At 40.5% G+C, this 144179-nt stretch overlaps 1 protein-coding gene across 5 annotated transcripts; it reads left to right on the top strand.

The window, feature by feature from the left end:
- The first annotated feature begins 63401 nt into the window (after nucleotides 1-63401).
- LOC131245857 (serine/threonine protein phosphatase 2A regulatory subunit B''beta-like) lies at nucleotides 63402-120956 on the top strand. 5 transcript variants are annotated; one of them, XM_058245588.1, is made up of 13 exons: nucleotides 63402-63906; nucleotides 82145-82390; nucleotides 84122-84215; nucleotides 84310-84409; nucleotides 88020-88125; nucleotides 88349-88439; nucleotides 95226-95367; nucleotides 97100-97247; nucleotides 97357-97466; nucleotides 119253-119409; nucleotides 119507-119632; nucleotides 119751-119902; nucleotides 120361-120956. In XM_058245588.1, the coding sequence occupies exons 1-12, from the start codon at nucleotides 63757-63759 to the stop codon at nucleotides 119889-119891; spliced, it is 1611 nt and encodes a 536-aa protein (XP_058101571.1). In that variant the 5' UTR covers nucleotides 63402-63756; the 3' UTR covers nucleotides 119892-119902; nucleotides 120361-120956. The 5 variants fall into 5 exon arrangements, with proteins under 5 accessions (XP_058101571.1, XP_058101573.1, XP_058101572.1 ...); XM_058245590.1 differs by having other exon boundaries at nucleotides 63403-63906; nucleotides 82145-82321; XM_058245589.1 differs by having other exon boundaries at nucleotides 63403-63906; nucleotides 82145-82321; nucleotides 84110-84215.
- Nucleotides 120957-144179: the final 23223 nt, after the last annotated feature.

The following is a 144179-nucleotide window of genomic DNA, read 5'->3' as shown; positions in this document are numbered from 1 at the left end:
TGCTATCCATGAATGCTATCAGTCGCACCAAGGCTATGCGATACAAGCCATAAATGCTATCAGCCATATCAAGGCCATGCGATACAAGGCATGAATGATGTCAGCCATGCCAAGGCCATGAGATGCAAGTGCAACGCAAGCATACCAATCCTTATCTAAATCACATATCAATCCAGCTCATCTTTGGAGCATAATATATCAGTACAATTCTCACTCTGGATAATCACCGGGGTCTAGTATACTTTACGCCAGCTTGCCGCCCTTATCCGAGCGCACAACTGGGTAAGTGGAAGAAACCTCACTATTCGTCTGCCAATATCGGCTCAGCTCATTGATAGCGGACCCATTCTTCAAGCTGGTCAAACTCAACCTAGATATTGCCCCCTCACTCAGGCGGGTAAGATCACACCCCCTTCCAACCAACCACAACACAGTGAGAGATGTGGCCTACTGGTATACAACTCAAGTGCACTCATACATCCACTCGGTCTAGATGTTGAAGCATCCTTCTAGTACCACAAAGGTTCTGAAACTTTCACTCAAGGACATCCTATGTACCCACAGTGCTAAAACCAAGTATTTTCGGTATCCAATCTGGCCATCCACGACATGCCTGTGGAGGCCACAGCCTTGATGTCCCTAGGGCATACAGTAACCATACCACACAATGCAAGATGCATGAGTCATATAATCTAGTCATGCATTAATCCTACGCGTACCGTGCGCTCATGAGGGACAACTCCGCCTATTAGGGAGTCTCATAAGCAATCTACTCAATGACATAATGTTATGATCAGTCACTCCTCGTAACAAGCATACAAATGATGCGTATGGGCATGTATCATGATGTTGTGCTATCACATACTCTTAGTCGGCATCGATAATCGGCCTATAAACAAGGCGGGGTCCATAGAAGGACCGCGGATCTGATCTATATTGTGAAAATCAATCCTCAATAATGAATATACCAAACCTAACATTGTAGATCCTACCATCTACTGTAATGATACACTCTCCCTATATCAAGGTTGGGGCTAGGTGGCCTACCTATATTCCTAAGGATCCAGAAAGGTTTCCTTCTCCATACTATCATATAGCCCACTAGATACCCTAGGGGGTCCAAATAAGTCTTAGATGGACTTTAAGATAAAAGAAATAATCCTACTAACAACCAATGGGGGCCCAACATCTTGGGATAGCCCAATGAATAGATGGACCATGCAATATCAATGGGGCCCAATGATTAGGCACTACAAGAAATTGGCCTTTTACCGACAAACTTATTTTCGACGAAATAAATTTCATCAGTACACATGACTTTCCCTGACGAAACATATTTCGTCGCAAAAGATTCCCACCACGACCATATATGTTCCTGCCACCATTTACAACGACGACCTATAAACTTTTCCCGACGACATTATGTATCGTCGGTGAAAACTATTTTCCCAATGATTATTTAATTGGTAAATGTAATTTTTCCAAACGAACCAAATAGTTCGTCGGCAAAAGATCCCTTAGTGTCCTTTCCGATGACGAAGAGGCTATTTTTACCGACATTATAAAATATCATCGGTAAAGGAACTTTTTATCGACAATAAAAATCATCGATAAAAGAACTTTTTACAGACGAAATAGACACATCGTCGGATAAAATGAACGGTGGACATATTATTTCACTTTGTGTGGTTGATCATGGATGTTGAGTTGTAATTTTTATTTTTGGTATAGCTAATAAGTATATTTAAAAACATATGTACGGAGTGGATGGGGCTGATAGAGCATGGGTGGGCCCAAATATTTTTGAAGCCTTTTACCGACGAATTGTGAAAAGTATTACCGATGAAAAGTTTTGTCTGTAATAATGATATGTTTTAACTCGAACCAACTCCAGCTCACATCTCTCTCTCTCTCTCTCTCTCTCTCTCTCTCTCTTCTTACCCTACCCCCCTCTCCCGCCCAAGCGAGTGCTGCTGCCTACCCAACGCCTCTATTCCGGTCACCCTAAACCCTAACTCGTTGATGCTTGCCCGACACTTGATTGTCTCCCTCTCCGTCTCTCTCATCTCAAATCTCTCTTATGTTGGTCAAAAAGGTATTTTATTTCATTCTTATGATTCCAGTCTTTTTGAAATGGGGGTAAATCAATTTTCGTTTGGATGCCCGTAAATGGTTTAGGGCCTGTTTGGATGCCTGTAAGTTGGGTTAGTGGGAAGTGACTTACAGGGAAGTCACTTGCAAGTGCTGTTTGGGGGAAGAAATTCACCTGTAAGTCACTTACAGGCAAAACTGCCAGGAAACTTCCAGGGGCTAGAGGTGAGAAGTCACTTCCCTGTAAGTGACTTACAAGCCAACGGTCTGATTTTTTAAACAAGGGGAAGAGGGAGAAAATGCACCTCCATTACCGAAAAGCTCTAGCCATTGAAGAAGCTCCACTAAGCTCTCTCTCTCTCTCTCTCTCTCTCTCTCTCTGCAATGGCATTGTGCGCCTCCCTCTCTGCAATTAGTATTTTTGTGCGCTTATCTCTCTTCCCCTCTCTTGTTCTTTGCATGTAGTTAGGGTTGTCGTTTTCTTTCTCTTTTATTCGAATAGATGGATTCAGTTAGGCTGTGACAGTGGGGCCCACTGTCGTTTGTGTTTTATTTTGGTATATATATGCCATCTATCAGCTTTGCCAACTTATTTTAAGGCCCAAGCTCAAACATGAAGTATATCCAAATCTTAGGTGGGTCACACCACAAGAAACGATGGTGATTGAATGTCCACCATTAAAGCTCCCCACCGTCCGGTCTATTGAGGTGGACCATTTTTATTTATTTACAAATTTTTTATGTAATTATTTTAATGGATCTAATAAATATGGAGGTGGGCATATAAAATCACAGTGGGCCCTAGTAAGGTTTCAATGGTAGGAGTTCCAATCCCCTCTGTTTCCTGTTGTGTAACCCACTTGAATTTTGAATGTGCTTCATTTTGGGATCACATCCTAAAAATAACTAAAAAAAACTGATGGATGGAGTGGATATTGTCATTGTAATGCCCTGAAAATTTAGGGTCGAGCATCGGCCCAACTCCCGAGTTCCAACGCATCACATATGCAACATGGATAATGATGATTAAATGTTGTCCGTATTAGTGCATTTAACATGAATGGGATTATACCAAAACAGCATATCATACTCCGGAGATAGTTACATTTCGTAAGCGGAAGACTATGATAAGTATATAAAGTATGTAAGTGATTGTGAGTCTCCCAAGTATGATCATGTTACCAGGTCGAATAGTTACAAGTATTATTTCAAAATACAAAATGTCAAAATGTGGTGGTCCACTACAAGGTATCAACCCTGAAGTCCCTCCGATCAAAACGGTCTATAGAAACCCGCCTGAATACTGCATATATGAGAATGCCTCCTCATCATCCTCAAAGTCCGGCTCCGCCTCGCAGGTTGTGCCATCATCTGAAACTACAATAGGGTCTGTTTGGTGTTTAAAACACCGTCTCGTAACGTGGGAGTGAGTGATTAACTCAGTGAAACAATAAAGCAAAGGTTAACATGTTATCAATTCAGTCAAGCAGTAATGATAAAGCAGCATAATCAAACATCCCTAAATACTTTGATTAATGAAGAATGATATGACATAATGATGCATGCCCTCGCCTGGGCTCCCTTAGCGACTTCATCTCACGATCGCGCATGAAACACTTCCTCAGTGCTTGACCTGCTACGCCAAACGCACATGTAATGCGGTGCATGAGCATGATTACCAAGTTCTTATTAGTCCTTTTCATACAGCAGGATTGGGAAGCTAAGGTCCCGTATTCGAGGGCCCAGAACTGATGGGAACGGCCCCAGGGCCATGGTATACTTAGGTTATGTCCAAAGATCGGTTGTTCCGATCCAAGGGAGCACTTCTTGAGCCCCATTTTCTATGTGCGGTTGAACTTAAGCTCCCTGACATTGGATCTAGGTCAGGCTGAGTTTTCGTTCTGATCAGGTTTACAGATCGATCGTGGCGGACCAGTTTCAGTTCAACGGTCACCATCACTCAATCAGGGCCACAAGTACATTGTCATGTATGAGAAATTTTTCCTGATCTGAGGGTTTATTTGTGTCAGATTCTGACTATCTAAATCCTTATATTTGGCCTGCAAGTGATACGACTCAGTTTACTTAAATTCAGATTTTATTTCTAAAGATATTCACGTTTCTCACACACTTTGCTCCGGGCTCAAGTTGTGCATTTGTAGACACAATTAAGACTTGATTTCTGAAGGGGTTGTCAAGTCCAGTAATGCAGTCATAGCTGTATAGTTTTGCGGTTATCGGACTTTCGACGCGCGGTCCAGGTCTGATATGGAGTTTCAGTGTGCTCCCGAGAGCAATTGGGTTTAGGGATGGATTCTAGATTTCAAGATAATGTAGCATCAATGACTCTACACATTTCAGGTTTTACAGATCATATTTAAAGTGATTAGTACTAATTTCACAAGTACTCTAGTTTAACACTTACTAATCTTAACCTAATTGCTAAAGGTTCTGGTCCTGGGTGATTTCCGCCTGAGGTGGTACTCGGGTCCTTATACGAATTTTTTCTGAGACGTTACAATCTACCTCCCTTAAAGAAAAATTTCTTCCTCAAAATTTGTACCTTTTCGTACTTCTCGAGAATCTGAGGATAGTTCTTTCGAACCTCGGCTTCTGTTTCTCAAGTAGCCTCTTCTTTCGTGTGATGCATCGATAGTACCTTCACAAGTGGGATAACCTTGCTACGCAATATCTGCTCTTTTCTATTTAGGATACGCGTCGACCGCAGTACATAAGTAGCGTCTTCGCTCAACTGTACCTGCTCTCATCTGATAATGTGAGAAGGATCGGGAACGTATTTCTTCAGCATGGATACATGAAATACGTCGTGCACACCTACGAGTGGTGTGGGCAAAGCAAGGCAGTATGCTACCGCCCCCACTCGATCAAGTATCTGGAATGAGCCAATGAATCTAGGCGTGAGCTTCCCCTTCTTCCCAAACCAGAGGACTCCCTTTCAATGGGGAAACCTTCAAAAATATATGGTCCCCAACCTCGAACTCTAACGGTCACCGTCTCGTATCGGTGTAGCTCTTCTGTCTGCTCTGTGCTGCCAAAAGTTGGCGCCTGATAATGTCGACCTTTTTCTGAAGTCGCCTGAACTAACTCTCGGCCAATCAGGCTCTTCTCGCCAACCTCTGCCCAGTAATGCGGTGCCCTACACGGACGCCTATACAGTGCCTCGTAAGGGGCCATGCTAATACTAGCCTGGAAGCTGTTGTTATAGGCGAACTCTGTATAAGGAAGATAGTCATCCCAACTGTTCTTGAAATCCAGCACACAGGCTCGCAGCATATCTTCCAAAATCTGATTCACCCGTTCTGTCTACCCGTTAGTCTGTGGGTGGAACGCGGTGCTGAACTTCAACTTCACACCCATTGCTTCCTGGATACGAGTCCAGAAGATAGATGTAAATCACGTGTCTCGGTCTGACACGATCTCCAATGGAACTCCATGCAGACACACAATCTCCTTGATGTACAACCTGGCCAACTCGTCTGTAGAGTTCGAAACTCTGATAGGGAGGAAATGAGCCGATTTCATCAACTGGTCCACGATCACCCATATGGAGTCATACCCCTTCCTCATCTTTGGTAGCCGTGAGATGAAATCTATAGAGATGAAGTCTCACTTCCATTCAGCTATGGGCATGAGCTGAAGAAGTCCAGGAGGTCGGCGATGCTCTGCCTTGACCTGCTGGTATGTGAGATAATGGGACACGTAATCTGCTATGTGGGCCTTCATATTGTCCCACCAGTATGATCTCTTCATATCGCGATACATCTTCGTACTTACAGGGTGCATCGCCATCTTCGAATTATGCGCAGCCTCGAGAACTTCCCGTCTCAGATCCTTAAGATTTGGGATGTATAGGCGGCCACAGTAACGTAAGCCCCCATCCGTACTAACTCTCCACTCGGCGTCCTCATTGCCGCTAGCCTACTTTCGAAGCTTAGACAATCGTCCATCGCCCTTCTAGGCCTCGATAATCATATCATCAATAAGTGGCTACACATGAACGTGCGCTACGCTCTCGAACGGCTCCTCCACGGTGAGCTTCTGCTCGAAGTCTCACACGAACTCTACCATACCCAATTTTGCCACCATCAGCGGAGCCGCAAATGTCAATGCTTTCTTACGGCTCAACGCGTCTGCCATAAGGTTGGCCTTGCCAGGATGGTAAGAGACTTCGAACTCAAAGTCTTTCAGGGTCTCCATCCATCGTCGCTACCTCATATTCAGGTCCCACTGAGTGAATATGTATTTGAGGTTCTTGCGGTTGCAAAAGAGCTTGATCTCCTCTCCGTAGAGGTAATGTCTCCATATCTTCAAAGCAAAGATGACGGCTGCTAACTCCAGGCCGTGCGTAGGGTAGTTTTCCTCGTGTTTCCTCAATTGTCGCGATAGGTAAGCAATAACCATGTCCTTCTGCATCAAAACACCGCTCAAACCGATGCGAGACGCGTCCATGTATATCGTATACTTGACCCCTTGCTCTGGTAATACTAGCACAGGGGTAGACGTCAGCTTGTCCTTCAGCTCCTGAAAAGCTGTTTCCGTCTTCTCATTCCAGGCAAATTTTAGATCTTTCCGTGTCAACTGAGATAGCAGTCTGGAAATCTTGGAGAAGTCCCTAATAAATCGACGGTAGTACCCTGTCAGACCAAGAAAGCTCCTTAACTCAGTAACCGAACCAGGCTGTTCCTAATCTTGAACTGCGGCTACCTTAGCGAGGTCAATTGCTATCCTTTCCTTAGACACCACATGTCCCAGGAACTTGACTTCCTCTTTCCAGAAGTCGCACTTCTTGTACTGTGCGAATAACTGGTTCTTCTTCAGAGTATCTAAGACTAATCGCAGGTGTTCCTCGTGCTCTTACCGACTCTTAGAGTATATCAGGATGTCATCAATAAACACGATGACAAATCAGAATAGAAACGGCCGAAATACCCTGTTCATCAGGTTTATGAACACGGCCGGTGCGTTCGTAAGGCTGAACGACATCACGAGAAACTCATAGTGTTCAAAACTGGTCCTGAAGGCTGTCTTCTGCACGTCCTCATCCCTGACGCGTAACTGGTGATAACCCGACTGCAAGTTAATCTTTAAGAAATACTTTGCCCCCTTCAACTGATCAAACAGGTCATCTATCATGGGCAAATGATACTTATTATTTACCGTCACTTAGTTCAATCTACGATAATCAATACCTAATCGCAGAGATCAATCCTTCTTCTTTACGAACAACACAGGTGCTCCCCATAGAGACACGCTGGGTCGTATAAAGCCTGCATCTAATAGATCATCGATCTGTTTCCTTAACTCCTCCATCTCACACGGGGCCATGCGATAGGTCGGAAGAGATACAGGTGTCGTACTATGCACTAGATCGATGGTAAAATCGATTTCGCGCTGAGGGGGTAGTCCAAGTATCTTCCTGAACACATCTGAGAACTCTTGGACCATAGGAGTGTTCTCAAGTATTAGACCATGAACATCCTCCAGCATGGAAGCATAACAACCATGCATTAGGGCCAACTGACCTGCATTGGAAATGTAAAGGTCGTGCCCTCTGGTCCACAAGCTGTCACCACTTTATTATCGTAGTCGATCTCTACCTTCATCTCTGTGAGCTAATCTATACCGAGAATGACATCATAATGATGTAATGGGGTGATAATCAAGTCGATGAGCACTGTCCCACTCCTTATATTTATCAAACACCCCTTACAGATCCTGGTAGCGTCCGAGAAAGTTCCTGTGGCGGTAAGGATTTTTACCCCAACCATAAGACTAGTTTCTAACCCCAGCTGCTTGAGTGCTGCGCACGATATGATAAAGACAGTGGACCCGGTGTCCATTAATAAGAAGGCTGGAGTACCTTAGATATGTGCCGTAATATCGAAAGCCACGAGCCTGCTGAAAACTGTTGGGCTGAGGTACCATAGGCCGTTGAGGCGGCCTAGATCAAGGTGCGGGTGGCGGGAATGATGGATGAGCTGGTTTCGACCGTAGAGGTGGTGCTGATATAACCTGGGGATACTGGCGGTTGATCATCTAGGGTGGTGAGAAGCCGCTATCTCTCATCCTGGTGAAGCAAGTCACCTTCATGTGGCAAGGCCTTTTGCAGTAGGCACACCATACATCAGGTCACCTCACTGGGGTAGGTGGGGCCATCAGCCTCGGCGGTGAGTCTGCGCAGGCCTCTTACCGAGGAACGGTCAACTTGGAAGATCAGGTCGCGGCTTGGGAGCCATAGGTGCTCGCATACAAGACTGCTTGTCCCTGTCCTACTCAGCCTGCATAGACATGCTCACTAGCTCAGCATAGCTGGGTACGCTAGCGCAGCATATCTTCGAGCGGATCTCGGGTCGCAGGCCCTTAGAAAATCGTCGCATCCGCATCGGCTCATCCGCTATAATTAACGGGGCATACCTGCCTAACTCCGTAAATCTGTTCTCGTACTTTGCCACTGACATCCCTCCCTGTCGGAGGCGAAGGAACTCATTCTCCTTCTCGTAGTGATAGGTGATGGGATAGTATTTCTCGTGGAAGCGGGTCTAAAAGGCTGCCCACGTCCGTATGTGTCCGACCGTAACAGTACGGAGGACACTGTCCCACCATAAGCTGGCCTCCTTCTCGAACATGAAGGTGACAAACTCCACCTGCTTAGGCTCTGTGCAGTGCAGCAGCTTTAGCATTTTAGAGATGCGGTCAAGCCAATACTCGGCTTCCTCGAGTCTGTGAGTACCCGCAAAGGTAAGGGGCCGCAAGCTCTGGAATCGCTCAAAAAAGCCACTAGCACCCACATTCCCAGCAGGGGGCACAGGTGATATAAGTGGAACCACACCCATGCCCTGGGCAAAAATCCCTGCCATCGTGGTCAAAAACTGCTGCTGCTACTGTGCCTGCTGCTGCTGCTGTATCAACAACATCATTTGCTCCAACCTATCAGTAGGGAGAACTGACTGAGGTCCAGATGGCGTCGAAGAGGACGCATGGTTCTGCTCTGGAACCGGTGGTACAACAAGTGTAGGCCCATTGGTGGCGCCAGTGGCTGGCTGAGAATCCGGCATGGTGTCAGAGGGAGACGGGCCCGAACTGGGGTCTGTATGGCTATCGCTTAGGGGAGGTGCCCCGTCAAATGACTCGCCAATAGTGAGACGTGCCGTACTCCGTGCGGCCTTAGGTGGCATTCTCTATACTCAACATAGGGTGTAACCCAGGTCAGATTCAGCATGCCCACTAATTCAACCACACAACATTCACACACAGTTTTAAGAAACTTCTTGCATTTCATTTATCAAAATTGTCACAATTACATGAGATACGACATTACATGAATCATGACAGGAAATGCATATGAGCTATTACAAGCAAGGCTGCAAACATTAAGACAAACTAACAAACACAAACATACTTTCTACCTACAATACCACTAGGCCCATCAACATTTAAAACACGGACATCCTAAAACATCAACAAGACAAGCTACAGGGCAACGTTATGGACGACTAGACATCTAAGTCTGGCGACGGAGGAGGGGTGCCCTTATCCTGCAGGCAGCACAGGATAACTTTCAAGGTGCGAGTCACCTTCTTAAAATTGTGCTTCTGAGGGTGCGGGTATCAATGATCTCATGTCACAGGGCAGCCTGGCCCTCCTCAAGTCAAGCTAAGCGGACTTCCCTAAAAGCCCGATCAGTGTCATGCTCTATTGCCGTAGGAGGGGAGCTCTCATCCGTGTCCTGAGCCTCCACTTCTTCTTCCTATTCTTCCTCTATCTCTTCTCTGCTTTCCTCCTCGCTACCATACTCCTCACTAGCCGTCTCGTCCTCACTCTCATCGAGTCGGGCTTGCTGCTGCCGTGGCCCAATTTCTATTTGATTGAGAGTAGTTTCGTTGATGTAATGGGTCATCACCGACATTTTCGCCCCAAGTCTATAGCCAAACTCACGTACAATCTTGCATATGAGTCGGCCGAATGGGAGCAAATCAGACGCTCTAGTGGAGCGTGCAGTAAGAACTATCTGTCGTAGAACATGCATAAGCATGCACAACTTCTCTCCCTGCCCCACTTGGTATAGGAAATCTACCATCAGATGGGTGCACTCGCTGCGGTTGCTCTACCTGGGGTACATGTTGTACGTGAAGATGTGGTGGAGCAAGCAGAAGTCGTCAGTCATATTGGTTGCTAGGAGGCTGTTGTTTGTATTTCAGTGGGCTAGTTGTCCATAAAGGAATCACGTGTGGCGATCCCTTTCACATGCACTCCTCAAATTCTTCTCTCTTATATGGGTCTCGCCAAGCGGCATTCCCATGAGTCGGGCTATCAAGCCAGCATCAATTGTGGCCTCCTGATCTCTACCCATTAGGATCTTGAACTGCAAGGGCTTCAGCGTAGGCTCTCGAATGTGGGCGTAAAAGGCTCGAACTATACTCACATTTGCGCTGTACTCACCCTCGAATATGGGACCCCACTCGGCCTCGACCAGGTGGTCCATCACCAGATATTGCCCAAAGAGCCTCTCATCCACATGAGCTTCAAAAAAGATCCTGCGACCATGAAATCTCTCATAAGACATATCCGTCAGAAGGATCCTTTCAAGGGGAGCCTTGGGATCAAGCTCCCGCTTGGTCCTTATCTCTCGATCGATGCTTGCACTTGAAGTATCGCCTCTTGGCATCCTTGAACGAGTAGGGCGACTAGGCCCGACTTCATCCACAGGAGCCCTTTTCTTTCCCATGATAGAGAGAAATGGTGGAAATCAAGAAAAAGGCCGTCACAAGCTCGAATAGAGCCATTGGAGTGGAATTATATATGGGGAATAGGATAGGTTGTTGGACTTGGAGGTATATGAGACACAAATGAGAGATTTGTGCACTCAAATCGAAGGAAAAGAGAGAGATAGGAGAGGGTTTTGATGAAAAACGATGGAGAGGTGTGTATTGAAGGAAAATGAGGAAATGGGTGAATGGAGGGGAGATTTGAAAAAGAAACAAGAATTTTTAAAGAAAAAGGAGAGCTTGGAGGGGTAGGTTATGAAGAGGGGAAGCATTGAAAGGGGTTTAAACCAGCCCAACGTGCATTAGTGAGCCACACAATGCCCTAGAGGCGTCGGCCCGAACCAGCCCGCCCAGCCAGGCCCACCAGGTGGCGAGGCCTCGTGGAATCGGCGAGGCCCTCGTCGACCACTGGACAAACCGGCGATGGCTCGCCGGTGGGGCGAGGTCCTCCTACCCCCTAGACCTTAAAAACGTGTGGGTCTCATCCTGGATCCCCCTGGAGGTGTCCCATTTGTCCCCCGACTCCCTCTTGAGTCGTTTCGGGTCATTTCGAGTACTTTCTGATGTACATTCACATTTATCGATTGTTGAAGGCTGGGATGGGATAAATCATGGTCTAAACCCATCGATTGATGGTCTAGGGTTGATCCGGGGTCATTTCAAGCGATCACAGATGAGTACAGACCCGATCTCAGCGATCGTTTTCAGTAAATTTTGCCAATTGGCGAAACTGAGCAACCTAAGCATGACTCTACATTTTTCTCGCACCCACCTAGGTCTAAATGCGTTAGCACACGTCGTGTGACCCTAACCCAGGTCCAATTTAATCCAAATCATGCTCTGATACCAACTTGTAATAACCTGAAAATTGAGGGTCAAGCATCGGCCCAACTCCCGAGTTCCAATGCATCACTTATGCAACATGGATAATGATGATTAAATGTTGTCCGTATTAGTGCATTTAACATGAATGGGATTATACCAAAACATCATTCATACTCCGGAGACAGTTACATTACGCAAGCGGAAGACTATGATAAGTATATAAAGTATGTAAGTGATTGTGAGTCTCCCAAGTATGATCATGTTACCAGGTCAAATAATTACAAATATTATTTCAAAATACAAAATTTCAAAATATGGTGGTCCACTACAAAGTATCATCCCTAAAGTCCTGCCGATCAGAACAGTCTATAAAAACTCACCAGAATACTGCATATATGAGAATGCCTCCTCATCATCCTCAAAGTTTAGCTCCGCCTCGCAGGCTGCGCCATCATCTGAAACTACAACAGGGTCTGTTTGGTATTTAAAACACCGTCTCATAACGTGGGAGTGAGTGATCAACTCAGTGGAATAATAAAGCAAAGGTTAACATGTTATCAATTTAGTCAAGCAGTAATGATAAAGCAGCATAATCAAACATCCCTAAATACTTTGATTAATGCAAGAATGATATGAAATAATGATGCATACCCTTGCATGCGCTCCCTCAGCGACTTCATCTCACGATCGCGTATGAAACACTTCCTCAGTGCTTGACCTGCTACGCCAAACGCACACATAATGCGGTGCATGAGCGTGATTACCAAGTTCTTATTAGTCCTTTTCATACAGCAGGATTAGGAAGCTAAGGTACCTCCCTTATATCAATTTCCAAACAATGATCCATTCTAGGGTCGTTAGTACTAGCAATTCTCATACGAGTTGCGGTTCTAGGTCACTACAAAGGGCTCGTCACCTAATCAGTGTAGGCCTAGTTTATACTCTAATTGCTACGGAAAGACTCGTCGCCTTTACGCAGTCTTAGAGTATGCTCGAGGTCACTACCAATGGCTCGTCACCTAAACGTAGGCCGACAGTTCGAATACAGTGTCCCATACCACCGTATTCAGCTCACGAATCTGGGTTACTCACTGGACACTACGGGGAGGCTCGTCACCCTAGCGTAGGCCGACAGCTTGACCACGGTGTCCCATACCACCATGCCCGGCTCATGAGTCTTAGCAGATCGAGGTACCAAGGTTAAAGGGATTTTCACTGGTGAGTTTGGTACCTTAGATTCAAGCAGTATCGTCCATATATGGTGAACATACATCGGGTTATCGGGTTACTTGACGAGCTCAACTGGTACGAGCGCACATCAAATTGATTGACATGAAGTGCATGAGCACTCCGTGTGGCCTAACCACTATCGACAACCGAAGTATGGCTCGGACTCATCGAACACGTCTTGTGGGGCGAAAACAACCTCAGCCACCAAATCAGGGCCTGTTACCGATTGCCTGGACTATATCATAGTCCCGAGCGCATTCAACTTCAGCAGATAATCATATGAGAAAATCAAGGCAGCAATGAATCAATAATTCAATTCATACAATCATTTAAGCATATTAGGAAATACAACTTAAACATGAATTCACACATATACATTCCAAACCTAAACAGACAGACACTATAGTATAAATACATGGAGAAAATCATACACGTAATTAAGGTAGTTGAGAATCATATCTCAATAATCATATAAAGTACAATTTACTAACTACTAGTTCATTCAAACATTTTACAAACACTTAGACTACACTTTTTAACATACACGACATATGTTGGCCATAACATGTATTGGGGCAAATCCTTTCGCCAAGGAGTTGTTATACATACAACTAGTATAAACACATGGCAAACAATCATGGCAAACACATTTTCAAATTCCATACATATATGACCATTTCTACAAATACATGGAATACACTAAACTCAATATAGTTCATATATATCTGAAACGCGAAACAAACATCGTATTTGGCATGTGAAATAGCACCCACGTCAGTAATAAATCATTAACTGACATTGAAAGCCTTGAAAACCATAACCTATACGTTTATAGTCCGCACCTTACGCCAGTAAACATGTAACGGATTCGTTTTAGTCACTTAGTCTTTGTCAACGGCGGATTGGCGACCTATAGCATGAATTAGGTTAGCTATTTCATACCTTACACTATCTGAAACCCTAAAATAGATTAGGGTTAGGTTTTCTTACCCAAGTACATTGTCAGAAACGTTGGATTTGTGATACAGATAGGGTGGCTAAGTGCGTGGAGCAACGGGATCAAATCCCAGGATGAATCTCCAACTCTCTCTCTCTCTCTTTCTCTCTCTTTCCTTTCCTTTTCCTCTCCTCTCTTTCTTAGGGTTTAAAATTCATAGGGAATATAAGAGAGAGGGTTTAAGGCCCTTATATAGGCCAAAAACCAATGGGAATGGCCCTAGGGCCATGGTATACTTAGGTTATGTCCAAAGATCGGCTGTTCCGATCTAACGGAGCACTTTTAGAGCCCCTTTTCTGCGTGCGGTCAGATTTAAGCTCCCTGACATTAAATCTAGGTCAATCTGAGTTTTCGCTCCGATCGGGTTTACAGATTGACCGTGGCGAACCAGTTTCAGTTCAACGGTCACCGTCACTCGATCAGGGCCACAAGTACATTGCCATGTATGGAAAATTTTCCTTGATCTGAGGGTATATTTGGGTCAGATTCTGATGGTCTGAATCCTTATATTTGGCCCGTAAGCGACACGACTCATTTTACTTAAATTCAAATTTTATTTCTAAAGATATTCACGTTTCTCACACACTTTGCTTCGAGCTCAAGTTGTACATTTCTAAACACAATTAAGACTTAATTTCTAAGAAGATTGTCAAGTCCAGTAATGCGGTCATAGCTATATAGTTTTGCGGTTATCAGACTTTCGACGCGCAGTCCAGGTCCAATATGGAGTTTCGGTGTGCTCCCGAGAGCAACCGGGTTTAGGGATAGATTCTAGATTTTAGGGTAAGGTAGCATCAATGACTCTGCACGTTTCAGGTCTTGCAGATCATATTTAAAGTGATTAGTGCTAATTTCACAAGTTCTCTAGTTTAGCACTTACTAATCTTAACCTAATTCCTAAAGGTTTTAGTCCTGGGTGATTTCCGCCTGAGGTGGTACTCGGGTCCTTGTACGGATTTTTTTCGAGACGTTACAGTCATGTAGGTTCTACTTCCTGTAACAGATGTTGAAGTTCTTGTCCCATATCTTTCCTTTATTGCATTTACTAACAACTACTTTCAGTTTGCACAGATTGAGCCATGGCTTACTGATCCTGACTGTTGATAAGATGAATCTCACCATAGATGGGCAATGCCTCTACACTCTCCTAGATGTGACAATCCTAACCCTTTCACTGGTTACATCTGAAAACAGATGATTTGGGAAAGAAGCCGAGCAATGGTCCACATTCAACTTGAAATGGCAAAAGATGTTCGAATCTGGGAGAGTTTTGGAGCATGGTCCATCAGGTTGGTTCCATCAAACCAACAGTCTGGATCGCAAAACCTACAGCCTTAAAACCAGAGGATACTTTGCATATTCCTGAGCTGAAGATCCACTATTTTCTTAACCATGCATTCAAAGTGAAGCCTATGATTTGGACATTGTTGATTTGGTGGGGCTCAACAAGGATGGAAGATCCTAACCCCTGGCATTTACTGCATCATGTCTCTTTTGTTGGGCCTTCCTGAATTCTTCTTTCAATTTTAGCATGCCCATCACCCACATGATTGAAGAGGCTATTGAATTAAACAATCTAGTTTGAATGGATCCTTCTGTTAGGGAATTAATGCCATCCATTTGCATGCACCCATTTTTTATTTTTTATTTTTGCATCGGATGTAACAATCTATAAATTTAAAATGGGTGTATGTAAATCAATGAGAGTATGCATAAACACCAATTCCCTAGATAGAACGATCCATCCAAACAACACTGTTTGATTTGAACTACTTCTATGTTGCATATGCAATTTCATAGTAATTTCTTAGTATTAAATAATAATTCCCTAGATAGAATGATCTATATAAACTGGACTGTTTAATTTGAACTACTTGCATGCTGTATATGTAATTTGTAAGTAATTTCTCAGTATTAAACATCAATTCCCTAGATAGAATGATCCATCTAAACCGGACTGTTTGGTTTGAACTACTTATATGTGGCCAATGCAAATTCTAAGTAATTTCTAAGTACCTAAAATATGTGTTGGACCTACTTGAAAATCTAGACAGATAGACTATTGAAGTGTACCACTAAAAGCACTGAAACTTATAGTGATCTAAAAACACTATAGCATCTCCTAATAATTTGTTTGACAAATGCTTTAGGGATAAAATTACTGTCAATGGGCCATGTTTGAGCCCGCCAAAATCAAAATTTTGAATAGGACTGGCCCATCAGGCCCAGCTCAAACAATTCAAAATCCATAAAGAAGCCAACCCTAAGCCCATAAATTAGACATCCAAATCCCAACAATTCTATAATTAACTAATCGTATTACATTGCTTCTTCGCTTTTCTCATTATTGTGCATTGTTTATAGTTAGCTTAATATGTATTACATTTTTTTCTTAAATTATTATTGTAACTTGTTAGTTTATAGTTGTGACTTGTGAGGCAGTTTTTTCTCAAAAGTTAGGCAGTTTTACTGGTTGGTGGGCCACAATATGCAAAGTGAACTGACAATCAAATGGATGCTTTCTATCCCTCCATTTGCTCTATATGCTTTAGCCCACCTGAGTTTTGAAAGAGCATGACCCACTTGATGGAGCATACCCGGATGTGCGTCGGAGCTATCCGGATGTTGAGTGGGGGTCCATGGAAGGTGGGAACTCCTATTATGACCATGATGAAGCTATCCATTTCCTGTGAACAACAATATGGGTGGCCTAACCATTTGGACATGCATATGTTTATGTATTAGCTTAAAATTGATGGAGTAGACCTGACTGTATGCCGGAGCTATCCAGATGTTGAGCGGGGGTCCCTGGAAGATGGGAACCACTATTATGACCATGATGAAGCTGTCCATTTTCTATAGATAGCAATATGGGTGGCTGGCCATTTGGACAGGCCTGTGTTTATGTATTAGCTCGAAATTGATGGAGAAGACCCTACTATAACCCTAAACCTAAACCTACACCTAAACCTATTCTCAAATCCCTAAACCTAAACCTACACCTAAACCTAAACTTATAAGCCTAACCTAAACCTAAACCTAAACTTGAAAACCTAAAACAAAACCCGATCCCGAACCCGAACCCAAATCCGAATCCCTAAACCCTAAACCTAAACCTATTCTCAAATCCCTAAACCTAAACCTACACCTAAACCTAAACATATAACCTAAACCTAAACTTAATTCACTTAACTTAAACCTACACCTAAACCCAAACCGATAACCCTAACCTAAACCTATATGTATTTGTGCGTGGATGAATGGCTAAAGGAAACAATTTCCTCCCTTAATTTGCCTCTCTTTCTACAATGGCCTACTAAAGTTTTGAATCAAGTTGAAAGTTGGGTCTCAGGGGTTTCATGGGTGCCACATCACATGGACCAAATTTTGGGCCTATGACACACACACACACACACACACACACACACACACACACGAGTAATGCTTACACACAACTAGTTGGACATTACATTTTCATCCAACTAGTTGTGCATTTAATGAAAACTTTCTTCCTAATTAATGTAAATGCTTCCATTGCATGCTAATTAATGTAAACCTAAATATATTCTCAAATCCCTAAACCTAAATCAACACCTAAACCTAAATCCGATCCCGACCATGATAAAGCTGTCCATTTCCTATGGACAGCAATATGGTTGGCTTTGCCATTTGGACAGGCCCGTGTTTGTGTGAAGCAGACTAAGATGTGCGTCGGAGCTATCCGTGAGTTGGTTGAGTCTCCAAGACCTAAACCTTAAACCCTAAACCCTAATCCTAAACCCTAAACCTAAAACTAAACATCATGGTGGGGACAGTGCCCCCGATTGTTGATTCCTTCCTGGGACCCACCATGATGGTTATTTGAGATCCAACCTATTGGTAAGTTCACACATACCTAGACCGAAAGAAGGGATAACACAAATATCAGCTTGATCGAAAACTTTTGTGGCCCCAATTAGTTTCGAGGTCCACTTGAGCTTTAGATCTACCTCATTCTTCAGCTCATGCCCTAAAATGATCTCTCCAAATGGATGGATGGTTGGATACAACATATACATCATGGTGGGATCCAAATCTCAGGTGGACCATAATATAGTAAACAATGGTCCATTGTGATTTATGTATTTCATCCACTTCGTTCATCCATTTTAACAGATAATTTTATGTCTTAAGACAATAAATGAAGTATATATATAAAAATCTTAAATGGACCATACATACAGGAAAGAATGTGAATTGAACTTGTTCCGTTCAAAAATTCTTGGGGGGCCACGGAAGTTTTAGATCAAGCTGATATTTATTTTTTCCCTTCATCAATGTCTGTGTGATCCTGTGAACAGGTTGGATGATAAATAAACATCACTACAGGCCCTAGAAAGGTTTCAATGATGGAAATCATTATACCCACTGTTTCTTGTGGTATGGTCCGCCTGAGTTTTAGATATGATTCAATTTGGTTTCAACCCCTTAAATGATTTGGAAAAGTAGATGGACGGTGTAGATAAACTACATATATTTACAGTGGGCCCAACTGAGCGTACTGAGTAACTTAGGACGCAATCCGATTTTAGGCGTAACTAGCTTTGTGGGTTAGGCCTTGACTGTGGGACCCAACTCGATTTATGTGTTGTACATCTACGTCGTCCATCTACATTTGTAGTAATTCATTTTAGAGGATGTCTCAAATTGAGGCACATCCAAAGATCAAGTGTGGATCACACCATAGGAAAACAATGGTGATTAAATGCCCAGCGTTAAAAACTTTGTAGGGCCCATTATAATGTTTATTTGGCATCAAACATGTTGATAAGGTCAAACAGATCCTAAACCTAAGAAGGAAAAGCACAAATATCTGATTGATCGAAAACTTTTGTGGCCCTAAGAAGTTTTTAATGGTAGTAGATCAATCCTCACCATTTTCTTTAGTGAAGTCCAGTTGAGCTTTAGATCTGTCTCATTCTTTAGCTCATGCCTTAAAATGATCTCTCCAAATGGATGGATGGTGTGGATACAACACATACATCATGGTGGGGCCTGCATAAGTTGGTGACGTCACATCAATAGCCAATAGCCACTCAACTTGTTAGTAGCTAATCCGCGTCCGGATACAACCGGTTGCGACCCTGACCTACACCTTAACCTAACCCTAAACCTACACTTTAACCTAACCCTAAACCTACACCATAACCTAAACCTTTAACCCTATTCTCAAATCCCTAAACCTAAACCTACACCTTAACCTAAACCTATAACCCCAACCTAAACCTAAACCTAAACTCAAAAACCTAAACTTAAACCCGATTCCGAACATGAACCCGAATTCCTAAACCTAAACCTAAACATAATCTCAAATCCCTAAACCTAAACCTATACTTAAACCTAAACCTATAACCCTAACCTGAACCTAAACCTAAACTTGAAAACCTAAACAATACCCAACCCGAATCTGAATCCCTAAACCCTAAGCCTAAACCTAAACCTAAACCTATTCTCAAATCCCTAAACCTAAACCTACACCTAAACCTAAACCTATAATCCTAACCTAAACCTAAACCTAAACCTAAACCTAAACTTGAAAACCTAAACCTAAACCCAATCCTAAACCTAAATTCTTAAACCTAAACTCGAAAACCTAAACCTAAACCTAAACCCAATCCTGAACCCAAACCCGAACCCAAATTCCTAAACCCTGAGCCTAAACCTAAACCTAAACCTATTCTCAAATCCCTAAACCTAAACCTACACCTAAACCAAACATTGATGAACATAGAGAAGAAAATAAAAGACAGTTTCAATACTCGATTAGATCTACAAGCAATGGGTTTAAGCGAAGAGTTGCACTTACAACCTCATGAAAATTCATATACTATACTAGTAGCTTGCTATACATTGACAAAACAAGAGAAAAAGCATTTATGTGAATAGTTGAGATTGGTGAAGTTTTTCGATGGATATACGTTAAATATATCTCAGCACATAAACATTACGGACTATAAGATAACAGTAATGAAAAGTTATGATTGTCACATCCTTCTGCAACGTCTACTACCGGTTGCGATTCGTGGATTTCTGAGCAAGGATATCAATGCGTCGCTGACTGAGTTGGGGATATTCTTTAAGGATTTGTGTTTGAAATCATTGAATATAGAGGTTATTAAACGACTGGAGAGAGACATTTTCATAATCCTTTGTAAACTTGAAAGAATATTTTCACCTGCATTTTTTAATGTCATGGTACACCTAGTTCACTTACCGTACGAGGTGAAGCTTGCAGGCCCAATACAATATCGTTGGATGTATTCGATTAAAAGGTGGTAGAATTTATTAAATTTTTTATTCATTCCATAAACTACATATATCCATGCTTTCATAGGTATAACATAGTGGTTTTGTGTACAGATACCTTCACATACTAAAATGATTTGTGGGGAATAAGGCACATCCAGAGGGATCCATTGCTGAGGCGTACATTGATAATGAGTGCCTGACATTTTGTTCCATGTATCTTCATGGCATAGAGACTAGATTCAACCGAGAAGATCGGAATGCCGATGAAGGGCAGGAGCATGAACAATGACTCATATCTATATTTGCACATAACGTCTGTCCTTTAGGATCCCCGACGTTTTAGGATATAGACCTTGGGGATCAAGCAAAGGTGCGGTGGTATGTGTTGCATAATTGTAAAGAAATAAAGTCGTACTTAAAGTAAGTCTTCCCTCGATAATTGTATCTCTACATATGATGATCTTAATGTTTCTTACTGATGACGTGCCAATTATGTGTAGCGAATACATCAAGGAGATGAAGTCTCAATACCCGACAAATTATGATCGAATGCATCAGGATCAGTTTCCAAAATGGTTCACAAAACGTGTAAGATTTTACCTTGTATTTCACCACACTTAGAATTTTGTTGTATTGCACAATATTTAAATCTAAGAAAATCTATAAACAATTATATTTTGTACGTGATAATAGATGAAGACGTTGCGTGCTAGTAACTCTACAGATGCATCTGATGCGCTCTACTCACTAGCATGTGGCCCTAATAAATGTGTATATAGATATACAGGTTATATTGTAAATGAGATTTGGTTCCACACTGAAGAGCGTGAGAAGTATAGGACCACACAAAATAGTGGGGTGGTTGTGAAGGGAAGACATGAGGCAGAAATTAACTTTTATAGGGTTTTGATGGATATTATTAAGCTGAATTATTGTATGAGAAAGCCAGTGTACTTATTTAAATGTGATTGATGAGACATTGACAATAAGAAGTTGGGAATACAGACTGACAACTACTTTTCGAGGGTAAATTTATCTCAGAAGTGGTTTAAGGACGACCCATTTATCATCGCCAGCCAAGTCGAACAAGTATTTTACTTCGTTGACACCAAGTTAGGAGGCTTTTAGCACGTGGTGAAAAAAAAAGAGCCCAGGAACGTATTTGACGTTCCCGAACCAGACGTTGAAGATAGTAAGGACGGGAGAAATGAAACGTCTAGGGTTGAACAAGCATATCAAGAAGACATACCATCTGGGGATAGAGGGACTGATCCAAATGTTGATATTGATGTGATGCAATTGGATAGAGATGATGTGACACCTAATCATGTTGATGCCTCAATAATACATGACATTGTTAGATATGATTGATGACGACATTGCAGACGATGAAGAGAAAATACTGATCAGTGATAGTGATGGTAAAGAAGAAATAGTCCTAAGCGATAGTGATACAGACGATGATTATTAAATGTACATATGATTTACATGTCATTTTTTAATTTGAATAATTTGATTATTACATGTATACATGTTTTACAAGTCATGATTTATTCCTTTAATTGACTTGTTTATAATCCACATTTGTAGTTGAGTTAATTTCTGATCATGTCCTCCTCAAATCGGAGCGTAACGGAAGCACGCAGCATACTTCATCAGCTGTTGTGGATGGACTTTCTGACCCTATCTTCTTCCGGTTGGGCCAAAGAGATACCCGGTCTGGTCGATGAGTGTAGGGATGAATATATTGACGATGACTCAAATGAAAGATTATATAATCTCAAATAAATTTCATACCTGATGGAGGAATATAACCGCGGGAAAATTTATACAGAAGATGTGGCTTTATCACTTGCACATCTGAATAAAGTCCCGAGAGACCAGATTTCTCCTATTGTGACTGGCATGTTGGCTGTAACAATATTGAGTGCTTCACACAGCTTGACATATACTTCTGCAGCGTACGATAACTTATACAGGGAGTACTTCGAATAGTTTATCCAAAGTTATTTCATATTACAATGAAATACATGTAGTTAATATAGAATGACAATGTGTAATAGAATTTCTAAATTTTACTAGAATGTTTACTGTTTTATTATATTCTACTTGCATTATAGTGTAATGGTCTAATCATATTTTAATCATCTCTTTAAGCATAAGCATAAATTCATTTTACCATCAACACTACTTATATAATGTTTTAGTATATTCCACTTGCATTGTAAAGTTTAATGTGTTTATTATATTGATGTTCATATAATTGTACTGACATTGTTTAAATTTATAAGTTCGTAGTTTGCACATATTCAGTCATGGCACCAGGTGGCAGATCAGGTCATTCGCGCACTAGATCTACCCCTTCCACCTGTGATGTAACGGAGACAGCATCGACGTCACATGTTGCATCACAGGCGTCTGATCCCTCGATTGCGCATACACTGGGTACTGTGTGTAAGTCTAGACATATTTATTTTAATGACTTCTGTTTATGTTTAGACTTACATATTTCTTTTGCGACAGCATCGTCGACCAGCCGACGAGGACGTAGACCCACACGTGGGTTAGTTTTAGAGCGACTTATGCGTGAGGGTATGGTGGCAGTAGAATTCCCACATGACTGCCTTAAACCTGTTGGGGACAATGCCAGATTGTTTACGTCGAAGGTTAGTGTCCTATGCCGATCTCTGATCCCCGCCACTACCCCCGTTGAGTAGACATGACAGATGATGTACGATAGCTCATCCATCAGCACCTTACAGTAAATTTTAGTAAGTTAAATTTTCTTTTGTGAAAGTTCATTTATGGTTAAATTATTTTCTTAATAAGTTTATTGCTTTAATCTATTATTTACAAAACTGCAGGATAAAATTGTCTTAGATTTAAGTGTTTTGTACGTTTCTCATGTCATCGATGACATGGTCAGAGAGCGGTTCAAGGAGTACCGCAGAGAGTTATACTAGCGGTACAAGCGATGCAGGACCTATGATGAGCCCGTACTGTCTTCACCGCCGCACGTAACTATAGACGACTGGCGGATACTCTGTGAGAGATTTTCGTCTGAGGCTTTTTAGGTAATATTTACATATTTACGATATCTTAAGGTAACAATTAAATTCATAATTAATAATAATATATTATGAATAATGTGTTAAGAAGAGGAGAAGAAAAAATTTTACGAACAGGAAAAAGTTACAAGTGAATCACGTATCTGGTTTAAAGTTATTTGTACGACATCATTACGACATGGTAAGAAATTACTGGTGATTATTAAGTTGATATATTCTTTCTGTGCATTTATATTAACTCTATTGTCCTTTTGATTGTGCAGCGAGATTCCGTCATCGGCCAAGAGCCCGGACCAGTAGACCTCTACAAAGGGACTCACTATTGACAGGAGACGAGATCTTGGGTTCATCCTAGAGCCAGCGAGAATTGGGTAAAAGTTCTTATATTATAAAATTTAATTACACTGATTTATAATAATGTCATTTGTTATGAAAATTCATATGTTTTCATTATAGGTGGCGATGGACACCATACGATGTCAACCCACTTCCGATGGTAGTCAGCGGAGTGAGCCAGATATCCTGAGCGAGGTGCTTGGCACCTGTTCTGGATATGTGTGTGAGCTTAGCCATGGTGTGAAGCTCATAACACCCGCTAGACCTGCATCCAGCCGATCTGTCGTTGGGGAGAGCGCCCTACGCCGAGCTAATATGGCAAAGAGAGAGGTTCAACAGCTATGGGTTGTCGTCGATAAGATCAAAGAACAGATGGAGAGGTAGAGGGAGGAGGAGCAGAGGCGTAAGGAGGAGGAGTAGAGGCGACAGGAGGATCATGAGAGGAGGATCGAGGAGATGCGGGTGGAGCATGAGTGACGGATGCAAGAGATGTTTCAGGTTCTCGCTGCACGCTTTGCCACCGATGCCCCACCACCTCTGCCTTCATCTTCGTGGTTTTTTAAATTTTATTTATGATTTATTTTATATACGAATGTTAAACTTATATCTATTTGTGCGTGGATGAATATTGTGGGTTGTATATGGATGTGGATAGGATTTTTTATATTTTTTTATGATTTATTTTATATACGAATGTTAAACTTATATGTATTTGTGCGTTGATGAATGTGGGTTGTATGTGGATGTAGATATGATTGTTTGTGTATGGATGGATGTGGTTTGTATTTGGATGGATGTAGTTTGTGTTTAGATGGATGCAGATGTGAATATGATGAAAATGTATTACAACAAGTATATTTATAGGTGTATATCTGAAATATTTTCTTGAATTTTAAAAATAAATGAAACCGGGAAGAAACAGACTATTACAGATGAAATATTTTATTGGTAATAGTAGGTCCAAAACTTATACCGACGAAATCTTTCGTAGGTGAAAATTAATACAAAATTTATACTAATGATCTATATGAGATATACCGACGGATTATTTTGTCAGTAATAGAGGGCTTATGCCAACGAACATACTTGTCGATATTATTGTTTTACCGACAAATGTACTCGTCGGTAATGTCGTTAATCCATAATTAAACCGATGAAGATATTCGTTGGTATAAGCCGTATTTATCGACGAAATATATTATTTTTTCCTACCAAAAGTAACATGTTTTGCCGACGATTTTAGTCGTTGGTATTTATTTTATCATTGCCGATGAAGTCATATTTTGTCGGAAAAAGCCTTTACGGTCTTATTGCGACGATCTTTTCAACGACAGATTTCATCGGTAATAATCATTACTAACGAAAAAAGATAAAATAACGATGAATTATGTCATCGGTAAAAGAGCAATTTCTTGTAGTGAGGGTCAACCTACTTAGAGAATGATGAGAATAGGCCTAACAAGGCCTAAAGGAAGGTCACAATGTGGACATTTAACCATCATTGCCCATCAATGTGGACATTTAACCAACATTGCTCCCAAGGAGTGGCCCACATAGAGCCAAACATATACTGGGCCCATGGCCTCACATAAGGGTCTAATACATACCCCATTGGGCCTCACACAAAAGCCTCATATACATCACATCGGGCTGCATTATATGGGCCTCTCATACATCACATCGGGCCACAACCCATGGGCCTCAAATACATCACAATGGGCCTCATATCTGAGCCTCAAATACATCACAACGGGCCTCATATCTAGGCCTCAAATACATCGCAATGGGCCTCATCATAAGGGCCCCATATACATTAGGTGGGCCCTACATCACATGGGCCTCCTATGCATTAAGATGGGCCTCATCACGGTGGGCCACATGGATGGACGGCCCGCATGAAACGGATACATCAGTGGGTCCCGCGTTTGGGCTTTGGACGGCGTGGATATAACATGTACATCATGTGCGTCCAGCACCGTCCCAAACAGCTGGACGGTGCAGATGAAATATATAAATCATAGTGGGGTCCATGTCCAATGGACTAGACGGTTTGGATATAACACATACCTCATGATCAGACCCACATAGCTTGCTGACGTCAACACAACAACTATGTAGCTGGTGGGGTCCATAGATGGACGGTTTGGATATGACACATACCCACGATCAAGCCCACAGAACTTGCCGACGTCAACACAACAGTTGAATTGCTGGTGGGGTCCACATAGATGGACAGTGTTGATACAAAATACATACATTACAATGGGCCCCACCCCACACGTGCAACATGTGTGGGTGGGCCCCATGTCCAGCTAGATGGACAAATAGCTGGATATACAGATACATCACGATACGCCCCACGTAGCACCGTCTAGTTGTGGACAATGTGATGTACAACACATCATCAAGGTAGGGACGGTGTTTCTTCAGAATTCACAAATGCGTGGTATTTCTTTGAAATATATGTAGGCACATAACTCCTGACCTGGGTATCGCATCGGTACGTAAGTCGCGACTATGGCGCGGTTGCTAGGGTACAAGCCTCGGGTTGAGTTGACTCAGATCTATGGGATGCGACTTAGGATCGCGTGCAAATGCTGATTACAGGTTGTGGGTCACCAGAATTCGACGGAGAGGATCACGAAAGTCTAAGGAATGGTACGGACTAGGATACGAACCTTACACCGGATATTGGTCGACACGGGCAGTTTGACAGACATATTGTTCACAACTGCTTTCGACAAAATGGAGGTTAAGAGATTGAGACTACGACCTGTACAGACCCCTTCGCTCGGCTTCACGGGAGAGAATGTGACCTTAAAAGGAAGCATCCTTCTGTTGGTGGCAGTGGGAGAAGGCTTCAATCAGGTCACCATTATGGTAGACTTTCTCGTGGTGGATTGGCCCTCAGTATATAATGTAATTCTGTGCAGACCATCCTTAAACGTCATGCGAGTTATAATCTCTACCTACCATCACACCATGAAGTTCCTGACCGAGCATGGGATCAGCAGAGTATGGGGTGACAACACAAAACCCAACAGTGTTCTTCCATAGCTCTCCGAGGAAGGGCGCAACAACAACAAATAATGCATGTCACCTCCCTCGATCCAAGGAAGGAGACTACCGAAAGGAGATCACCTATAGAAGACCTCATCTCGGTGTAGTTTTCGGAGGACGACCCATCCCGGACGGTCCAAGTTAGGTTGTTACTTGAACCTCTACTCCAAGCAGAGATAACAAACCTGCTGACAAAACATGCTAATGCATTTGCGTGGTCTCACCAGGTCATTCTAGGTAGGGCTGAAAGTTGGGCCGGTTAGGTCGGGTTAGTGCTCAACCCTATCCCAACCCAAGGTTCCTATACCTTAACCCTAACCCAACCCAACCCAAGTGGGCTCAATCGAGTTGGTAGCGTGGATACATGCTAATATTTTTGTTATTACATTAGTATATTACATTTCAATACATGTCTTGTTTTTTGTGCCTATGATTTTATTAATTATATATGTAATTATTTATCGTAAAGAACTTCATTTTTTATGTAACACCCCGTACTTTTCAGTACTCAGGTGTTACCATATAACCAAGATTTAGAATAAATGCAAGCTTGGCTTAAGCAAATGTTCATGTGCATCCTAGCCTAAATCTGATGGTTGAAAGTAATCCATATCCATAATCGGGTCGTCCATCCGTTAATTTTAAAAATAGACCACTACATCATCAAGTGACTATATTCTTAGGATTCCAACCACCCTGATAGATCAGCTGCTTTAATAAATAGATCAAACCGTCCGTTATCAAGCATCATACCCCGAATCCTCAGATCCGCCGTTTATCAAGCCATGCCACTCAATGTTGGAATCCATTACTTGACCCATACAACCAAGCCATTCATTAGCGACATTAGGTAGACCATACATTTACATTAGGACTCCTCAGATAAACTAAGGATCAATCACAATGTTCCAATGATCCATCTAACGATCAATTTCCACAACTCGACTATCAAGTTGTAAAACTAGCCATAAACTAATCAATAGTAGCCATGCCCGAGATTTGGACACATGACTTAACAAGATGTGACTCAAACCGCTGATGACCCTGATCAAAGGCGGGTCGTACGTAAAATACTACTACTAATGAGAATGAATGAATGAGTAAATAAATAAGTAAATAATTATGTACACACATATAATAATTATGTACACATATATAATAATAATGTACAAAGACAAAATGAGTAATAACATTTTAATAATACAAATAATGTTAGTATAGACTTTAATAGTAGTAAGGGTATCAACACATGAAACAGATGGTCCTGAATGCACAGATGATCCCTAAGGGTCTTTTGATTGTCGATGTTCAAATTTAGGTAAACCTGACCATTAGATTAACGAAGATCCATAGTTAAAGACTTGTGTCTACATGCATGACCCACCTAAACTTGGGATCCGCCTAGTTTTTAGTCAGACACCTTGATGGGGATCCCCTAAACTGAATGAGTGGAGTGGATTTCATCCAGAATCATTGTGGACCCCACTATTGGTTGCGTGTGTACCATGGTAAGTGTGCACATGCAGTGCATGGGACCAAGAGGCTTGGTTAAATTGGGTTTAACTTGATGCCTCCTGCCCAAAAGAGGAAATTCTCCTCTTTTCCTTCCTCTCTCTTATGCTGCAACAGTGTTAATGGACAACAGCCTTTGCCCTCGATTAATGGCCCATTTACACCATCGATTTAGGAAATCTGGATCGTTCATCGTGACCGGATGACGATCCTGAACGAACCTTAGGTGGTCTCATCTACTGGAGTGCACCTACATGCACACGAGGACCGCCGCAAATAGGACCTGAAAGCACAAATGCTTTTCAAAACGGAAACCTGCTGTTGCCAGGTTGGCAATCCGTGTAAGGCCGAATCCACCCATCCTAGCTATCCATCTAGTGAAGCATCTCAGCCATCCATTTGCTTAGGGTTTTCCAAGCAAAACCAGGGTAGGTTTCGGTTCCTACCCACCGTTTTGAGAGCCGATTTCAACTGGATCAAATCCAAACTATTTAGCACTGATCTAACAGTCCAGGGATGTTATGGAAAACTATAAAAATGGGAGAGAACCGAGCAAGCACATCTCCTTTCCCAGCCTTAAGAAAAATCGTTGTTTTCTTCCTCTAGCAAACCCACCAAGCTAACTTCGCTCAGCCTCCGAAAACCCACATTTATAAGCTCATTGGAGCTTAAATAAACCATGCACAAGAGTCAGATTGAAGGAAAACACCACCGTTTGCGATCTGCCATGGAAGCCATGTCTTCTTCCTCATCAGAAAACTACCATTCGCGAGGTGTGGTGACCGCGAGCTTTGGATCCGCTTTGCTAACGAGGTGGGCCATCTCAATAGCACCCCATGCATATCAAAGGAAGAGAGAAAATATGAGAGCGGGAGAAGAAATTGGGCAGCTGGTGCCGGACCATCCGATTGTCCGAGTAAGACTTGAACTCGGAGTGAGTCGGGGTGGTTAGTGGCCCCAATTCTGGAAAATACAGAAAGAAAAGGAAGATGGAAAGATAGATGGAGAATGGAAGAGAGAGGAGAGAATGCGAGAGTGGTGCGGTCGTTGTTGCACTCGCCGCTGCTGCACAAGCTTGAGATGCAGTGGATTCGGGCTAAGTCTTAGCTCAGTTCAGGCCATTCTAGAAGAGAGAGAGAGAGAGAGAGAGGAGAAGGATAGGAGGAAGAAGGAGGAGAGAGAAGAAGAAAGGTGAAGGAGGTAGCTGGTGCGTGTTACACTAGCTTGAACCGAGTCAAGCCTGACTCGCTGCATGCCTTTGTGCAGTCGCTAACTCGACTCAGCTCGACCAGGGCTGAGTCAGGCTAGATTGTCGGCCATTGTTGGATGCCTCCAGCAGCAGGAAGAGGAGAAGGAAGAAAAGAAAAAGAAAGAGAAAGAAGAGAAGAAGAGGAGGCCGCTCGCTATCAAGTTATGCTGACTCAACTCGTCCGAATTGCTGCTGAAAACGGGGCCCGCTGACGTGACTTAGTCGTCGTCCCTAGTCGCCCAACGGTGTGGCTAGACCTGCAGTAGATGAGAAGAAGAAAAGAGAGAGAGAGAGAGTTCGCCATGCATGACTGAGTTTACTCAACCGAGTCGACTTGGTTTGGGTGCGATCAAGGATGGCGTCATTGATGCAGCAACACTTAAAAATCTCTATTGGAGACCAGCGTGTTAGTAAATCTAACTCTACCACTTTGAGAATTTTATTAGGTTATCAATTTGCAACTAGATTCTTGATAATGCGGGTCAGCTTATGTATACCAACTTCCAACTCTCGCACCATAGAGTTTTAAAATTTTAAGTTATCATTATTATTAATTTCATTATATTATTAATGTGATTCCTGATGGTGATATTGGCCAGTGCCATTAACATTTCTATGCTTATAACGATTATCGTTAGAAAATATTATTATTGAGGTTAATTTCGTCGTTATCATTGCGTGATTATTATCATTATCATTAGATATTATTAAATTATTAATTATGATTTTACTAGTTAAGCTTCTTACTACAATTAACGTACAATTATTAATTATTTCATTAATTATCATGATACTTTACAATCTAAAATCGAAGTCTAGGATTGGATTATAGGATGAAGCTAAAAGTCCTAGGTAATCCAAACCCTAGGTTAAGACCGTAACCATGATCATTGTGATTATTAAGCATGATTGACCATTAGCTGATTCTTCATACTAATATTAGACGTTATAAACAAACTTATAATTATTAGATATTTATATTTTATTTAATATCCTTAAGTACTATCATGAATAGGTTCAGTATGGATAGCTATTATTATCATCATTTTTATTATGGGATTAGTATAATACTTATTAATATAATCATTAGTAGTAGTCCTTATTACATTATCGTTAGTAAAAAAATTATTATTATTACTTGCATTATTTAAGAGATTATTAGCCATTATAAGAATAATAGATAATGTCGGTATATTTAAATATGAACTTGTGAACCATCATTATGGATATGTTAGCTAATATAAATTATAACACTAACACTAATAGTTATCTTATAATTATCAAGATTAAATTGTAACTAATACACCAACTAGAGTTCGAATCCTAGAATCTAAATTTAGGACTAAACCCTAGGATGAAAATCCTAAATTTACATTAAAAATCCTAAGATAAATGATTCAAACCCTAGGCTATGATCTTAAATCTAGGAGGTGCGTAGAACTTGGATCTAATTGTACAAGTTCATGGTTTGTGGTAGGATTCAGTTCTAAGCGCACAAGCACTTAGCGACATTAGGAGGTGATTCGGTTAATCAAGTGATGACTTTTTCCCTTGAGCCTTCCATCTCTAAATTAGATCAAGGATAGCTTTTAAAATTGATTATGAATGATGTCTTAGAGCTTGATTAATTATATGAATAGCTTACTTGGATATATGTTGAGAATTGATCATGAATATCAAATGCATTTGTTAGACCTTGATTCATTTAATAGTTCTTGAACTGTATTTACACTTTCACTTAGGTTATACTTTATTAGGATGGTATCCTAGTTCAATACTTGATCTCTATGCTAGTTGGATATGCTATTGTACTGTTTGCAAGACACACGTGAATCGAAATCTCTCTAGTTTGTGGGGTGAATCTCTATTTATGAAATAGAGTCCATACTAAGGGTGTAATGAGACTGATTGTGCTAGAAATATACCCTCAATATGGAGGTTATGCTACTGATAATTTATTCATCGGACTTACCATCTATGGGATGAACCCACCTATTTGATTTTAAGATGAACCGTTCGACGTTTTTATCACCGCTGCTTATTCGTGTTTAAGGTAGGCCTACCAACTCCTTTTAATCATTGTATTTTAGTATCTTTGACAGTCATTTTCACTCAACATACGATGGTAATTTTCCATACATTGAGAATTGCTTGGCCACGTGTTGATGATTTTTATACACACCCTAAGGCAGTAGACTCATGGGCCGAGGATGGTGGTCATGGGACACTATGCCTGAGCCGTCAGCCTACGCTAGTGATGAGCCCCTGTAGTGACCTTTGAATTTATTTAAATTGACTGGTTGTAATTAAACTAATAATAGTTTGGCTATTCATGCATACATGGAACAGACCAGTGTATATCGCTAATGTACGTGATGTACGACAGGCAATCAATATGCAGTACGTGATGCGTTATTGGCCAACCTTTGCATGGGTGACGAGCCCAATGTCCACATAGATGAGCATCCCTGGGGCGATGATGAATTCACGCATTCATGCATATAATAAGAATGCATTTTGTCATGTTTTGGTTGCCTTGTTGCTTTCATGCTATACTTGTCTGAGGCGGCAGTGTGTAATCTTGAGGGGAATTCACATTGAATTAGTCACTCATCCATCAAATACATAACCGTACATATAGTACAGGTGGCTTAAGTGATTTTCAAGTTCAGACTGATGAGGTACCAGGTAAATGGCCAGAGATGCATGGTTGTACTGTCAGGAGGAGCTGCGGGGTCTTGAGGCTCAGATTTATATACTTCTTTTTATTTCTCATGTATTAAATCATGAAATCTTGTAATTGTTAATTTCCAAAACATTTATTGTATAAGTCATTATGGGTAGCTTCTTGTATATTTAAATGATAATGCAACTTTCTTTTACGTTTGATTTGTCCATACTACGCTAACTACTAACTGTGAATGATAAAGAAGAAAAAAATATGTATGGAATTTGACTCTTTATAGGTTAACACTCAGGTTTTTGGGAAACGGGTTATATACTCGGGTCCTGAAAACATAGGGCATTATATTTTATAAATAAACAAGCTAAAATATAGGACAATTATTCCTTTAAAAGTTATATTATGTAGTACACAATCTATTTAGGAGAGAGAAATTCAGTGTATCTTGTTAACTTGAGTCATCATAAATGATGTGGACTAATGACACTCGATAGCACTATAATTTTTTATGCTTTCAACACAGACGATCTGCACTCAATTATAAATTATAACTTATATATCGATCAGGTTCGAGCAACCCAAGACCTCAAACCGAGCCCAACCCTAGTTTTATCAGGTTGGTGTTTATATAGCCCAAGCCTCAGACCGAACTCAATACATTCTACCTGAGCCCAACCCCAACCCAATATCAAGTTAGTCATGGGTCGGTCAAGTTGAACTCGCCTGACTTTCAGCCCTAATGCCAGGGATAGACTCGAGAGTTGCAGTCCATTGATTGAACGTAGACCCCGACCATAAGCTCATTTGATTAAAAAAATTACCATTCGACACAGAAAGATGCACAACAATCAATGAGGTTTTTAAGCACCTCAAGGTCGGCTTCATTGAGGAAGTGCACTATCCCGACTGGCTGGACAACATTGTGCTGGTAAAAAAAGCCAATGAAAAATTATGAGTCTGTGTGGACTACACCGACTTGAATGAGGCCCGCCCAAAAGACAGTTCTCCCCTGCAAAAGATAGATCGACTGGTAGCTGATACCACAGGTACGCACTCCTCAGTCTTATAGACGCATACTCAGGGTACAAGTAAATCAGTATGCACGAGCATGACAAGCAGAAGACCACCTTCATCATAGACAAAGGGTTGTATTATACTTAATAATGTCCTTTGGGTTGAAAAACGATGGAGCAACATTTCAAAGACTGGTGAACAAGATGTTCGCCAAACATATTGGGAAAACTACGGAAGTCTACGTTGATGACATGCTCATCAAGAGCATCGTAGCCAAGGACCATGTGGCGAACTTGAGAGATGTTTGGAATCCTGAGGAGATACCAGATGAAACTTAACCCAAGCAAATGTGTCTTTGGCCTCGGCTCGGGCAAGTTCCTTGGTTTCATGGTCCATCATATAGGGATTGAGGTGAATCTTGAAAAAAGTTGAGCTCTCTTAGAAATGAGCTTGCTGAGCTTAACAAAAGAGATCTAGCACCTCACAGGTAGAGTTGCAGTGCTGAATAGATTTGTATCTTGAGCCACAGACAAGTGCCTACTCTTCTTCGAACAGGTGAAGAGGAGTAAAAAGATGACCTAGATAGAGAAATGCGAACATGCGTTCTATCAGCTCAAGGTTTACCTAGGGTCTCCTCTACTACTCTCGAAGCCCGCATAAGGGGAAGAGCTACTGCTGTACCTAGCCATTTTGCCAACAATAGTTAACTCGACCCTAATCAGGCAGGAGGGAAGCATCCAATGACCTAACTATTACATGAGCAAAGCCATGGTCGACGCAGAGACAAGCTACCCAGAAATAGAGAAACTAGCATGCCCCTGGTCACGTCATCCTAATGACTCAGGCCTTACTTCCAACCTCACACCATCATAAACCAACCAATCAGCCCCTCCGTCAGGTATTGCAGAAATTCGAGGCTTCAGAATGACTTTCCAAGTAGACAATTGAGCTTGGCGAATTTGACATCATATATCGACCTCGAACAATAATCAAAGAGCGGGAAAGCCCTTACAGATAAAGCGATACAACAGGGATACTACTGGCCCACGATGTACAAGGACATCTAACGGTTTGCAAGAAATGTGTCAAGTGTTAGTTCTTCGCAGCAGTGCCACAACAACCACCTGAGCAACTAACCCCAATAAGCGGGCCTTGGCCTTTGGTATAATGGGGAGTCGACATCATTGGATCCCTACTGACCGGTAAGAGGCAAACCAAGTTTGCTATCATCATTGTCGATTACTTTACAAAGCGAATTGAGGTTGAGCCTCTAGCTCGAATCACTTAATAAAAAATGACTAACTTTATCTGAAAGAACATCATTTATAGATTCGACATGTCCTACGCTATTATTATTAACAATGGTAGGCAATTCGACAATGCCATGTTTCGATGATTATGTGAAAAGCTAGGCAATCAAAACGCCTTCACCTCACCTCAGCACCCATGAGTTAATGGCTAGGTGAAGACAATTAATATGATCATCAAGAGCTACCTTAAGATGAATATCGCGATATTCAAGGGGGCTTGGGCTGAGGAGCTGTCACATGTCATATGGGCGTATTAGACCACTGCTCAAAGGACTACCAAGGAGACCTCCTTTTTACTAGCCTTCTGTATAAAGGCAGTGGTCCCAATGGAAATCAGGATTTTGTCAGGCTGAACTGAACTATTCTAACCAAAGGAAAATGATGTGCATATGCTACTGAACCTTAATCTGCTCGAGGAACTCAGAGACAACATACAAGTGAGAGTCACCGAATACCATCAGAGAGCTGCCCAACATTATAACTTAAGGGTCAAGCAATGAAGATTTAGGGTGGGAGACCCAGTGCTTCAAGAGGTCTCCCTGAGCACCAAGGAGCCCGGCTCAGGAGCCCTAGGACCGAACTGGGAGGGACCCTACAAAGTCACTGGTACAGCCTGACCAAGGACATACTAATTGGAGGACTTAAAGGGGAGAGCCCTACCTCATCCTTATAATACAGAGTACCTAAAGTTCTGCTATCAATAGAGACTAATCCAATCAAATTTTACAAGCACATCAGGCGTGCCAAGTTGACAAAACACCTCAATTGTTAACTACTTGTATTTTTTATAAATAAAAAAGCATATTTTTCCTACGTTGACAACCTACTGTCTATGAGTGACAAACACATCGGCTATAGAGCTTGAGAAGGGGTCAAACTCAAAGAGGTATCCTTTAACGACGAAAAGCTTGACGACTAGAAAGCCAAAGGGAGGGAGAGGCTAAGAAAGGCATCATACAGCTGAACTCGTTACCCTAATAAGGTAACGAACCCAAGGGGCACATTCCATACATAAACATTCGACACCAACCTAAGTGCTCGAGATGAAATATTCCCAACGAGACTTCTATAGGGTCTGAGCCCTACTATATTGCACCATCTCAATTCCTAGCTTGGACAAGCCAAGCTCGGAAGTGGGGGCCAACAAGCACACAGATTGACTTAAGATATGCAAAGACTTAATATATGGAAAGAAGAAGAAGAAGAGTTTTTCCATTAATAATGAAAACCTTTACAAATAGTCTGATTAAAAAAATTGCCTATACGGGCGGAGATCCCTCGAGCTCGTGGGTGACCTAACTAAGACCAACCTCGGCCATAACAACAACATTTTTCGCCGAGCCTGCCTCTTCATTTAGCCACAATTAGTAAAGCTCAGCGAACCACCGCAGTTGAGTTCACCATCATTGAGAATAGCTGCTTTGGACGTAGAGACAACAATGAATTTACTTCCTCCTTAAACACTTGGCCCCGCCCCCAACTCAGGAGCAAGTCCAAATACCCTTGAGATTGAGGAAGATGAAGATGAAGGCCCCTATAGCGGCCTCTTTAGGGACTAAGCAATGGTGCTCGAAGGCACCTCCAGTATCCCGGGCCTCCTCGACCCAAATCCCCTTAGCCCTCGGGGAGGGTGCATTTAGCTCAACCACTTCTAATGACCAAGTGTCAGAAGGTGTAGCGGAAGATTCCCCTTTGAGCCCAGTCAGATCTGCTATGGGGGCGGCACTAGTAAGAGCCCTGCTTCTTGGCGGGTTGGAGGCAGAGGCGACAACCCTAAGGGGGTGGCAAGAGAAAGAGCCAAGGGGGTCACCCTTTTCCCCACATTCTTCAGCCTTTCTAACTCAACCCGGGCCAGAAGCTTCCTCTTTCAGGATTGAGGGCGGTCTGTCATCGCTGAAATCACAACAGAGAGAGGTCAGTATGAGAGAGCTTATTTACAAAACCAGCAACCAAGAGCCAACTCAGATCGATGAATTTACCTGCCAGAGTGAAGTCAAACTGTTGTAGGAGTTGTAGAGTAACTAGCCTTTTACAGTCCCGCTAGGTAACAGGTCACTCTCGAGCAATCTTGATCTGGCACATATGGAAGACAAAAAGGCTAGGTTGGGATTTAGCGAAGCTGCAGAAGAAAAGGAACTAGGCGTCAGCACTGAAGTAACAAGTAAATAAAATAAAAGTAAAAAAAATATAAGCATAACGGCTCGACACATGTTTCGACCTAGGAGGGCTAAGGAGGTAGGGACGCGAGCTCCTTCTAGCCCTTGTTAGAGGATAGCTTGTTGGTAATAATAGCCTGACCCTTGCCCAACCATGAAGAAAACTAATAGAGTCATGAGAGTCGAGGCTGCTCTTGGCATGGTACACGTAGAGGAGCTCATCCACTATGACCTTGGAGTTACCGACCAGCTCCCAAAGAGCGCAGCAGCCAAAGACAGCTCGCCAAACATTAGAGTTTAGCTACCCCAGAGTGACTCTAAGGTGATGAAGTACCTCTCTCACCACATGATGGAGAGGCAAGTGAAGACTATAGGAGAAGAACACTAGATATAGGGTGACCTCCCCGTGGAAGGTCGCTAGGGACTTCTCCGGCTCAAGAAAGTCGAAGCCCCACCAAGTTGGAAATTATGTACTCAGACCTAAGGGCCTACAAGTTAGCCGCCCTCAACCTGGACAAAAAAAATATTAGTCATAAGGGTCATATCTCTAGAAGACAATGGGGCTAGCTCAGCTTGGCCCAGCGAGATCACCTCAGTTCATGGTACCACCCTTGATTGTGGTTCTACCTCGGGGTGAAGGGATATGATCCTGAGGCTCAAACTTTACAGATAGTGTGGATCTGGAATCGAAAATACTGCTATTTGACTCCTGAAATGGGTCGGAGATAATGACCACCCTGGAGTCCTCCCCAGAAGACAGAGAAAGAAAAAAGGTGAAAGAGTAAAAGAAGAGGAAGGGAGATAGGCTATAACATACTGGAAAAAGCTCTAACACGGGAACTTCGAATTGACAGACGTCATGGAGAGAAGATTGTTACGCCAAGGTGAACACAGGAGGTTGGTCATCAGAGCTCGGACTTTACAAAACAAACAAATGAATATAAGGGGGATCAGAGTATTTATAAAATTTCCTTAAGAACACGTTTACTCATGTATAGTGCCACATGTCAATACGAAAGCCCGGGGAGACGCTTTAACTGATGTTCCCCTCCACGTAGAAGCAAGGGATTCATTCGAGCAAAAATGTGAAGGCCCAAGTGACAATTGTCAAACTATGATTCGTCAAATATCCGAATAGTGATATAACATTAATGCACGCCCCCTCGTATCCTGCAACAGTAATCATGCCTTTTTTATTTCTGCATTGGGAGTCAAATTTTTAGCTCTTGCCTTCACAACAAATGACAAACTCATGTTCAATTTAAATTTTAAAAAAGAATCAAGCTACTTGAAAGTTAAATTTTGATTTACACACTTTCAAACCAATTTAGGCTCTTACTCCTGAGGATGTGCAAGCCGAACTCGAAAATGGGGGGCAACTGTTATGGAAAATACCGAACTGATCTACTATATAGGAAGGATAACCAACCAGGAGAGAGATTTCTCAAAGCCAAAGCCACTAGAAGACCGGGACATGCTTTTATTTCGAGCTAATGGAGCATAGAGCTCGGAAGATATAGCAAGTGAATCTCCCGATGAAGAGATGAGCCTTGAGCCGACCTTGAGCTAAGTTGTCTGAGGAGAAAGCTCGATGGGGGAGAATCATATCCTGAGCTAACCATATTGACCACGGCCAGAGCAGGATGGGAAATCTATAGAGAATCCCGCCTCGAACCACGAGACGAAAGATTTAAAATGATCTTACCCGCAGATAATGTTGACTGAGGCAAGCTTAGTAATATTTTCAGGAGTAGATTCTCATCCAAATAAGGACCCTTCAATGAATCTAGTGGATTCCATGGGAATATGCATCCATTGAAATGGCATAAGGGCCCTATAAGTATAACCACTGTAATTGAAGGGAGGTAAGTGAACAAACCCAAGCTCAAGACTTTAATCCAAGTCTACTAGCTTGACTTAGGCATCGGAGGGTCTATGATCATCATCGACTCCCCCCGTTATCTTCATCTTCATATTTCTTTGTAGGTTCATCGGTGGGTGTACCTTTGCAGTTGAACACATCTATTCGACCATATTCTGCTAATAATAAAGATCACAGATGATTATATAATAGTAATGATGTACATAAGACTTACTAATGCACAAGATTGAAATGGCGATCAAATTTGATTATAAACTATTTTTTAATAAATATTTATATGTTAATATTTTAAACAAGCTTTGATCAATTAAGTTTATAAAGATAAAATTCAGTTCAATCTCATAAATATATAAGTGTCACAACTAAAGCATTAGAATATATGCCCTTACAAATAGGAAATCACCATATCCGATTGAGTTTGATCAATTAGCAAAGTAGGGCAAGCGGTTGAAGATTAAGACATCATTTTTATTTCACTTACAGGTTCGATGTAATGTCACTCTCCTATAAAGGACTAAAGTTTCTTCAGTCTTACAAATGATTCTACTTGAATAATATAGGTTATCTTATAATTAAAAGGGAGTATAGTAATTCGGTACACTACATTACCATCATAATTTAAGAGACGCTATCATTAATCACTAATTGAGATTTTTATATAACGAAGGTATATAAATATATGTGTAAATCTTTTGTTTGAGATACTTCTCTCTCTACTCTCATGCCCCCAACTAAGAAGAATTTTATTCCCTCCTGTAAATTTCAGTTTACCAAATATACATATTCATAATGTTTTAATCTATGCACATTTGATTTTTATTTTTTTTTTAAGTCCCAAGCCAAGGTTTAAATGTACTGTACCCAACCTAACCCAATTCAAAAACAAAGTAAAGACGAATAACATGAATGATTTCTTTATATATGCATGCATCCATTTATTAAGTGGCTCGATGCATGCCCTTAGGTTTTTTTTGGTGGACGCTTAATAATATATTAATCATGTCTTAATTGAGGGTGATATCTCTAGTTGATAATAAGTATTAATATGAACTCATTTTCCATTAGAGATCAAGGTCAAGATCTCTAATACATAATTAACATTGACTAAAACAATATCAACTTACCTTTACACATATACCAAGTAGGCTCTTAACTCTATGTTCCATTCTTAAAATTGAATTGACTCATGATGGGTTGGGTTGAGTTGGGTCAACATCAACCTTACAATTAAACAGTTTAGAGCAGGTCGAGCTTGGGTCTAAGTGGATCAAGTCATTATTTGACAACCCCAAGTGCGAGATTACGAAATAGAATATACTTGGGAGTCAGAGGGTCGATCCACATGGACTTAATTTAGGTTCAAACACTACTAGATCTAACTTAAGACTAAAACTAAGGTTTCTAATAAAATTAAAAGAATTGAAAATAATGATAAATGCAACTAAGCAGCCAGGGATTCCCAATTGATAGAATTAAGATACTTAATTTCTTATTCAACTTGATAGCTCAACTAGAATTGAATAAGGATACCTTCTAATTGGAAGATAAAATAGTTAATTCAAATATAATTCACCAATATAATATATAAATCTTAATCGAACTAATTTTCTCATGAAGAACAAAGTAATTAATCGCAGGGAATTCCAAGCATCTATTGTACATGTAGTTCACAATAGATCAAGGGATTTTTCAGATCAACACTTTCTCAAAAACTAGCTAATTGATTGTAAATAATTCTAAACATCCATTGTGCCCAGAATCGACAATGAATTAAAGATCACACAGTTCAATAATAATTTAAACCAACTCAATTAATAATTCATCATTCAAACTAATGTATTGAATAAAATAAACTAAATCCTCATAAATCTATTAAAAGGTTCACCCCTTAGCCTTAGTGAAGAGATTAGTTGAATATAGTCATATTTAAAATAGAAAAACATAAAAAACTAGAAATCAAAGAACGGAAGATGTTGTCGGCGCTCCTCTCTCTCTCTCTCTCTCTCCCCCTCAAGCGTTGGGATGTGTTTGGATCGTAAAAAAAGCCTCATTTAAATATATTTTCGCACCACCAACTTTTGAAGATTCAAATTTAAGCAATCGTCTTATGCACCGCAAGGTCGGCCTTGCCCATCCACAGTTGACCCTATTGTACTTCTTTAATGCGGTTTTGATGTCCAACAAGTCAGGGTCGAACGAACTTTCCAGGGTTGACTGTACTTTGTTGTTTTATTTTTTTCTTTATTTCTTCACTTGTTCAAGTACATTGATTCAACAATCCATTGATCTCATTTGGTATTTCAATTTAAATATGATTGATTATCATCTCTTGGGCTATAATTCTTTACGGATAACTCCAACTTTATCTCGTTTGGGCTTTCAAACTCTTTGAATATACAATGGGGCGTAAAGCGATTAAGGTAAGATTGGTCACGAAAAGGGTATGCATATAAGGAGGGTGTCGACTTCAGTAAGATTTTTGTGCCTATAGTCAAGCAGGTATCTATCAAATTTGTATTGGCGTTGGTTGCCCAATATAACTGGGGACTGGAACAGATGGATGTGAAGATTACTTTCCTTCATGGGAAGTTAGAGGAGTATATTTACATGAAGCAATAAGAAGGGTTCGAAATAAAATGGATAAATAATAAAGTTCACGGGGTATGGAGGTTATTATACGGCATGAAATAACTGCCTAAGTAGTGTACAAAAGGTTTAATACTTTCATTATAGGTCAACGATTAACAGAAGTGAACGTGATCGTTGTGTCTATTATAAGACACTGAATGATGGACATTTCATTGTATTACATATATGACATGCTTATTGCTAGCCATAACATGTTTGAGATCGATACGTTGAAGACTTAGTTTTCAGGGACATTCGATATGAAAAATCTGGGGGCTGCGAAGAAGATTCTTAGCATATATATATATATATATATATATATATATATAGAGAGAGAGAGAGAGAGAGAGAGATATACAGAGGAGTAGACTGCGGTTATTACAGTCAAAATTCCTTGAGAATGTATTGGTTAAGTTTGGTTTGAACAAGCGAAAACGGTTAGCACACCTCATGTTCAATTTAGACTTTTTTCTTAATAATGTTTCACCACATATGAACAAAAGCAAGTGATGTCTCGTCTACCCTATTCGATCGATGTTGGCAATTTGATGTATGCCATAGTATGTACGAGACATGATATTACATAATGTTGGTATTGTGAGCAAATACATGGCTAACCCCAGTAAGCAATATTAGGATGCAGTGAAATGGTTATTATGGTATATTTTAGGTACAATAAACTATGTCTTGATGTTTAAAAAGTTCGAGGACAAGTTGGTAGGCTATGTGGATGCCGAGTACGTAAGAAATGTGCACAACAAGAGATCGACTTCAGACCACTCACTTATGCTGGCAGGTAGAGCAATTAGTTAGATGCCGAAGCTTCAGTATTTGGTGACTCTTTTCATGACTAAAGTAGAGTATATGATGGTGACGAAAGCATTCAAATAAGGTGTTTAGTTAAGAGGGATGATAAATCAACTTCGGCTTTAGTAATAAGCCATGCCAGTAAATTATGATAGTGAAAGCGTTGTTAATTTGATGAGAAACTCGGTTTACCATTCTTATAATAAACATATTGATGTTTATCATCATTTTATCCAACATGTGCTTGAGGAAGGTGAGGTTACTCTTAAGAAAATCCACACAAGCGTGAATTTAGCGTACATACTTACGAATGTGGTTTATACAGAAAAGTTCAAATTCTGTACAACTTATTTGGACTTAACGATGGCTCGACAAAGGCGAAGTGTGCATAAGAAGAGATGACGATGATAGAGCTATGATGGAGGCAGTTAGAGACTGCGCTTGGAGCTATGGTTCATAATAATTGAAGGCATGGTGGAGATTGTTGTCAGATGTCTTTAATTTGTCTATAATATGGGTCTATTAAACCACTCAATCCCATTGAGCAGTTGTCGATCCCATAGATAACCCACTCGATCATATCGAGAAAATCCTTTTTTTTTGCCTTTACTCGCTAGATAGTTTTTAGTCCAAATTGATTTTATTGAAGGTGGCTTTGATCCCATTGATAGGTCATCAATGGCACTCGATCTGATTGAACCCATCAATGGTATTCGATCTGATCGAACCCCCCATCAACTGACTTGTGTAGTTTTGTATAATTTTTGGGTTTTGTTTCCTAATTCGGTTTTAATCCTCTTTAAAGGTTTGTAATCGAGTATTAGGGTATTGAAAACACGCTTTGGAATTTTAGTGAGCAATGTGAGATCAATGCTATGGTTTTTCTTTTTAGTTTTTGGGGTGTATTCTCGGATTAGTAAGCTCTTCCATCTTTTGTAATATTGATTATCATAGTCGATTCGTTGTCGCTTTGTGCCGTAGTTTTTTTTCCACAAGGGTTTTTTCATATAAAAGCTTGTGTTCTCTGTGTGCCTGGTTTATTTGATCTCTTCTTACTATTTAATGCTAACTCGAGGTTGCTTCCGCACGCCCCCTCAACAAAGTACTCATATAAAAAACAATGCTTATTGCAACTATGTCTGCCACTTGATGATTGTATTTGTCAATCTAATCCTTTTAAAACATGATCTTTTATGATGGGCTCTGCCATCTATATGGCTAAAATGTCATGCACATGTGACTCTTTAACATGAAAGATGGGTTGCTTCTTAAGTTAGCAAGCAACCGATTATGACATTTAATTTTATCGAATATAGTAAAAGTGAAATGAGGACATTAGAAAATGAGAAACTTTCTGAATGTGCCCCAACTATTTTCTTCTACTCCAATGCTTTGATAACAAACATCGCCTTCCCCTCTCAAATTTTTCACTTTCACAACACTCTTATACTTATTAGTATTTTCTAGTAGATCAACATCTAAGCCAACACTCTCTCATAGATCTCATCCTTTGAGATAACCTCTCAAAGTCCTTAGTAATATTAAAGGCATGTTAGAGGATGTTAATTTGTTAAAAAATGATATGATTATAAATTTAAGCTTTAATGAGCTTATATATAGATGCGTTTGAGGTTGAGTGTATCGAAAAAATATAGAATTTTAGAAACTGACAATTATAAGAAGCAATTGCTAAATGCATGACCACTGTTATGGGTAAAAATACATTGACCAGACAACTAGAATTGTATGAAAATAACACAAGGCCAATAGCTCGGAAAGGAGGTCGTGAACAAGATTTGCCCCAAATATCGAGCACGATCCCCGCAATCCATCGGAACACCAACCAAAAGCAGTGATCTCGGCTCTGGCTAACATCTCACTATTGCAACCAAAGAATGACTATAAGTATCGACCCGACCTCGAAGATACGCACCAACCACAATCAATAGTTTAGCTCAGTATGCAGGACCTCGGCTAACCCGACTTAGAGGTCGACATTAGCTGGAGATCATGACTTCCTCGGAAGCGGACCACCGGGAGATCACCTTCATATACAAGGGGGACTAATTCCCTAAGATCTTTGCCGAGAATCGTGTCGAGGATAACGCCTTGTATCTCGGGGACGATTCATTGCATGATACGTGACTTTATGGTAGATTCACTACCATATATATGTAACCAGTGTTCATATTATCGACGAGAAATCGATAATATCGGTGTCGCCAAAGTTGTGACATCGAAACTAGCTTCTTTCGTTTCTCTTCCTAATATTGGCGAATTTTCAGCGATTTTATCATTTTTTCATGAAAAATACAGTTGTTGGTGAGAAATTGTTGTAGCTACCTACCTTGCCACAAGATAACTGTTGCAAACAACCCCTTTTTGATGTCAATAATATCAAGAGACTGCGTAAATACGCAAAAATAGAGAAAAAAGGGAAGACACGGGGAAACTTTTTGGATTTCATACATGTACAAGAGGATTGCTGATCGTTTTTTTGAATAGATCATGAATTTCAAATGGAATGAAAGTTTTAGCAAAGAATCTGCGAAATCTAAGCGACCTTGGAGAGAGGTCTTTTTGGGATTTTGGGGTTTTGAGGTTCCCTTCTGGAACCCTCTTCTGTTTTCAGAAAATGAGGAGTGGATTAGTTGGTAGGGACGTGGATTAGAAACTGACAAGTTGAGTAGCTAGACTTGTAACTAAAGTGACACCACCGAGTTCTGTGGGGCCCACCATGATGTATGTGTTGTATCTACATCGTCCATCCACTTGGAGAGATCATTTTAAGGGATGAGACAAAGAATGAGTCAGATACAAATCTGGAGTGGACCCCATCATAGAAAACAGTGGGAGAGGGACGCACACTGTTGAAACCGTCCTAAGGTCCACTATGATGTTTATCTGAGATCCAACCTATTTATAATTTAATACAGACATGAAAGAAGGGAAAAAACAGATTTCAGCTTGATAGAAAACTTTTGTGGCCCTTAGAAATTTTTAATGGTGGGCATCACTCTCTCCACTGTTTTTTGTGGTGGGGTCCACTCGAGCTTTGGATATGACTCATACTTTGTCTCATGCCATAACATGATATATCTAAATGAATGAACGGTGTGGATACACCACATACATCATGGTGGGCCCCATAGAACTTGGTGATGTCACTTCAGTAACGAGTCTAGCTACTTAACCTATCAGTATCTAATCCGCGTCTAGTTGGTAGTGTGGTGTGCGGGCCAATCTCGGTGGCGTCTGGACGTCACTAAGTTCCGTGGGCCCCACCATGATGTATGTGTTATATACATGCAAATCATTTTATTAATACCGTCCATTTATTTGCCAAATATAATTTTAGGGCATGGGCCAAAAAAACGAGGCAGATCCGCATCTCAGGTATTCCACACCAAAGGAAACAATGGTGATTAAATGCCCACCATTAAAAACTTCGTAGGGTCCATTATAAACTTCTTAGAGCTATTGTAACGTTTTTTTGCCATCTAACCTATTGCTTAGGTCACACGGATTGGGATGAAGTGGAAACACAACTATCAGCTTGATCAAAAACTTTCAGTGGGCCCCTAAGAAGTTTTTAATGGCAAGATTCAATCAGTATTGTTTCCCTTGGTGTGTTCCACTTAAGATTTGGATCTACTTCATTTTTGAGTCTATGTCCTAAAATGATATGGTGAAACGGATAAATGGAGTGGATTTTCCAAAAGAATGACAGTGGGCCCCTCATGGTAAGGATAACACCCACATGTATCCGGGTAACATCTAATCCACTCCACGAAGGATAATTGCCTACTGACGCTTATAGCCAATAGCTTGTGGATGGTGCTTTGTGGGACCCACCATGATGTTTGTGTTTATCCATGTCGTTCATTCATTTTTTTCAGATCATCTTAAGACATTAGCCAAAAAATTAGGCAGATCCAAATCTCATGTGGAGCACACCACAAAAATCAGTGGTGATTGAATGCCCACCATTTAAAAAAAAATTTGGGGGTCACAAAAGTTTTAGATGAAGCTAATACTTGTTTTTTCCTTTCATCTAGGACTTTATGAGCTTATCAATGGTATGGATGGAAAATAAACATTACAGTGGGCCTTAGGAAGTATTTAATGATGGGCTTTCAGTCACCACTGTTTCGTATGGTGTGGTCTAGTTGAGATGTGGATCAGTCTTATCTTTTGGCCCAATCCATAAATTAATCTTTAAAAACATATGAACAGTGTAGATAAAATACATATATCAGTATTGGTGAGACAAATCAAATGCTCAAGTGGAGCACAACACAGGAAACAGTGATGACTGACTGCGTACAGTTGAAAACCTCTTGGGGCTATAAAAGTTATGGATCAAACTGATATTGATATGTATGTTTTTCTTGCGGAGTGGTCCACTTGAGATCTGGATATGCTTCATTATTGGGCCTATGCGCTCAAATGAGTTAGCAAAAAGGATGGACTGTGTGGATATACAACACATACATTAAGGTGGGCCCATGGTCAGGTGCCACCCACATTCCTATCCCTAGAAAACTTGCCAAGGTCCACCGTATTATTTTATTGATCATCCAAACCCTTGATAAGGTGTCACAAACCATTTATCAAGGCCAAATCCTATTGGGTGAAGCCATGGCGACTCCTAATATGTTCTCTTTGCTTAGATAAGGTGTCATTATTGGAGTGATTTCTTACGGCAGTGCATGCTTTTTGGGTCCCGTTAAATGAAAACTTTTTATGTAATGTATTCTTTTTACAATTTTTTATTCCTAAATATCCATATATGTGTATTTAGGCATGTCCTGAAGTTTCACTGAAAAATTATACACTTTTTCCCATATTTCCCTATTTTCCCTCGCATTTTCGGTTATCTCCGATATTATCGGTGATAATGATATTATATCTTTTTTTTCAGCTAGCGAAACTTGTAGCGATACCGACAACTTGAACACTGTATGTAACAAACACCAAAGGAATAAAAAATAAGAACCCCATCTATGGCAGAAGATATGCACAAAAACCCTAATTCGACTAGACCTAAAGTGTATGTTCTAACTATAACATCAGAGGGTCCCCTGTTATGGTCAGGGTCTCCATCGTTGTTTAGTTTTATAAACACATGACGGTCTAGCGGGGACGATCAGATCTTAGCATCAGCAGTTTGGCATGATCTGTGGGAAATGACAATTAAGCCATTCCAAACTCACCTATCGTCTTTGTCCACTCTACAATGGCGAAAGGTTGGCCACCATTGCCGTATAAACCCCTGCAGCAGAAGAGCAACATGCTGATCCCATGATCCCCCTTCGTGATATCAAACCAATTATGCTCTTACGATGCCCACATAAAAGTCCCATAATCAGGGAGGACTAGTTGTTTCCTTGGAAAATCAGGTCAAGGCCTTAACCAGTAACATGAATCGCATAATGGGGATACTGGAAAGGCAGAATCCACCTCCCAACCAATTATGCTCTCTCCCTTCTCTTTCTATTCATTTTCTCTCCATCTCTCTCTTTCTCTTTTTCTTCTCCTTCACCCAAGCTAGGGCATGAAATTCGTATGGGAGAAGGGAGCACCCAAATGAAGGTCTTATATAGTTCCAGAAATAGTGCAATGGCTATAAGGGCTAGATTTTCATTATACTAGCCCTATAAGAGGGTGTTTTTAACATTTAGGGCCCACCGTGGGGTGTAGGAGTTGATATACACTGTAGGATAATTAGCCCTAATGATGATCTACGTAAGGATATAATCGGCCCGCCATTTGGATGCATCACTCGACGGGTATGATCGGAAGTCTGTTCGATTGTCACCGATGGTCGATCGAGGCTACAACTATATTGATATGTGTTAGAAAAAATCTTTAGTCGGTAGATTGGGACCACAACTATACAGATATGTGTTGAAAAATATCTTTAGTCGGTACCTCGACTTTGGTTACGATCTAACGGTCGGAAACCCACAACTTCACGAAAGAGTGAGAGGTTCATTTCACTTAAGTTTCAGCTTTCAGCCCTGGGTATTTCCGCATTTCAAGCACTTAGCCTCTGGCCTAAGTTGCGTAATTATGGGTCTTGATTCGCCACCCGCGATGGACGTCAAGCCCACTAAGACAAACGTCTTTCTATACCCTCGGGTTTAGTGGCCCACTAATAGCAGTCCATAACTTATTTGGATAATCAAGGCATTTCTAAAATAAATAAGATAGGGAGATTTCTTGTGCATAATGATTAGGGTCTGGACTAGCTAAGTTCATAGTGTGGCTTATTCCCAATTAGCAAAAATGACGATTTAGTCATAATCACTCTAAAATGTTGGTTCGTAGGCTAAATAGATAATTGGGTCACTTTGGTTTATTAGTTACAATCCGATCCCTAGCTCTAAGTAGATCTTTAATGTAGTTGCAGTCGTTTTGATTAATCAATGACAAGTCGGCTAAATTTGGACCATATGTGAACAAATCATAAGGCTAAACTCGATGCTTAAGTCATTGGGCGGATTCATCGACTTTCTACGGTTAATAAGTCAAATTTGTGTGGTTCTATTGGTACTACCTGTGTATAGGCTCACTTCGAACGTCAAAGGTCAGTAAGTGATAACGTCGATTAGTCATATTGAAAATTTTTAAGGATTTTTTTGAAAGTCTAAAATAGTGAAAATCCAGGACGTTACAGTTCATCGGCTTCTTAGTCAGCCAAAAGGGGAATTGAAGTAAATCCCAACAAAATCCAAGCATTGCTAAACATTAGTTCACTCGAAACAACAAAGGAGATTCAGTGTCTCACGGGCAGAGTCGTTGCCCTCAACAGGTTTGTCTCCAGAGCTACCGACAAGTATTTACCGTTCTTTCAATAGTTAAAGGGCAAGGCGAAGGCGACATGAACCGACAATTGAGAGCAAGCTTTTCAACAGCTCATGCAGTATCTGGGTTCACCCCCACTACTTTCCAAGTTGGAGCAGGGAGAGCTGATGCTGCTCTACTTGGCTGTCTCAACCGCAACGGTTAGCTCGGCCTTGATACAAGAGGTCGAAGGCAAGCAGCTTCCTGTCTACTATGTCGCCAAAGCACTGGTCAAAGCTGATACTAGATACTCTGATATTGAGAAGCTTGCGCTAGCCTCAATCGTGTCATCGCGACGCCTCCACCCCCACTTCCAAGCCCACACCATTGTGGCCTCGACCAATCAACCCCTTCATCAAGTACTCTAAAAATTCTAAGTATCTGGGAGACCGACTGTAACATCTCGAAAAAATCCGTAGTATCACCTCAGGCAAAACTTACTGAGGATCGAATTCGGTAGAAATTAGATGAAAATTAATTAAGTACTAAACTAACTGATTAGTGGAATTAGCTTAGACCACTTTTTATATAAACTGCAAGACCCAAAACCATTAGAATCACTAACTCAACGTTACTTAAAAACCTAGGAGAAATTCCAAAACTCAGTTACTCTCGGGAGCACATTGAAACTTTGTATTGGACCTGGATCATGCGTCGAAAGTCCGATTATCACGAAACTATAAGGTTATGACCGCTTTATTGGGCTTGACAACCAACGCGGGAATCGAACCCAAATAGTATCCAGAAACGCACAACTTGAGCTTGGAGCGAAGTGTGTGAGAAACGCGAATATCTTTAGAAAATGAACTCAAACTCAAGTAAATTGGACCATTCGCTTGTGGGCAAAATTGAAGGTTTCAGACTGTCAATTTCTGACCAAACTTTAGCCATGGATCAAGAAAATTTTCCTGCACATGTCAATATACTTGTGGCCCTGATCGAGTGACGATGACCATTGAACTGATACAGGTCCTCTATGGTCGATCCATAAATTCGATCAACCGAGATCATAACCTGGCTTAGATCCATGGTCAGGAAACTTACTCCACGACGCAAGTGAGTAATGGGCCTCCAGATGAGTCCAGCTTGCCCGAAACAGACACCCTTTGGCTATAACCTAAGTATACAATGGCCCTGGGGCCATTTGAACCAGTTCTGGGCCTATATTAAGGACCTTAAACCACCCCTCCCTCATTCCATATGAATTTTCTCCAAACCATAGGAGAGAGAAGAGAGAAAAGAGGAGAAAAGTGTGAGGAGAAGAGTGAGAGTCTGGGAGATTGAGGCGGTGTTTCCCTCTTACGCCTCCACGCACTAGATCACCGCTACATCTAGTTACATGAGTCATTTCAACTCCGATTTTGGTAAAAAATCCTAACCTTAATTTCATTTTAGGAATCTAAATAAAGGAATCAGTGAAATAGCTAACCTATTTTGTGATTCAGGTAACTATTGTTCTCTAGACGGAGACGTAAGATTCGAACCGAGTTCAAAACGAGAAATCCGACGAAAGGTGCGGTTATAAACGTTTAGGTTATGATTTTTAAGGCTTTCAATGTCAGCAATGATTTATGTCTAACTTGATTGCTGCCATATGAGCTTAGTTACGATATATTCGATAAACTATACATGTGTGTGAACTATGTGAATATATAATGCATTCCATGTGTTTGTTGAAATGTTTGAATGAAAGTGCAATTTTGATTTATGCTTTCCATGACTATCAACCTAGAATACATGTTTGTTGTATGTATGACAACTCCTTTTCAAAAGGATTTGCCATAATATATGTTATAACTGATCTAGTTGTGTATGTAATATTATGTAGTCTAAGTGTTTGATAAAATGTCTGAATGAGTAATTGTTTGGCAAATCGCTTTTATTAAGGGTGTTGAGATGAGATTCTCAACTACCGTATCCATATTGGTAGTTTCCTTTATATAATGTAAATTGTTGCTATAAGATTTATGGATGAAATACATATGTATGTCAATATGCTCAATATTTTTGATAAAATATATGCTCAAATGAGAATTATGTTTGAATTGTTCGTTAAATGCTGTTATGAGTAACATATGTGATTTTCTATGACATTTGAGTATATTTGGGACTACCACCTAGTCCAGGCAATCGGTAATGGCTCCTGATTGAGTGGTCGAACTAGTTTCGCCATATTAGATACGTTCGACGAATCCGAGCTGTATGCTGATTGTCAATAGTGGTTAGGCCACGCGAAGTGCTTACGCGCTTCATGTCGATTAATTCAACGTGCGCTCATACCAATCGCACTTGTCAAATAACCCGATTAGCCTATTGTGTGTTTACCATGTATGGACGCTGCTCCTTGAATCTAAGGTACCGCTTACCAATGAAAAGCCCGTTTCAACCATGGTACCATGATCCGCTAAGACTCATGATTCGGGCATGGTGGTATGGGACATCGTGGTCGAGTTGTTGGCCTACGCTGGGGTGACGAGCCTCCCCGTTGTGACCAGTGAGCAACCCAAACTCGTGGGCTAAATACGGTGGTATAAGACACTGTATTCGAGCTGTCGACCTACGCTGATGTGACGAGCCTTTCCATAATGACCTCGAGTATAAACGAGGCCTATGCTGAGGTGACGAGCCTTTCCATAGTGACCTTAAGTGTAAATTTCTGAACTTACCTATCTACTGCTTTCATCAGGGTGATGCCCTACATCTTGCCTATCGTATGTGATTAACTAGGATTGATGACCATAGATGGATCCATGCTTGGGTTAATGATATAAAGGGAGGTACTTTAGCTTCCCGAATCTACTATATGAATGAGCCTAATAAATTACTTAGCTAACACGACCATACACCGCATTGCATGTGCTTTAGCGAGGAAGCGCACGTTTAAGGAGTTTGTCATGAGCGATCATGAGATGATGTCGCTGAGGGAGTGTAGGCGAGGGCATGCATCATTATAACATACCATTCCTGCACTAACAAGAGTACTTAGGATATGATTGTTGTACTACTTTATCATTACTGCTTGACTGAATTGATAACATGTTAACCTTTGCCTTATAATACCATTGAGTTGATCACTCACTCTCACTCTGGGACGGTGTTTTAAAACACCAACTAGACTCTGGTTTAGATGCAGATTATGGTGAGGCTTATGCGACGAAGCCGGACTTCTTTGATGAGGAGGAGGAGTTCTCCTACGTGCAACTCTCAGGCGGGTCTATGTAGACCTAGAGTTGTGTCGTCGGGATTATGAGACTATAGATTAGTTGAATTTTTACACTTGATATTTTGTAAATTTTAGAACCATATATGTATTTATTTAGCCTGGTAACATACTCATACTCTGGAGATTGATAAACACTTACATACTTTATATATTCATCTCAGTCTTCCGCTTGCTCAATTTAAGTAACTCTGGAGTATGATATACTGATTTGGTGTAATCTCACTCATGTTTACTGTACTAATATGGACAATAATTAATTATCATTATCTATGTCGCATAAGTGATGCGTTGGAACTCGGGAGTTGAGATTTGCTCGACCCTCGATTTTCGGGGCGTTACAAGTTGGTATCAAAGCATGATTTGGATTAAACTGGACTTGGGTTATGGTAACACGATGCATACTGACGTACTTTGACTTAAGTGGGGGCGATAAAACGTAGAAATGATCATAGGATCCCAAGTTTCACCGACGGACGAAACTCACCGTTGAAATGTACCCCATATACATCTGAGATCATATGAAATAATCTTAATTCCCTTTTAGACCGTCAATCGACGGGTTTAAGCTAATATTCGGCGGATCCCAAACTTGAAAAATACCAAAAGCGTGAATATGTGCGAGATGGGACCCAAAACTACCTCAAATGGATAAGAGGGCCAAACCACAAGAACGGTGGGACCCAGGGGGTCCCTCGCATCATTCCGGCACCCCGGGAGGGGGAGGCCATCGCCCACAGTCCAGCGGACCGCCGCGCGTCGTGCCCCTCTCTAGCGGGCCGCGGCGGGCCCGTGGGTCCGGCGGCCCGCCACATTCCACACATGCGTGTGGGTCCCCCCCCACTTGCGGGACCACCCTATTTCCTCCCCTTTGCTTCATTTTTTCCCATTTTAAGCTTCTAAACCCTTTTAACCTCTCCAAAAATTTGATTTCTCTCTCAAATCTTCATTTCATACTCAAATCTTCTTCTTCTTCTTCATTACACACATCCTCCACCATTTTCCTCAAAACCCATCTCCTACCACCTTCTATCTCCCTTACTCCTCTCATTTGAGCACACAAATCCATCTTTATGTCTCATAAACCCCAAAACCCACCAACCCATCTCATTCTTCAAGTTATCTTAACCTTATGGCTCCTTTTGAAGTAGTTGCCACCATATTCTTGCTCTCCACGCTCCTTTCCCTCATGGGAAAGAGAATGACGTCCACAGATGAAGCTGGGCCTAGTCGCCCAACCCGTCCGAGGAAGAAAGCGAGCGCAGAAGCAAGTACAAGCGCCGAACGAGAGCAAAGGATGAAGTGGGATCTCGATCCCCAGATTCCACTTAAAAGATCTCTACCGCCGGGCATCGGACATGGTAAGTTTCGTGGCCGTGAAGTGGTGTTTGAAGAAAGGCTATTCGGGCTATATCCAGTGATGGACCTCCTGTTGGAATCCGGGTGGGGTCCCATATTTGAAGGCAAGTCTCATGCATGTGAAACCACTGTCTGAGCCTTTTTTGCCCACATACGGGATCCACTACTGAAGCCTCTACAGTTCACTATTCCCGTGGGAATGCAGGAAGCAATAGTCAATGTAGATATGATGGCCTGAATTATAGGAATTGCATGTGGTGAAGTGCATGCTAATGAATCTCATCTCAAGAGTGTGCGAGAAAGAGATCGTCGCACGTGGTTTCTTTGTGGCCGACTGGTTCACTGGAAGCGAGGCAATTGCCTCCCATCGACCAAGATGATGGCAGACTTTCGCCTACTCCACCACATATTCACATATAATATGTATCCTAGGTGGAGCAACCGTACCGAATGCACTCGTTTGATGGTGGACTTCCTGTACAGAGTTGGGCAGGGAGACAAGCGGTGTCTACCTACGTTCGCCCTACTACAGATAATCCAGACTGCACGCTCTGTTAGGAGAGATGTTTCACTCCTATTCGGTTGACTTATATGTAAGATTGCTTGAGAGTTTGGCTACAGACTTAACATGGATGAGCTTGCGCCGATCCACTTCATTAATGACCCTACGCTCAACAACATGGGAATTGGCCCTCAACAACGTCAAGCTCGACTCAATGAGTATGGGGGCGAGACAGAAAGTGAAGAGGAAGAAAGGAATGAAATAGAGGATGAAAGTAATGAAGAAGAGGAAGAAAATGAAATAAAAGAAGGAAGTGAGGAAGCCCAAGACTCTGATAGGGGACCTCCTACTGCTACACCTGAGCACCGCCATGATCAGGCCGCCTTCTAAAGCCCGCATGCTCAGATTGAAGAGAACCAGGCCGCCCTGAGACAGGAGGTCAAGGAGACCCAGGTCGAACTGAAGCAAAAGCTTGAAGAGAATCAGGCTTCTATAAAACAGAAATTTAAGAAGATGTCTCACACCTTGAAGGCTCTCCTGTGCTGTATGCAAAACAAGGGTGCGCCTCCGCCTTCACCAGAGTTAGACGTCTAGTCGTATGTTGTAGTCGTCTTTTGGGTTGTATTGTTCCTTACTTTCTATGTAATAGCCTTTGTTGGCTTAGTTGGATATTAGTAGTTAGTCTTAAAGCTTTTGTTAGGTTAGCTCACATGCATCTTCTGTCATGATCCATGTAAGACTACATCTTATGTATTGTGACAATTTTGGTTAAATGAAATGCAAGAAGCTTCTTTTAATTTGAAATGTGCAGAATGCTTGAAATATTTGAATGTTGTCATTTAAAATCTTACACATGTTGCACTCTATGTTGTGTATAGGGAATGCCTCTGAAGACCATTCGGAATATGACACGTCTTGCACTTAGCGGATCGTTTGACGGGGCACCTCCCCTTAGCAATAGTCACACGGACCCCAGTTTGGGCCCTGATAGTGACACCATGCCGGATTCACAGCCAACCACTATATTCTAGCTGTTGGCCTACGCTGAGGTGACGAGCCTTCCCATAGTGACCTCGAGTATAAACTTGGCTTACACTGAGGCGACGAGCCTCTCCGTAGTGACCTCAAGTATAAATTCATGAACTTACCTATCCGCTGCTTTCATCAGGGGTGATGCCCTATAACTTGCCTATCATATGTGATTAACTAGGATTGATGACCCTAGATGGATCCTTGCTTAGGTTAATGATATAAAGGGAGGTACCTTAGCTTCCCGAATCTGCAGTATGAATGAGCCTAATAAATTATTTGGCTAACACAACCATGCACCGCATTGCATGTGTTTTGGTGAGGAAGCGCACGTTTAGGGAGTTTGTCATGCGCGATCGTGAGATGATGTCACTAAGGGACTGCAGGCGAGGGCATGCATTATTATAGCATACCATTCCTGCATTAACAAGAGTACTTAGGATATGATTGTTGTACTACTTTATCATTACTGCTTGACTGAATTGATAACATGTTAACCTTTGCCTTATAATACCATTGAGTTGATCACTCACTCTCACTCTGGGACGGTGTTTTAAAACACCAACTAGACTCTGGTTTAGATGCAGATTATGGTGAGGCTTATGCGACGAAGCCGGACTTCTTCGATGAGGAGGAGTTCTCCTACGTGCAACTCTTAGGGGGGTCTATGTAGACCTAGAGTTGCGTCGCCGGGATTATGGGACTATGGATTAGTTGAACTTTTACACTTAATATTTTGTAAATTTTGGAACCATATATGTATTTATTCAGCCTGGTAACATACTCATACTCTGGGGATTGATAAACACTTATATACTTTATATATTCATCTCAGTCTTCCACTTGCTCAATTTAAGTAACTCTAGAGTATGATATGCTGATTTGGTGTAATCCCACCCATGTTTAATGCACTAATATGGACAATAATTAATCATCAAAATCTATGTTGCATAAGTAATGCGTTGGAACTCGGGAGTTGAGCTTTGCCCGACCCGGGGCGTTACACTGACAAAGTGAGCAACTGAGCTCGGCAAATTCGATATCAAATACCGACCCTGAATTGCTATCAAGGGCTAGGCAGTGATCAACTTTATTATTGAATTCACTACTGTCGACCCCTCGGAAGAGGCCATAAATGAAGAAGAAATCAACTCACAAGTATGGACCATTCATGTTGATGAGTCTTCCAATTCAAAAGGCAATGGGGCAGGGATAATCCTTGTGGCACCCGACCAGACTTGCACACAGTATGCCTTGAGATTTGGGTTCCCAACATCCAACAATGTGGTGGAGTATGAAGCACTCCTCGTTGGGCTCAAGCTGGCAAAAGCTATGTGAGCTCAAACCCTGAAGATCCACAATGACTCCCAGATCATCTTCAACTAAGTCGTCGACAAGTACCAGGTGAAAGGAAAGAAAATGATCGCCTACCTCCAGAAGGTGGGAGAGCTTATCAACAAGTTCAGTAGGTGTGAAGTCACTTTAGTCCCTCGAGCAAAAAACTCTCGAGTAGATGCTCTGAAAAAATTAGTCGTGGTGGCTGACGATGACATCGCCAAATCAATTCCGATTAAATTCTTGCCCGAGCTCAACATTGGCCAACCTGGGCCAGAGGAAGCACTTCCTGTCATCTCGATGTAAAGCTGGATGGACCCGATCATAAGCTACCCTAACAGAATAAGCTACCCGACGACAAACTTGAAGCACGAAGGGTTTGGAGTAAAGAAGCTTGATACATCATGATAAGGGATGTCCTCTACAAAAGAGTATTCTCCTTACCGTAGCTTAGGTGCCTCTGACCCGACGAAGCCGAATATGTTTTGAGGGAGATCCATGAAAGGGTTTGTTGGAATCACTCAGGCAGAAGAGCACTCGACCACAAAGTAATCCGATAAGGGTAATACTGGCCGACCATCCATGAGGATGCCAAGCAGTATATAAGGAAGTGCGACAAATGTCAACGATTTGCTACAATATCTCGATAGCCATTCGAGCAACTAACCCTTATGGATGGCCTTTGGCCATTCGCCCAATGGGGAATTGACATCATAGGACTTCTACCGACAGGCAGAGGTCCGACCAAGTTCACTATCGTAGTTGTCGACTACTTCATCAAGTGGGCTGAGGCTGAGCCACTGGCCAAAATTACTGAGTAGAAGATTATTGGCTTTGTTTGGAAGAGCGTCATTTACAGATATGAGATCCGGTATATTGTTGTCTTGGACAACGACAAATAGTTCGATAGCACGCAATTCTGGGGTCTATGTGAAAGACTTGTCATTCATAATGCCTACTCATCACCTTGACATCTCCGTGCCAGTAGACATGTAGAAGCAGTCAACAAGATCATAAAAAATCACCTCAAGACTAAGCTCGAGAAGTCCAAAGGGTCCTAGGCTGAGGAGCTACCACATGTCCTCTGGGCATACCGAACGACTGCTCCGACATCAACTGGGGAGACTCGTTTTTCCTTGGCTTTCAGCGCCGAAGCCATGGTACTAGTCGAAGTGGGACTTCCGACTGCACGCATCGAATTGTTCAATGAAAGCCAAAATACCAAGTAGATGGCCCTAAGTCTGGACCTCCACGAAGAAGCGAGGGGACAAGCACAGTTGAAGATTGTTGCCTATCAACGGGTCACCCAATTCTACAACTCCTAGGTCAAGGTGTGAGGATTTTGAGTGGGGGACCTGGTCCTTCATGAAACCTTCCAGAACACCAAGGAGCCCGACTTGGAGACATTAAGGCCGAGCTATGAAGGACCCTACAAGATAATAAGCACTACATGATCGGGTGCATACCGACTTGAGGATATGGACGGTAAACTTTGCCTCACCCATGGAACGCCGAACACCCGAAGATCTACTAATCTTGAGGATTCAATGACTCCTACAGTCACGTCGACAAATGACTGATCTACTCAATAAGAGTTGGACCGACCAAGAGCAACCTCCCTTATCAAAGGAAAAAAGGAGCTCCAGATAATGATATTGTTTTCTTTCTACTATTTTTGCGAATTCTACAATAAAGAAACTTCTCCAGGTTAAGGGAAGAGAATTTCTTTTTAAAAATATTGTTATCAACTACCCTAGCTATGCGACTGACTACAGGGACTTCTCTCAGTTTAAGGGAAGAAAGTCCTTAATGCTCGGCCTACAACTATGTTTACCACTATATGGTCAGCCGATCGATTCTACCGTGCATAAACTACAATTACATAATCGATTTATCAACCCTACAATGCTTGGACTACTCGCTCCACTTTGGCCGACCTATTAAATTTACTTAGGAAAATCATACACAACATCTAACACCAATCATTGCAAAAAAAAATAAATTTATATTTTCATTGATGGAAAAAATTCATTAAACGAATAAACTAAATTTTTTTATAAGTATAGAAGAGGGCAAGGCTCAATCTATTCTAAAAATGAGGGCTACTCGGCGTCAGCTGAAGTAGGGGTCGGGTCTTCGAGGGACTCCTTGACCAAGTAATCTAGGTTAAACTCCAGGTACTTTTGCTTGACGCGCTCCTGGCACTACCTATAGTTGAGGCTGTAGTAAATTTCATGCTCCTCGACCCGCTCCTCGGAGGTCTTATACGCCTCCACCACAGCCGACTAAATTGCCGGGATAAAGGCATCGACCTCATCCAATTTGGCCTCAACCTTTGCCAACTTGGCCGTGGCCTCTGCCAACCTAGCCGCCACCTCAGCCAGCTTGGCCTCCACCCTCGCAGACTTGGCTTCCACCTTTGCCCGCTCTGCCTTAGAGGCAGATAGACACGATTTCAGCCCCTCCGACTCAACCCACAATGCGCCCTCCTTCCACTGGGCTTTGTCAAGCTGGATCCCAAGAGTTGCTCGCTCCTCCCCAGCTACCTGCAGCACCTCTTCAAGGGCCGTAGCATGGGCCACAGTCGTGTCCTTAACAGCTGCGGTAGTCTTTATCTTGGCAGTCTTGGCCTAGAGCTCCACCTTCATCCTATCGTACCCATGGCCAAACTCTTGGAACAATTAACGAGCAGCCAAGAGCACATGAGCGGTCTAAAAGAAGAAACAAAAACAAAGAACGAGTAAGGAAACAAGATATCAAGAGGACAACATATTAAACATAAAAAAGAAGACATACTCTGAAGAAGGTGGCCGCTAAGTCGCCCAGGAGAGTCATTAGATGGACATCTAATAGGGCAGCGATGTCCTCCTTTGGGACATGCCGAGCCGCCCACCGAGAGAGGAGACCCATACGGTAGCCCTAAGGTGAGGGGCCCGATCTGTTAGCCTTGGAAGCTTGATGCCCCAAGGCGCCACCCTTCTCAACCTATCAGACTTAGGCAGTGGGGGAGGGGGGGCTTGATAGGACGAGCCTCTTCTTGAGCCGAGGACGACTTCAGATCAACAACCTCGAGAGCCGTGGACTGAGGAGAGACCTCGCAAGGGGAAGCCTCTCGAGTCGCTCCACTTGCAGCCACTGCAGTCGGCCCCTCAGTTACAAGCCCACTGACGGTGGGCTTGGGTCTCTCCTTTGCGATGTCAAAAGGCCCATCTCTACGGATCGAAGGAGGGACATGAACCCTTTTAATCGTCTTCTTTGTACAGTTTAGGTCGGTTCCAGGAAGAAGCTTCATCCTCTTCACAGGGTGAAGGAGATTGGCCATATATACAAAAGAGAATAATTATCAGACATGAAGAGAAAATCGGAGCACAATAACTTAAAAAAGAATTCTACTGCTACTGCATACCTGCCGGCTTAAATAAGGACAGGTCGAATCGGTATAGAGATTGAGGAGAGATCAGACTCTTCCAATTCCTTTCGGCAGTGCTTCGCTCCTTCGTGTGAGCAATTTACAGAAGCTGTTGTAGAAAGAGCTTGGGCGGTAAGTGAGGAAGAGCTGTAAAGAAAAAGATCTAAAGTTAGCAGGTTAAGCTACAAATAGACAAAGGAAAATCTATAAGTCTGCAACTCGACAACTTCCAACCTAGGAATGCAAAGTTGGTAGGGACTTGAGAGCGCAGCCTGTCCACCTCGATCGCTAGGGCCTCAAACCATTTGTCATTCCAACCCTTGTTGGAGGAAAGATTATCGGTGATGAGAGCTGACCCTTTGTTTGCCCATGTGGAGAAGTAGTACCATCCCCAATGACTAGGACTGGCCTTCACTCTATACGAACAGAGAAACTCGTCTGCGGATAGCTCGGGGTACCCAAGCTGGCGCTATAAGATGAAGGTCCCAAACAGGACCCTCCAATCGTTTAAAATTAACAGTCATGGAGCCAGCCTTAGGCTGCAGGTGACCTCCCAAACAATTGGGTAAAGAGGAAGCCGGAGGCCACACTGGAGGGCCACAACATATATGGCTACCTCGCCCTGACAAGGATGACCTAGGATTTTCCCTAGTTCAGGAGCTCAGAGCACCAAAAACTTAGGGATATGGAACTCTAACTTGATCCGAACTAGGTCGGCATCCCGTAAATTCGACTTGAACATGTCGACCTCCCGAGATGGTCCCGCTGTAAACTGGGCTACCGGCCTTGTCAGGGGAGGTACCGAGGCAGATGTTGCCACGACCTCGTAGCCTTTTGGCACTGGAGGCGATACATTGGAAGAGGCTCCCAACCAAGAGTCCACACTTTCTGGTATAGGCTCCTCATGTAATGCCCTAGAGACGGAGAGCCTATGGGAGCCATCCAACATCTCGACCAAGATTTAAAAAAAGGGGGGAGAGGAAAGCAGAGAAGGCCAAAGAAGGAAGAAAACGACTGAAGAATCAGAGGCAGGGGGTTTTCGACTTACCGAAAATTGCCTACTCTAGTGGTTAGAGAGAGCAGCAAAGATAAAGAGGAGCAAATGAAGAATTTCTGGGGCATTCCCCCTATTGATAATCTCCTTGGCTGCGGCATTGATTGTCTGCATTCAATGTTGTAGCCCGAAGAGGCGCTACAGCTTATGCCTCCCTCCATGTGGCAGTTGCTAGTTTGCGGACCGACCTGACTACTAAGGTAGAGACACATGTCCGCACATTATTCACCGAGAAATGAAGAGGCGTCACTTAAGTGCACGTCTCATCGTACAACTCGTCATGATCATTGCTGGATCCTCCTTAATTCTTGCACTTGTCGCCTTTCTCTCTCCCAACACAATGACAGATGGATCCGACCCCCTGACCTCTTCCGCACGAGGCTCAAGCGTCAGTCCAAATCAAGTAACTTCTCGAGGTTCTAAAAAACGCTCAGAAGTAGGGAGCCATTGTTAGGGGTAAAAGTAGACTGACTAGACAACTAGAATTGTATGAAAACAACACAAGGCCAATAGCTCGGAAAGGAGGTCGTGAACAAGATCGACCCTGAACGTCGAGCATGATCCTCGCAATCCATCTGGACATCGACTACAACAATGATCTCGGCTCTAGCTGACATTTCACTATTGCGACCAACAAACGACATAAATACTGACCCGACCTCGAAGATAGGCATCAATTACAATCAATAGTTCAACTAAGTGTGTAGGACCTTGGCTAACCCGACCTAGAGGTCGGCGTCGGCTGCCAACCATGACCTCCTCAGAAGGTGACCACCCGGAAATCTCCTTCATATACAAGGACTAATTCCTCGAGATCTTTGCCGATAATTGTGCTGAGGATAATGCCTTATATATTAGAGACGATTCCTTGCAAGATACGCAACTGTATCACAAATTCACTGCCATATACATAACAAACACCAGAGAACTATAAATAAGAACCCCACTTACAACAGAATGTATGCACAAAAATCCTAATTTAACTATACCTGTAGTGCTTGTTCTAACTTTGGCATTGGAGGGTCCCTTAATATGGCCATGGTCTCCATTATTATTTGGTTTTGTAGGTACATGACATTCTAGTCCATTATTGTTTGGTTTTGCAGGTACATGACATTCTAGCTGAGAGGACCAAATCTCAACATCAACAACCACTATTAGTAATTGCATTGCTATAGGGTATAGTTGTTAATTACATGGTCATTACTAACAACTATATACCATACCAATGCCACAAAAGTAGTTGAAACTTAAATTCAACATTGGATGCATGAGTAATTCAAATCAAGCCGCCTAAATGGACAAATGCTCTCTCTCTATAGAGCACTACATGTTATTATACTCCCTAGTTTCATTAGATTACTTAGGCAGACCAATCAATTGATATGAACTGTCCACTCATTATGTAAAATATTTTGTGGGCTATGATAGAAAAATTGGACCAATGGTTCAATCCACCCTTGAATTGAATCCACACCCTTGATTTGCTGCCATTTTTCTACAGCCATCTTTTTTCCAAGGCCTGGATGAGATGGGAATAGTTGTCTAATAAAAGGGATTTTTTAGAATCACATGCAATCTATAATGGTCCCTAGCATTTAGGTGGTCAAATTTTTGATGCCATGTATTTTTCGTGTAGATGATCTTGACTATAAGGATTAAAACCATTGATCAAACGGTTAATATCTGTCGTATTTGTGCAATGTTTTCACCGGAACCCAAGAAATGTGCGTTGGACCTAACCAATGGTCTAGATCAGTTAATTAAACTATTTAACTGATCCAATGTAGCTAGGAGCATCATAACCTATAGTGCCCTAAGGGCACTGGAACATTTCTCATTTAAAATTGAAAACATTAGCACTGTAGACTCTCTCATACAATATGTTTTTTTTTACGTTCGAAAAGTTATGCTACCAAAGCAGATTTTTAGAATACTGAAATAGAGTTTTGGATAAAAATGCCCTTGATTTTAGGATAAAGCAGGGAAAAAGTGGGAATATTTTCATCTTTATGAGTTCGCCTGTACGAGTAAAGGTTTAGTTTAGTTAGATAAGTTTTATTCAGGTCAAGTGAAAAAAGGTGAGTGTCCTGCCAGGTCTATACTAAAAACTTAGCTTTTATAATTGCGTCACGTAACATGAGTCACAAATACACTTATTTGGTAAGATGATCCAATTCAACAAACAAGTGCCCACGAATGAAAGGTTAGGACTGTTCGGGTGTTATAAGTTTGCACAGTTCAGTTTAACTGTCACGTGTACAAATTTAAGTGCCCGTGTATCAAGAGTCATACTCTGCCAGATTATCAAAGAACACCCATGAGAAAACTGGGTTGCAGCACGCTATAGGTGATCGGCTAGCAGGGTAAAATGCTCGTAAACAACCGGTCGCAGGTTAGGTTAGCTTATGATTGGGTCGCCAGTGATTAGGGCTCGGAAAATGAGTAGCGATTCGAATGCCTAGAAATCGCGACTAAGGGCCATTGAAAGTGTGTTCCTCACGATCAACGGCTTGGATCACTGAAAGCTTGCACATGTACTGCAGTTCACGGCCCGAGCGTCGGACCCCACGTCGAACATTCATTCGCAGAAAGGACGTCTGCTAAAAGGCGCTACAGTGTTAGGCTGCCGCCACCTGTCAGGGAACGTGACCGTATATCATCAGCCCACCGTATACGTATACGTAGGTTTTGAGTCGACTATCTGAGGCAGGCAGTTTCAGTTGGCTATAATACTGTAGGCGTCGCCATTCGATGGGATTTCCTTTCTCTCTCTGTCTCTCTCTCTGAGGGTTTCGAAAGCGCCTGAAATCGTCTCCGATCTCTGAAGAAAAATCGCCCCCTCTATTCCTTCCTTTCTCACCATCTCTCATCTCCAATCCGAAGATTTCGATCTCGATTTCAATCTATGAGACCTCGGAGCAGAAGAAAAAGAGCCGATTTTCATTTCCAGGAGCTGGCCTGAGAATTAGGGCTAGGGTTTTCTTTTTTCTCCGGTAGATTTATTTGTTTCATAAGAGCCGTTGGGATCTAGGGTTTTGCTGCTTTGGTTATATGAGAGATTAGAATTGGCGGTGATGGATATGGAGCTCGTTGGGGACATTGCGTCCCTCGACCCGGAATTGCTGCAGCTTCCGGAGGTTTCTCCGTTGGCGCTCAAATCGAACCCTTATGTTGCAGACGAGCTGTTCTCGCAGTGGCTCTCACTTCCAGAGACGGGTCGAATGGTATTTTTGTTTTTCATCTCATTGTTTTGTTTCTGTGCTTTTGTTTACTGGATTCTTGATTTCTGGTCCTTAAATGATTGTGTATATTTTATGAATCCGAAATGTCATGATTATTAAGGGCAGAAAAATTATCCTCTGTACGCATAAACGTCATGATTGTTGATGATCCACAGTGTTTCCGGTGGGCCCGCTAGTAATGGGCCATGGTCGATGATTTTGCTGATCCGAAAATTTTAACCATACCATTGGTTTTCTAAGAATGGACCGTAGCAACCATATTTTCAATGGCAACGAACGGGAAAAAAAACCTGCCAATCAGATGGGTGGGATCGTCTGATCTGTATGATTGGTGCATCCATGACAAGACCCACCTGATGATTGGTTTGGATCACTGGACCTTTGTTGTGTATGCTGCTTTTGTATGGTGCATGGAATATAAAATCTTTTGCAATGTGCAAAGGCTAGAGAAGCTCTTGAAAGATTTAGTTGATTCATGGGCAGGTTGATGGTCTTGAGATTGTTTCCTATGATCCCTCTCCTTGATTGATGTAAATACAATGATTAAGTTCATGTAGGGGAGCAAACAAGATTGCATTGGGGAGTAAGCACATTACTGGTTCCATCTTGATCGAGTTGAAAAGTGTTGAAACTTCTGAGTATATATGAACATCCTTTCCAAATCAAAATAAAATTAGCTTATGGAAAGCTCTTAAAGGACTCGTCACACCATTAACTGAATAAAGTGCCAGCGTCTATCCATGCGTCTGTTCAATAACATAGTGAATTTCTTCCATATTGTGGGAAAATATATCAAACAGCAAAAATTCATGTGTTTCATCATGTGCCAGTCTGGTGTTTGCTGATCCAAAGTCATAACGGGAAGCCAAGTAGTTAAGCCCGTCACTGCACTTGCTGGACTATTGTCTTTGTTCCCTGCACATCGTCATCTATTAGAATACTTCCTCTATGCTTTACTGCACTAAATATTTAGATGCAAAGGGAAAGGGATCGGTTAAGGAACAAGCATATGATGTGGTTGATGTTCAGCACAAGGGTCTAGCCGTTGAGATTGATGAGCACCTGTGAAGAACTAGTGATCCCACATCTGTAATGGACCTCTCTATATATAGAGATGATACTCGTCATTTTAAATTTGAAAATTGTTGTAGCAGCGCTGTCGACATGATTGGAGGTTGTGTCTGGAGTTGTTTTCCCAAAAATTTTGACCTCAACACCAACTTACTCAGCAGCTTTTTCAGCTCCGATGATCATGTGGTTCAGTCATTTTCAATTGGCAGAAACCTATGTTTGAGAACTGAATTATGGTCAACAATACATGCATCACGCAAGCATTAAATAATCTGGGAAAGTATCACAAGTTGCAACTCCTTTTTTTTTTTTTTGGGAAACATAGGAAAGTATCATAACTACTGTACCATGGGCACGAACACAACAAATGAAGGCTCATTTCTTTACATCTTTAGAAGTCCAAGAAAATTTGGTTGTGATTCCTTCCATTAAGCTGATTGATCTTGAGAATCTTGTCCCAAATTTCTTTTGATTGCTAAATGATGATATATCTATATATATATATATTTATTGATAGATAAGAAAAGACTTTTCCTTTTGAAGTCATTCAAATAAAAAGAAAGAAAGAAAAAGACTTTTGGAAACCCCAAAGCTCAAGCCGGAAAATGAACAAACCTCGTGGTGGTGCAACTAGAATTGCCTTCGTTACACAAGAACATTTGCCGTTGTTACATAAGAGCATCTGCTGCAATCCCTATAGAAGTCATCTCTATTAAACCACCATAATTCCTTAAATGTCATTGCTAGGGGACTTAACAAAGCTCCTTATTGGATCAATCACATGGGTAACAAACTTGCTTTTGTTGCCAAAAGACCTATTGTTTCTTTCCTTCCATATAGACCATAGAATAACACTGCCACTCGAGATGGATTAGAAATGTCTGGTGCCTTTTTTACTCCACAAGGATCAAGATCAAATGAATGTTTATTCTCTTTCTATCTTGGGATGGGTTGAAAATATATGGACCAGATGTTATAGATCTCTGATACTGCCATCAATCTGTTTAGATCAATGAAGAAGGGAGCAGTCAACTGATTCTTCTAGGATTTGGTTGATAGGACAACAATAATCCGAAATCAAATAGAAGGGATTACAAAAGGTGAGAAAAATATTTCTAACTCCAGATATAAAGATTGGTCCTACTGAGATAGGCTGTGATAATAAAAGATTGGAATCACAAAAACATTTTTGCCAGATATAAAAAAGAAGAAGTGCTTGATTAATACGTAAATGATACTATTTTATGAAATCTTTCATTGAAAGAATATACATGAATATCTTTCTATGCACCATTAATATATCCCAGAATAAATGCACAACTTTTCTTTGAATTAATAAAAAAATTATCGACAAAGACATTTATAATGATGAAAGAAATAAAGAAGGAATTGATGAAACAAATCAAAATGTAAGTCATTATGGAATATATCTTTTTCTTAAGGATAGAATAAAGGACCCTTTTTGGACACGAGGAATATTGGATGCCAAATCAGGGCCTAAGAAACTTTTGAATTCTGGAATGAATAATGGAAAAACTGGTTAAGGGGTCATTATCTATACCATTTATCCTAGAGTAGATGGTCTAAATTAGTACCACAAAAATGACGAAACAGAGTCAATCAATGTCGTTCGATTCAAAATAAAGACTCAAAAGGAAAAAAAAAAGATTCATAATTTCACATGAAAAAGAAAAAGACCAATTCATTCACTACGAGAAATAAAATAATTATGCAGTAAATTCAATACCCCGATTCAAAAAGAAAATTTTAAAAACACTACAGATATGTTGATCACATAAATATATTCATTATGAGGATGGGAAAGACTCAATATATTTATGGATCACCATTACAATTTACAAGTAAATGGAGACCGAGATATTCCATATAATTTCTACACACCTAAATCCGAATCATTTTATGTACCCGGGGGTTGTAGCTGTTAGTGATTATCTAGGAGAAGAGTCTATTATTGATACAGGGAAAAATATGGGTAAAAAATATGTGGAGTGGAGAATTATCAATTTTTTCTTAGAAAGAATATAGATATTGAGACTTGGACTGCCCCATGGCATTCAAGTTGAGAGAGAGAAATTGAATAATTATGGTCGTCCCCCATTGGGTTATTATTAAACCAAATTTGGGGTTATTCATCAAGAACTATGGTAGGGAGGTTTATGAATGTATTCGTTGTGGACTAATCGTGGGGAAAGAATCCCAATAAATGCAAAGAGGGGGCATCTTGTATCTAGGAGTGAAGGGTTTGGACCAAGATTTACAGATGGATGGGGTGAGGTATTAGTATATCTGACACATGATTTAAATGTGATTATTTGTCTTCGACAGAGGGTAATATTGAATGAATAGATCATAAATTATGATATTTTTCTATTTCTTTTTCTTCTACGGAAGATACTAATCGTAGTGAGAATGGAATTTCCATGATGATTGCAAAACCCTCTGATACCATTTGAGAACAAAAATTCTTGTTGTGGCAACGGATTGCTTTTCGTTTGGATCATTAATGATTCTGTTGATGTATTTGAGTAATGAAATGTTTCGCAATTAGTGAATTGGATTTATTGTCATAACCTAAATTTACCATAGGTTCGTAAAAAAATTATCGATTTAAACCATGATCATGAGCAGGTGCATAACCATACCCTTGAAATAGAAGCAGATGTAGGAAGTGTTGTTGCCTAGAACTATCTATTTCTAAATATCCTTTTGGGTATAAATCTCCATTCAGAAGAAATAAGCATTCCAGCGATAATTTTCGGAAGTAAAGTGGGGTCTTTCCTTGCCAAATATTTGGGCCTTCCCCTTTGTATAGGGAAGATTGGTAAGAAGCTTTGGGACCCTGTAATTGAAAGATTTGATCGCAAGCTATTGTTATGGAAAAAGAGATGCATGTTAATTGGAGGAAGAATCACAATGATCAAGGCAGTTTTGTCAAGCCTCCCGCTATACTTCATGTCCTTATTTAGATGCCCGAAGAGTGTTCTAGGAAAATTGGAGAAGTTAAGAAGAGATTTCTTGTGGCAGTTGGGGGTCAGTTGGGAATTCATGTGCAGGCCTAAGGAGGTAGGTGGTTTAAGAGTGAGAGATCTTGATTCCATGAATAGGGCGCTTCTAGGCAAATGGTTGTGGCGGTTTGTAACTGAAGAAGGCTCCTTGTGGCAAACGGTCATCAACAATAAGTATGGAATCAATAGAGAAGGCTGGTGGCCTAAGAACTCTCCAATATACATAGGATTAGGAGTATGGAGGGAGATCATGAAGAGGAAAAGTTATATTTGCAGGGAGTCTCCTTTCTCGGGGGTTTGGGTGTGAAAATCAGATTCCGGAAGGATAAATGGTTGGGTGCTTGCAGGATTGATTTCCAAACTTAGTTCGCGCTGCGCAAAACTTGGAAGTTTTGGTTGAAGAATGTTATGTTAGGCATCATTCCTCCGCCCACTGGCTCCCTTTGTTTCGGAGAAATTTATTGGAGACTGAAGAGGAGTTACTGTCCTTGCTTTCTTTGCTTGCTTTGGTGCATCTTTCGGACGAACTAAACTCGGTACATTGGAATTTCAGCAAGTCCGGCCTTTTCTCCGTCTCTTCCCTTTTTAGTTTCCTCTCTTCTCCAGAGATTGAAGTTTGAAATCCCTCTTGGACGACCATTTGGTCCTACAGGGCCCCTTCCAAGATCTCAACGTTTGTATGGCTAGTTAGTGAGGGAAGAATTCTAACATGCGATAACCTGAGAAAAAGGGGGTTGGTGATTGTCAATGTTGTCCCCTGTGCCTAAGAAATGAAGAGTCAATGAATCACACCTTCTACTTCGATGCCCGTTCACTAATGAAGTTTGGTGCAGTTTTTGGCATCTTTTGGAGTTCAGTGGGTTTTCCCTTTTACAATTGACAATTTTCTAGTCCAGTGGCATGGGGGTGGAGTTGGGAAGACGGGTCAAACGTTGTGGAGATTAGCGCCGCTTGTGGTCTTTGGTGCATTTGGATAGAAAGAAATAACATTTGCTTTAATGACGCTTCTAGGGAAGCAAAGTCGGTTTTCCATATGGTGTGGTCTCTTATTTCGAGTTGGGTGGCTGTGTTTGACAAGCTTAGAGTTTGTAATCTCTCTAGTTTGGATTGGTCGTCTCTTCGATTTTCAGTTTCGTTGTATTCTTTTACGGCTTGCCGCTTTCTTAATAAAATTTCAGTTATCCTTAAAAAATTCACATCCTTGACTTGCTTGAAGAGAATGGAAGGTCGTCCCCCGAAGAAAAAAAAGGGGATGATCTCTCTATTGCTTGCTTTAGGCGGGCCAAGGAGGAGGAAATCAAGTGGCGTCAAAGGTCGATGGCAATGTGGCTGAAAGTAGGAGATAAAATACACGTTTTTATTATTATTTATCTTTTTCTTTTTTTTTTCCCACAATATTGCTAGTGCATGGATCCATGCTAATAGTAATGCAGGACAATTAACCACTTGCTCTAAAAGCTCGAATTGTTAGAGCATGGCGAATCAATCCCTTTATCTCATAGGAGTTCCTACTTAGGATAAAGCTAAGATTTGTGATGCTATTATATCCTTTTGTGAGGCTTTATTATCAGAAGAGAAGTGGGGCAGACCGAAGCTGTACTACCTGGAATTCAAGACGATATCTCCTTAGGTTGCGACTGAATTGGAAAAGCCGTTTAGTGAAGAAGAGGTGAAGGTGGCTATTGGATCGATGTGCGGGGAAAAGGTGCTAGGCCTAGATGGATTACCAATTTTTTTTTTTCAAAAGTTTTGACACATCCTTAAGAAGGACATAATGGATTACGTTGCTGAATTTTGGGAAAGGAGTTGTCTATCTAGCTAGTTGGGTGCCTCGTTTATTGTTCTAATTCCCAAAATTCAGGGGGCATAACAATTGAAGGATTTCAGGCTAGTTAGTTTAATTGGGCGCCCATACAAGATCTTGGCTAAGACTTTTGCTTCCAGGTTGAAGGCAACTCTCTTTTATGTCATTTTTGAGAATTAGGTGGCTTTTGTGGCAGGTAGGTAGATTTTAGATAGTGCTTGTGTCCCATGAATGCATTGATTCAAAATACAGGGACAAGTATACAAGTCTAGTTTGTAAACTATATAACTTTCTGTTAAATCCATGTGAAGGAAATTGAGGAAGGGTGTGGGATTGCCCCCACATTGTGGTTATGAGGTGCGAAGGGCCCTTCTGAAGTCATAGCCTTTGGGCTGTTGGTAGGTCAAGATAAAATATTGAATCTTTGAAATGTATACATAATCATTATATACAGGTTTTGCATGTTTGAGAGATGCAGAAAGTATAAATCATGTACTCAACCCCTAGCCATTTGTATATAGTATTTGGGATGATGGTATCAATGGATGTGCTTTTAGAAGCATGGTTGTCCAAATGTGAAGGTTTTAAGGCCAAGTCTTGAAACTTATGCTCCTTCGTGAACCCAACTTGGTGTCGTGGGTGTATTTCCCGAATGCGTTAGCATGACCCCATTGCCATACCATAAATAATGATACTTCAAAAGCGTCACGATACTTCGAAAGCATCACCACATTCGGTCAAATCGGAATTGAGAGAGAGAGAGAGAGAGAGAGAGAGAGAGAGAGAGAGATCCTAACATGCGTAGAGGATATCCTAAGCACAAATGGTTTCGGCTCTCCCCGATGTACTCTACGGCTTTGGCTCCCTCCCGTGCCCTTGTCCGAGAAGGAAACTTGCCGTTTGTCGCATCTTCCACTACGTCATGCGTCACATAATGAGGTGGTTGTGGCTTCGCTCCTGCGACCCCTCAAACAAAAGAATGTAAAGTTTGGTATTTGACATAGATCTTTCTATCAATAGATAGGAATGAGTGTTCAATATAGGTAGACTAGTTAGAAGAGTGAGCTAACCTTGTTCCGTAGGCTTAGGTAAGGGTACCAACATCAAATGGCTTTAGTGGTGTTGGCAGTTTTGCTCCCTCTATGCGTTTATTTAGTAGCTAGTAATAGTATCCTTATCACATGTGCATGATTTGTATATTTTTTAATTAGAGCTCTACTGGCGTAATTGTATCCATTGTCTGTAGCTCCATCCTTAATACGTGTTTATTAGTGGATGTAATAGACTTCTTAGAGGCAATAACGGAATCCTATATCATATGGGGATTTGGAGTGCCACCTACCTTGTTCGATCCTTCTTTGAATTCCAAGATTTGCTGGGCCCATTTCTCAAACATCAGCAGGTGATGATTTGATTGGAAAGTTTGAGGTTGATAAGGAGCATGGATAGATGGAAGGGCGCTATTCTCGCTTTACTTGGATCTATTATGACACAAGTCTAATTAATTGCTTTCAAAGATTCAAGATAGTGGTTGAAATTCTATTGCAGCAATCAATCAAAGTATTTCAGTCCGATTTAGGAGGAGAGTTTCTTTTGAGGATTTTTTATTTTTTTATTTTTTTAAATTGAGATAACAATAATTTTTTGAAACACTGTAAAATGAACAAAGAATGCAACCCCCAACACAAAAATCAGAAAAGAGCACCGCCTATGGCGGCCTTAACATAAACTGCCCAACTATACACCAAACTTTTAACTTTGTAGATAACCTCTTCTAAATCTACATCCTTGTTGTTAAAACAACACACCTGTTTTGGGCTCCCCATAAGACCCCAAAAAACTGCCATTAGGAGCAATCTCCAAATCACCTTCCCTGATTTACTAATTCCTTCGCCGTGCCACGCCCAAATTAATTATCTAACCGTTTTTGGCTTGTCCAAGCCACTTGCAAACCGTTTAAGAAGTGATCCCAAACTCAACAGGCAAAAAGGAGCAATGGATGAAGAGATGATCAACCAACTCCCCATTCGCTATACACATGAGGCAAATGTTAGGGAGCACAAGAGATCTTCTTTGCAGATTATCTACCATGAGAACTCTTCCTCGATCAAGGAGCCTAACAAAAACTGCCATCCTAGGCGGAGCTCCATAGAACAAAAAATGAAACAGGAGAAGTGGGCCTAACAAGGAGGGGGCCTCTGTAATCAACTCAAAAAAGGACTTAACCGAGAACTTCCCCGACCGATGCCTCGGCCAATACACGCAGTCACCTTCATAGACCTCGGGCCGAACATTGTTTAGATGGTTCAGAAGCTTAGCCACCTCATCAATTTCACCTTAAAGAAAGTCCCTACAACATGTCGAGGACCAGATGACTAATCCCTCAACTAGGGAATAACACTTAGTCACCATAACAAATTTGTAAGGAGCGAGGTAGGCAATTATTGGGAATAGGATCTGAAGTGCTTGGATGCCAAGGGTCGATCCAAAACAAAATACAGTTACGTCTACCCAACCTGAAGTAGATCCCACAGCTAATCAAATGCTATCTCCACCATTGCTTTCCACACCGCTGACGTTCTGTAAAGAGAAGCCTTTCTCACGAACCACCTGCCCTCTTGCATACTATACTTACCTGCTGTCACTTGTCTCCAAAGCCTCCCTTCTTTCACCCTAAAGCGCCATATCCATTTCCCAAGCAATGTTGTGTTCAAAGCATCCAACGGCTTTACACCAGTCCCCTCCTCAATTTGTCCAACCAGTCCAATACTATTTTAGGGCATTTAAATAGCAATAAGAAGTAAATTGGCATATTAGAAAAAACGGACTTTACCAAAGTCACTCGACCTCCTATAGACTAATAACGACACTTCCATGAAGCCAACTTCCTCTCAATTCTTTCAATCACCTTGTTCCACAGATGCTTCGCAGGTTCCCCTATACACATTGGAAGCCCCAAATACGATGAAGGAAAAGCGTCAGTCTTGCAACCAAAGATAAGAGCGTATCGGTTCAACTCTTCTTCCCCTTCGATGTGCACTCCAAGCATTTCGGACTTCGCCACGTTAATCTTCAAACTTGAAGCTGCCTCAAAACACACCAGTATTTTCTGGAGGTTATCCATCGACTCCTTAGCTTCACAGAAGAGGAGCATGTCATTTGCGTATTGAGATGAGTAATCTGCCTACCAGCCCTAGGAATATTAAACCCTCTAAACAAGTTGTTCACAACACCTATAGAAAGCATGCTGCTGAGGCCTAAACCTAAAGACATCCCCCTACTACCACAAATAAATAGGGTGATAGCGGATCTCCCTACCTCAGGCCACGTGAGGCTTTGAAGAAACTTTTTGGTGCACTGTTAGCTATAATGAAAAAACGACACTGACTGAACACATGCCTTAATCCATCCCCTCCATTTCATACTAAATCCCAGCCGACCCAACATGTAGCCTAAGAAGTCCCAATTAACGTGATCATACACCTCTTTCTATCTTGCTTCGAATGAGCGAACACAGAGCCCTCCAACAACCCCAGTAATTTGAACATGTCCACCTGTTCCATGGTGCCACCCTTAATTCTCTCCTAAAGATAGGAGACCAAAACCCACCAGCCATAATGATCATTCACTGTCATCTTTGCACGTTGTTATTATTTGTGGAGGCCTTGAAACCAGCACCTTGTGAATTATCATCACACAGGTGTTTCTCCCAAAATATACCTGACATTTGACTTCTGAACTTGAAAGCCAGGCCTTGTGGAGCAATATTTTCCACATTAATAATGCATTTCAACATCGCAGAGCTCCTTTACCTTGATGACTATGAGTATTTACTACCACAACTTTCTTCTTGCACACCATCTTTGATGCGATTAGCTTTTTCCGCATTAGATTATCTTCCTCTCCTCATAACCACTTTTTCACCACGTCTCCTTTTCAGCCTCTATAGTTTGTTGATGATGCTCATGGGGCATAGAATCTAATCATAAAATAAATAGTCATAACTGAAATCTGCGTTTTAATGAATGTGGGTGATTGCGTGCATCTGCAGGGAATAGTCTTGCCCCAAAGAGGGGCAGGGACACCCTGTGTTGTTAAAAAAAAAAAAAAAACATGATCCATCCTCTTGGAGATATGCATCTCCCCTTCCACATGGACACCTTATTGCCATTCTTTCAATGATTGGTCCCACAGCCTTTTGGAAGGTTTTCTCACACATAATGGAAGGCCAAGAAGAAGGAAGGTTTCACTGCAATCAACTTTTTCCACTGGTGTACCACCTTCCTCTCCAAATTTTCACAACCACTTTTTTCAACAAGGCTTGATTCATGGCTTTAGAAGATACAATGGTGATTCCTCCGTGCTTAATTGGTTGACAATCTTTCAACTCCACAGAATGAAATTATGCATTTCTTCCAGTCCTTGATCCAAAAAATCCCTTTGCAACCTCTTTAGTTTGTCGAGTCATTGACTGCATGCACAGTACATCGATGTAGAGGCAAAATAAACCGGCATTCCTGACAATCCCGCTTTAATGAGTGTGATCTGTCCCCATAGAAACATGCATCTCCCCTTCCATGTCGACAGCTTCATCTCCATTCTTTTAATGATCAGCACCCACAACCTTTTGGAAGATTTCTGTACACATAATGAAAGGCCGAGGTAAGTAGAGGGAAGAGAGCTGGCTTTACATCCCTGCATTCTTTTTAGATCTTTCAATGCTCCATCTTCAAACCTCACTCGAACATTTCCCTTTTCGACTAGTTCACTTTTTGCCCCAAGATTTTGCTTCAAAAGCACCGACGCACCCAAAATCTGCACCCTACTATTGACAGAAGATTTATGTGTCATCCTCGAATTACAAGTGAAACACATATCTGATTGATCTATCTAAAGCCCCCGCAAAGCTTCCTTGTTCTCCCTTTGCCACATTTTACTAATAGCTGCTGCAATAACCATAAAAGGGACAGGATACAGAAGGGCCCCTGCCATGGCCCCATAAATCCACAACAGAATCCTTTAATGGGCATCAGGCATTTCACTGACCTAAGAACATTTCTACATCCGACTTCTCTGTGGACCTTGAAGCCCATTTGATGTAATCAAATGGCTACACTCACTGTTTGATTGAAGATAGGCTCATCCAAGGGTCCTCATCAAGGATCTGGATTATCGAACCAATTTGGTCGAAGATTTGGACCATTTTGAGGGTATAGGTTCTTCTTCTTGTTCTTGTTCTTCTTCTCTTTTTTTTTAAAAAAAATGGAGGATTGGTTTTCCTGATGGCCATTCTGGATCAGACCAGCAGTTATTTTGTTAATCATTAGATTTAGAATTAGTTGAGTTGGTTTTAACAAAAAAAAAGAATAACTTGAACCAGTTTCACTTTTGTATTTTTGTCAGTTTTTTTGGGGCCACTTTTTGGGCGTCAAAAGATGCTAGAATGACACAAAGTTGGTCTTGTATGAAAGCCATTGAGTTAGCTTTCAAGTGAGCTCAAGATCATGCAATCCTGATACTGCTTGAGTGAGTTATGGCTGACTAGTAGATATGGAACATGAAATGCACATGGAGAGAGAGAGAGGACGTGGTTTGCATGTGGGAGACGTGGAGAAGCTGTTGTGAAATCGGGTTACTTAATAGTCTGCTAGAGTGTCACAGTTGATGCTAAGCATTTCAAAATTATACATTAACTCAATCAAACCGTCCAGTTCATGGGATCCAGTTTAGATAGGCCATCTTTCAAAACACAGGTTGATTTAGAGTTCCTAAAATCTGATTATTATGCATTTTCTTGTTGAATTTGGACCATTGATTTTCTTTATGATCCTCCGTTAAGTATCAGCCAGTTGAATAAATAAATAAATATAAATTTTGTTTTGAGAGTGATCTATATATAGGTTCATGGTTCATATATTTTATTAATGCTTTACTTTATCAATTCCCATAAACTAATTGCAGGAAAATCCATGCCCCTGGCTTAATGGTAGGCCAGTTGCGTTTCAACGTTGAGGTCACATGTTCGAACCCAGCTTTCCCATTAAAAAAAGGAAAGAAAGGAAGAGAAGTAGAGAAAAGAAAAGCCCCTGGCTTCTCTTGTTATATATAGTAGAGATTTTTCATGATCGTTTTTTTTTTTTTTTGATGGATATATATAGCGGAGATCAACAACAAGCCTGCATGATTGTGATGGAATTCAAGGTCATTTTGGTAATTTCTATTGCAATAGGGTTTTTGTTTATTTCTCAATCCTCTAGAAGGTTTTTGTGGACGTGTAAGGGCCTGTTTGTTAACGCTGAATTTTTGCACTTAACGCGGAATTGGGAAAATGTTCCGTGTTTAGTGGTGTTTGTTAATGCGTTGTTAACGCAGAAGAAGGAAAGCGCTAAGTGGTTTTTCACTGAATTCTTTCTGTGATAGGAGTTTGGCTAAATGGTGAACGCGGAATGCGCTCCATAAGTTTTTCTATTAAAAAAATTTTTTGTTTCCAAAATTACCCCTTTTACTACGAAAATTTTCTCCTCTTTAGATTGTTTGCGCAATACAATACCAACTTTTAACATGTAAAACTTCTTTATGCCCCACCATGATTTATGTGTTTGATCCACACCGTCCATGAACTTTTTCAGATCATTTAAGGTGTGTGCCAAAAAAAGAGGTAGGTCCAAGGATTAATTGGACCACAAGGTGGGGATTGAATGTCCACCATTAAAAACTTCTTGGGAGCTGGAGAAGTTTCGGATCAAGCTGATATTTGTGTTTTCACTTCATCCACGTCAACATGACCTAATGAATAAGTTGGATGGTAAAAACAACATCATAGTGGCCCTTAGAAAGGTTTCAACGGTGGATGTCATTATCACTGCAACATCCTTTGGTGTGGTTCATTGGAGCTGTGGACCTACTTCATCTTTAGGATAATGTATTAAAATAATACGAGAAAAACGATAAACGGCTTAGATAAAACACTTACATCACAGTGGGTCCCATAGAACCCTGCCCGGACGGTAATCCATCCGGGTGGGGGTAGGATGCAATCCGCGTTCAAAGCGGATGGGTTGGGAAGTGAATTGGCTAGTGTATTGACGTCAGCAAGTTTTGTGGGTCCCATCATGACGTATTTGTTATATCCAAACCGTCCATCCGTTTTGCGAGCTCGTCGTAAGGCTTGAGCCGAAAAATAAGACAGATCTAAAGATAAACTGGACCACACTGCAAAAAGTAGTGGGGGATTGAACATCTACCATTGAAACCCTTTTGGGGGCACAAAAGTTTCGGATCAATACGAAATTTGTTTTTCCTCTTCATCCAGATATTTTTGACTTTATGAATAGATTAGATGGAAAATAAACGTTATAGTGGGCCCTATGAATTTTTTAACGGTGAAAATCATTATCCCGCTGCTATTTTTGTTGTGGTCCATTTGAGTTTTGGATATGATTTATTTTTTGGATAATGCTCTAAAATGATCTCGAAAATTTGATGAATGGTGTGGATATAATAAATACATTATTGTAGGGCCCATGTAACTTTGATCTCCTTTGAACCGTTTGTACAACTTGGACTTCAAGGAGCGTCGGCGCTCGTCTTTGCACGACATGTATCTACACTAGCTATATAGCTGGTTTGTGGTACGGAAACGGATTGGCTACTCCCCCTGCCACCAACCTGGTGGGTGGTGGTCGGTGCTCTGTGGCCCCCATCATGTATGCGTTTCATCCATTTTTACATATCATTTTATGTCTTTATCCCAAAAATAAGAGGGATATAAATCTCAGGTGGACCACACCACAGGAAAACAATAGTGATTGGATATCCACCATTAAAATCCTCCTAGGGCCCACTGTACTATTTATTTGACATCCAATATGTTGATTAGGTCATACGTGCCCAGATGAAGTGAAAAAACAAAAATCAGCTTGATCCAAAACTTTTATGGCCTCCAAAAGGTTTTCAATGGACAAAGCTCATTCAACACTGTTTCTTGCAGTGTTTCAAATAGCGCATGTAGTGTAGCGGTAGCGTACGCTACGTAACGTAGCGTGGCCGTAGCGCTACGTAGCGTCCCAAATAGTATAAATCCCCTGTAGCGCACACCACAGGGGTGTGCTACAGGGGTCGTAGCGTACGCTACAGCTACGTAGCGCGTAGTGTCCGTAGCGTAAGCTACAATGTATTTTTTTACCATTTTAGTTTTTTTATTTTTTTCACGTTTTCTTTGTTTCTAATGTTGAGGAATGTGACACTTGTATTGTACTTGATACTTTTAACCTATGAGATTTTTATTTCTTTTCATAATTGTGACTTGTGGTTTCAATTAGACATTATTAATTAAAGTGGTTTGCTTAGGAAGTTGTTGATTTGATAATTATTTGATTTGGCTTATGTATGTGGATTGACTTTTGATAAATGATAACTAATAAACATGCTTATAATTGATAAAATGAATCATCTTTTAGGCATTTTTATATTTTTTCCCCTTTTTTTCACTATTTATTATATTTGTCCTACTTTTAAATTAAAAAATAGAAATATCTTGTAGCTTACGCTACACGCTACGTATTTACGCTACACGCTATAGAGGGTTGAGCGCTACGCATCACGCTACCGCTATTTAAAACATTGGTTTCCTATAACATTGTCCACTTGAGATTGGGATATACCTCATTTTTGGTCTCATACTATTATGTCCAATATGCGAGAAGAAATTGCTGCCACACTTATACATGCAAATCATTAATTTTTTATCTGTTTTTATGAATAATGATATTTTAATTTTCTATTAAGTACTTTATAGTTTATTCGAATTAAATAGAATAATTTTATTTTCATTTAATAAAAAATAATTTCTTTATAATGTAAAACATTTCCAAACAGGAGATGGGTAAATGTGTCAAATTAACATATTTCAGACATTTCATATGTTTGTTAACAAACAAATTGTTTCAAATTCAGTACTTAATTTTCAAACTTCAGCCATAATTACCAAACAAGTTTTTTGACTTCAGATTTCAGATTCAGGTTTAGATTTTAGGTTCAGGCTTTAGACTTCAGATTTAACAAATGGGGCCTAAGTCTTTTTTGTTTTTCTCATGTCATGTTTACTGAATAAAGGAGAAAATGGTTTTTTTTGTTTTTTTTTTTGGGCGGGGGTGTTGTTTTAGGGATGGAGGCTGTTGTGAACTTTTCCACAATCTTTGTTTCTTTGTTTGGTGATTACTCTACAACAGTTGTCACTCCATATCTGAGGAAAATCATGATTCAGATTGGTGCCCTTGTGTCACCATTCTTGTAGGCAAGTAATCCAATAAGTCCCAATCGATATTATAATATGAATATGCTACATCAATTTTGCACACAATTCCCATCTTACCATTCGCATCTTGAGTGATGTTTTGCGAGCCACTAGCTCACCATCTTGGATATGTCTCCCCTTGACTAGTGAAATTTTCTTATCCATTTATATCTTGAGCGATGTATTTGCGAGCTACTAGCGTTACGGCTAGTGGGCTGTTGTGAACTTTTCCACAATCTCTGTTTCTTCGTTTGGTGATTATTCTAGAACAGTTGTCACTCCATATCTGAGGAAAATCATGATTCAGATTGGCACTAATGTCACCATTCTTGTAAGCAAGTAATCCAATAAGTCCCGATCCATATTATAATAGGAACATGCTACATTGATTTTGCACAGAATTCCCATCTTACCACTTGTACCTTGAGCAATGTATTTGCAAGCCACTAGCGCACCATTTGGGGTCTGTCTCCCCTTGACTGACGACATTTTCTTGTCCATAAAGGGGAAAAAACCCGCTGGCTCAAGTTTGATAAAAAAGAGGGAGTCTACGATGAGATTGTAGCAGAGAATTTAGGATGAGACACCCACACCATGGCAAGAGACTTCACCCTTGATTGGGTTTCTAGGTCTTACTAAGGCTTTGTGGAGCTGTTACGTGTGATCATGTGATAAAAGAGATTTAATAGAGAAATCACATGACTGTTTAACTTAAGACTGTTTGATGAGGACATTACATAGGGCCCACTTGACCCAATTCATATTCCTAGCTACATTAGAGACCCCACGTGCATGTTCATGCATCTTTGAAGACCCTACATCGGGAAGATGCACGTGGGCTTCATATAGGAGCTTGATTGACACATCAAACCGTTGGATTGGGTGGACACGATGATTGAACCGTTGGATTATCGTCATTGGACATCTTGATCGTGGACCCCCATGGGCCACAAAGTAGTTTAGTTGTTTAGATTATTTACATGCTTCATTATTTTCGGTATACTTTATATTTGTGTTGAGATTGGGGAGTTAGGAACAACTTTTAATTTATTAAACGTTTTTATGTTGAGAATCTTATCTGAGAGCGTCTTTTTGTAAAATGTCTTTTCTGAGACTATAGAAGAGAAAGATGGGTGTGTGAAGCCCTAATGCCATTATTTTGCGATGTCACCATCTATCATCTTCCTTCTCTTTTTCTTTCTATCCAAAAGAAGTATTTTTTCAAAAACATAATCTCTTTTCGTCCCTTCCTATCCAAGACCATACAAATCATATTTTTCTTCAACTTCTCATTGTCCAACTTCAACCCCAACCGAAATCAACTATTGAGGACCCAAAAAGCCTAGCCAACGACCCACACGTATGAGCCCCTATACTAACCGTATGGACAACTACTCAATCCTTTGATTTCCCCCTTGCTTCCCCCATAAAAACCCCTTGATTTCCCATCCATAACCCTACCTTAAACCCTAGATCTCCAATTTCCTATTTCCCCCAATTTCTAAAAACCCTAATTCTAAAATTCTCAATTCCCATGAACCTTAATTTTCTAAATTTCAGATTTTCCCCTTCCTAACCCTAATTATAAAACCTACAAATCTGTCCCTTGAGTGTGGAATGTGCCTATGCTAAATTGGAAGTTCTATCCATCTATCAGGCCGAGTTTTAATTGATTTATGTGATTCCTTAGCATGCGGGCATGTGATTTTGGTTAAATTAGATTTTATTGCCTATTGTTTACTTTTAATTACTTGGTGAATTAGCATCTTTTGTTAATTGAATTACTTTATAGACTCTTTCATAATCTCCACGTTTCATGCTAGCATTAAATCATGTGTCCTGCATCGCTGTTGTATCAAGCTTCATATAAAAAAGTCGTAGGTAACTAGGAGGACACTACACTTCTTGAAAATGCATGCGTTTTGACAACATTCTGTAGGACACATTTCAGTCACTACTTGACATGCTAGCCAGACAACTTATGCATGAATTGATGAAGACACGACAATTTGTGCTTATATTGAAGTTTGAAGAAGATTTGCTGGTTTTGTTGATCAATACAATCTGTGAATTTATGTTGAGAAAAATTTTCAGCTCATCATTATTCAACCATAAATGGTCTATGATTGATGAAGTAAAGATTTCTTGATAGAAGGGAGGTGAATATGTTGAAGGATATATGATTTGAATATCTTTGAAATAGCAAACAAGTATAAAATACAGAAAGTAAGACGAACATGTTGAAGGGCGTATGATTTGAATGTCTTTGAAATAACAAACAATTGTAAAATACAGAAATGGATTTGATGAAAATATTCACATGCGTCATATTTGAAATCAAAGTAACATGGAAAGGGCCGCTCCTCACCATTCATGGTCCAGTGCTTTTATCCAGCCGTAACTGAGAAGTAATCGTCTTTATATTTGTGAAAGGTTCTTGCATCTGTAACTTTTTTGTATTGGATGCAAATTCTAGTTGCCATACCCCATCATGTCACTAGCTTCATGGTTTTCACCGTAAGTACAATTTTTTGTCTCTTGCATAGCATTTTTTTTTTTTTTGTTGTTGTTGTTGTTGTTGTTGTTGTTGAAAGACACTGAATATATTCAGGCCAAAGTGGCCAAAAGAAGAAACAAGCAAGAAAAGAGCAAAAGAAAACAAAAATACAACCAAACAGAAAAGGAAAGAAGAGGATAAAATACAACCAAGCCTATTAAGGTACCCAATTCCTTATGAACTGATCAACTTTACAGATAACCCCCTAAACTGAGTGACTCCTATTCCGGAAGCTCCTTGTTGCAGGAACCAGTATAAATTCATGTTTTTCACGTGTAGTGCCTCCTTCACTTTTCATCTCTCAAGTTCTTTCTCTCTTTTTACTGGTAGATCTACATTGTGGTTCTTATTTCCTCCCATTTTAAAATTTGTTCTTCTATTACCTGTTTGTGTTATTGGATGAATGTTGATATAATGTGTCAGGTATTATCTTAGAAGTGTTACACATTATTACAATTTAAATGCAGGTAAAATCCTTGCTTGACGATGCAAAGGCAGGCACGCCCTTGAGCAATCCTGGGAACTCTAGCAGTACACATGCTGCTGCAACCAATTCATTGCCTTCTATGTTTCCTGCTGGCGGTGCACCTCCACTTTCACCAAGAAGTACTTCGGGTTCTCCACGTATTATGAAGCGTGCAATGGTTGGGCCTTCTACTTTAGGTTCTCCACTAAAATTGGTCAGTGAGCCAGTGCGAGAAGTCATACCTCAGGTATTGGATACTATTTGACTATGTTAGTATCTAGTCAATCATCATGGTCAAAGCCTGGTCCTCACTATTTAGGGTTGGCTGTTCTCATGATTGTGTGGCAAAAGTTCAATGACTAGTTGTTTACCTGAAATTGGCCCTTCTTTGTCTGGGAATCTACGAATGTGGAAGCTGTATACACATCCATATGGTGTCCCAATTCCATATGGTTGCTATATAATTTTTAGAAATTGCTAATTGGCCATCGTCTTTCCTAAATAAATTCATTGTATAGCTGATGCAGCAAGGAATAATCTTTCCTAAAATTTGTACAACTGCTTCAGCAAGGAAGAACCTTTCCTAAAACTGATCCTGCCGTGTTTGCATGTTTGTGTGTACCACATGGTTGTCTTGGCTTCCCATGACTATATAATTTTACCTAAAGTTGATCCTTGCCTTGTGTGCATGTGTGTCTTTGTGCATACCACATGGTTGTCTTTGGCTGCATATGGCTATAAATCCCTTCCAAACACAGCACCTCTTGGGACTCTCTGATGGAGACAGGACATAATTTTGAAAATGGACCCCAATTGGATCTATAGGTTCCCTAAACCAACCGATTGGAAATCTGAGCCATTCAGAACATTTGGTTGTTGCATCTGTAGGCCCTGTAAACCAATCGGTTGGAAATCTGAGCCATCCAGAATATTTGGATGATGACCTGGGCTATCATCATATGAGGTATGGTTCCACTTTGGGCCCCTTGTAGATATATGCTTATCTATGGCCAAGATACATCATCTTGTCAACAAGCTCTCGTATCCCTGCTCGCCACGTAGATCCGAGTTCTTTCGGATCTTTTTCTAATCCTCTTTTCAGGCACCTCATATGAGCCGTGTCCACTCTTTGTTGAACATGAACAAACCATCTCAATCTACTCTCCTGAATTTTATTTTATTGATTTTTGAATGGGAATCCATCATTTTGTCTCCTAATGCTTAATTCTATCCTTCGTAGCCTTCCCACTTGTATTTTCAAGATTCTCATGACCATAGCACTCATCGTCTGCTCATGTTGGCTTCCAACTTCCTAACCATCCCTCTGCTCCATAAAGCATAGTGTGTGCACGCGTGTGTGCGGGTGCATGTGTGTGTCTGTGTTTTTCTGACGGTATGAAGCATAGCCAGTTGAATACCTGTCTTTTGAAATTTCCCTCAATTTTCATAGACGTGAGATGATTAGATGGCACTCCAAGGGGGACATCTCTATTTTACTGACCTAGCTCTACGTCTACTGGACACATCCTTGCAATCTCTTCAGTCCTTTGAATAACAGAGCCGAGGCAATGAAACAAATTGCCTTGTGGAAACACACCTTAATGAAAAAAAGGAAGGATGAAACAACCCTTATATTGACATGCTCACACGACACCCTGATCCATAGCTCAATTGGTAGACTGAGTGAAAGATACCTCATTTCAACACTGAGGTCTTGGTATCAATCCCTAGTGGGGGTGGCTATCAGTGAAGTGTGAACTGACAGTGGGGTGTACTAACAAGCTAACCAAAAAAAAAAGAAAAAAAAAAGACATGCTCACACGTCATACACATCCACTCAATGAGCAATCCATCGGATTACTTGGAAATGCTGGTGTTCTTTATGCCTTTGTGCATGATTATAGCATGCTAGCCCCGCAACAACATTTGGACATGGGTTGTAATAGACTGCTTTAAATGCTTGCAGTTCTATTTTCAGAATGGTCGCCCTGCTACAAATGAACTGAAAGAGCAATGCTTGTCTAGAATTGATCATCTTTTCTTTGGTCACATGGATGGACTCCAAGTTCAAGGTGAGAAGCAGGGTCAATATGTCTGTCCTGTTTTACTTTGCTAAGTGGTTATAGGTTGAGCTGATAATTCCTTTTTATCCTTCTGTAATCTCAGACTTCAAATCTGTTACAAAAGAAATCTGCAAACTGCCCTCGTTTTTCTCCAGCACCCTTTTTAGAAAGATCGATGTTGACTGTACTGGAATAGTGACGAGGTATGCACATTTTATCATTGAAAAGATCCATTTATAGAAATACGATGACCATTCATTTTTTTAGAAATAAAATAATTGAGGTAAAATTTTGCTTCTTCTCCCATTGGAAGCATTAAAAAAAGTCATCTTGGTTTGATTTTTTGTCTAGATGGACAATAGCTTACTTCTAGAAGTTGTTTCTCTTGCTGCTTTTGTTGGTTGTCAATGGTAGCATTGCCTGTTCCTTGTTTGATAATGTGCTGAAGATGATGATTGGCTTCAAGATGGAGGTTACACTTGATATATTTTTTTGTCCGAATGTTTTGGTGACCGAGCAGTTGCTTGTGACCAATCCAAAGCAGAATTGCCAAATCATATTAGGGTTTCCTTCACCACACCGCTTTTCTTACCCTCTTGAGAGTCTAAATTGTTTCTCGTTGTACACATTTTTTTTTTTTTTATTTGGCTTCATTTTAGTAGATCCATTGTAACTGCTCAAGAAAAAGGGGGGAAAACAAAAGACGTATCCTGTTTCTACACTTGCTTTTATCCATTCTGAACCACAGAAAGGTGGAACCTTTGACTTGGTGGTGAGGACCCCAAGTCTGTAATGATGAGGTTGGCAGTTCAAACTTTCCTTTAAATATCCATCAAAGGTTTAGATCTTAGTTCAAAATTATGAGAACTGCATATATCAGCACTTCCACCAATCGAACTTGACAATTCATGTTTGCACCTCTTTCTCTCTCTTTTTAATCAATAGGTTTGTACCTTGTTTCATTAACTATCATGCGTGCGTGACATGTAGTTCTTTGAGCTGGGTGGATGCTTAATAGCTCAAGCTTGTTGTTATGGCTGAATGCCATTGCAGGACAACCTGGACAATTATGCATGTGGACTTTCATTCTAAATCCTTTGATCCATATCAGATAGTTTTTATTTTTTTGATGGATATCGTGAAGAATTTTATTAAAAATAGTAAAAAATATAGCCACCTCAGCGGCAAGTAACATTGACAGAAAGATACACACTTACCATGAAATGACCCAGGAAGCCCCTTCACAATCACATGATAGAATCCCATTACCAGATAGAGGATTTCAGTACATTAACAAGCACATCTCCATAGAGACCACCTCTTTCGCCAACTTATTTGCCCTGTAGTCAGCATCTATATATACGTGGGAAAAAGCTTACTGTATAAGATTCTTGATGCTCAAGCACTTTTTTTTGAGAGATAATGATCACTTTATTAAAGCGTTCTCAAGGAACAAATGAAAAAACAAACACGAGTAACAACAAGAAAGACAAAAAATGGGCGGTCTCAACAACCTAATCAAAAAGCACATTTTTGTTCTCATTTCTTTATAAACTTTGGTGTTTTGGCAAGTAAATATGTTGATTAGTGAATGAGAGGTTATTGAGTCAGGACATGGAAAATGTTCTCATTCGGCTTTGACATTTTGCCAGTTTCTTTACATAAATTGGAGAGATCATGGTGTATGTGTGTTTGTATGATAGCCAGCTGGTTGATGAGGCTAGGGCAATGCTAAATTGGAGGAAGGTTCTAGTGTCTTAAAGCATAAAAATCAGTAGAACTGAGTATTTGGAATTCAACTTTAGTAAGATAGTTATAGAGATGGGTTTAGTCAGAATCGATAAATCTTCAAAGTGATGTGTCTTGTTACGTTCGCTCTATGGTTCGAGATGATATTCCAATAGAGTTAGAGCTTGGTGGATGAAGTAAGATGTGCTCTGGAGCAATGTCGTCGAAATCCTACGATTTACGATTTGAGTCGAATCTTAAGCAAAATGATTTGAATCTCACCTTGAATCCCTTTTTATATTAACCCTACGATTCTATGATTTAGGATTCAAATTATACTTTTTCTCTTCTATTTTAAGCTTCACTTGGCTTTCATTTTATGTTTTTAAATCAGTGGGGCCATTAAGAATCATTTAGAAAAAGCCTGAAAAAAAGAACCATTTAGAAAGGTAAATTATTTTATTTTGTTCTTTATAGGAGATTAAATGATATATATATATATTCTCTTCAATGTTAAACCATAGAGCTTTTTTCAAAAATGATTTCTTACTTCATAATTTGGTCGAAACACCAAATTGATGTATGACTTATCTGGAATTTTTTTATGGATGGTTACAATCATGTTGACTTGTATTGTATGTATTGTGGAATGATGGTTAGAAATGAATATATATATATATATATATATATATTTCAGGTAACATAAACATAAATTATTAAAGGATCCTTCTATGTTTTTAATGGAAATTTCTTGAAAGACAAAAGGGAAAGATAAGAATCCTTTAACACTATCATGATGTGGTATTACTTGGTGCATATTGATGGCAAAAGGATGAGTGATGAGTTCTTAATTTTCCTTTTCTGATTTATTTATATTTTTCATTTTTTAAAGAAAATCATAAAATATCTTACTATTTTGCGATACGATTTGCAATTTGATATAATTCAACCCCTATTACGATTTGCGATATGATAACAATTTCGACAACATTGCTCTGGAGTGCCTTATGAGGATGACTATTAAGACATAAGAGGATTAGCATGCTGCTTGGGCAGAAGGGTTGGAGAATTAAGAGGCATATGAGTGGATGATGAACATTCTAGAGACAAGGATGTTGACATGGAAGACTAGGAAGAATATAATCAAGCATGAGGACATCTAAAGCAGCCTAATAGCTGGCCCAATTGAAAATAAAATGATCAAGGACTGACTAATGATGGTCCAGCCACGTCACGTACTACGAAAGGCGAAGATGGTCCCCACAAGGTTGGGAGCTTTGATGGGGGGTGAAGGGCCTGAAAGGAGCATGCAGGGACGACCTAGAGGGGCTTGATTCAAGGTGGAGATAATGGATATGAAGGTTTGTACACTAGTTGACGTTTAGGCCTTAGGAATGATGGGTGAATTAGGATCCATAAAGCGATCAAATACTTGGATGGAACTGTGATGACGGCAGCCACAATGATGTATGTAAGAAAGATAGTGTTTCTACCTCCTCCATTTAATAAAATGAGATAAAAGATATTTCAACTATATATGACAAGATGCCATGAGCAAAATTTTCCCTGCAGTTAGTTTTTGGACTTGCAAAGACTACCTGAGGCTAGCTAGATTGTCACCGGATGTGTGCGCACACTATGCTTTTCGATTGAATTTATATGTGCTTCCTTTACACAAGAATACATCCGTCTGTAGTTTGTTTCTTAATCAGTTATGTTCAGGCTATTCATAAAATTAACTTCTCAGTTTATTAATCACTTCTCAGTTTGTTAATCACTTCTCAGTTTCTTAGTTCTCAAGTTCGACATTTCTTTTCTTCTCTGATTTTATTAACAAGTTATATTGTTACATCTGACTTCGCAATAACAAGCTGTTAACTTAGTCATGTTATAGGATTTTGAGGTTCCTTTGTGCATTCTGGTTGTGTTTCATTTGAGGCATTTTGTACAGTTGAGCTGGATGCAATCTATGAAACATAATAAGGTGCACGAGGCACCAGAAAATAGCTTGTAATTTCTTTGAAGAGGTTTGCTATTGAGTGGCAATGTTTCTGATAAGTATTTGGCTTTTTTAATATTTTGTAGGGATGCGTTTGTTGATTATTGGGTCAATAGAAACATGATGACAATGGATATAGCAACCCAAATATTTGCAATATTAAAGCAACCGGATCGCAAATACCTTACTCAGGTCTCTTCTTTAAAAGCACTGATGCTTGTACTTCCAACTTTCCTTAATAAATATTCTTAACATGCCCCATTTTTCGATGAATATTATCAACATGCCTCATAGATATGGGTCAGTTGTGAAGTCACAGCAAGAAATTGAGCTGGCTGTGTATGCAAATATGGATGCTACACCTTGGGTTTTTTCCACGTCATCTTCTTTTTTATTCTGTTCAACTTGTATGCAGGAAGACTTCAAACCTGTTCTTCGAGAACTTTTGGCAACTCATCCGGGGTTGGAGTTCTTGCAGAGCACTCCTGAATTTCAGGAACGATATGGTGCGTTCTTAATCAGTTAACTGTTTCTTAAGTTGTACTGAAAGTATTTGCTATTTCCAGTCTTAGGAGATGCATGTATTTTGGTTTTGTAGTCATTATATTGTTGCTGGTTCTGTATGTGCATTTTGGCTATAGAGTTGTGTTGTTGGCCATTGGCCATATTCTTACTTATTTCATCTTGCTCAGTTTTCTTTTCTTATGTGAAAATTAAGCTCCAATTACTGTAAACCTCGCCAGTCATCTCTTTTTTTTGGAGGGGATTGTTTAAGTTCAATCTTGAGATTCAATCAGGCAGTGGATGATTAATTGATTATTGAAACCCTTGATACAGAACTCAGTGTAAAGAGATCCTTGTTCACATGTTCTAACATTTATACGATGGTTGTTACTTGCTATTTCGGAGTTTTATGGAGAGGACTTTATGGCGAGATCAGTCTTCAGTGAACATAGCGGCTCAAGTGGTGATTCTTGTGTCAGACTGGCAGTACGTCAATGGCTTCTTGAAGTAGTTTATTTGTTTTGTTTATTCCCTTGGCCATTCCTCTCACAAAGTTGTATCTAATGTTTGAAATATCGGTATTGCTACAAGTTCTGCTGGCTGGGGACATGGAAATAATATCGATATCGCCGATATCAGGAAATGTGAGGAAACACTGGGAAAACAGTGGAATTTTTCAGTAGAACTTCAGGAGATGCTAAAATACATATAATTGCAAATTTGTGAATAAAAAAATTGCAAAAAGAACGCATAAATAATAAGTTTCCATTTAATGGGGGCTTAAAAGCATTTGTTGTCATAAGAAATCAGTCCAACCATCCCATCAATCCCTTCTATCCATCCAACCATCCCCATCAAATCATCCAGCCTTCCATCCAAACATCCATTGATATTTCAGAATATTGATAACACACTATATTTCGCCAAGAAATCGCCAACAATTGGAAATGAAATGAAAGAATGTGGTCTTGATATTACCCGTGTTGTGATAACAATAATATCATGATATTATTGATATTATCATCAACAATTTGAAAATTGCATACAACCATGCGCCCATAAAATTTTTCGAAATAGATTTTTTTATTTTTATTTTTTATAATAAACAGATTTTTGGTGATATCTATACATTGGTGATATTATCGAAATATCGTCGATACAGTGATGATACAGGCGACACCTGGAATTGATATAGTAAAAAATATTGACGATGTAAGTGACACTTGGAATTTACACACTCGAAAATATTGGTGATACTTGGGGCCTGTTTGTTAACCCCGAATTTTTGCACTTAACGTGGAATTGGGAAAATGTTCCGTGTTTAGTGGTGTTTGTTAATGCGTCGATAATGCTGAAGAAGGAAAGCGCTAAGTGGTTTTTCACTGAATTTTTTCCGTCATAGGAGTCTGGCTTAATGGAGAATGCGGAATGCGCTTAGTGAATTTTTCATTAAACAAAAATTTTTGACTCCAAAATTACCCCTTTTCAAGTTACTATGGCAATTTTTTCTCTTTAAATTGTTTGCGCAACACAAAATCAACTTTTAACCTGTGAAACTTCTTTATGCCCCACCATGATGTATGTGTTTCATCCATTTTTAAAGATCATTTTAGGGCTTGATACCAAAAATGAGAGGAATATAAATCTCAGGTGGACCATACCACAGGAAAACAATAATGATTGGATATCCACCATTAAAATTCTCCTAAGGCCCAACGTACTATTTATTTGACATCCAATTTGTTGATTAAGTCATATAGACCTAGATGAATGGAAAAAACAAAGATCAGCTTATCCAAAACTTTTATGACCCCCAAAAAGTTTTTAATGGCCGATGTTCATTCAACACTGTTTTCCTATAATGTGGTCCACTTGAGATTGGGATATACTTCATTTTTGGTATCATACCATAAAATGATCTAGAAACATAGATGGACGACATGGATGAAACACATACATCATGGTGGGGCCCACATAGCACCGACCATCAGCCATTGGCTTGTGGCAGGGGAGTAGCCAATCTGTTTCCGCGGACGCGGATTGGATATTGACAGGTTGAGTGGCGAGACTCGCTACTGAAGTTCCATCACCAAGTTATGTGGGCCCCATCATGATGTATGTTTTGTATCCACGACGTCCATCCATTTGGAAATATAATTTTAGGTAAAGATCCAAAGAATGAGTCAAATCCAAAGCTCCAGTGGACCTCACCATAGAAAACAGTGGGGAGAGTGACGCCCACTATTAAAAACTTAAATAGGCCACAAAAGTTTTTGATCAAGCTGATATTTGTTTTTTTCCCTTCTTTCATGTCTGTGTTAACTTGTGAACAAGTTGGATTTCAAATAAAAATCACGGTGAGCCTTAGGAAGGTTTCAACGGTAGGCATCAATCTCGCCACTATTATTATTATTATTTTTTTTTGTGGTGGGGTCTACTACATATTTGGATCTGCCTCATTCTTTAACTCATGCTGTAAAATTAAATCTCCAAATAAATGGACGGTGTAGATAAAACACATACATCATAGTGGGCCCATGGAACTTGATTACGTCTGAATCTCGCTATTCATCCTTTCAGTAGCTAAGCCTCGTCCAAGTAGGATGCGGATTGGTTGGTGTACCTCACACTAGCTATATAGCTATTGTCTTGACGTCAGCAAGTTATGTGGGTCCCATCATGAGGTATGTTTTATATCCAAACCATTCGTCCATTTGGTGAGCTCGTATTAAAGCTTGAGACGAAAGATAAGCTGCAAAAAGTAGCGGGGGATTGAATGTCTACGATTGAAACCCTTTTTAGGGTCACGGAAGTTTTAGATCAATATGATTTTTATTTATTTTTCCTCTTCATACAGGGATTTGTGACCTTACGAACATATTGGATGGAAAATACACTTAAATAGGCCACAGAAGTTTTGGATCAACATGTTTTCACTTCATCCAATTGGGAATGACTTTATAAATGGTTTGGATAGCATATAAATATAAGGCGGGACTTATTTGAAGGTTTTGTTGCTACTGGTGTTCAATTCTATACAACACATAGTGACAATCTTCCGGCTAAGAGGAATTGAGGTTATGATGACATTTTAGTTTTTTATTAAGTATTTTAGTTTATTTGAATTAAATATAATGATTTTATTTTTATTTAATAAAAAATAATTTCTTTATAATGTAAAACATTTCCAAACGAGAGATAGGGGCAAATGTGTCAAATTAACATATTTCCGACATTTAAGATGTTTGTTAACAAACAGTTTGTTTCAGATTCAGTACTTAATTTTTAGACTTCAGCCATAATTATCAAACAAGCGTTTTTTTTTTTTTTTTTTTTTTTTTAACTTCAGATTTCAGATTTGGTCTTTAGACTTCAGATTTAACAAACGGGGCCTTAGTGATACATTGCCGATACTGGAATTTCCGATACTACCAATGTTATCGGTATCACTACTAGTGTTATTGTTATCACCGAGTTGGAGATATGGATAATATTGGGGAACAATGGTTGTAGGCACACCATAACTAGTTTGGTTTTAGAAAACCGCCTTCCAAACCATCAAATGCACGGGAAAGGGTGGACCTCTTGTCTCTTCTTCTCCCTAGTCTCTCTCACAAAAGGCACCTGTTCTCTCAGTCCCCTTGTTGCTCCTCTGAAAAAAAAAAAAAACCTGAAGGGAAACAACACGATGCATAATCTCTCTCTCTCTCTCTCTCTCTCTCTCTCTCTCTCATGATGACAACCATTGTTGTCATGTGTGATCGCATATGCACATATCCATATGCAGATTGCATATGCGATCTGGCACATGTGAAAATATGTGATCGCATATTGGCCATGACACATTGATTTTTTATTTTTATTTTTATTTTTTTTTTGCAAAAAAAATAACATTTTGTCTATAAAAAGGCTTCCAAATCTCCTCCATTTGCAATATTCTCACTCCAAAACTCTCTTACTCTATTTTTCTCGTACATTTCTTAATTACAAGTGGTCTTAATCTCCTTCTTTCTTGTATTTCCTACTTCCAAGTGATCTTAATCTCTCTCTCTCTCTCTCTCTCTCTCTCCCCTACATTCCCTCTCTCTTGGAAGTTGGAAGATCAAGATTCTAGCACTTTTAAGTTTCAAGGAAGATAGCTTGTTGATTTTCTACCATAATAAATAAATTGCTTGTTGATTTTGTTGTTACTTCTTGTTAACTATATTGTTAAATGTGGATGACTTGATGTTTAATTCATTGTTTAATTGATTTTATCTCTCTCAAATGCATTTTAAATATGTAAAATTAGTTATCTATTAACTTAGAAAAGTTCTCATTAGTTTCTTTTATATATATATATATATATATATATATATATATATATATATATATATATATATATATATTAAATTTTTTTGAATTTTAACAAAATATATATATATATATATATATATATATATATATATATATATAATTTTTCAAAAAATAAAAAATAAAAATGCAATCGCATATGTGATTGGCATATGCGATCGCACATGATCGCATATGCGATTCAACAACAGTGATGACAACTTAAATTAAGCACCCAAAAAGATAATTTCAAATCTGGCACTCCCATGGAGCCAAAGCAAAAAAAATACCACTCAAAAAGTAAAAACAACAAAAAACCAAAACAGCCAAACAACAAGGCAAGGGATTACAAATACAAAAGAATCCCAATCCCTCACTATAGACAAATAAGACTCCCTGCAAAATCACGCTGAACTAAAGCCCATTCCACACAAATGGTGAGAATAGACTGCTTGACAGAATCCAATGGCGCAACCTTCCTGTAAAAAATCTTTGCACTTTTCTCTCCAAATCCCCCACCAGATGGCAAAGGGAACCATCTTCCAAATAAATATCCCACAGAGGACCCTCAGGTCAGCCTGCAACAACCTCAAAAGTAGTCCCTTTTCCCACCCAGCTGATTTTGAATAGCTGCCAAAAGGTGTCCCAAACGGCCTGGGCTGCTGAAGAGTGCAACAATAGATGATTCCTGGTTTCCTCTGCACATCTACATATAAAAGGCATTTATGGACTGCCACGTTCTGCTTTTTCAAGTTGTCCACCCTGAGAATTTTACTAGCAACCGCCACCACACAAACGCCTGCACTCATGGGGGTATGGGAGATTTCAAGATGTAGGAACAAGTGTGTCTAGGGGACTCACTATTGCAAATCTTTGACTGCAAGGATTTGGAAGAAAATATGCTCCCTTTGGCCCACTTCCAAACTTTCCAGTCCTCTTGACCAGTCAATATCTACTGAGTAGAGAGTTTCCAGAAGAGTCACGTAATCATGCATCTCATTTTCTCTCAAATTTTGCCTTATTCCTGACAACCTCTCCTCATTGCACCACATAGTTATCACTCACAATGGCTTCTTTGTGGGGGGATACGCCTGCTCCAACAAGGAGTCTCCAAGCCACACATCCTTCCAAAACCTAAGGCAATCTCCATTCCCGATTACAAATCTTGTCCATTCCTGCTCAGGATTGATCAGTTATTTGCCTCTGGACTTCCACCCAGTAACTAAATAGCTGACTGCACCTTGAATCCTCCATTTCTTCTAGGAAAACCTGGAAATCATCCCCTTGTCTCTGAATATCTGTATTTGCAAAAAACCACTTCTCTCCAAAGGGCACCTGGCTCCTTCCCAAACCTCCACTACCATTTACCGAGGGGGGAATCAGTCTTTTCTCCTCATTCTTCCCAAGCCCAGCCCTCCCTCTGACTTGGATTTTTGAACCAACTCCCACCTGACATGGTGGAATTTATGGCCTTCATTGCTTCCCACAGGGAATCCCTTCTCTCTCTCTCTGTAAAAGAAGTAACACGGTAGACTCCCTACAGTCCAAAAGAATAATGCATCGACCAATACTGCAATAGTTTTGCACCCTCTGACAATGGCAGAAGCTGGATAACCGAATGTAAGACCAGATAGGGTTCCATGTACTATTGGATCGGGTATTACTGATTTAGCAGCAGTTGAGCCGCTGGGCAGATTTTAAGGTAGGAGCAGAGAGGGAAATAAGAACAACTGGAATATGTGAATTTTGAAGGGCGACTCTAGTTTGCCACTCTCAAGCCTATCTCTTGGCCTGTCCATTATGAGACTGATGTGGCTGCATGGGCAACCCCATCTGGTCAGTTCTAGTGAATAGGCTGTTATATTGAGTTGGTCAGACAATTTTATCCTACATATTGGTGACCTTAAAGTGGATGGCTAGAACCAAAATGCTGTCAAAGGTTCATGCTCAATGTGAAAAATCTGGTGGCTAGGGTTGTTCAATCAGTGTGATTTTTTAGTCTCCCATCTTCTGTAGGCCCACCCGACGGATTGAATAATCACTATAGAGCCACTTGAGCTCCATCATCGTGGATGGGGTCATCCGGCCATGGATGACGAACTTCAAACTCAACTAAGGGCAAAATCAAGTATGTAGAAATTCAAGTATTCAACTAGTACAGGCCTGCTTTAGTCAGTTTATTCAAGTTTCATCTGAAATGTTGAGAACTTCTCTTTTTATCAACAACATTTTATCATGGACGGAAAACATGCAAAAGGTGCAAGGAAAAGAGAATCATTTTTTTGAAAGGTAAAATAAATATAACAAAACAAAATGATCCTGTCTATTTGGAAGTATTTAGGCATGTAATGTTCTTGTTTCTTAGCCTATTTCCCCAAGCTGTTGTGTTGAAGACCTTAATCAGATCTTGCAATGTCTTCATTATTTTCTGACTGATTCATCATAATTTGGACCAGCGGAAACTGTCATATACAGAATATTTTACTACATAAATAGATCGGGAAACGGCCATCTTACCCTCAGGGAGCTGAAACGTGGAAATTTAATTGCTGCAATGCAACATGCAGACGAGGAGGAGGATATAAACAAAGTGTTGAGGTAAATCTACTTGAAAATTTGCAAATTATTTTGCCTTAGAATGAAATCTCATTAGGAGGCCTGTAATATCAGTGGTATTTTGTTTCACATGCACTTGCTTTCTGTAATACGTCATGCTCATAAGTAGTGTTTTCAGTATCTTGTGATGTCACTGATATATCATATATCTCATGATATATCTGTTATCCTAGGGGAGATATGAAACCTAGCTTTAATATCCATTTTTCATGGTATCATGCAATAAATCACACAACATCTCGATACATCATGGACATTGTGATATCATGCGACTTATCCACTCTCTCCCTTTATGAATTCTTAATGTATCATGGGATAGATAGATACCGAGTGCGATATTGAAAGGGGTAAAAGGAAACTGGTGCTGTTTTGTTTGGAAAGTAATAAAAAATTCACCAAAATTGTTTGTTTTGTTTTGTTTTTTGTTTTTTTTTTTTTTTTGCAAAAAAACATCTTCCTAGTACATTGCAAGGTGATTTTGACTAGTATACTCTCGTTTGTTGGAAGAAAATCTTTGAAATCGTGATTCAAAAGCTTATTGGGGCTGATTCTAAAAGCCGCGTATTTTTTTGTTTTTGTTTTTATATGTTGTTAATAGTGTCAAATGATAAGAAATCCATGATTTTTCATGTTTTGCGTGAATAATAATGGATTTGGAGCTTCGATTTCTAGATTTGAAGGAGATGAGCCGGTTGCGAAAAAATTAAAATTTCTTCAATTTTCCCAAATCAGTTTCAATCTTAGTGTCCAAACACGAAATCAACATGCATATAACTTGATCCACATATTCATGGCAATTTGGGGATTTTTCGGGAAAAAATTAATTTTTAATTAAAAATTGTTATTTTTTTTTTTTTTGGAAATACAGAGGTATATTTCTAGTTTTCTACTTCTTTTGCTTTTGAATGTAATGCTTGCATTTCCATACATGTCTTCTTACATTTATAAATTTTATGATCCGACTTTGAATATAGTTGCGTTAGTTCAGTCAGACAACACATAGTTTAGGACCCTATACAAAGGAAACCCATTATGTGCACTTTTTTTTTTTTTTTTTTTTGTGATTTAAAAATAAAATAAAATTCTAAGTTTGTATTGGTGCCTTTTTTAACAATCCCTGAAGTTTCATTGAAAAATTTGATCAATTTCTCCATGTTTCCCAACAACAACGATAAATTACGTGATACAACCAATATATCCTGTGCAATAACCAATATGTGTCTGTATCCTAAGGGTACAATACATTATGCAATAATGATACGGAAAACATTGCTCATAAGGGACTCTTCAAATCATATGGTGGTTGAGCTTTAACATAACTCTTGCATAGGAAAGTGCATCTGCATGTTCAGCTTGCTGCTTGATTGTGGGGAATTTTAAGCATTTCTGCAGGGAAATTCACTTGCCTTTTCAAGGGATGTTTGCTTGAAATTTTATTGATGAACGGATTTTATATGTTTAATATATTCAGAAGATGTGGAAAATGTCTCAAGGAATGATTTCTTATCATGGTTAAGCACAAGAGAATTGATTCTTATAGAATTATTTCTTATCATGGTTAAGCATAAGAGAATTGATTCTTATATATTAATGCAGCAACTATGGATTAAAGGTGACACTACCTAATGCATCTGTCCATTGTAACGCTTCCTACTGTAAGATTCATGGCACAAGAGTCAACTTGATCTGTCTTTTTCCTATCTTTTTTCTACAGGTACTTCTCCTATGAGCATTTCTATGTGATATACTGCAAATTTTGGGAGCTGGATACGGATCATGATTTCTTGATTGATAAAGAGAATCTTATTAGATATGGTAACCATGCTCTCACATACAGGATTGTTGACAGAATTTTTTCACAGGTTTGTATTTCTATTATGTGAACTATGTCAACGTCCCTTTTCAGTACATTAAAATAATTTGCACAAACTATTATCTTCTGATACGTTTCTGTTTTAATCTTTATCGTAGATTCCAAGAAAATTTACTAGCAAGGTTGAAGGAAAGATGGGATATGAAGATTTTGTTTACTTTATGTTGTCAGAGGAGGATAAATCATCAGAGCCTAGTCTTGAGTACTGGTACTTGCATGTTCCTTAACCATGAATGTTTGGAATTACTGGCAAATTCCATGCTTTCAGTGCCATTAAACTGTTTGCTTATTCTTCTTATGATTCCATACTTATCATCCCATATTATTTTAGGATGTGTCACACTGATTTTTGGGATGCATCAGATTTATGGAAAAGAATTGGAAGTGCGTTCCTCCCGTATAACTAGAAGAAACTGTAAAGATAGCAAAAGTATATTGGCGACTAACCCATTGAAAGCCATCTCTGCCTGTTGTTATCATTTTTGTCTTCACTGTTGTTGTTGTTATTGTTGGTTTTTCTTGATGCCCTTCTTTTCATCTGGCAAGAATTCCATTCAAAGTGGATTTGTGATTGTATAAGGTTTTCTGGATCTCCTCTTGAACTGATTCAGTAAATGATATGAATTGAAATACTGCACTCCTTTCATAGTCAGAAGAACTCTCATTCCTGAAAAATGTGTCAATGATCAATCATTAGGGGTTATAAATCCTTTTCTGCCTATCGACAGAAGCATTTGGAAGGGCATCTCCTGGATTATGAACATGTTTAAGAAGGAGATCTCATTTAAGGTGGGTAATGTGAATCATATTTGCTTTTGTGAGGATGTATGGTGTACTGATTAGGGGTGGCAATGGGTTGGGATTGAGTCGAGTTTGGTCAGGGTTAGACCAAGCCCTTCCCATTTCCTAAACTGGCCAATAATTTCTGACCTAAACCCCAATCCCAAGCCCGACTCTACACGACTCATTTAATTGTAATTAGGTTGGGCTTGACCGACCTGAATACAGTTCTGAAGATGTGCCCATCCTTGCCCAACTAGGTTATAAATACAAATAACACACATCATGAGTATTTATCCATACTTGTCATCTATTAATTTGTTTTGTGTTTCAGGTTTGGTTGGGTCACCCCACCTAGCCCATTGATAAGCTTATATGGGCTGGTTGTGTAGGGTTCAACCTGACCCTAACCTATTTACTTAATCGTGCCCCATCTCAAACCTAAACCTGACACCAATGCCCCTTTAACTCGGGCGAAACCTACCTAAGGAGCAGGCTGGGCCAGTTGACCCAAGGAGAGACCTGACCCATTGCCACTCGTAGTGTTGATAAGAAACTTGAAACGATCTTTGCAAGGTTTGCTTTGGTTGTGACTAACAAGGAGATGGCAATTTCTCCATGCTTTGAAGTCTCAGGGGGCCATGATTTGGGCCCTCCCTTGTCGTATGAATCTTGACAATATAAGTTGGTGGAGATGGTGGGCTTGTTGGAATTTCTGCATTGTTGGTCCCCCTCCATGTTTTATAGGATGGTTGGGTGTGGAGTTTGGAAAGCTAGGGTAGAGTCTTGCGCACAACCCCCCCCCCCCCCTTTTTCAGGGAGTGTTACCGCGACCTTCCTTGGGTTACAGGTTTTGCATAGCTACCAGGCAAGGGTAAGTGCTGACCATCGACATGCTTTAGAAAAGGCAAATGATGGTCGCTAATGCATGCATCTGATCATTCTTAAATGAAGAAGAAGAAGATGCATCTCATATCTTTGGGTCACTGAGTTGGTAGATCATTTATTTATGCATTGCCCCTTTATTAGGTTGTCTGGGGGAGCTTCTTTGATTAGTTCCATTGATGCTGGGTGGTGCCAGACTGCTAGAATCGATTGGATCTTTTTCTTGGTGGCATGAGGGAGGAGTTGGTCCTATCTTATGGAAATTCGTCAACCTTGTTGGTTTGTGATCAATTTGGATTGAGCACAATAATAGGTGCTTTTGCAATTGACCCTAATCTCTTTAGTAGGCTATACATGTAAAATAAGTTGTCACTGTTGTGTGGAACACTTTTAAAAGTATAGGCTGCACATGCACATGCAGCAAGGATGTGCCGCCTGATTAAAGAGTAATCGACCTAGAAAGTCTCTGATGATGCTCCTGGCGGAGGAAGGTGAGGTACTTTTGTAAGAATTGCTTAGAAGATCTATAACCCTAATTCACGAATTCTTTCTTTATATTGAGGTGAGGTGGGACTAAAGCTTAGAAAAAAGGTACTATTCCGAAAAGGTGAGGTAAGAATTGCTTAGGAACATGCCTAGGGCTAGAACCATGTAAGGTCATTAGATTTTCAAAATTCTCAGATCAGAAATAATTATGGAAATGCCATTAACCTAGACCCTTGATTCTAAATCACATGGTTCCCATGATCCATTCAACCCAAAATTTATCCCATGCCTATTTATCATAATTGAACTATACACATCAAATTTCAACCCTTGGATCGTACTAGAAGTGACATAATGTTTAAATCATCCCTTTAACCCTTGATTTTATTGTCCATCGAGTGAGGAAAGTTAATGGGTAGATGTAGTCGAATATTTTGCTTCACGTGAGTGACTAGGATCGCCCATCATATGGACCAAATGTGTGATATGAGTGTCTCACTTTGATAAGTATTTTCTTAAGTTGCAAGTTACTCTGTTTTAGGAAATAACCAAGCTTACCAAATCCGGACCTTCCAATTGACCCACTTCTCACCGTCAATCGCTTCCCAAAATTTTACCACACCTTAGCCTCGTATGACTAGGAGATTATGCAAAATTTAGACCCCGATATATGATCCTACATCGTCAAATGATGGTCACGCCAAAGCCAGTTCCTGCCTTTTGGCGCAACAGGTGGAACCTCAGATTTAGGCATTTTCAACTATCAAATTTTGCTCAATCATTTGCTTATAATGACTACGCATTTTGCCCAATTTTGGACCCTGATCATCATGCATGGACCCGTTATCGAGATCCAAGTCCGTTTTGGCATCCACCAAGTCTTTTTCAAGATCATCAATTATATATAGTGTACTACTTTCAAAATTATATATTCCAACTCTACTTTTAATTCCAAACGAGATGAGCGGAGTAGATTTCATTAAAGATTAATCCATGTCCTACTTTTGGAGAATTTCACTTGAATTGAGAGGTGTGGACGCCCACCCCATTATAAGAGGGTGCGCACGCCTCTTCTCTTCCTATTCCCCTTAAAAGCTCAAGCCTACATTCATTTTCTCTAGCCCCTCACATCGTCCACAGAGAGAGAGAGAGAGAGAGAGAGAGAGAGAGAGAGAGAGAGAGAGAGAGAGTCCCTACCTTGGACGTCCACCTCTTCACCCTTGCTTGGACATCCCCTATCATTCACCCTAGCACGTGTGATCTCCCCATCGCTGTAGCTCGTGTAGAAGTCCTCCTTTCAAGTTCAACCTATGGTTTTTGTCTAATGCCAAAGCGAAGAATCCCTTTATGCTTATATACAATTCTAGCTAGTTCTCTTAAAACTTAGGGATTGTTTTCCTTGATTGTTTGTTTGTTGTTTTGATTCATAAAACCCTTGTTAATTCTCTGTTTAATTGTGTTTAATTGCTGTAAAATTGATGATGATTGAATAAATCCATGTTTGGATGAGGTTTGATAGAGAATTGAATGATAAATGGGTTTAAGCCCTAATTGCATGAAGTAGGGTTCATAAACTACCCCATCTAGGGTGGGTGTGTGAACCTGTGGTGCTTAGATTGATGTCATTTGATGATGGATCTCATGTGAACTTGTATATAAGCGAGTTAACTTGTTGCGATGAGCTAACCCGCCGATTCTACAAGGTGCGCCCAATAGGTTAGCCCATATGGACCATATATGTTGTAGAGGACCCTATATGTTGTAGATTAGGTTGGCCTATTTGTTGTGGTGTTTATGAGTGGTCCAATGGTGTTTAATTTGAGAATTATGTGATGATATGTCACTGGACTTCTTAATTAATATGAGAATATTACATGTTTGAATGTATGAACATGAATTTATGTGCATAATCATTTTTATGATGGAACTATGTGGAAACTAAGGATGTTTCATGAGGAATATCATGTGATAATGGACATGGCATGCTCATGTGATGATGTGATAATAGGCATGACACGCCCAATTACATAAGTCCATTATCACATCATCACATGGGCATGCCATGTCCATCAATATGATATTCCTCATGAAAGATCCATAGTTTCCACATAGTTCCATCATAAACATGATTCTAGCCATAAATCCATGTTCATACATTTAAACATGTAATATTCTCATAATAATTAAAAAGTCCAGCAATATATCATCCCATAATTCTCATGTTAAACGCCATTAGACCACTCACAAACAACACAATAAATAGGTCAACCCAATATACAACATATAGGGTCCATATGGGCCAACCTATTGGGCGCACCTTGTAGACTCGGCGGGTTAGCTTGCCACAACGGCTGAACTGGGCTCACAAAATTTTCGATCGCCGAATCCGGCACCGACAGCCTCCGTAGTACCCCATTCTCAGCTCCCAGCACCCATATACTGGATTCCGATCCTGGGATCCTATAAGGAGGATTTTCAATACGATTTTTTTTGTAAGAAGTATAACCATAAGCATAACCGACAGACACAAACAATAACATCACCACACATCCACTATAATAAAAAACTTTAGAGTACAATACATAAAGGGGAAATACAAGATAGATATCAAAACTCCAGAAGCTCAGCCGCACGCTCCTGCCTTGGTGCTGCTGCGTCCTAGCGTCTCCTGCACGTAACGGTCGTGCATAAGCTTATAAAAAGCTTAAGGTGGTGTATGTGTGTGCGCAAGGTATGTGCCAAGTATGCAATATCAGGGAAATGCGAAAAAATGCTGGCAAGTCCATGAATGCTGTCAGCCATACCAAGGCTATGTGATGTAAGGCCTACATGGCCAAATGTCATATGCGAGATGTAATCACAAGTCATGCCAGTCCTCATCTGAATCCACATATCAATACAGTTCTTCTCTGGAATATCACCGGGGTCTAGTGCACTCTATATTGACTGCCCCTCTCCTAGGTGCGCGGCCAAGTAAGTGTAAGAGACCCCACTACCTGCCTGGCTAGTAGTCAGCCAATATCTATCCGGCTCATCAGTAGCGGATCCATTTTCGAGCTGGTCAAACTTAGCCTAGCTTTGCCCCCTATCTCTCGGGCGGATAAGGCCACGCCCCCTTCCAACCAACCCCGACACAGTGGGAGACGCGGCCTACTGGTATTCGGCACTCGGGCGCGCATGTATCCATTCGGTCTCGACGTTAGAGCAACCTCTGTTACCATAAGGGTTTAGAGACTTTCACCCAGGGACATCTATAGCGCCCCAGTGCTAGAACCAAATATTTTCAGTATCCAATCCTGCCATCCACGATATGCCTATAGAGGCTACAACCCTGATGTCACTAGGACGTACAGTGATCATGTCATACAAATGTGAGATGCATGAGTCATACTATCCAGTCATGCATCAATCATTCGCATACCGCGTGCTTATGTGGGGCAACTCCATCTCTCAGGGAGTCCCAAAAACAACCAGTCCAATGGCATATGTTATGATCAATCACTCATAACAAGCTTGCAAATGATGCGTATAGGCATGTATCATGATGCTCTACTAGGTATATCCAATGGTGATGTTGTACTCTCCTACAATCAATAGATGGCCTAAATGGCATACTTATATCAAGGATGTGCCTAAGTACGAAGATTGGGTTTCCTCACCCTCTCCATCACGTAGTAAACTGGGCTTCCTATGGGGCCCAATAAGCACAAGATGAGCTTTATAGCTTGGACAAATCTACAAGACAGTGGAAGCACCATCAATAATGAGGGCCCAACGGTTTAGGTTAACCCAGTAAGAGAAGATGAGAATGGGCCTAACAATGGGCCCTATGGAGGTTTACAACGTGGACATTTAACCACTATTGCTTCCTAGAGTGCGGCCCGCTATAGAAACTATCACACAATGGGGCTCATGGCCCTTAAACTAGCTAGAAAATGAATGGGCATCATACATATTATCTCATTCATCATGGTGGGCCTCTTGGGGCGGCCCATGGCCCAGAAAAATAATGGCCAGAGATACATACGACACATGCATCATGGTGGGCCTCATGGGGCAAGCCCATATGCTCCAGAAAATGGTTGGGCAAAGTGTACATCACATATATCATTGTGGGCTTTACAGGTCAGCCCATAATTCAGCAAATTGGATGGGCAGCCTGTACATAATATGCATACAACAATGTGGGCTCAATGGCTGGACGTCCAGCCCATCTGGGCCTGCTGGACGTCCAAAAATCTGGACAGTCTAGTATCCAGATAGAAGGTGGGCCTTACAAAGTTCTGATGGGGCCCATAATCTCAGAAAAATGGATGTATAGTGTGTATACACTATTCTTTCAACCTGGTGGGCCTCACAACTCCAAAATGGTCCGCTTCATGCAGTAAATGGGGTTCGGCAGATGGACTATCTGGATAAAATACTCTCCTCATAGTGGCCCATACAGATCACAGTGGGCCCCACGAGATGAACAACATGAATACAACACATACATCAGGGCCATCCAGCAACGTCCCAGCCCTGCTGGACGTCCCAAATAGATGGACGATGGGCTTAAACATTACACAAGGTGGGCCCCACTTGCAGACGTCCACCAAGGGGTGGGCCCCGTCCAGGTGGGCCACAAAATGGAGGAACGACATGGATATAATACAAACATTGAGGTGGGTCCAGCAAGGTGCTGGACGGTCAGCCCAACCTCATGTTGGGCTTCACTGGGCTAGCTTGGGGCGTCCTGCAGATGGGTGGCCTAGATATCACACATTTCCATGAGGTGGGTCCCAGTTAGGTGGGCCACCAAATAAATGGATGAAGAGGATAAAACTTATCATGGTCGGTCCAACAGATGGCTGGACGGTCAGGCTACTGGGCCAAATTGGGCGTTGGATCTGCCTCCTGGTTGGGCCCAAGGCCTGCTAAATATGGAAGAAATGGATGGGTGGTATGTATCCTCACATGCACAACGAGGTGGGGTCCACGTGGGTGGGTCACCAGTTTGAAATAAATCTGATATTTATATTTTCCCTACGTCCAGGCCTGCTGGACGGTACCAGCATGCTGGACCGTCCAGGTCGAGGGCCCACACCATGGACGGTCTCTCCATGGATGGACGGTGAGGATACGACATACATCAAGGTGGGGTCCACACGCCAGTGGGCCACCCCACAACCCAATCAAACTGGATCAAGATGATATTTTCCCTTCATCCCTTACTGCATGACCGAGGCTAGAAAAACGGACAACAAGTTAAGCCCAGTTGCTGGATGGTGTGGATCAAAATACATACATCATGATATGGTCCAACTGGATGGGCCGCATAGTGTCCGGATCAAGCTAACATTTATGTTTTCTCCCTTGCATTTGGATCATATATATCACGGCAGCAAGGGGGGCCAGCTAGCATCCAAAAAACTGGACAGCCAGGCCGTCCCACCTGCTGGACGGTCTGGATTTGTTGAGCACATCAGGTGGGCCACATAACATCATAGAGAGAGACGGTTGTGGGAGGGTCTCCGCCACTATGAGCCCCTCTAGGCGCCATGCATACATCAAGATGGGTCCCATCCATGTGTGGTCCCTCAAATCAACAATCAAGTTGGGGATGCCATCCCCACCATAAGATCAAGGATCTAGTTGACCCCTTTTACATGCTACATATCAAAGAAACATCATGATGGGGTCCATGGAGAATAACCCCATCATGGTACATGCATGCAAGTATGGTGGGCTATTGGCCACACCTAAGTGCCAAGATGGGATCCCTACCATTGATTGGTAGGTCCCACTTGCCCTCATGCAAAAAAATGGACAAATCGCCTAAGAATGCACCCACCTCTCCTCTTCTTGCTCCCTAGTATTCCAAAGCTCGTAAGGTGCTTCGTTAATGGTGGAGATGGTGCTCCAATGGTTGGATTGGGTGGGATCAATGGTAGAGAATGACCGAGTTTTGGAAATGAGGGAGGTGTGGTAAGATGGGATGAGAAAGCATGTTTGTAGTGTAATGATGATGTGTAAGACAACGATGGCTTGTGTGATGATGACATGTAAGAGGTGTAAGAGGCATGGGCAAGCTAGTCATCATTACTTGTAAGGCATGAGGGCTAGGGTGATGTCATCTTAGGCTTGGTAGTTTAGGATGATGTCATAGTCATGATGGCTTGTAGAGATTCTTCTCTACCTGGAATTTATGGTCCCGCAACACGTAGTCTATGGCCGGGATTATGTGCGGATCATAACTCCTAGTCTAGGTATCAGATTGGCATGCGAGACGCGGTGTTGGAATCGCGGCGACGACGGGTAGGGGTGTATATTGAGTCGAACCGCGGCGACGGCGCGGTCGCAATGGTACAGCTTTTTCAAGTCGAGTCGAGTGAGCTAACCGAGCTAGCTTGGTTCGTGTACACCTCTAGTTTCGGGTCGAGTCAATTTCGGTTTACAGGATGCGACTTAAGGTTGCTCGCAAACGCTGACTACAGGTCGTGGGTCGCCAGAATTCGACAGGGAGGATCGCGGGATCTTAGGGAATAGTATGGTACTAAGACACAAGCCTTACAGCTTTCCCCTCCTAATAAAAATTTCGTCCTCGAAATTTACACTATCACGTAGAACAAAAAGGAAACATGACCTCAAAATACAATACAAAGTACAATCAATCATCAAAGAGATGGGGATATCGCTTTCGAATCTTAGCCTCGCACTCTCAAGACGCCTCATCAGCACTATGGTGACCCCACTGCACCTTCACTAAGGGAATGACCTTGGTCCGAAGGACCTGCTCCTTCCGATCAAGGATGCGAACTGACTACTCAATGTATAAGCGTCCTCCCGGACCTCTAGAGGTTGCCAATCAATCATAGGAATGGTGTGCGACCCACACTTCCGCAGCATAGAAACATGGAAAACTTTGTGGATGCCAGACAACTGAGGTGGTAAGGCGAGCCTATAGGCTACGGTGCCAATGCGCCCAATGATCTCAAAAGGTTCAATAAATCTCGGGACAAGCTTGCCCTTTGCTCTAAATCGAACCACACCCTTCATGGGTGAGACCTTGAGATACACATGGTTCCCAACTGCAAACTCCAAGGGATGAAGCTGACAATCAGAAAAACTCTCCTGCCGGCTTTGAGCTGTGCGCATCGTCTGCCTGATGATATCGATGACCTCTAATGTCTACTGCACAAGCTCGGGATTTAAGAGACGGTGCTCTCCAACCTCGGTCCAACAATTGGGGGATCTATATGGTCTGCCATACAATGCCTCAAAGGGAGTCATGTCAATGGTCGCCTAATAACTGTTATTATACGCAAACTCAGACAGGCGCAAATGCTCATCCTAGCTACCCGAGAAGTCAATCACGCAAGCCCGAAGCATATCCTCTAGGATCTGGTTGACCCTCGGTTTGCGGATGATATGCGGTACTGAACTGTAAGGAAGACCCCATCGCCTTTTGAAAGCTCCTCCAAAACTAAGATGTGAACCTCGGATCTCAATCAGAAACGATTGAAACTAGAACATTGTGCAGTCTCACGATCTCATCAATGAATAATCTAGCAAGCCGGTCTAAAGGCCAGGTCGCACGAATCGCCATAACATGATAGTGTAAATTTCGAGGACGAAATTTTTATTATGAGGGGAGAGTTGTAAGGCCCGTGTTCTAGTACCATACCGTTCCTTAGGATCCCGCGATCCTCCCCATCGAATTCCAGTGACTCGTGACCTGTAGTCAGCGTTTGCGAGCGACCTTAAGTCGCATCCCGTAGACTCGAGTCCACTCGACCCGAAACCTGTACCATTGCGACCGCGCTATTGCTGCGGTCCAACGCCGCGTCTCGCGTACCAATCCGATACCTAGACTAGGAGTTATGACTCGCACATAATCCCGGCCATAGACTGCGTGTTGTGGGACCATAGATTCTAGGTAGAGAAGAATCTTTACTAGCCATCATGACTATGACATCATCCTAGCCTACCTAGCCTAGGATGATATCACCCTAGCCCCCATGCCTTACAAGTAATGATGACTAGGTTGCTCATGATTCTTACACCTCTTACATGTCATCATCATACAAGCCATTGTTGCCTTACACATCATCATTACGCTACAAACATGCTTTCCCATCCCATCTTACCACACATCTCCCTCATTTCCCAATCCCATCTTCTCTAGCAACCCCAAAGAGAGTGAAATCGTCCAAGGAAAGAAAAGAGGGGGAAAACTCCAAAAACTCAGCCATTCTCTAATATCGATCCCACCCAATCCAACCATTGGAGCACCATCTCCACCATTAAAGAAGCACTTTACGAGCTTTGGAATACTAGGGAGCAAGAAGAGGAGAGCTGGGTGCATTCATAGGCTAGATTTGTCCATTTTCTTGCATGAGGGTAAGTGGGACCTACCAATCAATGGTAGGGATCCCATCTTGGCCCTTAAGTGTGGCCAATAGCCCACCATGTTTGCATGCATGTACCATGATGGGGTTATTCTCCATGGACCCCATCATGATGTTTCTTTGATATCTAGCATGTAAAAGGGGTCATCTAGATCCTTAAGCTTTTGGTGGGGATGGCATCTCCACCTTGATTGTTGATTTGAGGGACCACACATGGATGGGACCCATCTTGATGTATGCATGGCGCCTAATGGGGCTTATAGTGGCGGAACCCCTCCCACAACCGTCTCTCTATGATGTTGTGTGGCCCACCTGATGTGCTCAACAGATCCAGACCGTCCAGCAGGTGGGATGGCCTGGCTATCCAGTTTTTTGGATGCTGGCTGGCCCCCCTTGCTGCCCTGATATATATGATCCAAATGCAAGAGAGAAAACATAAATGTTAGCTTGATCCGGACACTATGCGGCCCATCCAGGTGGACCATTTCATGATGTATGTATTTTAATCCACACCATCCAGCAACTGGGCTTCACTTGCTGTCCGTTTTTCCAACCTCGGTCATGCAGGAAGGGATGAAGGGAAAATATCATCTTGATCCAGTTTGATTGGGTTGTGGGGTGGCCTACTTGTGTGTGGACCCCACCTTGATGTATGTCTTGTATCCTCACCGTCTGTCCATGGGGAGACCGTCCATGGTGTGGGCCCTCGGCCTGGACGTAAGGAAAATATAAATATCAGATTTATTTCAAGCTGGTGGCCCACTCACGTGGACCCCACCTCGCTATGCATGTGAGGATACATACCATCCATCCATTTCTTCCATATTCAGCAGGCCTTGGGCCCAACCAGGTGGCAGATCCAATGCCCAATCTGGGCCAACAGCTTGACCGTCCAGCCATCTGCTGGACCGGCCATGATGTATATGTTTTATCCTCTTCGTCCATCTATTTGGTGGCCCACCTAACTGGGACCCACCCACCTTAGGGAAATGTGTGATATCCAAGTCACCCATCTGCAGGACGCCCCAAGCTAGCTTAGTCAGGCCCAACATGGGGTTGGGCTAACTGTCCAGCACCCTGCTGGACCCACCTCGATGTTTGTATTATATCCATGTCGTTCCTCCATTTTGTGGCCCACCTGGACGTGGCCCACCCCCTGGTGGACGTCTGCAAGTGGGGCCCACCTTGTGTAATGTTTAAGCCCACCATCCATCTATTTGGGACGTCCAGCAGGGCTGGGACGTTGCTGGACTGGCCGTCCAGCAGCAGGTCCACCCTGATGTATGTGTTGTATTCATGTTGTTCATCTCGTGGGGCCCACTATGATATGTATGAGCCACCATGAGGAGAGTATTTTATCCAGATAGTCCATTTGCCAGACACCCAGCAGGTCTAGAAAGATGGGAAGGCTGGACGTTCAGCAAGGACCCCATTTACTGCATGAATCGGACCATTTTGGAGTTGTGAGGCCCACCAGGTTGAAAGAATAGTGTATACACACTATACATCCATTTTTCTGAGATTATGGGCCCCATCAGAACTTTGTAAGGCCCACCTTCTATCTGGATACTAGACTGTCCAGATTTTTGGACGTCCAGCAGGCCCAGATGGGCTGGACGTCCAGCCATTGAGCCCACATTATTGTATGCATATTATGTACAGGCTGCCCATCCAATTTGCTGAATTATGGGCTGACCTGTAAAACCCACAATGATATATGTGATGTACACTTTGCCCGACCATTTTCTGGAGCATATGGGCTTGCCCCATGAGGCCCACCATGATGCATGTGTTGTATGTACCTCTGGCCATTATTTTTCTGGGCCATGGGCCGCCCCAAGAGGCCCACCATGATGAATGAGATAATATGTATGTTGCCCATTCATTTTCTAGCTAGTTTAAGGGCCATGGGCCCCATTGTGAGATAGTTTCTATAGCGGGCCGCACTCTAGGAGGCAATGGTGGTTAAAAGTCCATTATCACATCATCACATGGGCATGCCATGTCCATCAATACGATATTCCTCATGAAAGATCCATAGTTTCCACATAGTTCCATCATAAACAGGATTCTAGCCATAAATCCATGTTCATATATTTAAACATGTAATATTCTCATATTAATTAAAAAGTCCCGCAATATATCATCCCATAATTCTCATGTTAAACGCCATTAGACCACTCACAAACAACACAACAAATAGGTCAACCCAATATACAACATATAGGGTCCATATGGGCCAACCTATTTGGCGCACCTTGTAGACTCGGCGGTTTAGCTCGCCACAACGGGTTAATTCGCTGATCTAAATGCTCCCACGAGATCCATCATCATATGACATCAATTTAGGCACCATAGGTTCACATGGCCACCCTAGATGTGGTTTTCTTCATCAATTCCACATAGTTTATGAACCCTACTTCATGTAGTTAGGGTTTGAACCCATTTATCATTCAATTCTCTGTCAAACCTTATCTAAACTTGGATTCATTTTGTCATCATCAATTTTACAGCAATGAAACAGATAATTAACGAGGGCTTTATGAATCAAACAATAAAGGAAACAATTCTTACATTTTAAGAGAAAACTAGCTAGAATTGTATATAAGCCTATAGGGACCCTAGGTTGAACTTGGAGGGAGAATGACCTTTACACGAGCTACGGTGATGGGGAGATCACACGTGCTAGGGTGAATGATGGGGGACGTCCAAGCAAAGGTGATGAGGTGGACGTCCTCCCTCTCTTCTCTCTCTCTCTATATGGATGTGAGGGGCTGGAGAAAACGAGTGGCGGCTTGAGCTTTTGAGGGAATAAGGAAGAGGATGGGCGTGCACACCCTCTTATAATGGGGTGGGCATCTACACCTCTCAACTCCAAGTTTAATTCTCCAAAAGTAGGCCATGGGTTAATCTTTAATGAAATCTACTCCGCTCATCTCGTTTGGATTAAAAGTATAGTTGAAATATATAATTTTCAAGGTAGTCCATTACATATAATGGATGATCTTGAAAAGGCTTGGTGGATGCCAAAATAAACTTGGATCTCGATTAAGTGTCTGCACATGATGATCGAGGTCTAAAATTGGAGAAAATCCATAGTCATGATAGGCAAACGATTGGGCAAAATTTGATGGAAATGCCTAAATTTGAGATTCTGCCTGTTGCGCCAAAATGCAAGAATTAGCTTTGGGGTGACCATCATTTGACGATATAGGATCATAGATCGGGGTTTAAATTTTGTATAATCTCGTAGTCATATAAGACTAATGGGATACTGGAAAGTCCAAATTTGGTCAGCTTTATTATTTCTTAAAATGAGGTAACTTGGAGCTTAAGAATATGCTTATCAAGGTGAGGCACTCATATCACACATTTGATCCATATGATGGGCGATCTAAGTCATTCACATGAAGGGAAATATTCGACTACGATTATCCATTAACTTTCCTTGATCTACACTAAAATCAATGTTTAAGGGGTTACTATGATCCAAGGGCTGAAATTTGATATGTATGGTTTATTTATGAGAGATAGGCATGAGACAATTTCGGATCGAACGGATCATGGGAACCATCCGATCTAAAATCAAGGGTCTAAGTTATTGGCATTTCCGTAATTATCTTTGATCCAAGTATTTTGGGATATCTAATGGTTCTACATAGTTCTAGGCATGTTTCTAAGCAATTCTTACAAAAGAACCCTCATTTAAACTCTTTGCCAAGTACTATTCTGAAAAGGTGAGGTAGAAGGACTAAAGCTTAGAAGAACTATAACCTTGATTCACGAATTCTTTTATCTACCTTACGACCATCTTAACTTGCCAAAATTATTGCCATGATTCACATCTAAACCTTGGATCTCTAGAGTTAAGTCTTGGTAAAGGCACTGCTTTCAAAGTCTCTTACTTGGTCAAGGGTAACAACCTACCATAGAGGTCTCTTCTCTAGTCATACGCTCATACCTGGAGATTTTCCTATAATCGAGTGATTTAGAAGGATAATCTAGGGATAGATACTTACCAAGGATGCGTGTTCGATATTAGAGATAACGGTTCATAAGATTCAAAAGGATAGGTTCGGATTCGGTTGGATATGTATATGATCAATTAGATGTATAGGTGGGACATTGATTAAATGATGAGATGGATGGTTAATTTTAGCGATAAGATATTACTAGTGTTTGTTCATTCATCAAGATAAGGTTTGCTTGATCAATCAAGTAAGGGGATGGACAAGTGGCATGGGTAGGAATTGGGAGTGGGGTAGAGAAAAAGGCTTAGGGCCTTGTCTCTTCTTGCCCACTGCATGGGAATTCATAAATATTTCATTCGATTAGTCCTGAAGTTTTTTGCTTGTTCGATATTAGAGATAATGGTTCATAAGATTCAAAAGGATAGGTTCGGATTCGGTGGGATATGTATACGATCGATTAGATGTATAGGTGGGACGTTGATTAAATGATGAGATGGATGGTTAATTTTAGCGATAAGATATTACTAGTGTTTGGTCATTCATCAAGATAAGGTTTGCTTGATCAATCAAGTAAGGGGATGGACAAGTGGCATGGGTAGGAGTTGGGAGCGGGGTAGAGAAAAAGATTTGGGGCCTTGTCTCTCCTTGCCCACTGCATGGGAATTTATAAATATTCCATTCGATCAATCTTGAAGTTGTCTGCTTCTCAGGATAGGAGACAAGAGGAGAAGAAGAATACAAGGTGTTTAGGAAGGCCAATGTGGAAGTAGTTTCATGGGTTTTGGCTCTTAGGCTACTTGTCGTAAGTTCTTTTTGTTAATGTTGATTCCTTTTGGTTTTCTTCATGAGCATCAATTTCTTGTCTTTGCTTTTTTCTTCAAATCAAATTTGCATGATCTCTAGAAAAAAGATGCAATTGTGACACCATTAAGTTTGTGTTTGAAACAAAAGTTAGGAAGGAGGACGTTAACTGCCTTGTTATTGTTTCCAATATTCAATAGCTTGATCGGACCAAGTCTCTGCTATTTCAAAATCTCCTTGTCAAATGTCCCGTCTCCTCGGTTGGAATAGGTGGGTAAATTCCTTTTGTTTGAACTTTACTTGAGAGTTTTGTGCCTCATATGGTTCAACAGTTAATTCTTTTGGTGTCCAATCTTCATTTGATTGAATGAGATTGTGTGGGGATAATAGTCACAATCTATTTGGCTCAAGGAGAGAAAGAAATCACTTTCTTCCACGAGATAGGAAACATTAGGAGGCAAAATGGAATTGTAGTTTGGTGGTGGATGGTAGAAGAGTGGAGGAAAATACAAGATCTTTTTAAGACACTGGGGAAATATTATTCCAATCTCATTTCTTCCACGAGTCTGCCACCTAGTCAATTATGTTTCACTTAAACCCCTCTTTAATGGCCACATCTTTCCAGGTAAGGAAAGGGAAATCTCTCTTGTTACATGAATCAAATGCTTTATTTCATCTGGGAAAAGCCATCCCTTGGGATCATGTGAGAGCAATAGTAAATAGCTATGAATGGAAAAGGGGGGGGGGGGGGAAGCGGAGAAGAAAAGAGAATGGTGGAGAAAAAATTGCACAAAAGTGTGTCTAAAGCCGATAACTTATTTTCTCACAGGGATATTAGAGGATTACAAAGTATCGAGTTTATGCAACTCCCATCAGTCGATGCTTCTTCTGTAGAAGTGCCTTTTTTGGAAGAAGAGGTGAGGGCGGCTTTCGGTTCTATGTGTGGAGATAAAGCGTGGGGCCCCGATGGTTTTCCAATGTTGTTTTACCAAAAGTTTTGACATATTTTAAAAGGCCATATTATGGATTTCTGTGCAGAATTTTATCATCAAGGTTGCTTGTTGATTGACCTTAGGGCCTTGTTTATCGCTCTCATCCCTAAAGTTGAAAGGGCGTGACGCATGACAACTAACCACTTGCTCTAAAGCTGAACTAATAGAGCGTGGTGAATCAGTCCCTTTATCCAATAGCCCAGGCCTCACATCCCATGGGCTAGGTCCTAGGTCGAACCCCCCTCGTGGGCCCCACATCATACGAGTTCCGCCTCGCATGAGCCACCTGCCTTAGACAGGTGGGGCCTGCCTCACACGGGATGCCCGCCCCAAGTGTGCCCCTACATCACATGAGCCACTCCACTCAAGCCCGGTGTGAAAATGCCCATTCATTAATCACCCCTGATGAGGAGTCTCGAACAGGAGACCTCTCGCTATGATACCACTTAATGTAAGACAACTAACCACTTGTTCTAAAAGCTTGAACTGATAGTGTGACAAATCAATTCCTTTATCTCATAGCCCAAGCTCCACATCCCATGGGTTAGGTCCTCGACCAAACACCCCTTGTGGGCCCCACATCACATGGGTTTTGCCTCACACGGGTGGGGCCCGCCTCACACTGCCGCCCACCTCTAGTCTGCCCCTGTATCTCACATGCCACCTCACTCGAGCCCGGTGTGAAAATGCCCTTGCATTAAGGCAGTTCATCTCAAAGAGTTCAAGCCAATTAGCCTCATAAATGGCCCTTACAAATTTCTGGCCAAGATTCTTGTTGTTCGGTACAAAAGTTTTCTTGCTAAGGTTATTTTTTACTCTCAAGGTGCTTTTATTGCAGGTAGACGGATTTTGGACAATGCACTCTTATCCCATGAATGAATGTATTGATTCAAGGAGAAGAAAAGCATATTGGTGTATAAGTTGGATGTGGAAAAGGATTATGATCATGTATATTGGGGTTTTCTAGACTATATGCTTGGTAGATTGGGATGTGGCTCTAAGTGGAGTAGTTGGATAAGGTGTGTGTTCAATTAACCTCCTTTTCAGTGTTGGTCATCGGCTTGTCGAAAGGCTTTTTCAAGGCTTCAAGAGGTTTGAGACGGGGGGATCTTTTATCTCCCTATTTGTTTATGGTTATTGGAGAAGCTTTTAGCAGAATGCTTCAGAAGGGAGAGGAAAATGGGCTTTTCAAGGCCTTCAAGACCTCGACGATTGGGTGTTAGATCAATCACCTTCAATATGTTGATGACACGCTTCTTTTCTGTGATGCTGATCTCCCCTTAGCAGATAATCTTCAAAAATTGTTTGTCTGTTTTGAAGCTATGTCGGGATTGGAGATCAACATGGCTAAATCATAATTGTTGAGAATAAATTTTTGTGATGAAGATCTTTACTGCTTGGCGGGTATTTTTGGGTGCAAAACCAGGTCCTTTCCCTTCAACTTATTTAGGGCTTCCTTTGTGTATCGACAAGCTGGCTAAGTTCCTTCGGGATTACGTGGTAGAAAGGATTGAAAGGAAGCTTGCTTCTTGGTAGTGCCTATATCTTTCTTTGGGTGGTTGGCTCACGTTAATCAAAATAGCTTTTTCCAATATGTCGGTTCATTTTTTGTCCTTGTTTAAATGTCTCAAGGAGGTGTTGGATAGGTTGGACAAGATGATGAAAGTTTTTCTTTGGAATGGTGCTTTGGATGGTAGGAAGTTTCTTCTCAAGTGGTCCAAAGTGTTTAAGCCAATTAGAGTAGGGATTGGGATTAGAGGCCTTGGAGATATTAATGTTGCTCTTCTTGGCAAATGGGTATGGTGGTTCGCGTCTGAGGAGGGAAGATTATGGAGGGAAACAGTTGCTTCAAAAATATGGGGTTCAAAGGGGTGAATGGTCGGTGAAGGGACCATCGCCATATAGAGCTTCTCGTGTTTGGAAAGCGATAGCGTTGACAAATCATCTTGTGTTTTGGAGGATTGTGTTCTCTTTGGGTGATGGGCATTGCATTTGGTTCTGGGTGGACAAATGGTGCGGAGATCGAGTGCTCCAAGATTTATTTCCTAGAGTGGCAAGGCTAGCTCAAGACCGTTTTGTAATGGTTGCGAATTGTTATTCTATTTGTGGAGGGATAGTGATTTGGAATTCCCCGTGTATGAGGACATGTCATCAGATGATGAATTCGATGATTATGTTGTCTTATTGGCTCATTTGGCAAAGATTCATCCCTCCCTTTCTGCTTCAAATTCTCTTTTTTTGGTTGGGGCATCCTTCAGGTAAATTCTCAATGCGTTCATTTGTGAAGTGTATTTGGGAGGATGATCCTCCTTCGATGGCTCTTCACATGTTTCATTGTTGGTTTTACGAAGCCCCTCCGCAAGTTGCAACCTTTGTTTGGTTGGTGGGGCGTAAGAGGATTCTCACAGTGGATAATTTTCAAAGGAGAGCATTGATATTGCTGAATGTGCCTGATGTGTGAGGAGAATGTGGAATCTATTGATCATTTGTTCTTGCATTGCTCATTCGCTTCGAAAGTGTGGACTTATTCTATCTAGTTCATGTGGAGTGGGCCGAGGCCGGTAGAAGATTTTTTGTGTACTTGGCATGGTGGTGGAGTGGGTAAATATGACAGAGTGGTGCTTGATTTTTTTATTTTTTTATTTTTATTTATTATTATTATTTTTTTTATTTTTTTATTTATTTTGGGGGGGCTGCTATTTGGGGGGCTAGAAATGGTCGTTGCTTTCGGAATGATAATGTGGGGATTGAGGCTCTTATATAGAATTGAAGGGCTGGTTTTTGGGTGGGCTCCTTATGTTAAGGGCGTTTCTCTTGGCGATCTTTTCTACACGGTTTAGCGCTTCATGTGGAGTGGGTTATGCCGAGGTTGGGAGAAGGTTATCCACGATGGCTCCTCACCTATTTCACTGTTGGTTTTATGGAGCCCCTTCGCAAGTTGCGGCCTTTGTTTGGTTGGTGGGGTGTAAGAGGATTCTTACCGTGGATAATCTTCCAAGGAGAGCATTAATGTTCCTGAATATGTGCCTGAAATGTGAGGAGAACGTAGAATCTATTGATCATTTGTTCTTGCATTGCTCCTTCAATTCTATAGTATGGACTCATTTTATCCAGTTGCTTCATGTGGAGTGAGTTATGCCGAGGTCAGTAAAAGATTTTTTGTGGGCTTAACATGGTGGTGGAGTGGGCAAATCTGACGACGTTAAGTGGTGCTTGATTTTGATGGGTTTTTTTTCTGCAGGACACATGATTTAATGATACCATGCAACGTGGAGATTATGAGAGAGTCCATAATGTAATTCAATTAACAAAAGATGCTAACCTACCAATTAATTAAGAGTAAACAATAGGAAATAAACTCTGATTTAACCTAAATCACATGCCTGCATGCTAAGAAATCACATAAATCAATTAAAAGTTGGACCGATGGAAGGATAAAACTTTCAATTTAACATAGGCACGTTCCACACTCAATGGACAGATTTGTAGGTCTTATGATTAGGGTTAAGAGGGGGAAAATATGAAATTTGGAAAATTAGGATTCATGGGAATCGGAGATTTTGGAATTAGTATTTTTAAAAATTGGGGAAAGGAGGAAATTGAAGATCGAGGGTTTAGAGGGTTGTAATGGGAAGGAAAATAGGAAGACAAGAGAAGAAGAAGAAGAATACCTTTCAAAGAAGAGAGAGGAAGGATGTAAGAAGAGGAATACCTTTCAAAGATGAGGAAGAGGAAGGATGTACCTTGGAATCCACCACCAAGCAAGCTTCTACCCTTCCATAATTTAATTGGAAGGGAGGGTTTTTTTAAATATAAAAAAACCCTAGAAAATAAATAAGAAAATTCCTTCACACAATAGAGCTCCACTCTTCTTCTTTTTCTTCTTAATAACACCACTACTAGGGTTGGAACTCCACCCCCCTTGTGCTTTTATAATTAAAAATTCGAAATTAAATCCAGCATAATTACAACTATGTCACTTAAGTAAAGTGGCCCATTATCCAAAATAAGAAAAGTAAAACATATATTATCAATATCAACCATCAAATAACTCCTAAAAATAACAAAAAAACATAAAGAAAGCAAGATCAGAATCCAAGGGGCCCAGATCTAAAAGATTCAGTGGCCCGATGGCCTGATCGACAAGATTCAACGGTCGGATCGACACGAAATAGAAATCTTATGACTAAAATGATCTCCCAAGCAGCCCACATGCATTATCCCAAGGTGGGGTCTTCCTGATGCACGTCCAATGCATGTGGGGTCTTCAAAATGGCTCGGCGGCCCCCATCTGGAACTCGTCTCTCATCTACAAAGAAAGTTGCGTTGATGTGGCTGGCCGTCTCCGTCTCTGATACACCCGAATGGGTCCTCTGATGTCCCCATCAGTTTTCTTGGGCTATTTGGGGGGCTAGAAATGGTCGTTGCTTTCGGTATGATAATCTGGGGGTTGAGGCTCTTATAATATAATTAAAGGGCTGATTTCTAGGTGAGCTCGGGTGTTTCTCTTGGTGATGTTTTCTACATGGTTTAACGCTTTCTTTGTTGTATTCTTTTCCCACTTTGTGGGTTGTTAATTGAAATTCTTTTTATCTCTAAAAAAATAAATAGAATAGGGTGCAGATTAGTTAGAGCAGCGCATTGAGGAAGAGGGAGTTAAATAAGCCGAACCCTGTGGTGATAAAGCTCTTGCCCTAGTTGGCTTGCTTTCAAGTTTTTTAAGAGGTGGTGAAAGGGGACTTGATGGCATTTGTATCCGAATTCCATAGCAGAGGGGGTTTATCCAAAGTGTTGGGGGCTTCTTTTATTACCCTCATCCCTGAGAAAGGAACGGATGCATTGAGGAAGTTTAGACCTAGCATAATTAGGGGCCATACAAAATTTTGGCAAAAAATTTAGCAGCGAGATTGATGAGGGTGGGGTCATTTTCAGATCACATGGGCTTTTCTTCCTGGAAGACAGATTGTTAATGGAGCTCTTATTATGTGTAGGTGCTTCGAGTCGAGATGGAGGGTAAGTCGGTATAATTTGCAAGCTAAATATGGAGAAAGCTCATAACCACATAACTGTGAACTTTCTTCAGTTTCTGACGCAAAAGATGGGATTTGGGGTTTGGTGGAGAGGGTAGTTGGTCAAGTGTTCCCCCTACTCAATATTCTATTCAAATTAATGGGCCCATTCTTTCCTTGGATCTAGAGGCATTTGCCAGAGTGAGCTTCATTCCCTTTCCTATTCATAATGATTGCCAAAGCCTTAAGCTGAATGATTAACAAGGCACCATCAATAAGCCGTTTTAATGTTGTCAGAGGGAGGTTGAATGTTTCTTATCTCCAGTTTGGGAATGATGTGCACCTCTTTTGTCAGGCCAAGGTTGTGCTGGTGACTCATTTGAAGAGGGTCATGCTGTTTCTAGTTTCAAAGAAACGAAATCATTATATTTAAGCATCGATGTTGCTGCAAATTGCCTGGAAACTGTCTGAAATTAAGGTCAGACCTCTCCCATTGACTTCCTGTTTTTCATGATTCCCCTGTGGATTTTGTTGGAGGATGGGATTGTGTATGCTGCACCCGTTGGATACAACTTTAGTTCACTACCATCATGCTTCTATCTGAAACTCCAAAAATCTGATTTTGTTCACGGTAATATAGGATGTGTATGGTATTTATGTCACTGAATTTGATCTTTCAGGTTCAAGTGCATAGATTTAGATGGAAACGGCGTACTCACACCCAATGAAATGCAGTTCTTTTATGAGGAGCAGTTGCATCGCATGGAGTGCATGGCCCAGGAACCTGTGCTCTTTGAGGACATTCTATGCCAGATGGTGGACATGATTGGACCAGAGGTCATCATATTTCTACTCACTAACTTTCTGATAATTATTTCTTCCATTCTAGCCAGAGATGACTGAACCACCCATGACATTTTAAGTTTGCTTGCAGAGAGAGAGCCATTTAACTCTACGTGACTTTAAAAGCTGCAAACTTTCAGGAAATGTTTTCAATATCCTTTTTAATTTGAATAAGTTCGTGGCCTTTGAAACTCGTGATCCATTTCTTATTCGCCAGGTAACTGCAACATTTTGCATTTTCCACATGCCTTCACTCTTAGTAGCTAACCTGGAAGATGCATGTATTAGAGAAGTGTTACTGCTGGCCTAATTTATGCTTTCAATGGTCCAATCAGGAGAGGGAAGATCCTACTTTGACAGAGTGGGACCGATTTGCTCACAGAGAATATATTAGACTTTCGATGGAAGAAGATGGTGAAGATGCTTCCAATGGAAGTGCAGAAGTTTGGGATGAATCGCTTGAGGCTCCCTTCTGATTCCAATCCGGGTAAACTTTTGGCTCCTGTTATTTTGTCTCGGGCTTTGCTGGCCAGTGCTTTATTGTCGTGCTCTGTTGTTGCATTTGGGACTATTTATGCAGATCCTTAAGTTTTAAGAGTGTTGGTTTTCACATCACCATTTTTTAAGAATCACTCGAGTAATGAAGGGAAATGGGAATACACACACACACACACATACAATTTATGACATTTAAGTTGCATCTCAGATTTCACATCGAAAGGGAAGAAAATATCAGCTGTTTTCTTCTACGAAGTGAGTCCATTACCCATGGAAAAAGAAAGAACTCTTAGCTGATTCCAAATTATAATTCCTTTTCCAACAAAAAAAATTATAATTCCATTTCATGGGTTGGGTAATGTACCCTTTTTTCTGTCTTATCCAAATGAATTGCATATTGGATTCTCCTTCATTTCTGTTTTTCATTTAATGGGGTTTTGCTTTCAGGTGCGTAGAAGAAAGCTTTGGATGCTTACTCAAGGCTAGGCATTGAAAGCAGCGGCATTCAACGTGGCTAAACACTTAATGGACAGACTTTGAAGCAACAGGGAACCTCATTCACAACAAGATCTCGAGCTTTGCATGCAAAATCCAGCTGGGGTGGTCTATTTTTACAGAGATGCAAGCTCCTGGCCTTTTTTGTGCAAATGAATTTAAGCAGCGTTCTGGGTTTCCGAAGTGAAAATTCATCTTCAAAAAAATGGTGGATGTCCCTCAGGAAGTAGGCTGACCTGTGCTAAATCATCCGCTCGAACCAGGTAATGTAGTCCGAGAATATTAGCCAATTTTTTTCCCTTTATGAAAATCAGCTCCATGTTTGGTTGCTTTCTCTCTCTTCTTTCTCTTGTCCTCGATGGCAATTTGTGGAAGTACAGGCAGGTGTATTTGTCATTTAACTTTTTACAGGCTCATGCTTTTCCAGCCTGGGGTGGTATGTTTGTCTTATCTGCTGGTTTGGCTACACAGTTACATCTTATTCTGTTAATTGGATTTTATTGGGGATAGGAGAACGCATTTCAATCAGATGTGGTTCATTTTTTGTTCTTTAATAGCAGCATGTCTCTTGTTTTCTGAGAAACGGTGTCTAAATTTTGGTGATATCTGGCGTCACTGTGCCAAAGATAGGCTGGGCCTTCTGATATGGGTGCCCCATTAGCATAATGTTGCTGAGTTGATTATGGATTCATCCATTGTCATGATAGCTTCTTTTATTTTCTTTAATTTTTTTCAACTACTGGTGATGTTGGGCGTTGCATCAGCTGTTCCCCAACTGGAAAGCAGTGAGTCTTTAGCCAAAAAAATTGTGCAAGACAAAAAAAAAAGAAAAAAAAAAGAAAAAAGAAAGAGAGAGAGAGAGAGACTGGAATTACTTCAGCATCTCACTGAAGTTAGTGCAACGTTCCTATATATGTATTCAAACCAATACAAATCTTGTCAAACTTTGCAGAAATGTTCGCTTATTCTTTTCTCCCTCTTTATTTCTGTCTTTCCAGAACCTTTACTAATTGTTGTCGGGCATTTTTTTTCCCATCTGGAGTTTTACAGAGTAATCTCTCATGAGCATTTGGTTTTTTTTTTTTTTTGGGGGGGTGGGGGTGGTTTAATACACCCCTATTAGAACTTGCAGCACGACCGGTTATAAAACATCTATGGACTTTGAAATTCATAGAAATGAGATGACAAGGGAAAGGAATCTGCACTGCTTTTTTCATCATCGGATGTACAGGTGTGATTCGAAAGGAATTCTGAAGGACGGGTGGACTAATCTCTGCCAGAATTTGTAATCAGAGGGGCAATTTTGAAAGTCTACGGTTTTTCCTGTTCTCTCATCTTCAACTTGTACACCAAACTTTTTGATGTGGGGTTCAGATCAGTGGTGGTTTGTCCATGGTTGCTACAGCACCAAATGTGGCTGGATGAAGGGTTTAGGGCTCCTGAAGGGTCACAAAGCACTATGCGCAGATAGCTTCGTGCACAAATGACCAGAAATGATCTGAATATTCATCGTATCTTTCCAATGACCAATTATGGCTCTCGTTAGGACTGAGCTGGTACTAGTAGAAGCCTCTAAAAGGGTAAAGGAAAGACCCGAAAGGGCAAGAGATACAAAGAGGATGTGGTGGTAGTAAGAAAATTACTGGATGATCTAGTCTTATGAGGTTCTAGCCCTTCATAGGGTAGATTGGCTGAGCAGGATTCATGTAGCCAAGTTCCTTGTCTTCTACCCTCCCACGACCTGACTGATATCCAATTTCGAGTCCTCAACTACGTTTAGGCAAAAGCCCTTTCTTAAGGGAGCATGGCGTGGAGACGAGGGAGGGCGATCAGGCTGGCCAAGATGCCATGAAATCGTATTAAGGCTTAGAGGATGAGGATGATGATCTTACATGTCCCTTGTGTAAAGGGGAAAGGGACAAGTTCTCATTTTCCGTCCAAGTTTGTATGACTCTGCCATTATTAGATTCTCAACCTACTAACTGTATGGTCCTAAGCATTCAACGTGGCCCACACGGTCCACTTTCAACCGTGACAAAAGTTATTCACTGTGAGAGATTTTGGGGCCATACGGTGCATCCGTGGCTGGATATATAGCAGACCAAGGGCTTGGATTGCTGAACCATGATCCTCTACGAGCATCTTTATTGGATTACGCGATTTTGAAAGAATAACAATCGAGATTAAAAAATGACGGTGGAAGACTTCTAGCGTGCTTTTGGGATATCGAACTGTCTGTAAATCAGGCTACATCCATGGTGGGTCCGTCATTGGGGAGGAAGGTGATCGGGCTGTCCAATCTTGAGGTATTCAAGGTCCAAGATCCAATAGATTAGCGTTTAGGATGGCAGAACTGAGGTGGCTCACCTGTATAGAGTGCAGTCAGCGAGCGAGAGGGTGATGTACTTGACTAGCAGATGTCCTCATGCTCCGTAATGGTCATGCATGCGGGTGAGCTGTACACGTGGAATCTATCATGCTATTCTGATTGTAGACCTTATTTTTAACGGTACAGCTGTAATCTGATTGGTGGGATCACGCTAATTTCGTTGGGACTTTTGATTGCTATTTTTCATTTTAGCCATCCACTTGAGGGCAATTGAGACATTTGGATCATCCAGCCGGATAAAACCAAACTTAGCTGCTAAGTAGTATCTATTGATTATTTTTTTTTTGTTGAAAGGAATATAAAAATGTTTAGGCCCTGTTTGGATGCCACTTTAAAAAGAATAAAAAGAATAAGAAGAATAAGAAGAAGAAAGATTTCATCTTCTTTGAGTTCTCTAATGAATAATTATATACTAGAGATCATATGGTATATGTAAAATTGTAAATAATCCGTTATAAAATATGTATTTTAATCCGAAGCCGTATTGGAAACGAACACGGCAGTTCTATTCGGAACTTAGTTTGTAGATTTGGGCCATGTGTGATCTATCCAAACCATTGATCTGACTGCCCCTATCACAGATGGACCATTCAACTAAATTTTGCAGAACTAGAAGATCCTAGCCATCAAATTTTTAGTTCATCCATTGCATGTGGTTTGTATTTGTATGCCAAAACAACGTGAAGTTAAGAGTTGAATATTCCAGGAATGGATAAAGCCATCCATGGGCTGCACATCTATGGAGTGGGAACTCTTACCTCTTTTGATCCATACAGAAAAATTTCTAAATTCTAATACATAATTACTGTTAACTACTAAAATGAGAAGAGTTTTTTTTCAAAAAAAAAATTATTATTATTTTTTTAATTCAAGTGTAATGGAAATATTGATGCCCCACCACAATCCCCTTCTATAGGGACATTGCATGCCTGTCTGTCTTAGATGCATGGAGAACATGGATGAGGATTTTATGGAAGATACACACTTGCCATTTTAAACGAGAATAAAAACAGTTCATCTCATATTATTTAAATAATTATTATTTATTATAGATCATTGTTTTTGTAGGGATTAAAAACATAACCACCAACTTATATAAAATAACTTCTCTAATACATAATTACCATTAAATAATATGAAATGAACATTTTTTTTTTTTAGGTGTCATCCAAACAGCTCTGTGGAGGTGCGTTCCAGGCTCGGGCTCCTAATTTCTAAAACCATGGAATCCTAAGACGACGAATCTTGACTTGATACAATTTCGTGAGTTGAGCTGTTTGGGGCCCACCATCACGTGTGTATGCCAACCAACCTGTCCATCAGGCAGATCTAATTATTAGGTGGGATGCCTCAAACTGATCCAATCATCCGGTGGGCCACACTGCAAAGGACAACCGACCATACAAAAGGTCTGAATGGCTCATGGACCCCCCGCCACCCACCAGGAAGATAAGGAAACCCCAAAAATGAGGATGATACAGATACAGTAATTAGGTGGTCCAACCATTTTGAGCTCCATTCCACATTTTCTCCGATGGTGCCCTTACCTATGGATATACCTGGTTGAGGGGAAGGGGCATCACAACTTCATGGTGGGACTGTTCGACTGTCATCCGTACATCACAGGCAGCCTGCTCTGATTAATGACCCCAACCCAGGTTTGGACTCGGCCATCTGTGGCCCAATCGATTTTCGAGCCGGGCCGTCTGTAGCCCATCCTGCTTTGAGATGAGCCTATAGGAGGCCGTGTGTTCGTTCCTGCCTGAGGCATGAGCTTTCTAGGCTGTTCTTATCTGTGGGACGCGGAGTGCGTACTAACTCAGTACCCTATAGCACACTGAGTAAACTCTGTGGGATCCGCTGTTATGTATGTGTCTTATCCACTCTGTTCATCCGTTTTATCAACTCATTTTAAGGTATAACCCAAAATTGAAGTGTATCCAAAGCTCAAGAGCACCACACCACAGAAAAAAGTGGGGATAATGATGTCCACCGTTGAAACCTTTCTGTGGTGTGGTTCACTTGAGCTTTGGATATGCTTCAATTTTCGTATCATGCTCTAAAATGAGATAGAGAAACATATGGACGGCGTGGATAAGACACATCACGTTGGGCCCCACAGAGTTCACTTATCACGCAATCAATCGGACTGATCCACGGAAAACGAGACACGTGTCAGATACCCCGTCCGGCTATCCCTACTGCGAAGATGCAATTCTAAAAAAATTAGGCCGATCTGATCATCAGGTGGGCCAGAACTTGATTATTTTTGGTAGACGTACAAGCTTATTAGCTATAATAGGGTGTAGAAAACTTACACGGAGAGGAGTACATTTGCAAGTGGACTTATTGATAGAGAAATTTACGACTGTTGACACCACCTTTTATCCATTTGATATTCTTGAAACAATACAAACGTAACATACTCACTTAGACCTCCTCGTACGGACGACAAATTCCAGGACGAAAAAACCCCTCCTTTTCACAGAAACGGATCGGCTACTCCGCCTGCAACCGCCAATGGCGGATCGTCGTGGTCTGTGGGCCCCACCATGATTTATGCTTTTCATCCATGCTGTCCATATATTTTTCCGGATCATTTTATGGCATGAGACAAAAAATGAGGTATATCCAAACCTTATGTGTACCACGTTACAGGAAACAATGTTAAATAAGCGTCAACCATTAGAAATCCTCCCCCATCTAAGTTGGGGCCCACTGTGATGTTTGTGAGAAATCCTCCCCGTCTAAGTTCATTCATAGGGTCACAAAGGCCTGGATGAAGAGGAAAAATAAATTTCATAATGATCCAAAACTTCATTAACCCTTCATTAACCCTTGAAAGGGTTTCATGGTAGACGTTCAATTCCCCACTGACTTTTACAGTGTGGTCCACTTGATAGTTATATCTATCTTATTTTTTTTCTCAAGCCTTAATATGAGCTCACCAAATAGATGGACGGTTTGGATATAACACAGACATTATGATGGGACCCACGAAAGCAACCTAGCAAAAAAAAAAAAAAAAAAAGAAGGCACACACGCGGTTTGGTGGCAGTGCCGTGGCTGTCTGGTTTTTAAAAAAAAAAAATTAACAGAGAGAATTTTTTCTCCCCTACATTTTTCTCTAATACATAATTATGTAAATATGTATATATAAGTATATAAAAATATTTTTCTATCTTTTAATTCATTTCGTTGTCTATTTATTAAGCATGTATATCTCTTAAATTAGAATGTTTTTTTTTTCTTTTTTTTTACACGTGCACACACACCCCCATGCACTCACACTAGTGAAATTTCACCACGTATGGATACTCGAACGCTTGACCGAGTGTTGAAACTCCTAAGAGTCTACCACCCGAGTAAGAGTAAGAATCCTAAACTAGCGGGGCAAGCATTAAAATTTGCGGGGCAAGCATGTAAATGGTGGAAATCATTATGCCCATTGTTGGGCCCACTATGGTTTCAATGGTGGAAATCATTATGCCCACTGTTTTCCGTGATATGATCCACTTGATCTTTTGATATGCTTCAATTTGGGGCTAAACCACTAAAATTAGATGGAAAAACGAATGGATATACCTCATTTTTTGTCTCATACCACAAACTAAGAAATCAGCGGGGGAAACATGAAAAGCAACGGTGCAAACTAGAAAATCAGCGGGGGAAATACGAAAATCAGCGGGGGAAACTTGAAAAGCAGCGAGGCAAACTAGAAAATCAGCGAGGGAAACATGAAAAGCAGCGGGGCAAACTAGAAAAACAGCGGGGAAAACATGAAAAGTAGCGGGGCAAACTAGAAAATCAGCGGGGGAAACATGAAAATCAGCGAGAGAAACATGAAAAGCAGCGGGGCAAACTAGAAAATCAACGGGGAAAACATGAAAAGCAGCGGGGCAAACTAGAAAAACAGTAGGGCAAACTGAAATATGAGCAGAGCAAACTAGAAAATCAGCGGGGGAAACATGAAAATTAACAGGAGAAACATGAAAAGCAGCGGGGCAAACTAGAAAATTAGTGGGACAAAACAAAACAATGGGCAAACTAGAATGCTTGACTAATTCATATAAGCGGCAAACTAGAAAATCGGCAAAGCAAACAGTGGAAAATCAGCAGAGGAAACATGAAAAGCAATGGGGCAAACTAAAATATGGGGGAAACATGAAATCGAGCAGGGAAACTAGAAAATCAGGGCAAACTAGAAAATCAAGAGGGCAAGTAATTAATCGAGGCAAACATGAAATTGAGCGGAAAAAACTAGAAATTGAGCAAACTAGGAAATCAAGAGGGCAAACATGAAATGAGCAGGGCAAACTAGAAATCGAAGGAAATTTAAATATTTATTATGTTAAAATCGCGGAAATTAAAAAATCGTGGCAAACTAGAAAATCGGCGAGGCAAACTAGAAATGGAACAAGAACAGGGCAAACTTAATAGATAATTTCATGGCTTGAGCCAATAAATCTAAACGTATCCAATGTTGAAACGGACCACACCAAATGAAATTTTGAATTGAACTTCTAATGTTGATCATTTCTTAGGGGCCACAGAAGTTTTGGATCAAGCTTATAATTGTGTTTTCTATTAATCCATGTCTGTATGATCTTATGAAATGAAATAAATAGGTTTGATAACAAACAAATATCATTATTGGGCCCACTATGGTATTTCAATGGTGGACAATCATTATCCCCACGTTTCCGTGGTATGATCCACTTGATCTTTTGATATGCTTCAATTTGGGGCTAAACCGCTAAAATTAGATGAAAAAATGGATGGACGGTTATAAACCATTCTAAATATAGAAAAAGGGACGCTGATTTTCGATTTGCCCCTTGTTTCATGTGAATTCCCCAGCTTCTGTATGTTTCCTCCTTTATTGCTTATTTGGGCTAAGTAAATTGCCTACAAATCATGAGTTTAACCATTCTCATTGAAAGCTTTTCTAGTTTGCCTCTTTTTTTTTTTTGTCCCCCCGATTTTCTAGTTTGCCCCGCTGCTGTTCATGTTTTCCCTGCTAATTTTCATATTTCTCCTGCTGATTTTCTAGTTTGCCCCGCTCATATTTCAGTTTGCCCCGCTGTTTTTCTAGTTTGCCCCGCTGCTTTTTATGATTCCCCCGCTGATTTTCTAGTTTGCCCTGCTGTTTTTCTAGTTTGCCCCACTCATATTTCAATTTGCCCTGCTGCTTTTCATGTTTCCTCTTCTGATTTTCTAGTTTGCCCCGCTGCTTTTCATGTTTCCCCCGCTGATTTTCTAGTTTGCCCCGCTGCTTTTCATGTTTCCCCCGCTGATTTTCATGTTTCCTCCGCTGATTTTCTAGTTTGCCCCGCTCATATTTCAGTTTGCCCCACTGTTTTTCTAGTTTACCCCGCTGCTTTTCATATTTCCCCCACTGATTTTCTAGTTTACCCCGCTCTTTTTCATGTTTACCCCGCTCTTTTTCATGCTTGCCTCGCTCATTTTCATGTTTGGCCCGCTCTTTTTCATGTTTGCCCCGCTAATTTTCATGCTTGCCCTCTCATTTTCGTGTTTGCCCCGTTGAATTTCATGTTTGCCCTACTCATTTTCATATTTGCATGAAAATCATATATGGTACGTTAAGCAAATCATTCTAGTTTAGATCCTTACTCTTGCTCGGGTGGTAGACTCTTAAGAGTTTCAACACTCGATCAAGCGTTTGAGTATCCATATGTGGTGAAATTCCACTAGTGTGAGTGTGTGGGGGTGTGTAAAATAAAAAATAAAAATCATTCTAATTTAGGAGATATGCTTGTTGAATACATAGACAAAGAAATGAATTAAAAGATAAAAAAATATTTTTATATACTTATATATACATATTTATATAATTATGTATTAGAGAAAAATGTAAGGGAGAAAAAGTTCTCCCAGAAATATTTTTCTATCTTTTAATTCATTTCTTTGTCTATTTATTTTACAAGCATATCTCCTAAACTAGAATGATATACTTAAAGTACCACAAATGATTTTGGGGTAGGAGAAACTAATTTAACCAACCAACCTTGTTATTTTCTAAGATTCCATCGGGTTGATGGTCGAAAATCCATTTCATTCAGTTCATGGTCAATTTCAATCAGTTCGCGGTCAAATTGGAAATTCAGCGGGGCAAACATGAAATTGAGCGAGGCAAACATGAAGTTGAACGAGGCAAACATAGGTCTACGTTTAAAAGGATATGTATCAGCAATCCCATGGATCTTAAAACGTGCCAAGTTGCCCCTCAATGGGCATAAACACTACCAAGAAGACACCACCTCACTCACCAACAACACGGAGGCAAATCCGACTCCTCCACTCTTCGACCTTCTTAAAATCCCACGGGTCGAAGCGACCACTCTCCTTACATACAATATTCCATTTATACAAACCAACCAGCTGCCACACCTTCCCATCCAGCCCTCCCAACTTCTGACAATAGACCATAGTCTGCTGCTATGATCTCACATCCAAGACCCTAAACCAACCTTAGCGACAACACCTCTAAGGGAAGGCCCACCACAACAACACATAGGCAGCATCCACTAGAAGAAGTAATGAAGATAGACTGAAGTAGAGAATCATGAAATTGAGCAGGGGAAACTAGAAAATCAGCGAGGCAAACTAGAAAATCAACGGGACAAACTAGGAAATCAGCAGGGTAAATTAGAAAATCAGCGGGGCAAACTAGAAAATCAGCGAGGCAAACTAGGAAATCAGCAGAGGAAACATGAAAATCACATTGAATGTATGTAGTATATCCACGCCGTCCATCCGTTTTTCTATCTAATTTTAGCGGTTTAGCCCCAAATTAAAGCATATCAAAAGATCGAGTGGATCACACCACAGGAAACAATTTGCATAATGATTTCCACTATTGAAACCATAATGGGCCCAAGAGTGATGTTTGTTTGTTATCAAACCAATTCATAAGATCATACAGACATGGATTAATAGAAAAAACAATTATAAGCTTGATCCAAAACTTCTGTAGCCCTTAAGAAATGATCTACAATAGAAGTTCAATTAAAAATTTCATTTGGTGTGGTCCATTTGAACATTGGATAAGTTTAGATTTATTGGCTCAAGCCATGAAAATATCTGTTAAGTTCGCCCCGCTAATTGTCTAGTTTGCCCCGTTGAATTTCATGTTTGCCCTGCTCAATTTTATGTTTGCCCTGCTGATTTCCTAGTTTGCCTCGCTGATTTTGTAGTTTGCCCCGCTGATTTTCTAGTTTGCCCCGCTGATTTTCTAGTTTGCCTCGCTGATTTCATAGTTTGCCCCGCTGATTTTCTAGTTTGCCCCGTTGATTTTCATGTTTGCCTCTCTGATTTTCTAGTTTGCCCCGCTGATTTTCTAGTTTGCCCTACTGATTTCATAGTTTGCCCCGCTAATTTTCTAGTTTGCCCCGCCAATTTTTTAGTTTGCCCCGCTGATTTTCTAATTTGCCTCGCTGATTTTCTAGTTTGCCCCACTGATTTTATAGTTTCCTCCGCTCAATTTCATGTTTGCCCCTCTGAATTTCTAGTTTGCCCCCCTTAATTTCATGTACGACTGAAAGTTGGGCGGGTTCAACCCGACCGACCTGTGACCGACCCGACATTGGGTTAGGCTCGGGCAGGATATATCAGGTCCGATCTCAAGCTTGGGTTATACAAACACCAACCCGATAAAACTTAGGTTGGGTTTGGGTTGAGGTCTCAGGTTGCCTAACCCAACCCGAACCCAATCAATATATTAGTTACTTATAAATTATAATTGAGTGTGGATTGTATGTGTAGAAGGTACACTAGTGATGTCGGGTCCCATTTGTCCACGTCATTTCCAAGGACTTAAGCTAACAAGATATGTCGGATTTCTCTCTCCCAAATAGACATGTATACACTCGACCAACCTAATCAACCCGTCGAGCCCTCTTGGGTTGGGCTTGGGTTGAGAATTCCTAACCCAAGATTGGGTTGGGTTAGGTCAAGGTTTAGGTATAGGAACCTTGGGTTGGGTTAGGGTTGGGCACCAACCCGAACCAACCGGCCCGACTTTCAGCCCTAATTTCATGTTTGTCCTGCTCAATTTTATGTTTTACCAGCTAAATTTCTAGTTTTCCCCACTCAATTTCATGTTTGCTTCGCTCAATTTCATGTTTGCCTCGCTCAATTTCCAGTTTGACCGCGAAGTGATTGAAATTGACTACGAACTGAATGAAATGGATTTTCGACCATCGACCCAATGAAATCTTGGAAAATAACTAGGTTGGTTGGCTTATTTAGCTTCTCCTACCCCAAAATCATATGTGGTACGTTAAGTAAATCATTCTAGTGTAGGAGATATGCTTGTTAAATAAATAGACAAAGAAATGAATTGAAAGATAGAAAAATATTTTTATATACTTATATATACATATTTACTTAATTATGTATTAGAGAAAAATGTAAGGGAGAAAAAGTTCTCCATGTAAAAAAAAAAAAAAAGTCGGACTGTCGCGGCACTACCGCCGGTTCCGCGGCACTGCCGCTGAACCTGCCACCAAACCGGCGGTAGTGCCGCAGCCTTCCGTGACTCTTTTTTTTTGCGATGTTACTTTTGTAGGTCCCATCATAAGGTCTGTGTTATATCCAAACCGTCCATCTATTTGGCGAGCTTATATTAAAGTTTGAGACGAAAAATAAGATAGATCTAACTATCAAGTGGACCACACTGTAAAAGGCAGTGGGGAATTGAACGTCTACCATTGAAACCCTTTTAGGGGTTACAAAATTTTGGATCATTATGAAATTTGTTTTTCCTCTTCATAAAGACCTTTGTGACCTTATGAATAGATTGGATGGAAAATAAATGTCATGGTGGGCCCTACAAAATTTTTATCCGTGAAAATCAATTTTCCCACTAATCTTTGTGGTGTGGTCAGTTGATCTTTGGATATGATTTTTTTTTTTTTGGGATAATGCTCCGAAATGATCTGGAAATATGGATGAACGTTGTGGATATAATAAATACATAGCTGTGGGGCCATGTAACTTTGATCTCTTTTGAGCCGTTCGTATAACTCGGTTGGAGGCGCTCGTCTTCGAAAGGAAGGCGGGGGTATTTTCGTCCTGAAATTCTGACTCCGTACGAGGAGGTCTAAGTGCGTCTTCTAAGTTTGTATTGCTTCAAAAAAACCACTGGATAAAAGGTGGGGCCACAGTCGTAAATTTCTCCTTATTGATACTCTGTCATGGTGCGATGGTTGATATGCAGGCACTCTGAATTACTTGGCATATTCTAAATCAAATTAAACCGTCCTAATTGCGAGACCTAAAATGCATTGTTCAGTACCTCAAAACCAGATCGACTGAGCAATCCTAGCGTCTGATTAACGGTCACTTGTCCATTGAATACATCTCAACTGCATGTCCAAAAAATGTCCACCAAATATCCAGTTTGACAATGAAATCGGTACACATTTTTGGTTCATGAACCTATCTAAATAGGGGTCTACGTTTTGGACCATTTAACTTATGTTCTTGTACGAGGCTTGTACAAATTCTTCTTAGTGTCTGTGTATCAACTATCACACTCTTCTAGGGTAGCAAAGGTTTTCTCAGTTTAGATTTAAGCTGGAGAAATTTAGGACTGTGGACCCTACCTTTTATCCAGCTGTTTTTATGAGACACTACAAACTTTGTTTTGCAACTTAGACCTGCATGTACGGACAGCGAATTTGAGGACGAAAATACCCCTCCCTTCCTTTCGAAGACGAGCGCTGATGCTCCTCCAACTGAGAGTTGTACGAACGGCTCATAAGAGATCAAAGTTACATGGCCCCACAGCTATGTATTTATTATATCCACAACGTTCATCCATATTTCGAGATCATTTCGGAGCATTATCCAAAAAAAAAAAAAAATCATATCCAAAGATCAACTGGACCACACCACAAAGAGCAGCGGGAAAATTGATTTTCACTGTTAAAAGTTTTGTAGGGTTCACCATGACATTTATTTTCCATCCAATCTATTCATAAGGTCACAAAGGCCTGTATGAAGAGGAAAAACAAATTTCATAATGATCCAAAACTTCTGTAACCCCTAAAAGGGTTTCAATGGTAGACGTTCAATTCCCCACTGCCTTTTACAGTGTGGTCCACTTGATAGTTAGATCTATTTTATTTTTCGTCTCAAGCCTTAATATGAGCTCGCCAAATAGATGGACGGTTTGGATATAACATAGACCTCATGATGGGACCCACAAAAGAAAAACAGCAAAAAAAAAAAAAAAGACTGCGGCAGTCTGGCAGTTTTTTTTTTTTTTTTTTTAATTTACAGGGATAACTTTTTCTCCCTTACCATTTTTCTCTAATACATAATTGTGTAAATATGTATATATAAGTATATAAAAATATTTTTCTATCTTTTAATTCATTTCTTTGTCTATTTATTTAACAAACATATCTCTTAAACTAGAATGGTTTTTTTTTTGTTTAACACACGCACACACACCCCTACACACTCACAGTAGTGAAATTTCACCACCTATGGATACTCAAACGCTTGACCGAGTGTTGAAACTCCTAAGAGTCTACCACTCGAGCAAGAGTAAGGATCCAAACTAGAATGATTTACTTAACGTACCACATATGATTTTGGGGTAGGGGAAGCTAATTTAGCCAACCAACCTAGTTATTTTCCAAGATTTCATTGGGTCGATGGTCGAAAATCTATTTCATTCAGTTCGTGGTCAATTTCAATCACTTCGCGATCAAACAGGAAATTGAGCGGGGCAAACATGAATTTCAACAGGGCAAACATGAAATTGAGAGAGGCAAACATGAATTTCGGCGGGGCAAACATGAAATTGAGCGAGGTAAACATGAATTTCAGCAAGGCAAACATGAAATTGAGCGAGGCAAACATGAATTTCGGCGGGGCAAACATGAAATTGAGCTGGGCAAACTAGAAATTGAGCGGGGCAAACTAGAAATTCAGCGGGGCAAACATGAAATTCAGTGGGGCAAACACAAAATTCAGTGGGGCAAACAAGAAATTGCATAAAAACACCCCGCTCAATTTCATGTTTGCCCAGCTCAATTTTCAGTTTGCCCCACTCAAATTGAGCGGGGCAAACTAGAAATTCAGCGGGGCAAACTGAAAATTCAGCGAGGCAAACTAGAAATTAAGCGAGGCAAACATGAAATTCAGCGGTGCAAACTGAAAATTCAACGGGGCAAACTTGAAATTGAGCGAGGCAACCTAAGGTATTTGGCTTTTAGGGCCTGTTTGGATACCTCGAAATAAGTTACTTTGTATACTACAACAGTAGATAAGTAGCTTATTCGACTTTGCCTTTGAAATGTTCAACAGCTAAGAATTTCATATCGAACTCAATATATCTCGATATATCGACCAATGATCAATAATATCGACTTTGGCTATAAACTGTCTAGCAAGCATCATTGAAAATTGCATAATGTATCAATAGATCGAGAGTGTCTTGATCATATCGAGATTCAATCTTCGATATTATCGAGCTCATTGAAAATTGCATAATGTATCAATAGATCGAGAGTGTCTTGATCATATCGAGATTCAATCTTCGATATATCGAGCTTTGCTCGATAATATCGACTTTGCCTTTGAAATGTTCAGCAGCCAACAATTTCATGTTTCCCCCGCTGAATTTCTAGTTTGCCCCGCTCAATTTCATGTTTGCCCTGCTTAATTTCATGTTCGCCATGCTGAATTTCTAGTTTGCCCTGTTGAATTTCATGTTTGCCCCGCTGAATTTCTAGTTTAACACAGACCTCATGATGGGACCTATAAAAAAAACAGCAAAAAAAAAAAACACAGGCTGCGGTGGCACTACCGCCGATTCGGCGGCAATGAGGTGGCAGTCTGGCAATTTGGTACTACTAGATGAAAACATGTCATACATGGCCAATGATTCCAACATTCTCTAACTTGGGATAATCATGATTTTCTTCAATATACAATGTATTATATGGTCCAGGGTGTCCTTTCAAACCCTTAAGCATGTCTAGCAGTAACCCTAATATCGATTACACCAGTATATATAATTAAAATTAGAAATAGAAACAAATTGCATAAAAACACTCAAAACTGTGTAACCTATCTATCCATTGAGTCAACCGGTCGAAATGCTTTGATCGATCCAAAATTGCATAAAAATACTCAAAAATTTCATGTTTGCCCCGCTCAATTTCACGTTTGCCTCGCTCAATTTTCTATCCATCTCATGCTAGGCTCGCTCGATTTTCAGTTTTCCTCGCTCCCTCTCATGCTAAGCTCACTCTAATTTCAATTTTCCTTGCTCCCTCTCATGCTAGGCTCACTCAATTTTCATTTTCCCTCGCTCAATTTCAGGCTACTTAGATAATATCGATAGTATTTGATCCTCTCTGACGCAATAGATCCTTATTGCATCATAAAAGCATGAATGCTCACTAAGGTACGCATGAAACAATTTTTATGTACTGTAAATTCTTTTCATTTGGCTTGGTGTATCCCTTCTTTCACTTCTAATGAAATTGTTGTCTTTCATTAGATATTGGAGATTGGATTGACAAACATAAACACAATAACCACTGTTCAAAACACATCAATCAAAGTGAACTGTTCTTAAAGACTATCTTGAAATGATGTTTACTTGTCACTAACTTGTGCTGGTGTAAGGTATTTGGCTTTCAGGGCTTATTTGGATGCCCCGAAATAAGTTACTTTGTATACCTACAGTAGTAGATAAGTAGCTTATTCGAGATAAGTAAGTTCGACAAGCTCGGTTTAAAATCAATTATAAGTAATTTTTTTACTTAAAGTTATATAATCACTTCAGCTCGGTAAGCTTGGTTTAAGATACAAGTATCGACATATATCGAGAGTGTCTCGATAATATCGAGATTCAATCTTCGATATATTAAGTGTTGCTCGATAATATCGACTTTGCCTTTGAAATGTTCAGCAGCCAACATTGAAATTTCAATAATTTCTTGATATATCGAGTATGTCCCGATAATATTGACGTTCAAATCTCGATATATCGAGCAATGCTCAATAATATTGAACGATCTCTCGATGTTTGTTCCGCTGAAATTTAAGTTTGCCCTGCTGAATTTAATGTTTGCCCCACTTAATTTCTAGTTTGCCCCGCTGAATTTCTAGTTTACCCCGCTGAATTTCTTATTTGCCTTGCTCAATTTCGTGTTTGCCCCGCTCAACTTTCAGTTTCCCTCGCTGAATTTCAAGTTTGCCCTGCTCAATTTCATGTTTGCCCCGCATAATTTCTTGTTTGCCTCACTAAATTTCAAGTTTGCCCCGCTCAATTTCTAGTTTGCCCCACTGAATTTTTTGTTTGCCCCGCTCAATTTAATGTTTGCTCCTCTGAATTTCATGTTTGCCCCGCTGAATTTCATGTTTGCCTCGCTGAATTTCTAGTTTGCCCTGCTCAATTTCATGTTTGCCCTACTGAATTTCATGTTTTCCCCGCTCAATTTCTAGCTTGCCTAGCTGAATTTCTAGTTTGCCCCGCTCAATTTCATGTTTGCCCCGTTGAATTTCTAGTTTGACCGCGAAGTGATTGAAATTGACCACGAACTGAATGAAATGGATTTTCGACCATCAACCCAATGAAATCTTGAAAAATAACTAGGTTGGTTGGCTAAATTAGCTTCTCTTATCCCAAAATCATATGTGGTACGTTAAGTAAATCATTCTAGTTTAGGAGATATGCTTGTTAAATAAATAGACAAAGAAATAAATTAAAAGATAGAAAAATATTTTTATATACTTATATATACATATTTACATAATTATATATTAGAGAAAAATGTGAGGGAGAAAAAGTTCTCCCTGTAAAACATAAAATAATAATAATAATAATTCTGCCAGATTGCCGCGGCACTGCCGCCGAACCGGCGGTAGTGCCACCGCAGTCTGGCAGAATTTATTTATTTTTTTGCTTTGTTTCTTTTGTGGGTCTCATCATGAGGTCTGTGTTATATCCAAACCGTCCATCTATTTGGCGAGCTCATATTAATGCTTGAGACGAAAAATAAGATAGATCTAACTATCAAGTGGACCACACTGTAAAAGGCAGTGGGGAATTGAACGTCTACCATTGAAACCCTTTTAGGGGTTATAGAAGTTTTGGATCATAACGAAATTTATTTTTCCTCTTCATCCTAGTCTCTGTGACCCTATGAATGAACTTAGATGGGGAGGATTTCTCACAAACATCACAGTGGGCCCCCTAAAAAATTTTAACAGTCGACACTCATTTAACACTGTTTCGTGTAATGTGGTACACTTGAGATTTGGATATATCTCATTTTTTGTCTCATACCATAAAATGATCTGGAAAAATATATGGATGGCATGGATGAAAAGCATACATCATGGTAGGGCCCACAGACCACCGACCATCTGCCATTGGCTGGTGGCAGGCGGAGTACCCAATCCGTTTATGTGAAAGGAGGGGTATTTTCGTCCTCAAATACACTGCCATACGAGCAGGTCTAAGTTGCAAAACAAAGTTTGTATTGTTTCGTAAAAACAGCTGGATAAAAGGGGGCGTTCACAGTCCTAAATTTCTCTTTAATCTGCCAAAGGACAGACCCTAACCACTGGAGAAATCAGAAAAGCTTTGATACTACATGGGTAATGGATGATACACAGGCACTTATAAATTACCTAGAAATGGTATAAATGGAATTCAAGTAAGTCAGTTTAAACTGCCAAATTATGGGTCCCAGTTTAGATGTCTCATGGACCAAAATTTATTATTATTCGATAATCTGACCATTGGATTGGTGGACATTTATTAGACATTAAACAAATATCAACCAACCAGATACATGGATAATCAAATAAGCGTGATGTTTTGTTTCATGATACATCTAACTGGGACCCAGAATTTGGACAGTTCAATTTGACTAACTTGGTGTGGAATTTGCAGATTTTAAGAGCATGCGTATCATTCATCACACACCATCAGAGTATCAAAGATTTTTTTTTTTTTTTTTTGATAGAGATGGAAAAAGACAATTGAACGGGACAGTGACAAATCTCTTTCTCGGCAATTTATCAGTTGGAAACTTCTCGGGAGATTTTCAATTTTTGAGTTTTTCTCATGATATTATTGGAAAATCTATCGGAAAATACAAATATTTTAAACTAATAAATAATTAATAATTTAAATACATGTATTATATAACAAATTACTTTATTGTTATACTATATTCCAAGTTACTATCGTGAATTTCTCGTGACTTTTAAAACATGTCGGTGATATTTCTCACACTGTGGACACAACACAGCACCGATAAGACAACCAAGCATACATTTCCAAAACTTTGTTTTGAAGAAAAGAGGCCATTGATTCTTTTAATTCTGTTTATATAAGTGGGGCCCATCAGGCCAACGGTCTGGATCACCAAATCCATCGGTCCCACTTATCCAAAATCAAGGCTAGAGGGATCTAAGTGACTAACAACGGCTCCATGTGTATCTAAGTCCTTCCAAAGTCTAGTGGGACCCACTTACATACTCATTCCTCCATCATTTTCATCCACCTAGGACTGATCCTCAAGCCACAGGATACTCGGTTTTTTCTAAGAAGTGGGGCCCATGTAATGTTTCCTCAATGAGGCTATGATCTTCCATTATGGGAGATTCTGGTACACTGAAAGAGACCAATGGTCTAGATTACCAACCCATGGGCCCCACTTGTTAGAACTAAAAACAGCTGGAGTACACTGCATAAAGCCTCAGGATGAGAACCCTATTATTCCTTCTACACCTAACTTATATAGTGATAGTATAATATAATATAATAAATCAACTATCACTAATAATGCTATCTTTTATGATACTAGTGGATATGGCACGTGCCTGAAGTAGTTTGTTAGACCCATGAAAGGTGGAGGAGCGGTTTTGAAGGATACTCTGAAAAAGTGAGATAGTTGATACTCGAGCCCTTTAAATTTATACATGTGGCATAAATTAGTTTAACCGAAAGGTCCAAACTATAAGACCCAGATTAAATAAATTAGTTTCAAATTTTGATTTGATATAATGATTGTAATTTATAATTAATAAGCATTTATTTGTTAAAAACTGCTTCTTTATTTTATTTTCATGGCCAAGAAAGTGGCTTGGGCTCCTTTAGTGCATTTAATGTAATTTGTGTGCATTAATCATCACATGGAGCTAGAGGGGTTTTAAACTTTTTTTAAACTATTATTAGACCACGTTGAGCCATAATAGTTTAAACTTAGTTTTAAATTATTATTGGACCGGAGTGACCTAGGTGACTAAGGTTCACGGAGTTCGAGGAATTATAAATGTTTTTAAAACTGAACCATGAACTCAAGTAGTTCAAAACTAAAGGTCGTAGGTATAGTAATTTGATCTTTTGAAACACGGGATTAGATGGTACGGAATTACATTTGGTCCTTTCAAATTTCATTGGAGATTTGGAAAGCGGTGGAAATGATTGGATTAATCCAGACATCTTATCATCCAATCCTGATAGTAGATACCACCATGGGATTTTATTTTTGTGGATTTCAGAATCTATTATATATATAGGCCCCACTTTGATAAATTTGTTTTATCTACACCATTCATCCATATGTGTTCTTTACATGTAACATTTGAGTTGCATGTGCCTGCGTGCGACCTACATCAATTGTTAAATTTGGTAGGTTGGTTACAATTCCACTCGATATAGAGTTTTTCTGGAGGGAAAAATTTGATCCGGAATGTTGGATTGGACAATCAAAATACTATCACATTTATAGACATGCAATCATTGCGCAATAATGGTGTTAAATCTATCTAATGCAATTTCATACAATTTAATCCCAGAATCCAAAAATGCCCTAATAACATTGACCTTAATATATGTTTAAGTTAATTGCTGCATGACATGGCATGTATGGGAAGAGGTTATAAAGGTTGTTAGATAAAGTAATTGCTCCTAAGTGATGGCTTATATAGACAGTGAGATAAGGTGACATAGTGAGAAGATCTTTGCTAAGCAATTGGCAGAGTTGAAAGAGTGCATTAGATAACCATGTGACTGGTCATAAATTCAATCTAGGCACTTACCAAAACTTTCTATAAATAAAAATCCATGAATCTAGTCATCACTCCTCTTCAGTGATGTGACATGAAGCTGCTTTCCTTCTTATCTTTAATTCTGCATGCACACCTGACCTTATGCCCTTTTCCATAGTCTCCATCCAATGGAATCAACATTGACATCCAACCAAGAAAAGGCAATTTTCTATCCTGGTGGGGCCCACCATATAAATAGTTTGGATCACCAAACCATGGGTCCATTTGTACAAACTGCGGACCCAAACCTTATTTTGGAACTTATTTAACCACCATTTTGAAAATCGTGGTGACTCAACCTCCTCACGTGTTGCATTCGTGTATGGAGGCATCCAGGCCGACCAAATTGTGGGGCGCATTGAGGACTAGTCGTGTGTCTGAAATTATGCTAATTAAGCAATCCTAACCATCCAATTCATGGCTTCTAAATGGATGGTTAAAAGTAAAATAGTAAGTCTTATAAATTCTAGGGACAAAATAACATGGTAATATCATCTCTTTAGTGTGTGTGTGTCTATATATATATATATATATATATAAATTTTGGTTAGAATAAGATCTGGCAAGCGGCTTGGACGGTCTGGAATTTCATACAAATGGACATGTGTAAGATTGAAGAGTCAACCACCACTTCATGAGCCTAGCCATTTAAAGTCTAAGCATTGTGTGGACAGCCAAAAGTACTACAATTTGTGGTACAGTGCCGTCACTCTGCCAATGTGCGGCTTCTCCGAGACATCAGTGCCGTTAAAATGGTAGGCGCCACAGCGAAAGCCATTCTTGTAAAAAACTAGGCTGATCCAATCACTAGGTGGGCCACACCTGTATCTTGAGTCACACCATCGGTTATCCATTGATTTCAAAAGTGTGGTCCACCTGATGTGTGGAGCTGCCTGGTTTATATCCCGGGTAATCTTCATGGTGGGGCCCTGATGCCTTAAACAAATGAGACCTGTGTGTGATCAGTTCTCTGAATAGATTGCCCTGATGGGTCATCGGCCATTTGATCAATGGTCATTTTTTGAGGGTCTAAGACAACCCATATCCAAAAAAAAAGTCTTTTAAACTCTCATTTTGCCACAGGAGGGAGGAAAATCAAGAAAGGAAATTGATTTTTTTTAAATAAAAAAATATAGGTTTGTTTGGTAAATTTTATAAAGATGGGATAACTGCAGTAAATACACTGGACTATAGGGACATATGAGTAATTTTGGGCAATCACTATCAGGGCCCACTTATCAAGCAGACGCGTCTGTTCGAAGGGAATTCCGGCGGATCTCACAAGCAACCACGATCGAACAACCTAACCCGAGGGTATTTTCGTCACCTAATTTGAAATATTTCAAACGACTTCCATCACAATTAAAATCTCAAATAAAAAATTAGAAAGAAAATGGCAATTTACCAATTTACCTTAATACCCCTCGACTCGTTTATACAACTATACAAGTGCCTGTCTGGATGGGGACGCGAATTGCTTGTACCTTTGCCAGCCGGAAGTTCCTCTGGTGGAAGCTATGTGGGGTCCACCGTGATGTAGGTGAGAAATCCACTCCGTCCATCAGTTTGGTAATATAACAATAGAACATGAGCCCAAAAATTAGGTAGATCCAAAACTCAGGTGGGCCACATGACATGAGAATGGAAACAACGATCATTAGAACCCACCAAGATATTTATGTGTTTTCCAAACCGTTCTCAAGGTTATTCCCACGGGATGAAATAAAAGTACAATTATCAGCCCGATCTATAACTTTCAGTGGTGGGTGTTCAAATCCCGCCGTGATGTGTGTCGAAAATCTACCCCATCAGTTAGATGCACCATTCCATGGTGGGCCACGGGCTTAAAAATCAAGTCAATCCATGATGATTGGCTTCACATTACTTACCCACCCCTACAAGTAATTCATGCTGTGATATATATATATATATATATATATATATATATATATATATATATATATATATATATATATATATATAATATGGTACTTAAGTCGATCTATAACTTTCAGTGGTGGGTGTTCAAATCCCGCCGTGATGTGTGTCGAAAATCTACCCCATCAGTTAGATGCACCATTCCGTGGTGGGCCACGGGCTTAAAAATCAAGTCAATCCATGATTTTAATGCACCACACCACATATAACAGTTAAGAAGGGTTACCCTCCTATTAAAACATTCATAATCATTTATTGGGCCTATTGAGATGTGGTTCACAAACTCAGCCCATCCATTATATGTCCCACTTGGATGAGGGGTTAGACCAAGTTTCAGCCCCATCCAAAACTCAAGTGGGCCCCACCAAGTGCTTTTATATGTTTTAGACATGTCTTCACATGGTTTTAGATGATATGACACTCCTAAGTTCTACGTAGGGTTAATTTTTGAGATATTACATGACCTAATATTATAAGGTCAGCCTCATGGAGCTTCTCGTGAGGTCGAGCTGTGTGGGCCCACCATGACGTGTGTTGAACATCAACACCATGCATTTGATGGCTTCCCTTTAGGTTATGGGATATCCCATAAATTAGCTTATACGAACTTAGGTGGGCCATACCATCTAAAACCATGTGAAGACATGTCTAGAATATATAAAAGCACTTGGTGGTGGCCCACTTGAGGTTTGGATGTGGTTAAAACTTGGTTTGATCCCTCATCCAAGTAGGACACACACAATGGATGGGCTGAATTTGTGAACCACACTCGGTGGACCCGATAAATGATTACGAATGTTTTAATGTGAGAGTTACTCTTCTCAACTATTTTATGTGGTGTGGCCCACCCAAGTCATGGATTTACTTAATTTTTAAGCCTGTAACCCACCATGGAATGATGCATCTGACTAATGGGTTAAATGTTCGACACCCATCATGATGGGGCCCACACAAGGTCAACCTCACACACACACACACACACACACACACACACACACACACACTAACATTTTAATGGAAAACAATGAACACGGGAGGCACTAGTTGTTGTCGAGAACCATTTCATGCTTAAGTTAGGCATATAAACTAAAAATAGGTGTGGCTAGAGTCAGAATTTTTATACGTACCTCTCCCTCAAGGAGGGATGATGTATTTATAAGACTTTTGTATATTTGAATATATTTGCTGCATACATTGAAGGGGCTCGCATTGGAGTTGGAATTTGTTCTCGAGAATATCTTCATTTTTGTCTTAATCAGCGTGATTTTCAGCTAAGATCTTATCGGATAGATTGTATTTTTATACATTGCGAGATTCTCTCCGGATCTTTCTGTTCCGAAATTGGTGTCAAGGTCGGAATCCAAGGTTTAGGTTGGTATTTAAGATACAGGTTAGTCCATTGATATGGCTTGGCTATCAGGTTTCCTTATTCAGCTCAACTTCTCTGGCAGTAGATACATTAATAGCTCGAGAAGTCTGCTCTGATAGTTTTCTGTCACGTGTCTCATATGTCAAGCCAATTTGATTTTCTTATATATATATTCCATAGGTTTTTAAATTTTTTCTGAGAATGAATTCTTATAAATTCCATTTTAACAGAGTTGTTTAGATAACAATTGAAAATTTCATGTTGAATAATAATTGGATTTTGAAATCGATGATTCCTTCGCCATCTAAATATGAAATGTCTACTATTAGAAAAGCCCATTCATTTTCTTTTTACTTTTTCTTCCCTTTTCTTACCATGCATCCAAATTGAAAAAAATCTCCATTATTGTTATTGTTATATATTTTTTTTAATTTCCCACTACCAAAGTTGGGGGAATTATTTGATACTCTTGTAATGGAACCCACACAATATACAACCACTAAAAAACTGTACATGCGGCATATACTATTAAAGTGGGGAATTGCATATTGCTAGTGTTCAGTTTGGGTGCAAGTAAAGTTTTGTCCTGCAAATTACATAAGATTCAAATTATGTTACAGCGGATTAATGGTACTATGCTTTATTTGCCAAACACCTGTATACTTTTAAGGATTGCTAAAAATAAAATACAAACAGATGCATTTATGTGGACAGGTAAAATACGCAACAGATTAGATGAGACTTTTTCTATATTTTTATAAGTGACGCATGTAGCATTTATAATGCATGTGCAGAATAATACATTTAGCCAATATATTACAGTTCGATAGTGGTCCATGCGACACATGTGATTGCTTGAATATAAACAATCACACATGTGGCACATTTGGTACATAAATGTATTTGTATAGAAATTGTGTTTTTTACATGCATCATATTAGGAATAAGTTTTCTTCATCT

Source organism: Magnolia sinica, chromosome 5, assembly GCF_029962835.1.
Source record: "Magnolia sinica isolate HGM2019 chromosome 5, MsV1, whole genome shotgun sequence".
NCBI classification, from domain to species: Eukaryota; Viridiplantae; Streptophyta; class Magnoliopsida; order Magnoliales; family Magnoliaceae; genus Magnolia; species Magnolia sinica.
Note: the sequence above shows the minus strand (reverse complement) of the source record. Positions and strands in the feature narration are given on the sequence as shown.

Excerpts from the sequence above, each read along its gene's own strand:
- LOC131245857 (XM_058245587.1), top strand. The coding sequence starts at position 63,757 with ATGGATATGGAGCTCGTTGGGGACATTGCGTCCCTCGACCCGGAATTG. Across the intron at positions 97,248-97,356 it reads TTGACAGAATTTTTTCACAG|ATTCCAAGAAAATTTACTAG; the intron begins GTTTGTATTTCT and ends TCTTTATCGTAG. Across the intron at positions 97,467-119,252 it reads GAGCCTAGTCTTGAGTACTG|GTTCAAGTGCATAGATTTAG; the intron begins GTACTTGCATGT and ends TTGATCTTTCAG.